Consider the following 119,596-nt stretch of genomic DNA (forward strand, 5'->3'; position numbering starts at 1 on the left):
AACATGAGTCAAGAAGTGGTATTCAAACTCCTTTTATTCAATACAGACTCAACACAGTGCATGGAGTGAAGCCGAAACAACAAAATACATATTCAATATTGTAACACCATCAATATAAACATTTTGTGAAGTTTAAGTAGCATTAGAACGTTATCATTAGCATGAGTTAAGCTTTAGCTCCATTAGCAACAACCACGGTAACGGCGACAGCAGCCTGAGAAAGTCAAAGCAAACATCAGATATGCCGATAATACAAATTAATTCATTAACAAAAAACACTTTAATATTTCACGACATGGAGAAGAGACAAAAGGAAAAAAAGGAGGACATAACCAAGAGCAGCAAGCTTTTTGTGTAAACATATACTGGAATACAACTGATAAGACGCATACTTGGAGGCAACGCTTTCAAAGGCAAGGGACAAACGCAGACAGCAGACAACCAACCAGCTCGCAGTTTCAACAGTGACTATAGACACTAAGGCCTGAGGCCTTCCGACTTTTATGGCTTCCTGAGCGAATTCCTGTTGATTCTTCCTGTTGGGACTCAAATGAGCCGTTCACTGCCAGAGAGGGAGCCAAAACAGACCACTTTAATGCCTGGAAATACATCAATATAATAATATATACAGTATACATGTCTTATTGTTGTATAACAGTGGACAATGAAACGAATAAAGAGCCCACTTCTAGTTGTTATCAATTATCTAAATCAAGCTCAGAGGTAGGAATGACAAATGACCCATCAATTATGTTTCACAAAGAAAAGTGAGGCAATATCTGATTAAATATTTGATTTACATAAAGAAAAATGAGTGAACAAATAATGTTGGCCCTTCTGATAGAGAAAACAACAGCTCTACAGTTCATAAGTTCATGTAAGCTTCTTTTTTTTTGAAATAGTATGTCTATCCTGACCAGTGTTGCCCTAATAACTCCATTGCAACAATGAACAATGACCCATTAGGACATCACCGTGTCATTAAAATCCACACTGAGAGACTCTTAAAGGAAGCTCTCCCATCTTTTATCTTCAGTCCATGAGACTTTCCTGTCACATCCTCCTGACTCAGCTGACTGGAGGAGGAAAGTTGGATCCAGGCTCAAAAAGCTTCTCATGAAGACGTCTGGTCACCTTCAACTAAAGCACAGTGCAAACGATATGGTTCCTGAGGCACTCATCTCTCCTCTGTTATCCTTATTTGTCTCTCATCTACTCTTTGATTTGATCAGCCAAGTTTTAATTCAGGCAATTCATTTTGGCAAGAATCCATCCTCAGTGTTTCTCAGTCAAGCGCTTTTAAGGGGATCAGCATTAGCATGACCTAATCCCTAAATCTCACAGAATTCATTCGACTTGAATATTCATGATGCTAAAAACTTGCCATATTTTCCAGCCAACTTCTCTTTTTATACGAGTTCTTTAACGGTGTTATATCCCGGAGCCCATTAGTCACTATCTGATTTAAAGTGGTGGGAGAGTTTCACTGTGTGAGTCTACTGTAATGAAGACCGTCTGTCCTGTGACTGTCATTGGAATAAAGATGAGGGATATTCACCCTGCATGTCCGCAGAGGACATTGCGCCGGATGATTCATATTTTCAACGACTGCAGCGTTCCGTTTACGCAAATATCCTTTGTCCTCTGTCGTTGTGCCAGCTTTGCCTTTTGTTATGTGGGTGCCTGCCTTGGCTGGTGACTGACCGCGAGCAGTGTAACTCTTGAGTCCATGAGCGAGCCAGAGTCTGAGTCAGAGGAGACAGATTTACTCGAGCTTCTGACTGCCCCTCCTGCCCGAGTGTCCACAGCAGGACGCGTAAGATTAATGTGTTGTTGTTCTTCAGGTGGACAAGGGAATGTGAACTTTAAGGACACACAGAAAATCAGTAATACTTAAAAAGCACAGGCACAACTGAGGGTGGAATTAGGTTCGGAACTTACCAAGTGGTGCACAGTTAATTAATTCATCATGACCACTGTGATCACACTGTGATCCTCTGCAGTGACTACTTTCCAAAAGCTGCCATTAAATGAAAAGTGGGTGTGAAAATGCAGAACATCCTTTCAGTTAAATCAGACCGGGTTCTATGTGTACAGTATATTCACATAAACACTTGAATGAACACGCAGCGTTCACTGTCGGTGCTTACAGCTGCTGCAAAAATGCCCAGAAATATGACACCTGAGGAGTCGGGTATGATTGCGAAATTGCCATCTGTTGACCTGACCGCAATCTGCGCCCTAGATTGTGTAGAAAGAACGGCCTCGGCAACCTGAAGCTTCCCATAATTTCCATTTTTCTGATGGAACTCTGCAACAATGTACAATATACAGGCTTCTATACGCAGCAAACTGTTTCTCCGTCACTTACTGGCTCTCTGTGAATACATCCACACCATATATCTATTTTAGCGTGTCTGAAAATTGTTCCATCTCTTTGCCTCTAACATAAATTTGCTGTCAATCTTTTTCTGCCCCTCTCCCGGCCAGCTCCACCAGGTATTTCCATAGTTATTATTCACCACATGTCTCCAGATAAAATGTTTTCGCACCGCCCTGAGCTCATTCCCAACATTGCTGCAGTTTTAATGGGTGTTTTGTCCTATCGACGATTGGTATACCAGGGCAGGGTTATTAGCAACCTATCACCCTTTTTTTTTTTTTTTTAAAGGTGGCCAAGTGAGAACCGGGCTTGGCCGACCTTGATGATTTATGGCCTAAAGGGAGAGATGAGGAACACTGCGGGTCTGTATCACCTTACCGTTGTTTCTCTCCGTGGCGTTGGAGAGTTTTCTCATGAAATGGGAGCGACGCCGACAGAAATGATCTGGGAAGTTGTTTATTTCTATGAAGTCTCCCTCATCCTTCACATTTAGGAGCATCAATGCTCCACTGCTGTCAATTGTGTCTGCTGTGGAAGAAAGTAAACACTTTACCTTGTGAGTCATACAACAAACTGACCTGGCAAGTTGACTCATACAAGTTGTGAGAAAAGCAAGACCAATTTAGGTTTTGGCTGGTGAAAGAAAGTCAGACAAAAAAAAACAAACTCAACCAACTAATAATAATAATAATAATAATAATGTCAAGTCAAGAAAGCAAAGTCATGTTTTATTAGATTATTGACACACAAACAAAACAAAACCGAGTTTAATCTGTGTATAACATGAATGCAAGTTTTTCAGGCAGTATAACAATTGAAATAGAAAATAATACTCAAGAAATAAAAACATATAAAAACATATAAAAACATATAATGCATTTCTAGTCTAGACATAAGAAAATCAATACAAAATTTAAACATGTAAACATTAACGGATCATTCTCATTTGACTGCCATGGTGGATTGACACAGTTGCCTTCGGCCGCTGGTTCGTATCTCTATTGTCCTGTTTCTCAGTTATCAGATTTGGCCACCCCCCCATTACACTTGTTACTTAAACCATTTTAATCAGTGCAGGTTCATAACCTCAAAAGAAATATTGAGATGGAGTTCTAGTGGACCTTTGCAAAACCATTAAGTATTTATTCTGATTTTTAAACATGATCTAATTCAAGGTGAAAGTGTCCCCACGTCTCACTTTTTCATCCAGTTCTAAACTCTGTGGAGCCAGATTCACCTTGGATGTGCAATTTCTGAGTTCATCTTTGAGCTCATTCAGCTGCTGAGCATGGCTGGTGAGTGTCCCGTTCACTTGCAGGAGAAGCCCGTGCGATTGCCCCTCCAGCTCCTCCCTTATTCTTTCCAGGTCTTCTGCCAAGGAATTCAGACCCTTGCACTGATCCTCCACACTGGCAACACGACCACCGACCTCAGTCACCTCTCTCTGGACTCCCATAGCTGTGGTGCGGCATCCTCGCACCTCTTGAGCCAGCCGTCTTCTCATTTCTTGAAGCTCGCCCTTCAGTCGCGTGAGTCTGCGTTCGCCTGCGCCGAGCATGGAAGCCTGATGTCCAACCAGCTGGACGACACCCTTTATCTGCTGAGCCAGCCGAGCTTCTCTTTCTTGCCAGGAGCTATTGGCATGAACAACCTGCTGGACTACTGACCCCAGGGAATGCTGGAGGTTTTTCAGGGTATGGTTAACAGAAAGAACTTTGAATTTGAGTATCGTGAGCTCACCGTCGATGGGATAACGTTCCTCTACTTGTTCTTGCTGGTCCCTGATAGTTAGACGCTTCATAATTTGCTGTACTGTAACATTTAGACTGTTCAAATAATTCTCTTGCATGTCCAGCGTCTCCTTGACATTCTGCAAATCAGCCTGGCTATCATTTGTTGCAGAGTCTCCTTGTAAAGCAGATGGTTTGTGAGGTGAAGAACACGAAGAGGTGCAGAGACTCTCAAGGCTGGTCAAGTGCTTTTGCACTCGGTCCACATCTACCTCTAGTCTTGACCGGAGCGACTCCAGCTCTGTCTCTAGCGTGGGAACAACCTGACCCTCCAGGAGTGCAGGAACAGTGGCGTTGCCCAGCTCCTCCAACGCTGTGAGTAAACGTCCTTCCAAAGCCCTCAACTTATCCTCCATCCTTGCCTCCAGGCCGCTGCCCATCTCAGCTTTGTCAAGCATGCCACTCACACTTCTGTACTCGTTGCTTGTAATCTGCCCTGTCAGGTTGAGCTTGGCCTCGACATACCCCAGTCGACCCTCCAGAATTCCCTCTATGTGGTCTTTGTGTCCTCCCAACTCTACTCTCAGGTGCCCCTGGGATTGGTTAAGGCCGGCAACCGATGTCTCCAGAAGCTTCACCCTGTCAACAAGCCCTCCCATTCTGCTGCAGCAGCTGTCTGAGCCCTCTAAGCCGTGCATCCGTGTCTGCAGGATTTTCAGCTCTTTTCTCAAGTTGTTGGTGTTTTCTTGTAAAGATTCCTCCATGTGCTCCTGCCTCTCACCGTGTTCCCTCTGGCACTGACGATGCACATCACCAGCCTTCTCCTCACATCGCTCCTCTGCACTTTCCACGCGCCTCTCGAACCCACTCAGAATTTCTGACCTGGCTTCACTCAGCTTGCCTTCCATCATCTTCTCTATTGCACCTTGGGAATTCCCCCCAGGATTCCCAGTAAAAGCAGATAAATCTGATGGTCTATCCGACATTGTCTTGAGCTCTTCATCGTGCCTCATTATCGTTGCTTTGAGCTCCTGCAGCTCTGTTGACTTTGTTTTTAGCTCTGTTCTGAGCTCCTCTACATTTGCTTTCAGTTCTGCAAGACCCGGAAACACATGTCTCCCATCTAAACCCTCTTGATCAGGATTTCCCCCCGGAATCTCAACAAACCCAACAGTAGATGGATTTGAGGCTACGTCTGGTGCAGGCAGAGGACCAGGGCCGGCAGAGAGCAGAGCTGAAAGCATCCTATTGGCATCCTCTCTCAGTGATGCACGTAGACTGTCTTCCAGTCCATTCACAGTCCCCCTCAGGGTTTCCAGCCCCCGGTTTAGACGTTGGACATCTTCCTCCATTCGTTGTATTCGTTCCTCGGTCTCATTTTCTAATGTTTGGTCTAAAGAGAGAAAGAAATGGAAGTAAGAGTGAGACTTTACATGAGCTGTTATTTTTGCTTTGACAACATTTTCAATCTGTCTCAAACAGATGAGCTCAGGAAAAAGCGGGTATGGAAAATGAATGAATGAATGAATGAATGAATGAATGAATGAATATTGACAATCTCTGAGAATGAAAACACACCTATGGTTTCTTCCTCAGGCTGCTCTCCAGGAGAAGGTACTGGGATTTCTTCTGGTAGGTGTTCCTCAGGCCCTTGGCTCAGGTCATGGTCATGCACTTGTTCATGTTCATGTTCATGCCCATGTTCATGCTCATGCTCTTGGCCATGCTCAGTGTGATGGGGTTCTTGGTGCTCTGGCATTGGCTCTGGCTCTGGCGGATATGGCTCAAAGGAAGAGTCTGGGTAGGAGGAGGATCTTGATGGACCAAAGAAGCGCATGGCATAAGGGTTAAAACCACTGGTTGGAGGTCCTTTGGGTTGTGCCCATGGATTTGCCTTTACAGCACCGTTAAAAGGAGGGCCCTTGAACATTGGATGTCCAAACATGGGGGCATTGTACTGTGGGCCTTTCATTGGTGGACCCTTAAAAGGTGGAAATGAGTTGATGGTGTGCTGGTAAGCCGGATGTCCCTCCATACAGTCGTAACCAGAGTATCCAGGGCAACATCGCCACTCCAGCGCAGTGACAGGTTTGTGTGCCACCTTGTACATTGGTTTGTACAGCAGTCGATACCTGAGGAGGGCAACCAAATGTTACTCAAATCATTAGCGGTTATATTTTTTGATCCCTTGATTAGTAAAATATCTTTTAGTATTTATGAACATCAAATTCTTAATATCTGAGTTCTTATAATCATAAACTTACTTGAGCGTTGGACATTTCTGACCCCAGGAGCACTTATTATACTCTGCTTTTACATATGGAGCTGCCCCCTCCTGCACAGTGAAGGACACTGTCTTTTCTACAACATAGGCACAGTGGTTCCTTCAAGAGACAGAGATAAACAATGTCAGAAAACATGTTTTCCTGTGATGACTGCATTTTTGAAATTCTAGACGGATCAAGTACAACAAAAAACATGAGTGAATATTTAAAGGTGACAGTAACAGTGACTTACTTGTGCCGGCTGGTGGGTTTTCCTTGACCATGATGGTGACTGAGTCCAGCTTTGTAAGGGTTGAACTGAAGTGGTCTGTAGAATTTACTTTCCACCAGTGACAGAAGGAGAGTCAGGAGCACAAACGGACTCACAGCCATCACAAAATGCATTCCTTGATTATCCACACGGTAAAATTAAAAAAGTGTCAGGAAACGAGTCGTCAAAACGAGGTAAAAGTAGGTCCAGTGAAGAAAAAAGAGGATTCGCCCATCAAACACAAAGAATATTCTAAATATTCCTCATTATCCCCAAAATGAAAAATGCGGCAGCTTTCAAACCTCTAATAGAAGATGATGTATCTATAAATACATATATATTTTGACCAAGAAAAAAGCTCTTCAAAAAGACTCACAACAGTCTCTGTAGCACACCGTTCTTCGTGTGTAAGCAGAATGCCACCTTGTGAGTGTGAACCCAAACACCAGCCACGGGTGTGGTGGACTGAAATGACAACAGCTCACTGTGAGTTTTGGGAACCACAGACACTCACTAAATGGGCTCCACTGGCATCATCTGCATAGCTCCTCCCACTCGACCTCCTCCATGTAACACCAAAGTGACGTTGGAGGAGAGAGGGGAACCCTAAGAGCAGAATCCTGACGTTTTTTGGTTGTAATTTTGTTAAGTCATGAGTTAAGTCTATTATTTTCAGATGCACACCCGGTTTGAGGGCCAATCAGACAGCATTTCTATTACCACAAGCTATTTTCCCATGGTGACATCATGGGAAGCCAAAAGGAAAATCGTACTCCACTGCCTGGGTGGACAACATCAGGCCTTGTTCCACAGCAGACTTTTTTTTTTTTGTTCAACCAAAATTAGAAGGTAACCGCCAGAGTATTAGTAATGTACAGTCATGGATGCAACTTATTTACAGATAATTTCCATTTCACCCTTGCGGCTGCTGTCTAATGTTGACTCTCATCTGATTGTTGTTATTCAAAGACTATGTAATGGGACTAGATTGTTTAGAGCAATATCAAGTGAAAATAGTCTCTTTGGGTGCAATGCACCTGTACACAGAGGAAATGGCATTAGATGTGTTGCATGTTTCTTGCAAGGTTAGATTAGAATGTTGTATGAGTAAAACGGTGAAAAGCAGAAAATCTTCACTTTTTGGAATGAAGAAATTTGGGGGGCATTTGTTCTTTCTTTTGAAGAAAAGAGTGTTGTTTTTTTGTTTTTTTTTAAATCCATCCATCATTTTTATTGATTTTACGCCAACAAAGTCTTTCGAGCAGTGAGAGGTGGTTTTTGTATGCTTGATGTCTTTCAGTCAGCAGTGATCTGTATGTACTGGGTAAGTTTCCAAAGTGAAATCTGGGGACCATCTTGAGGCCTCTTACTTCACACGTGCACATTGGAACAGTTCAAACCCCGACCTAACAGCAAACCTCCAGGAACAAATAAAAATAAATAGCCTGCGTTAAAGCCTCTCACAGTACACACCCATGCCTGAGTGGCCGACCCCACGGGGCCCACACGCTCGTGCACAACACTGGTCTTTGTACGGTGGAATACATTCGTCTCACACAGTCGGGAGAAACCACTCACAGGTACAACTCCTTTGAAAGCCACGTTTAAGGGGAATCTTGGCCACGTAATTGCAATTTCCTGAAATGTTCCGGCAAGACGCACACATACGTATATATAATTTACACAATTGGCTTTTACAGGGGGAAACTATCAACGCCTTATCAAAACATGTTCCACAGTAACATTGTTCATTTACTTTTACTTTTCCCTCCCTTCACTTAATTATTCATTGTGTTACTCTGGGAATGCAGGGCAGCTTTGAATGGAAATATAAAGTGAATGGAAATTATTTTCCAAGACAAGTCTTTGCTATTCGTGGAGAAGAGAGTAGAAGATAGAGGCAATCCAGTGCAGACTGTTTATGGTCCATTTTGAATCAACATTTTACAGTATGTAAAATGATGCTTTTATTTTCATATTTATATGTCTGCACATTCATACAAATACAAACCTGTATGCATTGTAAAGGAGTTTACAACATTGTCTTTCTTGTAACCATGCACCAAAATATATTCAGGGGTGTTTTTCAGTTCAAGCATTTAGACTTAAGCAATATATTATTATTTTTAACTGCTTCTGGCCAAGACGATTGAAAGCAATTTTTTTAATACTAACAAATCTATACTTCAAGAAAGTGCATTTGAAGGACGATGAGAAAACAGGTCATTGACTGTGAGTCCAACATGGCAGAGATTAAAGGTCTTGCGTCACTTGATTCACCATTTGGAACCTGCCTTTAGATCTCCAGAAAACAGCGTAATTCAGTCCACTGTTGCAAATTCAGTCCAGTGTTTACAGCCTCCCATTAGATGCACAGTTAGTTAGTTGGCTTCCGTCTGAAGTTGACCCTTTGCTGTACCTTTCACCTGCAGTCTTGGAATTTGTACCGGCTACAGGCACATATGATTGTTATTTGCACAATACGGGCTCCTTGAGTGCTGCTGCTGTGTGTTTGAACTTTACCCAGTCATTCACACTGATGTTTGAACATTTGCTAATGTGCATGAATGATGTTCCTCAGACAGTTTGCCATAAATTCACATGATTTGTTCTGAAATTTGTTTTGTGTCCATTTAACTGCTGCATTGAGACTTAACACAAACATGCAACACTGTCTATAATTGTCCATAGTGGACAATTCAGTGCATTACATTACACACCACGAAAAAAAAGAAAAAGAATAGAAAACACAACATACTTGATCTAGGAATTGATTCTGCGTTTAGTATCATATTTTCACATATGTTGATTGATGCACAAAAGAGTGTTTCAGTTTGGTCTTAATAAACTGGGGCACTACTTTGATGGTAACAGTTCATATTCTTTCATATGATGATAATGATATTAGCCAACCTCAGCATGTGATTCTGATACGCTGTTCTGTATGTTGTCTGGAGGGAATGGCCCACATTTTTAATTGCTGTGACAGTTTGGCCTTCAAGGTCGTAGACAGACTCTTGTACCATACAATATTACAGTATTATAGAACACTCAATGATATACTGAATACTGAATGAATACTAATGGTATTAAATGTAAATCTACAGCTGTTTCCCAGAGTCCAATAGTGTCACAGGGAAATAGAGCGTCACTTTATGTAAATAAAGAATCAGAATAAAGAATAATGAATTGGCTGGTTGTCCTTCACCCCTGACCCAACACAGAGCCAATCGTGCTCTAAAAGTCCTCGTTGAAAAATGTTCCGCAGTGACCTCATGTTGAACAAAGGTCATATTGTGCCCACTATTTTGCAGCAAAATAAGACAGCGGCTCATTTCCTGTATCCTGTTTGCACCAAGCCCCACCTCTTTTACCTGGACCCACCCGGCTCAGTCCCACAGCTCTACAGTTTGGCCATTCTGCTGCGGCCCTTCCACCCTCTCCGTCTGTAAACAAGCTCTCATTGTGTCACGTGAAGCACGCTGCCGAGCGCAGCAGTGTCCACACTCCGACACTCTGTTACTGTCAAACAAGTGCAGCTTTATTCTGCTGCTCCACCCAGAGTTTCCCTCCAGTGGCGGCACACAGTTGGTGCTATTATTCCTTCCACTCGGCAGCGCACCTTCAAGCGTACGTCAGATCGCTGCTGGACTTCCCAGCGTTGCACATTAAGGATGAGGGGGGGGGGGGTTGAGGCTCGTGGACATAAATCACAAAACAAAATACATGCCTATGAAAGTCTGTGAAACACATGGGCAGCGGAATTTGTGTTTACACCCCCTGCCCCTCCCATTCCGACACCCCTCCCCCTCCCCCGCTCTGCCCTAATCCTGTTTCTTTGAGTCTGTTTAGTTTTAACACCAGTGGTCCAAATTCTGAGCTGGTCTGAAAATCTCCCCATCTGTGTCTTCAGCCGGAAGACTGTGTCGCTTTCACTTTTAATATTTGCAAATCCTTCACACATTCATGTTTGAACTTGGGCAGACCATCAGATGAGCAGAAGCTTGAAGTGGCCGGAACATAAACAGTTTGTTTTATTGTTTAAACAGTTTGGAAAATACGATCCTGAATGCCGTCACAAATTGTAAACCAAAAACCAATTTTTTGTCAGAACCAAAACCCAAGCAATGTAATTTGAAGTTGCAGAGTAGATAAGACAGTCCTTTATTTGCTCCACAGTTCAGCAATTTCTCTCATTGGCAGCAAAAGATACGACAAGGGTCAGTGCAAGTTGTTTGTGGGCATGAAAGCAAAAGAAATACGCATGCATGTGCAAACGCACACACACACACACACACACACACACACACACACACACACACACACACTATATATACATATATATATATATATATATATACATACATATACATACATATATATATAAATACTGTGTGTATATGTAGCATGTAATAGCTATATACGATAAAAAGTTAGCTGGCTGTTATTCATAGTGTACATATATATGTATATATACAGGAAAATGTAACATTTTTACCTATATGTCTCTAAGCGAATACATTTTGTAACAGGCAAATCTTTCATTCTAATACTGCAATTTATGTTCAAGTTGAATTTATCATACTGACGATCGTGAATGAAGAAAATGATATGAATGAATGAATGTTAAGTTACAGATGATTGCTTGGAGTCAAATCTACAGCGTTGTGCTTTGATTGATCCTCTTCTAATCTGTCAATTGTCACTGAGTGACAAAACGAGAAGGTTTACTGTAGCAAAGGAAGTGTCGCTGTTTCTGTCGAGAAGATATGATAGATGAAAACTAACCAAGGGCTAAAATCTGTATGTTTAGTTAAGTTTGACGTGACGTCTATAAAGTGATCAGAACGTTACAATGCTGCCATTAATAAGCATTATGAGAATTCAATTAAAATCAATCACTAACTGGTGACAACTGGTTGTGAAGAGGTCATTTATAAATGAATGTAGTTAAACTAAGAATCAAATGACTGCTGTGATACCTGACGGTGGATTGCTTTAACAATGCCACATACAAATCTTCACATTATACATCCCAATGGCTTAGCCGTTGAATTACTGATTGATCTAAAATCAAAGCACTTCTGAGCGATTTTTCTGTAACGGTTAAAAAAAAAAAAAAAAAAAAAATCATGATTGGGATTTGTTCTATTGGCAGCTGTAACTACTGCAAAAAAAAAAAAAAAGAGGGCCGAAAAGCCAGCGTTGGCCAAAACAAACCCAGTTTGTGGTCACATGGAGAGCCAGAGGTCACATCCACTTCACACACTGGCCAGAAAGTGCTGCTTTGTTTGATGGCTCCAAACTCTCACTTCAGTGTGTGCACATCTGGAGGCAGTCAACATCAATACACACAGACACACACATATGCACGCCGCAGACACACGAGAGAGAGAGAGAGAGAGAGAGAGAGAGAGAGAGAGAGAGAGAGAGAGAGAGGAGAGAGAGAGAGAGAGAGAGAGAGAGAGAGAGAGAGAGAGAGAGAGAGAGAGAGAGAGAGAGAGAGAGAGAGAGAGAGAGAGAGAGAGAGAGAGAGAGAGAGAGAGAGAGAGAGAGAGAGAGAGAGAGAGAGAGAGAGAGAGAGAGAGAGAGAGAGCTGATTTCCACTGATTGTGCATCTATAACGTGGTTATTTTTCAAGGTTCAGTATTGCTTTATTGCCAATCCTACAATAACATACAGAGCATTGACATTTTAGTACTCGGCAGCCCACGGTGTAATCATCACACTTTTTCACTTCACCTTGAGCAGACAGGCACTGAACAGACAGAATATGTGGTCTTTCACAGAAAACCACTATTCAGGAGAAGAACATATAGACTAACACATTCATACTCCATCCATCCATCCTCTAGTGTTCTATACCTGCCTCCTCCTGCACTCAGGGTTGTGTCGGTCTGCTGGAGTCCCTCCCAGCGGTCACAGCGAGAAGGCAGGGTGACATCCTGGTCAAGTGGCCAGTTCATCGCAGGGCCACGTAGAGAATAAAGAAACATAGACAGTACTTCAAAAAAAAAAAAAAAAAAAAGCAAATGTTTATTATGTTAAGAGGTGGGAATTCATATCATATCACTCATATATCACTCATGAGTGAATCACTCATTCACTCATATCTATCTTATCCATTCTGTTGGTTTTAGCCTATTACCCTAGTGCTCTTATCTATGAGGAAGCAGGGTACGTGCAGTGACGGCAACTAGATGAATATTGTTGAAGTCAGAAACAGCCAGTCTTATACAAATATTCAAATAATTGTATTCACTCATACAAATATTGATAACTACAGAATCTTAATTAAAAATACTGGCACTCACCCCAAGTTAGCAACCTGTCATAGCCTGCAATTTGAATGATATTGGCCTACTCATACGCCACCTAGTGGTCAGAGGCATAGAAAAAAAAAAAAAAAAACACACCATTCTTTACCAACAAACCAAACAGCAAAAAAAGTTTCTTAGGTAACCAGTTCAAACACTGTGTGTAAAAGGTACAATTAGGTACAACAGGATGTCTGAATAAATCGTCATTGTTGACTAAAAATACCAATTTCAAAAAGAGAACGTGAGGTGTTTTACCAACGCGCGACTTTAAAGACCCTTCTGCACACAAAGCAACACTGCCCCCGTGTGTTGGATGCTGGTGAAGCTCTGTCCTCACGCCACCTTGTCTCTCCTCCAGATGCTCATCCACACTTTGATGTTTTACAGCCTGTTAAGAAATATATTAATAATTTCCTGAAACTCTGTCCTTGAAGATACAGTAAACATATTTAGCGGACTGAGAAGGATGAAGTGGATGCTGCTGAAATCCCCCCACAAATTGTATTCTGCAAGAAAAAAAAAAAAAAAAAATCTGCATTTGAACCTTCACCACAAAAGGCAGCTGCTGAGTGTGAATATCGCATGTATTGTGTTAATATTACAGTCCTTTGATGTTCCCTCTTGTGAAAACTAATTTGAGTGAATCCCTTTCATCCTCTGGAACGCCAACCCAGCCAAATGTGTCCATGTTTAAAATTTCAGAGTAACCCCCAATTCTCTGGTGTGGCTTTGCTCGGTAATGTGTGCAGACCCCAGCACCAGCACCAGCACCACCAGCACCACCGCCCCCACTAGTGTTTTTAATCCCATCAACTGTTTGATAAACCGCCACTGTTTTAATCATTTAGCCTCTGGTTACATTTAAATGGATGTAAATCAGATGGTGATGGGCTCCATTGCAGGAGGATGCAGAGGAACATCTGAGAGATGTTGGGGCTTCACGCAGAGTTCCCTCAAATAAACATCACTTGCATCGAGCGCGAAGAAAAGCAGCGGGGAGTTTAGCCTCTCAACCCACCGCTGACATCTTTCAGTACTTCTCATACCCATTGGGGGGGAAGAGACGCTGAATTAAACAGCTGATTGAGTAAAACATCTTTCTCATTGCAAATATGGCTGCAGCTCATCCTCGAACCTTCAGGAGGAACCAAGACACACACCTGTGAAGATGTTGGACTTCTTCCTTTCTTTGTTTAATTTACCTTTATTGGCACTTTTTTTCTAGAATATTTGGTGCTAAAACCACATGTGTGCAGTAGTTTGTGCAGCTTCTTCTTCTATTTCATTTGCCTGAGTTAGGCTGAATCTCCACACACCAAAATCATGTGTTTTAAAAGGTGTGGTCATATTCTAGAAGACTAGTGATGATCAAGGTTGAAATAAAGTAAAAAAAAAAAAAAAAATGCTGTAAATATATCAGGAAAAGTACTTCCTCATTGGTGCCTGACATCATACATGTTTACATCGACCTTTTTAATTGATCATTCTACAAAGTGCATTTGATTTCAAAACGATGTTTATGCCCTAATCCATATCCAGCCCACCTCTGCCAGTGGACGACCCTCACATGCCTCTGGTCAACTGTTCTTCTGCTGCTCCCACTTCTGGTTTGTTTCTTTATCTCAGATTTGAACATGTTGACTGGAGCAACACAACCTGAGGTTGAATCATAAAAACACAGATGAGAGTACATTAAGTATTTAAGTCAAGGCTGCTCTGTCTAAGACTTTCCAAGAAGAAACAAAAATGGGTTTGCCCTCCTTTTATAATCTATGCATATCCCTCCTCTTTCCCCTCACACCATGCAGCATCGCCACTCAGACGGGTCCCTCAAGAAAATGCTCTGTGGATTAACTGAGAGCTGATGCTGGACAATAAAATGCCCCCGAAACTCACATTTCCTCTGAGGATGATGATAAAAACAAGTCGCTCTTAAAAGTGCCAGAGGGGTAAAAAAAAAAAAAAAAAGGAAAAAAAATAATCTTATAATTATTTCAAGCGATGAAAAGTGAAATGATCTCCTATGTTGGCCATGCTTTCTGTCTTTCTCTCATTTCTCTCGGCCTTTTATGCTCAGATGAAACAGATGAACTTCTTTAATCAAGCGCAGTCTGTCTTCAGAAACGTTGCCTCCGTGGTCATTTTATTCTACTTGTATTGTGGTAGCCAATGTAGCAGTGGTGTAGTCTAGATTCTTCTAGTGGGTATACTCTGATGAAAAAAATGAATAAATAATTAACACACTTGTATGAAAAAAAAGTTTCAGCAATCATGTGCAAAAAGTGGTGCAAACGCAAGTAAATTCTCTGAGGCGACACTAAAGCAGTGGCTGTCTCTCAAACAGATCAGTTCGATCCTTTTAATCACATTTTTAAACAGGGAAGTGAACGCTGTGTTAAAAAAAAACAAAACAACATACTGACCCAATAGGTCAGTTTGAAGTATTTTCTTTGAGCTAATGGAAATTCAAATTAAGTACTCATGGTCACTTTTCCCTGTTCAGTCAACATTAGACAGGCTGCAGACATCACCTGACCCTGGATATCATCATATACTTTGAGAAGCTGAGCTCTCAAAACCAAAATCTGGGAGAGCAGACAACCACCGGCTTTATTATTTCCACAATTCTGCACCTTTTTTGTGCAGAGATAGAAAAATATTTCAACTTGCGGCCTTCAGTGCTGAGATCAGTTTGATGCTCCGAGGTGCACTGAGGTGATGATCGGATGAGGTCTCTCATCCACCTCCACCACCAGCCTGGAGCCTCCCTCGTCCAGCTATGTGACCTGTGAAGTAACTGGCCAGGTGGGAGCCGCTCACTGGTGCCTTGCAGCTTGTCCAGACCCGACACACAGGGCGCCATCACAGGCCACGGCCGCGCACAGAGCTCCCTTTCTTTGCGAGGAGGCTCCAGGGTGGTGTGTGTGTGTGTGTGTGTGTGTGTGTGTGTGTGTGTGTGTGTGTGTGTGTGTGTGTGTGTGTGTGTGTGTGTGTGTGTGTGTGTGTGTGTGTGTGTGGTAGGGGGTGGGGGTGGAGGGTTGCTTTAAGTCGGACGCTGCGGTGATGAGAAGCCTTTTCATGCGCCTGTTTTTCAGAGTCTCCACCGGCTGCGTTAATTACAGGGCCCGAGGCTGCACTCTGAGCCCGAGCAGCGCAGCGGAGCAACCAGGCTCCTGAGAAGGAGGCGGCCGCCGGATTCTCACGACACACACACACACATACACATACGCACACGCACACGCACATACACAGTTACACGAGCGCGTAAACACACACACACACACACACACACACACACACACACACAGTTACACGAGCGCGTAAACACACACGCGCGCGCGCGCGCACTCGCTCCAGCACTCGCGCCCGCCCTCGCGCACCGGAGGAACCAGTCAGTCAGCTGAGCTTCCTTGAGCAACTTGAGCTCGCGCTGCAGCTCGTGCGGACTCTGGTTTGGGGACATTTTCTCGTCGCCGCAGCGCTGAGAACCCAAAGAACCAACGAGAGAACCGAGACCATGTGACGCGCCTCCACCCGCCCCTCCACTCCGACCTCCAGGAAACTTTTACTGAGGGGGGGAAAAAAAAGAACACAAGAGGTGAAGTGGGAGCGATCGATGGAGGCGATGGGAGATCTCCTCTAAGTTCGCGCGACTGGACGCGAGGCAGGGAGGCAGCACGGAGCATGGCGGTGGACGGTAGGGCTGCTCTTCAATCATCACATCACTGCTGGAGTCACTGCTGCTGGTCGCTTATCCTGACCTGCCGTCCGCCGTAGACTATAGTCTTGTCGTAGCATGGCAAAAAAAATAATTGAGGTCAAAATCTAATCAACCCTTTTAGATCAGCCTTCTGTGACAAATTCAATGTACGCCTCCGGCTATAGAGAGGAAGTCCGCGCGTAAAAGCGCGTTTCTGACGCGGACGGTTAGGACGATGACCTGGTGCTGAAACGGACAGCGCTCCGTCGAACTGGGACTCACGGGGATTGGACGCTTCGGCATCAAGGCAGCGCTGTTTTTTGTTTGATATTCAAAATTCTGTCTGTCGTGTTGTGCCCTTCGAAGTGACGAAACGCATATATAACATTTTAGGTAAAAACAAAACAAAACAAAACAAGAGTCTAAAGCTTCTTACGCAGGATGTTTCCTTCAGTCCCTCTTTTTTGTTTTACAGTAAGCGTTGACCGTTAGAGACGATACATTGTCACTTGAAATGACAATAATTGTATTTTTTAAACCTGCTTGCAGTGTAGCAGAGAATGTCAAGTGGAAAAAAGCCAGTGCAGGTATGGCAAGCATTTGAACCTGGATCTGATCACAGTAAACGTGTGCGCCTTTAATGAGGTCTCTCTTCCTCTCATAAACAGGGCAAAACTAAAGGAAGAAAAAAAAAAAAGCTACTCTAACTTGGCCTTAATTATCTGTGTTTTAATATGGAGGGGGGAAATGGTGCGTTTACAGTAACGGCCTCCGGGAGTCATAACTCTGCCAAGGTGACTTCATTACACAGGCTCGGAGTTCCACTGTACCTCACAGAGTCAAAAACGCACATTTTATTCATGATAATCTGATGCTGCTGGCTCGCCTTGATGATTGCAAGGCTGGGCTATGATGCGCTCTCAGTAGGAGGCGTTCTGTGACTGAAAGAGGAGGCACACAGCAGCAAGAAAAGCAGGGAAAAAAAGAGAGTCTTTCATCCCCTCAGACCCTCGTCTCCCCAGGCGGTCTCTACCGTTCTGTCCTCTTTTCAAATTCTCTCAGTCATTTTAAGATGTGCCATTGAAAATGCATGCTAGCGCAGACGCAAACACAGCTGCAGCCGCAGCTTCAAACGCACAGAGGAAAACTCTTCCAATCTGGCACATGAATCAGTAACGACCCCTGGCTTTGTGCCAGGATCAGTGCCGCTACCACCGTGTTTACTGTAGTCACACCATTTCCTTTAATTACCAGATGTCGGCGAGCCACCTGCTGTTGAGCCGCTTTCGTTCGTCGTCTGCTTGCCGGATTCGTCTAACGATGAGAAAGTGGCTCACCTCACATTTTCTGACATACGTCTGACTCGGCACAAATTTACTTTGCCGGCGAACTGCTGACTTTCATGAAACACACAAAGCCTGTCGAGACAGAGACGCCTCTCGGCACTTTATCTCGTGGCTGCTCAGACTCAGAGTCAACAGGGCCTTAGCAAGCAGATAGAAGGTTTGAAAGGGGATGACATCATCCCAATGACAGGCCACCCAGCTGCGCTCCACGAATTCCTTTTGTTCCCAAGTCACACACTGAGCTTTTTCCTTTTTGCAAATACTGTTTGCGCCTCTTATGTTTTGTGCTCGCTGACGGATGTCGTCATTACACCCCATCGTGTTGTCTCTGCAGCGGCATCCAGTTTCAGTTTTTGCAGACCAGCTGTCGAGTACAGAGCCCTTCCAGAGGACTTCAAGCAGCAGCTGAGTCGAAGGACGGGAGGGAACCTCACCTGGCACGATGGCCGCGGACAGAAGAGTGCAGGAGGAAGGGCCATAAAACTGCTGCAGCAGCCGGGAACAGAGGCCCTGCAGGTAAATCCAAAGAACTCCATTCAGACAGGATGATTTCTGAAAATTAAATGTAAGTTCATCTCGCCATCAGCCTGGTTGCTTTTATCACTTGTTGGACCATTTTCCTCCCCAAGTATCACTTCTGGAAAGATCTATGGGGTTAATAAATTGGGATAGAACGATTCACTTGGTTTTAATAACAAAAAACTTTTTCCTGTTCACATTTGTATCGCATTGGGATGTGAAAATGAAGCTGAACATATTGTTTCTGTGGTTGGCAGAGCTTCAGGAGTTTGTGTGGTGGTGAATTCTGGATGCTCATCCAATGAATCTCACTTGTGTGGCGCTATTGTGGCACATATTGCTTTGCAGTGACAGATACAATATGAACAACTGAAACCACACCCACCAAAACAGTAGTGTAACTGTCCAAGCATCATGTAATCAGGACTGTCAATGAGAGCCAGAGTGGGATGGGTTCTTCACCATGCTGGGGTATAGAACAGGGAAGTTGTATCTGTAAGTGGCAGCATATCCACCATGACTCAATATGATTGGTTGGCCGGTTGGACGATGACACTCATCTCTGAGGATCATTTCATGTGCTTGGGACTGACATTTTGATTTCTTGGTGTCTGTGGTGTTATAATAACAGATCAGCCTGATGTACTGTATATGTATATATACACACACACACACACACACACACACACAAACACGTACGTAAACATACTGTATGTATATATATATATGTGTGTGTATGTATGTATGTATGTGTATATATATAAATGGGTGCAAAAGATTCAGTCTAGAAATGCGACTCAAAAACAGGTTGATCTTTATAAATCAAGCTAATTACCAAGTAGCAAGAGAAATAAGGATGTTGTCAGCATGAATCCAAGCAGGGAACCGTCTGCAGTTCACAAAACATGCTCTCAGAGGTGGTGAAGAAGAGAATGGTGGTGTGGCTTTCGCAGCAGGTCTCCCTCTATTGTTGCAAAAGGCCACTTTGTTAGCAGAGAATGTAAGTTGCTCCCTCCCTGGCGGGCTGCTGGACAGCCTTTTAGAAAAGCTTTAAATAGCACAGGTCCTCCAACATTTCCGACATGCTGCAGAAATACTGGGTCTGCCGTATAGGAACGTAAAGAGCTCGGTTGAATCCTGGAATATACAGCCTTGTTACTGCCCAGAAAGTCAACTTGTGCCATACAGATTCGTTATGTGCGACATCTTCGGGTTTGCTGTTCCCTCCTCGTTGAAAAGATTTTTTATTTTTAATTACTGTTCCTCTTGGCTATCGGATGGTGCGGCTGGCTGCTATGTCGTCCACAAAGAACATGTGCTCTGCTGTAAACTGGCCTTGTTTAAAAGAGCGTTGCTCCCTGCTTTTGTCTGCTCGCCGCACAAGATTCTTTAAAAGGCGGTAATGAGCTGAGGATGAAGCTGCAGACGCAGAACTGGGCCGGCCTGATAACAGTGTTGGAACCAGTGTGTTGTTTGTCTGCTCCAATCTTCTAAGATGAACTGCATGTGGTGGTCGCTCTCTTGTTGTTTTGATGTACTGCACTGTGCTGCAATTTGTGCTTGGCTGTCCATCTTCAATTTTATCATTATTGAATTGTATTTTATTAAAAAAAAAAGAGATAGAAAAATGATAGAAGGGAAATCATTTAATAATGAGCTGAACCTTGAGGGACGTTAAATCAGACGCCCATCACAGCTGAGATGGTCAGAAGACCACAACAAATAACAACATGTGTTTGAAAACTAAAAAATACATACAATTGCACAGAAGCTCTACAGCATAATTTTTTTATGTTTCAGATTTTAAATTGCAATTGCTGAATATTTTTGGTAAATTGTTTTGGTAAGGGAGAGCTTTAAAAGAAAGAAAGAGAGACAGAAATCTAAACTTTTAGCCACTAGATGATGTTTTACCGGCAGTGGAGAGACATTCTCATCGCTGTGGTGCTTCATGAATACGGTATCAAAAATGTTTGAGTGCAATTTTTCCTGCATCCCAGGATATTTTGACTCCCTACAAATGAGACCCTCTGAATTTTTAAGCGTGACCGGCTGATGAAAGGCTCCATACGATGAGCTCGCCGCAGCTCCGTGTCCTCTGCACCTTACAGATTAAAGAGCAGGATCTCCTGATCACGCCGTCCTTCACGCTGCTCACCAGTTACTGTCAGTGCGACACGCAAACCTCTCAAACATCAGTGCACAGTGTCACCTTCAATGTGGGCAATGTTCTTCTGACCACATCATTTGTTGCTTGTTCCAAACAAGCTCCCATATTTCGCCCACAGTTTAGCCTGTCAGCAAACTCCACAGAAATGTAAAGTGTCCATCTTTCCATTCTCTTACTGGCTCTGCTTTCTTATAAGTACATGCCAAATGCACTTATGTGCAGGATGCAGAAGAGGTTTGATGCTGTAAACAAATGGCTAAATATGCTGAAATGTGAAATTGTTGCACACAAACTGGAGTCCGGAGGCATCCGGAGTTCTTTTATTTCCTGCCTCTTCGCCTCTGTTTCCTGTTCTACTGTCGCTACTCTCAGACGAGGTCCAGAGCCTCCCCTATCAATGTTCTAATCTAGCTCTTTGCAAGAGAATTAAGAGGTTTCAGGAAGTTGAAAACAGGAAGTTCAGCCATTTTTATTTGTCTGTCTTCTTTAAAGGTCTCAAATGAGATGTGATTTACAGCGTACTATTACTACTAAATAAAAAATAAAAAAATGTCAGTCTGAGATCAAGACTACCACAGAGATCCTTGGTGTTACAGAATCATAGAAGAACCTCATTTTACAGATCTAGATTTAAACAACCTTATTAATCCCTAAACAATTCAGTTCAGTAGTCTATGACCACACAAACATACAAACTACACACTTACATATATACTGTGCATGTGGGCGCATGAGCACAGCAATAGTCGCACATCTGCAAGACAGTGTTCAGTTGAAACAACCCTTCAATTTAGGGAAGTCACAATGTATGTAGTGGGGGAACAAAGTTTATGGACACCGACAGAATTGTGCACAATCTCACTTTGTCTTGAAACAATTGCACAACTTTTTTTTTTTTGCCAAGAAAAATGATCCCGCTGAAACATCCAGTCGTGTTTGGAACAGTGCACATGCGAAAAGGAACATGTTTGTTCATGTGTGGATGGCTGCACTTAAAGAAATGGGACTTTGTTCTCAGAACAACACGTCACAAACGCAGAGGCTGTCCGAAAACTTGTTTTTCCTTTTCACCGCAGTGCAACATCAGGAAACACAAGGATGTGCACAGACATGAGAGGATCAATGTGTTTCATGGTGCAGCAGCCTCAAAAGCCCCACTCAGTTAGACATACACATATGACACACAGACACACACACACACATACACACACACACAAATACACACACTAGCTGCTGAGACATTGGTGAGGTCCTGGTGTAAGAAATCAAAGCAGTAAAAATATTGCAACAGCGGCAGCAAAATGCAATTTAACCACCTAAATAAGGGCCACTTCAGAAATCAATAGAAGTTTAAGTGCACGATTTATCACACTCCCAGCAGCCACCTCTCTCAGTTTTTCTTAATGTTGTTTCATGGCAGCCACATCAAAAGTGTTGTTGTGTGGTTTTGGTGACGTACTCGTCCACAGTGAGTCTTCCAAAAGTTGCTGTTTGAAATATGGGGACATTTTGTTTACTGAAACCCCTTAAAATGTGGGTCCACTGAGCCCAATTACAATTAAATCCTTTGAGTTTTCATGATGGGCATCAGTACTGACGAGATGCGGGTTCACACTGCATAAAGCTGTGCAAGGATATTTCATTCATGTTGCATTTAGAACAACAGCATGTGACACTTGGCTGCTTTGCAATCAGTTCCCAGTGTGAAGTTGACTCGATAAGGGCAAGCAATCAGCTGGACTTTAATCGGCACTAAGACAGTTTCACACAAGGCCTATGCCTGATAGTTGTTCACCGTGTCTCTCTTGTTGGCTTGGTTGTCTTTTTTTCAGTACCGCTCCAGTGACAATTATGGGATATACAACACAAGCCCAACGCAGCCCAGCCTGATCCGTCCTGTTGTTCTCTGGTCGCAACAAGATGTCTGCAAATGGTTGAAGAAACACTGTCCGCACAATTACCTGACCTACGTGGAGGCCTTCTCCCAACACGCCATAACAGGTCCAATCACTGCCTACATTGTAGTCAATCTGAATACACTGACTGCTGTAGGAAATGACGGTTACCAGTGCTATGCTTTGTTTTGACAGGTCGGGCACTACTGCGTCTAAACGGAGAGAAGCTGGAGAGAATGGGGCTTGTGCAGGAGACACTGCGACAGGAGCTGCTGCAACAGGTGCTGCAGCTGCAGGTGCAGGAGGAGGGACGCAACCTGCAGCTGCTCAGCAGAGGTGTGAACTTCAAAAACTCCAAATTCTTAACACTTGACTTCAATAGTTGAAAGTTTTGACATTTTGTCCCACCCCTGTTGGGCCGTGCAGGTCACAACCAGAAAAACTGGCTGAAATCCACCAGGAATATTTAGCAGAATCATGTCCTCGCAGACGGTCATACCATTCAGCAGCTTTTGATTGTATGATATCAGAAATCTTTCAAACTTGGCCAACTCTTTCAATCAATCAATCAATCAATCAATCAATCAATCAATTGCTTGTCTGTATGCCTTCTTTTTATCTTGTGAACTGGACCTTGAGTTTGTTAATAAAAAAAAATCTAATTATAATCAATCAATCAATCAATCTTGATCTAATGTTTAATACAAATAATTTATCATTTCAGCCCTTTGCTTGTCTTTCACAGGTTCATTTGGAAACATTTCTTGAGTTTAACAAAGACATTTGATGCTGTGGAAGATCAGGAACCTGGTGGAGGTTGACAGCTTTCTCCTTCCCTTCTGTCCACGACGAGCAGCGAGCAGACCTGATCTTTGCGGACGGACTATGAACTGTGACGAAGAGGCTCCATGACAATCTGTCAATCTATTGCTCCGTTCTGTCATTAAGTCTGTCTCTCAATGTCTCTACCTCTTTCTCTCTGTCTGCTCTACTTTTTATGTTGAAAATGATGACAAATAAAAATATTATAAAGACTGATGGCTTTTCCTAAGCGCCTGTATTAAGCTACAACTCGTGTACGTTCCTTTAGAGCAGTATTTTTCAACCACACTGGTGTAGATGGCCGAGAAAAATGATCTAGTTTCACTTAATTGGTCTAAAAAAAACAAAACAATCACATTCTATTCTTGAGTGGTTGTACTTTAAAAGGAATGTAAGCCTATTTTTCTCTCTCAATTACTCCCAGAATATCAGCTTTGTGTGCATTTAAACACGGCCAGGTTTCACACGGAGTGAATATAAAATATTAAGAGGCTATATTGTCATTATTATGCCAAAAAAAAGGGTATTTCTATAATGTTTTTGGTTGGTCATGTATCAAAAGGTGAAAAAACAGGTTGAAAAAAAAAACCCCCAAAAAACAAAAACCCACCGCTTTTAGAGGACGCAACGACGCGCACGACGGTAAACTACATTACCCATGATGCCACAGCACAGATGAGAGGAAATCATCCATGGCTTTAACCAGCCGATGCCGGCTCCGAGGTCGCAAGATCTCAATGGAAGCGGAGTGCAGGAAAATCATATCGTCCCGCTCTGACAGGTACATGAAGCTGTTCGCATCTTTATTAACCAGTGATTGAAATGCCTGTGACTGTGTGGGATTTTCACCACCACCTCAACAACTGTCTGTTGTCGGCATCATTGTCCTGACACGGTAACGACAACCGCCCCTTACTTTCCTTAAAATGCGCCTGACAGTGTCGTCACAAATTGATTGCGTTTGAACCCGTGTGTGTCACCGATAAGCCGAAAAGTAAAATGTAGTAATTCTTTACGCGTTGGAAATACAGGTCTCCTCGAAAGTAGGTGAGCTGCATGTTGACGCATCTTGCGTCACACACTGCGTCATGACGCACCACCCGAACGTTCGTTGACTATTTATTTTTCCTCTACTCTGCATTTATACCCATTACACAATGACTTTAAGAGAGGATACACACGTTCTAAGTCGAGGTTTTATAGATGCCTCACAACGTTGGTATAAGATCATCTTACGTGTGCAGGTGCAGAACAATGCCATTTAAACTCAGTCACTCAGGTCACTTCAGCAGAGGAAGTTAGTGTGATTAACATGTGAATGTGCATGGAGCAGGAGTTTTTAATAGGATGCTTTTTAGAGTACTTTTTGGAATATTGTCACTCAAGTAGTGTAGTGTAATACTACTTTTCATATTTTGCCTTGTTTTCTTTCTTTTATTTTATGTGAATGATGAAGAGGTTTTCATGTCCCCCATTGAACCCATGGCCTAATTTTGGTCTTTGGTGTAAATGTCACCAACAAAGTGTTGTTGCACAATCCAATTGTGAGCAGCTCATCGTAACAAGTTAAACAGGCCATTAAAACTGCATTAATTTAAGCCATTCATTTATGACTCCTAAAGGGAAACATGTCTGTGTTGAGATTATTATAAACACTTTTCTGATGTGATGTGATTTCCTGACACCTGCTGCCGCCACGTGCTCATCCTCCGCTCCACGTGTCGACCGGCAGTCAGCAAGAGTGAAGATCAACACAGGACAAGTGTCCCTTCCTGCTTTTCCGTGCAGGGACCTCTAATAATACCAACCAAGCAGCTTCTCGCTGCCTCGGTGATCCTCTTAGTGGCTCTCACAAACACACAGATGGATAAAGGAGCGAGCACTAAAGGTAGCGTGTTGGAAAAACTCAGAGCTGCCGCTGTTAGTTTTGTTTTATTTTGTTAGTTTTTTTTCCCCCCAGGAGGTGTTGGAAGTATATCTGTAATTAACAAAGCGTAGTCGGTGCTGATCCCCTCGTGGGCTGGTTGCACTCGGGAAGGTCGCCAACGTCAGCGGCCAAGCTGGAGGAGAGGAGGTTGTCGTATGAGGCCGACATGACTCTGCTGGACGGCGCTGGAGCCAGAATCTCTGGCTGCTGGTCTCTGAGGTCTGACCGCAGGTAACCACACAGCGCAGTGGCCCCCCGCCCCGGGGGTCCGACATGCTGCCAGTCGTCCCCTCACGGAGCTTCTCAATCACACACAGCGTGGAGGGGGAGCTAAAAATAGCCTCTAATGCGGGGAGGTTGATGGCGGGTCAGAGCAAGTGCGGGATCTGGGTTCCTTTGCTGGGAGTTTTGTTGTGTTTCTTCTTTATCTGTGCTCAGTCAGCAGAGGTTTGCCTTCAGCACGTCATTACTGAACAGCATTTGGCTGAATATGTAAAGCATTCATTAGTCCTCCAGTTTTTTTTCAGTTGCACTTTTTGCGGGGGCACTTTCAGCTTTGCAGCGCATTGGAAACAAAGAGAGTTATTAATTTGATTTGCCCACAGGAAGGCAGGAGTCCCTTAATGTGGGATTACACAGACGCACAAACAAAGTTGACTCATTGTCCCCCCGCATCCCTCCTCCCCGCTCCAGTATAAAAGCCCCATTCCAATTAAAAGCTATCTAAGCTGTATTGTGGACTATTGTGCTACTGCAATCAGTGCAGCTGGAGAAAATTAGTCCACTTGCATATAAAATGTAAGTGTGTCTGCGTATTGATACAACACAATATCTGCATGATTGGTTAATGAATGAATTGTCTAAATTGTAGCGCGTGCGTCATGCGTTCAGGTGATTTGTTTTTGAAACCGAGTCAAAAGGCTTCACAACTCCGTAAACAGTGAACACAGACCCTGTTTTTGTACCTGATGAACAGTCTTGCACAAGCAGCGCGCCGAGTTATTTGCCTGTGGCTCCACGAGGTTCTTGGCATTTTTCAAACTTCACCTCCGAACTTGTTTTAGCGCGGCACTTCTCTTTGAAGCCTCAGCGCGTCAAACAAAGTTTTTAGCTCTCAAATTGAAAGAGCTGATAACTTCTCTCTGATTTGGTTTCTAATGCTGCTCTAATAACTCTGTGAGTCTGCATGTTATTCAACCAGTAATCCTGCTGTGCCGAACAAACTTCTGTTTAGCTGAAGGCTTGCGCGACCACATGTCTTGTTTTGTCCCCAAAAAACCTCTAAAAGTTAACACGGAGTCAAAACAGCAGATGCTCAGCGCACAGTCACACAGGCTCTAAGTGTTTATCAGGCCACCATTTGCTCCGTCACAGCTATTTTTTTTTTCTTCTTCTTTTTTTTTTTAATCTTTGGAAAATCTGCCTCCAAGCTGAGTTAAAGGCCGTGTTTCATCTGGAGCTTGTGACAAGATCACACAGCTTCCATTAGCGGATGGAACAAGGGCTGTTGAAGGCCAGAGTTTTTGTCATCTGATGAAGAGTCTGATGTGCTTGAAACACATTAAAAGGACCTTGATTGGGGATTATTTCACTCTTAGCAGAGTCAGTGCAGAGCAGAGACTGGTTCAGTGTAGTGTACAACACAGTGGTGTATGTGATGTAATGTATAACACGTGACCGCAACATTACATTCAACGCTCTTTTTGTCACAGCTGCCCAAATTTAAACTCGCTCACAATGTTCAGTGTTCCCAAAAATTTGCCGCCAAAAAGCATTGGAAGGCGATTGGATGAAACCTCTGTCAGTCAGATTTGTCACTGCAAGGTTAGCTAGTTCCCACTGCCACAAGGGGCATCGTGCCCCCTTGGCTAGCCTTGAGCGAGCTAGTGGCATGCCTTCAGTCTTTCAATCTCTTTTAATATTGTGGCGTAAGGTGAAAAATGTCTACTGAGACACAACTGCAGTGCCATCCTGAAAATGTATATATATAAAAAATGTCACCTTCTATAGATGAAACAGTCCTTATTGCAGCATCTAAGCAGCGGCTAGGCCAGGGGTGGGCAAACCTTTTGACTGGTGGGCCACCACGGGTTCTACAGTGTGACAGAGGGGTTGGAGCAGCAGCAGATGGATGGAGTGTTTTGGTGAGCCACCGCATAGGAGGAAAAAATATGTCATGGGATATGTAGAAAACATGTTTAGGAAAAACAAACACAAGCAACAACAAAATTTGTGTGTTTGAAGCCCTGCAGTGTTTGGCATGTAAGGAGTGGCTATTATACTTGCAATTGCTGAAAGAGAACTTTTTTGGTGGTGGATTCCAATGCGAGAATCCCAAATCACCCTTCCTGCTCGTGGAACATGGACTGGTTCATCCGAAATGATCAGAAGACTTTTGAATTTTGCAGTTTTGCTTTCGCGTGACGCCTGTCATCACATCTGGTTTCCTCTCCTTGTCTCCGCCAGACCCGTGGATCACTTTTCTCAGTGTGTTTAGGCCCTGACCCGCCACCCCTCTCTCTCTCTCTCTCTCTCTCTCTCTCTCTCTCTCTCTCTCTCTCTCTCTTCCAGCGGGAGCGGCGAGGACTCGTTGGACCGGCTGCTGCCGCCTGCCGGAGCCCCTCGCAGGAAGAGCGCCACCTCCCTGAGCAAAACAGAGCCTCCTCTGCTCCGCACGGGCACACGCACCATCTACACGGCGGGCCGCCCCCCCTGGTACGACGAGCACGGAGCGCAGTCCAAGGAGGCCTTCGTCATCGGTACGCTTGGATGTCTTTCCTCCTCCTGATGATGATCAGCGTCTGTCGACTCCGACGCCTCGGCTTTGGTTTTTGGTTTCACACAACCCGTCTTTTCTTTTTTTTTTTTTTTTTGAACTCGCGTTCCCGACATACCTGTGAAACACTCACTGTCACTGCACATGCATACCACCTGCAAGCCTCTTTTTATTATCATTAGGGCGGTTCCTAGTTACATGGGTTGGGTTAGTCTAAGGTTGGATGATGAGACACACGTTAGTATCAAAAAATGTGGTTTCTGCTGTCGAGCTGAGCTTGGCAAACACAGGTACCGGCTGTATCCTGTTTTGCTACACTGTCTTCTTCTCCCACGTTCCTCTTTACGTCATCACGAAGAAGACTTGGTATAATTGGCCTCCCAAGTCGAGTGTGGTCAAGCTGTTCCTTGACTCCCTCGTCTTTCATCCGGCCTGCTTTGTTTTTCTCCTGTGGAATGTCGGCTTCAAAGCTGTGGTTATTATATTTTATTTGCCGCATTTATAAGCATATCAAATATAAGCATATCATGAGATAAAATATAAAAGCATCTTTATCTTTCTCTAACACTGTACTACAGTAAAAGTACAGATACTTGAAACAAAATGCTCTGGTAATGATTCCACTCCTTTACTCAAGAAAAAGTAACAAGATTATACTTTCAAATGTACTTGAGTAAAAAGTAACTTTTTTTTTTTTTTTTTTTTTTTTGCCATTAATGAAACAATACAGCTGTTGATAATTTTGCAAATATGAAAAATTTGTGATAGTTTTTGTTATTTTTCAACTGCAGGACAACCAGACTGTAATCAGTTATAGTTCTGACCAGTGAGAAATTAATCGGATGTTTAGACTTTTAACAAGAATAACCAACGTTATTGTCTACGTGTTTATTTATCTCTGTTCTCGGCTTTGGGAACAGTTCCCTCAAATCTGAAATAATCTTTAATAATGAGTGAATTAAATGAATTGAAAGAATTTGTATCTTTTAAACACAAACGTAACGGGCGTTGTGTCCAAATGTAGGGAGTAAAAGTAAAGAGTCATCAGAAAAAGAAAATACTCAAGTAAAATACAGTTACCAGTCACAAAGTATTTGTACTTAATTACTTCCCTCCACTGCCGCCAGACGACATTAGACGCACTCTGAAAAACACACACAATAGGCCGCTGACGTGTGTGTGTGTGTGTGCAGGGCTATGTGGAGGCAGTGCCTCGGGGAAGACCACCGTGGCCAATAAGATCATCGAGGCTCTGGACGTGCCCTGGGTCGTCCTGCTCTCCATGGACTCTTTCTACAAGGTGACACTTTCATCTTTTTCCAGTCCAGCTTTATATGTCGTATTGTCAGGGAGACTTTGTGCATAGGAGGAAATGGAAATTACAATGTGCTGCCTTTTCAGGTTCTCTTCAAACACCTTTTCATCCAAAGGTGTTTGTTCCCTCGCTGTAAGACCCTGGAGTCAGTGAGCTCTTCAGACTGCAGCTTTACAAAATAAGCAACCTCTGTGATTTTAAATCATTCACATGACACAGAAAGAAGGTTTTAAGACAGGATGAGGTGTTTCTTACTCTGAAAATCCACACTGTAATATTTGGAGTTATTTAAAGGCACAGTGTTTAAAGTTCTGCCATCTGGTGGTCAGATTTTAGATTGCAGTGCTCATTTGCTCACCCTCCCTCTCCCAAGCTCGCCGGTGAACTACGGTGGCCTGCGAAGCTGAACACCTCGTCCACCTTCGTCTTTGTTGGTTCATTTGAGGACGTGAGCGTTCGCCCTAAATATGAGACGCGCTGTCAGGCTGCTGGATTGTCCGCACCAGAAGAGAACTTGTAGAATCATCATGGATGATTCATATTTGCCAAACGTGCTGCGTCCGCAGTGTTGCTGTTCACCTTTGCTGCTGTTCCTCACCTGCTGTGTGTAACTGTGTGCAGGTTTTGAGCCCCGAGGAGCAGAGTCTGGCTGCCAGTAACGACTACAACTTTGACCACCCCGGGGCGTTTGACTTTGAGCTGCTGGTGACCACCCTGCGCAAGCTCAAGCAGGGCAAGAGTGTGAAGATCCCTGTTTACGACTTCACCACCCACAAGAGACAGAAAGACTGGGTGAGCGTCGCCGTCTCATCTCCCGTCATTTCTAAATATTTCACAACGCGCACTGTCATCCTGGAATAGAGTAATCAAGTGTTCATGCCTTCCTTGTGGATCAAAGCTGAGATATTTTATGCTCACTGAAGTATTGTCAATTTGTTTTCCCGAGTGTCATATTGCAGCCTTAAAGTGGCAGTGCACTTTTTATTTTGCCCCTAAGCAAAGCATGTCAACCAAAACGTAGAGTCGGCGCCTCCTTTCATTCCCTCTGCAGACCCTAGCCCTCTTCCAAACATAGAAAAACCCTTCCCCATACATTGACCACACACATACAAAAAAGACAGGTCAACCATGATGATATAGTCCAGTTTTAGGAATCCAAAGTCAGTTAAAATAGAAAAGCGCAGGTCCGCCGCTGATAGCGGTCCCCTTGGAAACACAACATTGCAATAGTTGTGGTAACTACCAAACAACAATAACAAAAGATGGGCCTCCAGATTGGGGCTTTTAGTGAGCATTATCATTCATTCGGCTTGTCTTTCATGCTATCTGCATGTGTTTTCTGATGTTGCGGCGTGTTTGCCCGCAGTGAAGGCGTTTGCCTCCTCGCTATTTATAACGGCGGCGGGGCAGCTGTTCGATGGGCGGGAGGAGGCAGAGACTCGCATGCCAGAACATGTAGATGCGGCTGGTCTGGTTTTGCAAACTAAATGGATAGGAAGGCCTCAATATCAACAGGCAGAGGAGGGTTGATGCTCTGCCACAGAAGAAATAACACCACTGGAGCTTCACACACCATCATGTATTTTTTATCATCTTCCACCTCACAATGCGGAAAATAATTGCATATTGCCGCTTTAATGTTAAGAAGGCTGAATTATCTTTTCATGAAGTGTCTCTGAACACTGGCTGCTCTTCCTTTCTCTATGCAGAAAAATGTGTACGGCGCCAGTGTGATCATATTTGAGGGAATCATGTCTTTTGCAGACAAGGAGCTTCTTCAAGTAAGGAAACAAGTTCATTTCTTTTCTTCTTTTTTTTGTCTGCTTTAAGTAAATCTTTTGAGTATATCCATGTTTGTGGGCATACGGTGTTGGCAGTTGGAGCAGCGGCTGAAACTGTGCGAGGTTTTTTTCTCTGCTGTTTTCACCTGCAGCTCCTGGATATGAAAATCTTCGTGGACACAGACTCAGACATACGGCTGGTGCGGCGGCTCCGCAGAGACATCACCGAGCGCGGCAGGGACATCGAGGGCGTCATCAAACAGTACAATAAATTTGTCAAGCCGGCCTTTGAGCAGTACATCGAGCCAACCATGAGGCTGGCAGACATCGTGGTGCCCAGAGGTGAGACTGAGAGCCGCCATCGCTGGATTTAGTTCCGCACCGGCACACCAAGATCAGCCCAGATAAAGGACCTCCTGTCTTCCCTTTAAGGTGGTGGAAATATGGTGGCCATCGATCTGATTGTCCAACATGTTCACAGCCAGCTGGAAGAGGTGAGACGCTGAAACGCTTGTGTTGCATGGGGAAATAGCACCACTGTGTGTCTAAATGTGTAACTTACAAGGAGGAAAAAGGGCTTAGAGGTGATGGTGTCGGTGCCAGCGGCACTATAACTAAAGTTGCTGTATTAGTAATGGTGTCCTCTGGTGCTTCTCATGATTGTGAGGCCCATGAAATAGTCCATGTAGTCCCCCAGTTAGCGACGCCCCGTCACGTCCAGTCCTGCCCGCATTCACCTTAACACACTAAATGCACCGCTTCTTGTTTAAAAGTTAATCACTTATAGTATGATTTGCTCATTTTAAATGACAAAATTAACATATTGTTTTTGAGCCTTTCTTCGCCGGCGTGATCAGTAGAGAAGCTTTGAGCAGTCTAACAGTAGACACCTTCTCTACTCGGGCATTTGATCGTTTTCTATCTCTCATCCTCTTCTAATGCAGCGCGAACTCAGTGTCAGGTAAGTTCACAGATGCGCCATCTTTTCTTCCTTGGCTTTGATCCGCCTCTCCGAGCTTTTGTGTTAATGCCTTGTGCAAACTCCTGACTCCTGGCCCATTCATGTGTTGCCTTGAACAATGTCTCACTTGTCTCTGAGCCACACTCCTGCCTGGTGCAGAGAGTCAGTTCACCATTTTGAGTTTTTCTTTGTTTTTTTTTGTTTTTTTCGCTGACTGCCGTCCCTTTGCTCTCAGGGCACTCTTGGCTTCGGCTCAGCAGACTCAACCTCTGCCTCAGACGCTCAGCGTGTTGGAAAGCACGCCGCAGGTCAGAGGCCTGCACACCATCATCAGGTGAGGGTGCTTCACGTCGGTGCCGCCGCAAGCCAAAGCAGTTCTGGATTTAAAGCGGTGGGCTTTTGTGTCTGCGCTGCAGGAATAAAGAAACTAGTCGAGATGAGTTCATCTTCTACTCCAAAAGGCTAATGAGGCTTCTCATTGAGCATGCGTTAACATTCCTACCATCCCAGGTGGGTACACTGCAATTCTACTGAAACATTGAAGTGCCTCCTGATATCCTCTCATGCATATAAATGATCCTATTCTCTAGTTCGTTGCTCTTTAACCTTGGCCTTAACTGTTTTCTGTCACCAAGTGCTACTTGAGTCAGGGTTATACCTGATGGGTGGGGCGGCGGCAGGGGGGGCATTAATCTCTGTGTCCAATAGCAATAAGTCAGTTGTGAAAAAAAAATTGCTCAGCAACAAAGTAACTTTTTTCCACCGTTCAGCCTGGAATTCTGCTTTTATTGTGGTGCATCTTAACTTCTGTTGTTGTTTCATTTTGTTCTGTGTAGTGCAGGCAATGCTTTTCTTCCAAGAGCAAAACTTAGCTTTAGTGTTTCTGTACAACTTGAAGAGGCGACTTGCCCGCTCACTCAGGATGGGCTTGATTAAAAAAAAGAGAAATACTATTGAAAAACTGATCCCCAGTCCAGCTGAAAAGCAGAGACTAACGGATGACTGCCTGTGTTTTCCCTCTTAGGCGTGTGTTGTTCAGACTCCACAGGGTCAAGAGTACGAGGGCAGACGTTATAATGGAAGAGGGGTGAGATGCAGATGCTCTCTTTCTTTCTTTCTTTCTTTGTCTCTTTTTCTCTTTTTTTTACATCAAGTTTCGTCTTCCACAAACTTCCTGTCGAGTCATTGTGTTTGCTTGTGTCAACAGATCACAGGCGTGTCTGTCCTGCGGGCAGGAGAGACCATGGAGCCTGCCCTGAGGGCCGTGTGCAAGGACGTTCGCATCGGCAAGATCCTCATCCAGACCAACCTGGACTCAGGAGAACCTGAGGTGGACGTCCAACACTCCCCACATTTGCATCGCTAAAATATTTCCCACTGCTTCCCCCCTTCCCCCCGTCCCCCTCACCCCCTCTCTCCTCCCTTCCCTATTCTTCCACATAATGCGTGTCTCCGTGGTAACTATCCTTCCTGCTTTTGTAACCATGGAAACCTGTCTCCTCCTTCCAGCTGCATTACCTGCGTCTGCCCAAAGACATCAGCGAAGATCATGTCATCCTAATGGACAGCACGGTGTCCACCGGCGCCGCTGCCATGATGGCAGTGAGGGTCCTCTTGGTGGGTGGAGACACACACCATCGTCACCCCACCCTCACGGCCATGATGACAAGCAGACTGAGATGAGCTGCTTTTCTCTCAGGACTAACATTTCCCTCTTTCACGCTGCTGGTCAATGGTTGTTTCATCAGGAGCCCCTTCCATGTCACTCTGTGACATCTAGTGGCTGCTGTCGCCGTCGGTGGACCTTTACGTCACCGTCGATGAGCAGCATGGTGTCCTTTGTGTTTGGCTGATTAGGATCATGAGGTGCAGGAGGACAAGATCGTGTTGGTTTCGCTGCTGATGGCTGAGCTGGGCGTGCACTCTGTGGCCTACGCCTTCCCCATGGTCAAAATCATCACCACCGCAGTGGACAAGAGTCTGGATGATTTCCTGCATGTCGTTCCTGGCATCGGTAAATCGTCATGTAAACTTTCTCTTAGGGGGAAAAACAATCAAAATTAATTATTTTGCTATTTGTAACCGTTGTGGGGCCACTGCAGCTTTCAAAAGAGGGAATCACTTGATATTGATCTCCAATGACATGCGCTTAAGAAGGGATTAAATGTATCCTTTGGCATCTCTAGGTATTGGATTTGAAAGTGTGTGTGTGTCCGTGTCCCTGTTTAGATTGAATCTAGACTGAATCTGTCCTGTTTAATGTAGGGGACTTTGGCGATCGCTACTTTGGAACGGACGGGAAGGACCACTGGACTGATGAAGACCAGGAGGAACCTTCATGCTGACAAGCAGAAACTCAAACACCTGATCGCTTAAGTCATGAGTCACGTTCCCTCAAACACGGATCTAACTTGTTGTAAACTGTCAATGAAGTGTTGAACTTTCACAGAGGCGTCTCCATCAACAGTGCAGGTGACTTTGTTCAGTTTTTTTCATGGATGTACACACACACACACACATAACAATGGTAGGTTGATTACAGCGACACCACACAGTTTAACGTCTAGCAATAAGCTTGCGTTATCATATTCTAATTTAATTTTCCAGCGTTATTGTAGATGTTCCCATTCTTTAGCAAAATTATTATACTTTTTTTTTAATTAAAGATCCCACATTTTATTTACTTTCAGATCTTATTTTACATCCACTGGAGCAGCTTTGTGTGATTAATTATTCAGAAATCTCTTGGTCCCTCTGCTAACAACCTGTCCCCAAAAAGTAATTGGTTCCAACTTCCTCTGCCTTCCCTTCTTCATGTTGGGGACTGAAACAGTGTGCAACAGCAAGGAAGAGAGGAATATATATATTTATTTTTTAACTAGTGGAGCAAGCAAGAAAAATGAAATGATAGATTGTGTGAGAGACACAGTGTTCATGTTGTGGTCAAGCTTTATTCTCATCAATTCAACGGTTTATACCACGCTAAGTGTTCAGGACATTATTTCCTTACTTGAAGATCAGTCGTAACTTAGCGTTGACCATTTGCCATCGGCTCTGCAATGTTCCGTAAAACTACGGGCTGTGTGGTGTAGCGACTCCTCAGCCTTCTCGGTTCATTCATTTGAGCAAAAACACCAACTTACTATACTATGCTGACGTACTCACAGTAACATGATGACTATGCTTAATCCAACAGAAATTAGTAGCCAGTGTGCCAGCTGGAAACGACCTTGTTCACTGCATTCACTGCTCACCATTTGACAATAATGGCCTTAATATGCAGATGCATTTCATACAGTTTTTCAGGGTGCAGTTCCATTTAGTGTGTCAGAGCCTTTCCAGTGAGCCAGCAGCTACAGGAGCAGCAAATTGCCTCTTTTGATCTGCGCTAACTCAACCTCTTCTGTCCAAAGTGACTGCTGGGGAAACAAACTACTGCTAGAATCTTTCCCTCAGAGATGTTTTATTTCCCTCACTGTGCTTTTCACTTGAACGTTTTTTGTCACATAAATGGTCAGTTCATATTAGATGACTAGAGATGGCTAAAATTAATATTAGCAATCTCCTGGTGTTTGAAGCCTTGTGCCTGGGCATCAGGAGTGGGGGTATTTTTTGTTTTTTGTTTATATTAAAAGGTATGCACATGAGATATGTGATGGGTAAATATTCCTTGTTTTTTCTAATAAAATGTCAAATTAATATACAAATTATTATTATTATTGTTATTTGTAGTAGTAGTATTTAGCTATTGTCTTAAGTTTATTTATTTTCTCTGTAAATTTAAAGTGCTGTACTTTTATCTTATTACATAAAACCTTGTTGTACAGGGGGAAAAAAATATCGACAGTTATCCCACACTTTCGTTTCCGTGGTGTGACGTCACGACCAGTTCTTAAATCTTGCCGTGACGCTCAGGGTTCAAATCCCGGCCTTTATGCCTCCTCGTGTGGTTCCCGTCTCGTCCTGAGGGGGGCAGTGTCGTTCATATTTGACCGGTAGAGAACCGTCACTGTGTTGAAGATGATCATCCGGAATCACACACACACACACACACACACACGCGCGCGCGCGTCCTCCAAGTTTAAATAGGTTAGGATGCCTGTGATGATGTGTAGGTTGTGAGGTGTAGTAGTATTATTTGAATATGAAGGTTGACGGTTATTTCCGGGTTTTTTGGGGGTGGTGGGGGAGGTTGGAGTAATAAAGCCTCGGAGTCTCTCTCTCTCTCCACACACACACACACACACACACACACACACACACACACACACACCTTCCTCTCAGGTTCATGTCTCCATTCACGTAGCAGCAGCCATTCATGCTGCTGCTGCTGCTGCTGCTGCACATTGTGGCGTTTCACACAACACGGTCGAGCTGCGAATCATCGTTCACACCCGCAGCAGCTCATCAGCTCCTGCTGCTCCGACAGGCGGCTCCTTGGCCGCCGCTGCTGCTGCTGCTGCTGCTGCTGCTGCTGTTGTTGTTGTTGTTGTTGTTTGCTCCTCTTTCTCCGGCCGACGAGACGAGCGGCTGACAGTGTGATCACACATGTCACACGACGCACGCTGGATTCTCCAAGACAGCGCAGCGACTCGCTCGCCCATGTGACTACTGCCTCAAGGTGAACCTGTTACCATGGAGACAAGGCGACCAATGGAAATTCAGCAGACGGTTACGATGTTGACTGCGAGCTTTTTGTTTTAAGGGGTGACCTATTTTTTTTTTTTTTTCCCCTCCGTGCCCCCCCCCCCCCCCCCCCGACACACACACACACACACACACACACACACACACACACACACACACCGACACACACACAGGAGCAGAAGAACCTGCCTCTGTGTTGCACGAATACACACAGTTTCGGGGGGGGGGGACATAGGAAGGATTTCCGTTTCACACACCGATTTACTCACCACCTGAAACCAGGGGAAGCATTGTGGGGAGGAGGGGGGGGAAACACGTTGAAAATATATACAGGGACATAAGAAAAACTGACCCAGAAGATAGAAATGTGTGGACTGACAGATATAAAGGGATGTGGCTCTCTGCAGCTGAGGTGATGAGAACAAAGACGTTTGAATTTGATTCAGTTCACCCAGGTGGCAGCGACCTGAGCCTCTCACCTGCTTCCCTCGGAGCGCCGCTGTGAGACAAAACATTATCTGCTTTCTTTTGGTTTGTTTAAAGTGGCACTTTATTACAAAAGTATAAACTTGACTGACATTTCATGAATAGTAATCTTAATATAAAACATTACAATCTTTTGCACTGAGCACTTAATTACACGCTTCCGGAGTACAAGACCCTGTAGTCTGAATAGCATTAACACACAACAGTAGCTGCCACATTGATACTTAGCTGGGCTTTCCAAGAACACACTGTTAGCTTCATGGCTTCCAAAACAACAAAACAGAATACACTGAAATTTACATTGCAGCTGTATTTTTTTTCTTCTTCTTCTTCTTCCGTTTGAGTGTGTCACAAGATAAGTCATTCCAAAACACAATTAAACATGATGGAAAAGGATAAATTTCTTGACACTAATGATATATTTATTATTATTCTTTCTCTTTTGTAATGCACGTACACATTTCATCATCAACATACAGTATAATCACATTGTTCGCTAGCGGGGGATACCGGGTCAAATGAGATCTTTTTTTTCAATGTCCAGTTTCAGTGGATGTTGTGTTTTGGCTGTTTGTCCTCTTGCCGCGGAGCACAGACTGACTCTTCACTGACCAGAGAGAGAGAGAGAGAGAGAGAGAGAGAGAGATAGACGGACAGACAGATAGAGTGTGTGTTGTTCAGCGATGAATGTAGTGATGATGAGACGTGATGCTTGGCAACGCACATCGTTTCTGCTGTGGCTTCCCAAGCTGCACCGTGCTGAACCTGGAGCAGACTCATGAGCACAAGGGAGGGCGCAACAATGAGTAACGTCCACACACGTGGGTGAAGGTGAAGGGTCGGGCAGGTGGGACAAGTAGTGGGTGTGTGTGTGTGGGTGTGTGGGTGTGTGAGGGGACTGTCTCCACCATTAAGCACTCAAGCCGTTCTCTTTAGTCTCCATTTATTTGTCCTTGACCTGAACAGCTTGTGCTCTACAAAAAATAATCAAACACACTAAAAAAATAAATTAAATAATTAATATTTAAATAAACAACCATTGACAATTAAAGAAAAAAAAAACATTCATATAGAGGTACCACATGACAATGCTTGATTTTTTTTGTTTGTTGTTTTTCTAAGTTTTTTTTTCTTTTCTAGCATGCAACTCGAAGCAGGCAAAGTGCAGAAACAGGATCGACAAAGTAAAACACTTCATTTACAGATGGCAGTGGAGACAGTGTTCAGTCCATGACAGATGACAGAGGGACGCATCCGGTTGAGTTGTAAAACGTGACGATGGCCTACATTTTGTTCAGCTTTTGGGAAGGACTGCGAAATGTGTGCAATTGTGTTTGTGTGTTTATTTTTCTAGTAATAATACTCTCATAATCAATTCTCTTGGTCCCTGAGCGTTCAAGTGTCTTGATTGGTAATTAATTTCCACTATATCTTTTAAATTCTATCCTGAATCGCATCATGGTTAAACCTAAACCACAGGGAAGGCCTGTTCGTGACAGACTTAAGTGCTACCAAAAAGATCTCACAGGACATTTGTGCCTAGAAGTCCTGCTCGGACCTGCTAAATGCCTCTTCATCACCCGTTAGAATTGAAGAAAAATTATCTCTTTTTTTTTTCTTTTCGGCTTTCTGCTTTTTGTGCTTTGCACATATAGAAGCAAAATAGAAGTGCTACTGTTACCTACAGATTGCTCTGTGATGGTCTTGTGCTCGTTTATTCTTCACTACCTTTGGATTCCTGTAAGGTTTTTTTTTTTTTTTTAATATATATATAGGTTTATTCAGCCCAGGTCATAACAGCTGGACATTTCTGCCCCCTCAGAACCTCTGGAGCCTGCGAGAGGCATGACGTTATGACTGAATGTAAACAGTATGTGTGGGGAGCATGACAGGGGCTCAGCCGTCACTCCTTGGCGATGCGATGGAAGCCTGGCACCTGGTGTTGGAATGGCAGCGGTTCACAGTGGCAGCTGCCGCGGCGGCGGCCTCAGAGCCCCGTCACGTACATCTCCATGCCGTCGTTGAAGGTGAAGATGGTGGTGGTGCTGGAGGTGGCCGAGCCCTGCTTCAGGTCCCCGATGCTCTCGTAGAGGTTCTCCCCCGGCAGCAGCAGTGCTTTGGCAGGCAGGTGCTGTAACTTGGGGTTCTGCTGCGTGGGCGGCGGCGGCGGCGGCTGCTGCTGCTGCAAAGGCTGCTGGGCTTTCTTCCTCCGGGGTCTCAGGGTGGCGCACGTGTTGGGGGGTCTCTCCCGCTTCCAGGCACCGGCGCCCTCTATGTTTTCATAGGCGGGGTCGCACTCCTCTGTCCCGATGGATTCGTAGCAGTGCTCGTCGAGCGGCCCTCCCACCGCTTTGCCCTCCTGGAGGGCCCACGTCTGGGGTTTGACCACCACGCTAAACCCCCCGTCCCGGTCCCGGTCCCGGTCGCGGTCACCACGACCCAAGGTCCGGAAGCCTGAATTGCCTGGGGGCGAGCCCGGCACGGCTCGTTTCTTCTTCCCCGGTTTGCACACCTTTGAGTACATCTCGGCCACCTGCAGTTGTTGACCCGACATTAACATGGAGCAAAAAACACGAGAACAAATTATTTTCATCCTCAGTGAGCTAGGTGTGTGGGTGTTAATGATAACAACAAAAAAATGACAGTACTGAGCCATTCACATATGTCTGTCCACATCTTATACGTGGTCATTCACTCATTCCCATAAGGACAGTTAGCGTAACTAAGGGAAACTGCAATAACCTGCAACGCTTTCTATTATTGTCATTTACTTTTCTTGTTACATTTGCACTGCGCACTCTGAACCTGTTGTTTCACTGTTGCATCTTCTGTAAATATTTGTAGTTATTACACGTCTTCTCTATTTGATTTGATTTTATTTCATTTATGGTAACACCACACCTTACTGCAGTAATTTGGTTGTATATCTATCTATCTATCTATCTATCTATCTATCTATCTATCTATCTATCTATCTATCTATCTATCTATATTAGTATTAGTATCAGTGTCCGTACTACCGTACTAGTAGTGACATTATTTATTGCAGTATAAAGTGATGAGTCTAAACAACAGGCGACAGGTAGGCTGGTGCTTCCTCACCACAGCAGCAGACGGCTGGATGTTCTCCACCGTGTGAGCACCCATCGGTACCAGGGCCTTATTTTGGTGCATGAGCATCTCGTCATCCTCTGGAGGCTTCCAGATGTACTGCTCGCCATTCCCCATGAACATCACCTCCTGTCAACGGAACAAGGGCATGCGTTTGCGGCCGAGCATAGCCATTGAAACATGTCATCGCTGAGCACCAATGAAGAAGAAAAGATTAGCCAAAAAAAGTCAATCAGAAAAACATTGGAGTTATTGACTGAGTCTGTTGCACAAAACAATTTCGGGAACGAATCACTGACATTTTCATCAAGATTTTCCCTGGAAGGTGGAGCTTGTGTGTGTGTGTGTGTGTGTGTGTGTGTGTGTGTGTGTGTGTGTGTGCACACTGGCTGACTCCATTTCAACATATTGCATCATCCACACACACACACACACACACACACACACACAAAAAAAGAACCTGTGGCGAGCAGCCTGGCGAACACACTGTGGACACATGTACGTCTTTGAACTGTGTGTCTTCCTGAGCTCAGGTCACAGTCAAGCGAGCAACCTCAGTGACCCACCCCCGCTTCCAAACACCCCTCCCCCACCACCTCCCCCCACTCCCCGCAGGGAAGACAAGGCTCTCTCTCTCAGCGTCGCCCCGGAGAGCAACACAAAGCTTCGGGAGCGGCGGCTGAGAGAGGAGCCGTTGACGCTGCTCCCGCTGCTGCAGACATACGGAGGAGGCGACACCACCGTCTCCTCCAGAGAGAAACACAGATCGCTGCCCACACTTCAGAGAAATGTGGCAACGTGGCGCCACACTTGCCCGCCTCACCAAGTCTGGTGTGGAGAAAACTGCAAGACTGGCACAATAAAGTGTCGGCACTATCAACAAAAAAAAAATCTAACAGACCCAAATGTTTGGATGCTGGACGAAATCCTTTGCATCGAAGCTCGGCGGTTTAACGCTCACAAGATGCTCCAGGGACATTTTGTTCACATTGGACCACAAAACAGTGTCATCCTTGTCTTTTTTTTTAACACAATCTCTCAGTTTCTCCCACTAAAGCACTTCAAGCCCGAAAGACTGAACTTGACTGAACACAGTTGAAATTCTGTGCCACAGCACTTTTGCTTCACTTTTGTGCTGAGACAAGTGAGGTCACAACACAATGCAGCACACAGCTGCATTTTTTTTTTTTATCTCCCTTTACGTGTTTGTTCAATTCAATTAGTCTTCCCCATTGTGCATATCTGTCGAGCACACACACACGCACACACACACACAAACACACACACAGACAAGCAAGTCACTAGAATCGCAGTGATGCACATACACAAATTAATGAATATTTAAATAGACAACAAACAAGTACATTTTGAGTTGCAGTTATTGAAAGGTGAAAATAGAACAGAGATGAGTTGAAAAGTTCAGTTTATATTTAGATATTTGGAAAAGGTCACTTTTGAGTCTAATTAGGAACCGAGCAGGTTCCAAATGGAAAACTTTGTTTTTGTCATTTTCACAGCTAATTTTATGTTGCAGGCCTAAACTTTCTTCACTCCATCAGCTCTGCACCCAGTGTGCGAAATACCCGTCAATTTCCCTAAAATACAGGAGGCCTATAATAACCTTAGAATATTTCATGGATGCAAGCCATGTGCAACATGGATGCAACACGTGCACACAAGAAAAAAAAAAAAAAATGTCCAGGGTGTCACCGTGCCTTCACCCTCTGACAGCCGGGAGAGGCTGCAGCAGACCCCCGAGACCCTGAGTGCAGGAAGAAGCGGGTATTGAAAATGGACGGATGGATGGATGAATATTAGAAAGGCTGATCTTAAAGACATTTCAGCGACCATTAGTGCAACAACAATATATACTTTTTTTTTTTTTTTAGCTTTTAAAAAAATCTGAGACCCCGCCAGATCCCCCTGTATTTCGCACACTGTTTGCGCCTCTTATTCCCCCTCCTGGACGACAGCGCAAACTCTCAGCTCTCACCTGAACGTCAGCAGCCGCGTGTGGAAACGTTGCACCAACCTTGGGGAACGACGGGACGTTGAACGCGGCGTCCATGTTCCTGCGGGGCAGCTTGGTGCTGTGGGGGTGGGGCGGCGGGGGCGCGGGGTGCGAGGGCGGGGCGTGCCTCGGGGGCGGCGCCGGCGGCTCCGCCATGTCCGTCCCGCTGTCTCTTTTTTGCGGCGCCTTGTCGGCCTTTCGCAGCTTCCTCACGCAGGCGTATTCGGCCGTCTCCGGGCCGCGAGGGGCAGACACCACCTGGGCCTCGGCTTCGGGGAGCCCTCCCTCCACGTCCCCGTCCGGGTCCGGGGGGGCGGGGGTATTGGCGGGGACGGCCGGCGGCGCTGGGGTGTCCGTCTGCCCGGCTCTGCCTACCATGGCGTAGAGGGCATCGTCAGTACGAGTGGTGGACGAGCGCCTGCCCACTTCTGAGTAAGTGTGCTCCCCATCCTCTCCGGGCCCCGACGGAATCTGAGGAAGCTGCCTGCCTTGTGAACGGAGGTCAGAATTAGAGCGGCGGCATGCCATGCTGGCTGGGCGTTTCTTGGGTTTTTTTTTTTTTTGTTTTAATTTTTAAGATTAGATTAGATTAGATTAGATTGGATTAGATTAGAGAGATACTTTGTTGATCTCCAGGAGCAATTGGCATTTCTAGCAGCTTGAGAAGGGAACTGGTGTCATAAAAGGCATGCAAAGGGCTTAACTGTAGTATAGAGAGAGATCAAATAGAATAGAAATAAAAATAACAGAAAAATAAATCAAATCAAATCAAATCTGATGCTTCCTGAAGACATACGTATACATGTATACATACACACTACCAGCCAAAAGTTTGGACACACCCTATGAAGTGAATGTCCTTTCTTTCATCCTCATGACTGCTAACATTGCAGTTTCTCACTGAAGGCATCAAAACTATGTATGAACCCACATGGAATTATGTAGGAAACAATAAAAGTGTAAAATAACTCAAACACGTCTTATATTGAAATTCTTCAAAATTGTCATTCTTCATAAAAAGCACATTTAGAGTTATTTAACATGTTTTTCTTTGCTGCATAATGACAAATATCTTGCTCATATTTTTGATGTCTTTAGTATCTGCAATGTAGAAAGTACTAAAGATAAAGAAAAAACATTGCATTAGATATTTTGTCCAAACTTTTGTCTAGTAGTGTATATATATGTGTATATATATATATATATATATATATATATGTATATATATATATATGTATATATATATATATATATATATATATATAAATATATATATATATATAAATATACATATATATATATATATATATATATATATATGTATATATATATATATATAATATACATTGCATTTGTGTATCATGACAGTGTGTGGCATACTTTGTGCAATGCGCTCTGTAAGACACATTAAAAAAAAACAGAACTCACGAGCGGTTATTCTTCTGGTAACGGGGCACTTATTATTTAAAAAAAAACATGGCTTGCAATTTCAATTCTACTATTTTATTGTGCACCATCTTATTTAAATTTTTTTGTACTCAATTCAATTCAATTCAATTCAATTCAATGAAGTGAAGCTGCAGTGAACTGAGAGCTGGCATTCTGGCAGTTTTGAGAAAAGGCATCCAAGCTGACTTGATTCCACCGCAGCGGAAGGCACGACAAGTATGAGGCAGGACATATGCTTTATATTTGTCCAAACCCTCTTGGGCGACTGTCACGGCGCCCACGAAACGCAGCTCCCAGTCGAGTGGCACTGACGGAGCTCCAGGACGTGTTTTGGCTCTCTGACTCCTTCAAGACAGAGAGGGAGGGACGACGCTCATTCCCAAAACAGCAGAGAACCGTCCAGTGGAATACGGCTGAGCTCGTGTGAATTCTGTTTTAGGGTATGTTTCTACTTTACAGCTTCCTCAAGTTAATGCTTCCTGAATTGAAATCAAGAGATTGAAAGTGACCTCGATCTTGCTTAATGATTTCATCAAGGAGGATGGAGGGGTGGGGGGGTTTGAGTGAGCGCCTAGTGTTAACATAAAAGTACAAAATCTACGTCCTAATTGATAACACAGTTATTTTTATGATGTTATTTATCTCATTAAATGGTCAGTTGCTCTTTATATTATAGTCTTATTAAAAGGACGTTATTACATCCACATGTCAGCACAGTCTGATACTAAGTACTCTTGAGTTGTTTCCATGCAGAGCAGCGGAATAGGCCAGCTCCATCCAAGGCGAAGCACTCTACTTTTGCACTATCCTGCATTACTTTTGGCTTCTCTACATTGCAGTTTGATGGCGGCACCACACATGCTCCACAATGGGGGCCAAGAACAGGAGGGAGGAAATATGTATGAGACACAAATACAACAGGCAGAAACCGGAGCATGCGTCACGAGCTAAGTCGCAATTGCAGAAAATATGGCCATTAAGAATGAAATACTCCACGCCTTCGTACGGTTTAGAAATGACTCCGAACACGGCTTTGGTCTGAATAGGATCAACTGCTATTTGAATGGCAGGGTTTTATTCTGAATATGACCTTGATCATTTTATACTGGATGTGCTCTGTGCATGCTAACCGTTTGCAATGTTATTCAAGACGACTCTTTTCATTCTGAAGCGCTGATACAGTCACATCCATTGATACAGTTTTCCGCATTTTGACTCTGTGCACCACCACAGTGAAGTTGAAACAAAACCATCAAGATCAAGATGTGCTTTGACTGCAGACGTTCAGCGTTAATTTGCACGTATTCGCATCCTCATCAAGGGAACAGCATACGAATCGCAACACGTTCTGTTTGTACCCTCTGCATTGTTTAGAGTCCAAAAATAATTGGACAAACTAACAAAATCAAATGTCAGAATGTCACTTTTAATACTTGGTTGCAAACTCTGTGCAGTAAATAAAACCTTGGACGTCACCAGGCGCTGCATTTGTTTGGTTCCTGGTGAGGCTCTGCCAGGCTTTGGCTGCAGCTGTCCACACTTTCTACCAGTGCTTGGGGCGATTTCCCTTCAGCAAGTGAAATGCATGCACGACTGGATTCAGGTCAGGTGAACAACTGGGCTGTTGAAGAATATTGCACTTCTTTGCCTTAAAAGGCTCTCTGGTTACTTTGGCAGTGTCGGTCAATGTGCGTCTGCACCACCAATGAGTTGTGAAGCATCTGGCTGAAGATGATACGGATACTTCGCAATTTGTCCTGCTGCTTTTGCCAGCAGCTCAGGTCATCAATAAAGAGGAACGGTTCCACTTATGGTCACACTTGCTCACGTCGTCGCAATATCACCGCCGTGCTTCACGGATGAGGTGGTTTGGTTTGGGTCTTCAGTGTTCAGTTCCCGTTGAGAAGAGAATGATTGAAGGTAGGAGAAGGTTCTTAATCTGGCCAGTTTTTGTAAAGGGATTTTTCTCATCCAGGTGTTTTGGCATAGCTGATCTCACCCCTGCATTCTTTCCTTTTAAGAACGCACCGTATATTTGATTTGTTTTCTTTTTGCTGTCTCTCTTATGATGATGACGCCTGATGATGGCCTGCTTCACTGATAACAACAGTTCAATACGAGACTTCAAACTAACCATTGACCTTTTATCTGCCCATTGTAAATGGGATCATGAAGGGATAACACACAACTGGCCATGGAACAACTCAGCAACATATTGTCCAATTACTTTTGGCCCCTAAAAATGTGAAGATTTGAAACAATTTGGATGCAAAGAGCCTTAAATTATAGCCGACAGTCTGCCATTGAAGCAAACACTACGAGTTTCACTTCAAATCCACTGTGGTGACGTGCAAAACTAAAACGCCAAATATAATAATATGAACATCAATCATCAATAACCACATATTTCGAGACATGACAAGAAGGATTAAAACCTGTGCACATTGCTTCTGGCACAATATTTACACTCTATTTAGGCAAAATGTGAAAAAGACTCGTCATCCCCCCCCCTTCTTCCCCCCAAACCGAGGAAGGTGCCTGAAAGTGCTTTCTCATTGGTCATGCAGCTGAAACACAGCAGACAACAGCGAGGGGAGGGTGGAGCACAAAACAGCACAGGATTCATGTGTGAGAGGAGAACTCACTTTTGCCATTGCAGTTCATCTTGTTCATCTCAGTGTCTGATTTACTGATGGACCGCAGCTTGGACTGCTTGAGAATACCCTGGAAACACACACACACACACACACACACACACACGATCAAGTTAAACACTAATTAAGACTGTGGCCGTGTCCTCTGAATGGTATTGTTCCCTGATGATTTGACTCGCATTAACTATCTGATGATGCAGTGTAATGGACACGTGGAGTGGAGTGGTGCGTCAGGACGGTGGGGGAGGGGTGGGGAGTGTCGGAGAGGTGTGGAGGGGGGGGGGGTGGGGGGGGGTACCTACCATGTCCATGAGACGGTGTTTTCCACCCTCACCGGGAACATTGTGTGTCTTCCCTTTCCTGCGGTAAACACAAACGCTCTGTCACAACTGTTGACTGTGTACTGATGCGCTCTTATGTGGGGAGCATGTGCAACAGCCTGAGTCATTGTCCACATGCGCCTGAGTCATCCTGGGACTGTGCGTGCGTGCGCGTGCATGTGCGTGCATGTGCGTGCGTGTGTGTGTGTGTGTTTCTGTAAATTTGTAAGTTTGCAAGCACACGACAGCAGAAAAAAAAAGCAGCTCGATGTGATTTATGTATTCATTCTGATAACGCCGCTTATAATTGTGTGTTTATTTTTCACAGGATGCAGGTGTTGAGTGAATGAATGAAGCACTTAAAAAAGGAAAGAATGCACTGCGCATATTAAATATTTCTGTTGTACTGCATCACACGGTCAGGGGGAGCAGGCAGTGTAGGATTAGAATGAGCGCAACTATTTGAATAGTTTTGTGCACTGTGAAAAATGTCCTGCTTTTGTACAATAGAATACAATCACATGAGTCACAGACACGGATTAGATCTTCATCAGGGGGACAAAGGGAGAGAAACTCTGGATGAACTTCAGGCTGCAGCGAGAGGCCACCTGCCCATTATGTATTGAAATGTATTCTAAGGGTATAAAAGTAGTGTAGTTTGCAAATCTATTGAGTGGGATATTTTTTGCTCAGTAGCTGCGTTTCCATGACGTTTTTTTCGCAAACATAAAACCGATATTTCTAAAATTTTGACAAAGTACAATTGCGATTTGCAGGAGTTTCCATTGAATGATGGTGAAGAGCATCAGCCGTAACTCTCGTCAAATTTCCTCCCGTGAGATTTGACGTTTGCTTTTATTTGTTTACGTTTGTTTCCTGTCAAGAATGGTTGTCACATTTTTCTCTTTGATCACTTGTAAAAAAAATATTCCGTCTCCTCCTCCGTCCAATCATCATTCAGTCATATTTGAGAGGTTTTTCCAAGTTTAGCTGTTTCCATGACCAGTTTTTTATTGCCATATTTAGGTTTCGCGCAATTCTAGGGGTCATGGAAACACAGCTAGTGATACCTTGTATGTCAATAAATGACCTTTACCTTTGACAGTGCCTGTGCATACTGTATGTATGTGTGTGTGTGTGTGTGTGTGTGTGTGTGTGTGTGTGTGTGAGGGAGACAGAGAGAGGGAGACGTACCTCTGGCAGCCCACGCAGAGCACCACAATGAGGATTGTGACAACGAAGGCTGAGGCAGCGGCGATAGCGCCCAGCAGCAGGACCTTGCCGTAGGGAGGAGCCGTGAAGTTCAGCCCGTCCTGCATGGAGGCCATGTGGGAGCGCTGGCGCTCACTTGCTCTCACACACGCTCACACTCTCGCCCTCACAGCTCATGCACGCAGGGAGGTGCCACAGTCTCGGTGGGATCTGTAGACAGAGGCAGAGCGGCGGTTCAGGGTTAATAAATTACCTCCCCCCCCCCCACACACACACGTGCTTTCAGCAGGACATAAGAGTCGGAGAGAAGCAGAACGTTCAGGGAGCGAAAAGCCGAAAGTGCGTAGCGGCATGAAAAGAGACGGGTAAGAATTCCTGTCCGGTGCTGAAGTGGTGCAGTGAACAGACATTCTGCCTCCGGCGGGCGTTTCAGCTTCACCTTGTTTAAGGGATTACTGAGCTTTGACATCAACGTGCAAAACCCAAAAAAGGTTCCAGATATCACAGTCTACGCAAGTACAACTGAAAGCCATGGAACAGTTTTAAGTGTCTTCTTAAAAAAAAGAAGAGCAGGTCATTTGCAGACGTGTGCATCTGTCTGAGTCGGTACAAAAACTCCACCATGTTTAAATCCATTCCCGTGAGAACACACGTGCATACTGAGCAGGTCCAATGAGTCACGGTGGGCGTAAGCATGGTCAGAACGGGCTGGAACGAGAGACGAGCAAAAAACCCCAGCGAGCCAACAGGAACGTGTTCCATCTTCCTTTCTGTGCGACACTATCGCATCAACATTTGGCTGAGAAATATGTGTCAAAATAAACAAGAAGAAACACAAAATAGCTGTCAGACAGAGAGCAAAGCAGCAAGTGCATCTTAGTCTCTGTCAAAGCACTTCAGCTGTCGGCTGCACGAGCCTCCATCAGTCTGAGAGAGCGAGTGAGTGAGTGAGTGAGTGAGTGGGTGAGTGGGGAGATGGAACAGTAACAAATGTAAATGTAACTCTATAAAGACCTACTTACTTATGATACATAATACAATATTCCCCAGAGATGTTTTACGACATGCTTTGCACAACAGCATTTCACCCATAAACACCAAAAGCATTTCCTTGCTGTTTTGCGTATACGCAACAAAAACACAGTTGTCCACATGGGAACAGAAGAGACTGGGAGCTTTGTATTCAGCATGCCAGGCTGGTAGGCAGTCGACGCTCTGGCATATAGAGAATAGGTTAGTCGTGCCATGGTGCATTCTGGGCCGTCATCGCCATTTTTGTAGTCTGGAATCTGTTTTGCAGTTGCACAAGTGCTAACGTGAGCCAACATTTCATGGTGCTTCAATCAATCGAGAAGACTGACAGTGTTGCAGTTGTCCAACAACAATGTACGGCTAAATGAAGTGAATGTGTTTTCATTGTTGTCATCCAGTTTGAGCATGACAATAGAATAACTGTAAATAACAGAGTTGGCTGTCGTTTCTTTGGGACCAGGAGTGTGAAACACAACAAAATCTTTGTTTCATCTTAAAACAGCTTAAAGTTTAACAGTAGTGTAAATTTGGCCTAAATTTCTAACTTTCTTTTGTTAAATTGTGCATCTTCTGCAAAACCTATTATTAAACTGGCACACAGAGGAAACATGGAAATATCTGTAAAGCATTATAATGTGCACAGTGTTGAGAAGCGAGAGGGGAAAAACTTGCGTCTGTCACGTTCAAGCAGACCAGTTAGATTTGTCATGACATTAGCCGTCCTGTCCAACATGCCCCCATGACTAGCTGCTGTACAATGATGTTAATGCAACCCTGGAGAGCAGTGTGGAATATATCAATCAGTACATTGACACTGTTGGATTAGGAAAACAACAACATTGTGAATGAGTCCTTCACATTCTGCTCTGCGTTGAAACATAAATCACTCCCTCTGTCCTTTTTTTCCTGCCTCTCTGTGAAACTGCGGCTTTTGCATCATCAATTTCTCAATTCCTTCTTTTTGTGGCTACGCTATAAGGCTGTTCATGTGATATGAGAAAAGCATTTAGTACTATCAAAATATACGGTTCAAGTTATTTCGGGAAAGATGGATGAGTGAAATGTGTCAGTTGGAATCTGAGTGATGCGGCCGCTGGAAGAAAGTGGCATGAAGGGACCTGCATCTTATGACTGCAACTTTGAGACTACATTATTTTCACGCTGATTTTAACATCAATACCTGCTCTGTTGCCATCACCTTGGTTTATTCAGCAGCCACGTGGGTGTTTTGTTTGGTGTGAAATGTTACTTGATAGGAAACTGGGTCCTGAATTCTTAAGATCCATAGCCTCACCAGTGCAAGAGTGTCAAGAGTGTCGAGAGTGCTGTGCTCAGGAGGTCCTATTTTTAAAGCAGAATGGCACAGTGCAGGAACCCAGGAAGCAATTCCTCAGTTCTTTATTCCCTGAACGTGACAGAATGTCGAAGCATTTCCTCTTCCCGAGTTGCCATTTTAATTGTCACTTTACGGGGATAGTTCAACTGTTTTTGGCAAATTCAACGATTGTCATACTCACTGCAGCCATATGTGTCAAACAGTGTCTGTTGTTTTGAGATCTGGGGGCAGAGATGGAGCTGCTGAGCAAACTAAATGGAGGTCAACAGTGTCTCCCTCCCTCCAAACTCATCAAATACACAACCCAACAACTCCAAAATGCTCTGGTGGACAAGTTGTGTGAGCTGTGAATTCACCACGCAATGAAATAATAATGTATAATAATTACTTAACATTACCCTAACCCTAACACAATTATTTAGAAAATACTCAAAACTACTTTCTTGGGGTGGCCAGGACTATCATCTACTGGACTTAGCAGAAAACACTGAACAATTTGATGAAATTAAAATAAATAAAAAAAAAGATATAAACATTGCTATCAATCACAAAGACCACCATGATCAGACATTCGCATTTTTATCAACCAAAGTATTGTCTTGATGACGGGAGCCCAAGAGGATTAAAATGAGGAAGATTAAGCGTCACATAGAAAAAGTAATTCTGTGTAAATATGCATTTATTTGGTCTCGCCAATGCATTTTTCTATTCAGAATTGCATAATTGCTGCATGATGGCAGGGGATTTATAGGGGGTGATGCATTTGAGCAAAGACAAAACGTTCAGCAATAATCTGACTGAGAAAAAGGCATCACACTGCTGCAGTCTTGCTGTGAGTGATATACCTGGTTTACAATGAACACGTCAGTGTTTGAGACATATATTGTACGTCCTACGCACCAACAAACCACATTAAAAATCATTGATACTTTTTGAAAATAAAATAGAATTTAAAATAAAACATACAACGTGTAAGTATATGTTTACTGTTGACTATGGACACTAGCATGATTAGATCTCGAAATATGGTGTGTGTGTGTGTGTGTGTGTGATATAAGATATGCGCGTAAATATGTATATTGTTAACCCCTGATACAATAGTCTGCCACTAAACTGTTGGTCAGTTACTCATTATGTTGGACACAAATGATCAGAGTAGTTCAGGTTATCTCCTCAGCTAAACTACTGCTAATCCATAAATCCACCACACATGGAAAACAAATTTGTAATTTGTAATAAGGAATTTGTGGCATCACAAAGGGCGCTGATACCTCACTGATCCCTCCTTCGGCTAGTGACATCATCCCCAGACAGCATTTTCTAAGACCACAGCTCATTACTCTTATATTTAAACTTGGTGTGTTATATTGGCTCTAAACAGAAGCATCTGTAGAGAGTTTCTGTGATAACTAATAGTGTAAAGCTGCTTCAATGGGGACTAGGATGCAAAGCAAACCCTTCTGGTTGTTCCCTTCAGAGGTCATCACAGGGAATTGATTTGCATATTTAGTTTGGCCTATATTTTTGTGTTAGATATCTTTCCAAACATACCCACACATGTATCCCTTGGGACTGGCAGAAGGGAGACACTCGAGGACTAGCACCCTCTTCAGGCTGCATTTTAGATTTAACCCGGCTGGGGTTCGAACCCAGGACTCTTTCAAGGCAAACGTTTTATCACTAACCTACAACACCTTTAAGAAAACAGTTCCCTCTAACTCCATTAAATAACCCCAAAACCACAAGGCCACAGTTACACCAAGCCACATGTAAATCGGTTTCAACCATATGTTGAAAGCAAAGTTATCGATAACAGCTAGATTTAAAATAGCCAAAATAGACTATGACAAATTCATCATTTAAAATTTCATTTGCAACAGTGCTGGTGTCATGATATTAGTGCCGAGTTGCAATTTGAACTCAAAGCTGTACAGAGAGGCCCTAATGAGAGAGAAGATGTGTGAGGTGCGGTTGTGAAGAGAGAGAAAGACAAGCGTGGGAGTCCTGTGGCAAGTGTTTGAAGGCTGAGAGCACAGGATGAGAGGAAACTGTCACATTCCCCAACATGCCTCCTCCTCAACTATCATTCCCCTTCCGCACCCTTAGCAACCCACCTATCCCCCCCTTCCTGCCTGCGTTGTTCAGCTGGAATGGCGCCTCAGCACTGCAGTGTAATCTTGGCCTGAGAGCTGCCTCATCACAGCTAACTGGTTGAATGTAAAGCAAGGAAACGCTTGTCCCTTACCTTTTTCTCAGCAATGAGTCAGACTCACACCCACCCATTTACCAGTCTATTGCCCTTCATTTGCTTCTTAAAAGCTCAGGGGCCTCGACAGGCAGGCGCAGACCTGCTGGGTTTAACCCCTGAACATTTGGTGGACACTTAAAGAGAGACCTTGTGCGAGCACATGACCATTACAGACCCAAAGGTACAGTGTGTAAAATTCTGACATCTGGTGGTCACTTTTTATATTGCAGCGCTCATTCGCTCACCTTCCCTCTCCCAAACTCGCCAGTGAACTACAGTGGCCTGCGAACCTAAATACCTCATCGCCCTTCTTCATTATTGGTTTATTTGAGGACGCGAGTGTTCACCCCAAATATGAAACACGCTGTCTGGTGGGCTTACACACATGCAGATCACATACAACCATCTCCAGGATTTACAGAGAACGGTCAGAAAAATAAACAATATCTAGTGAGTGCCAGCCGTGTGGAAGAAAGTGCCTTGCTGGTGCTCACAAGGACGGAAGAGAATGGGCATACCGCATGGCGACCGTAGAAAAGACGGTAACAAACCCCTCCGACCTTGAAGCTCAAGCTAAAGCAGCAGAAGACCACACTGGGTGCCACGTTTGTCAACTAAGAACAGGAACCAAAGTCTACAGTTCACATTGACTCACCAAAATGGGACAATAGAAGGTTGGCAAAAATTTGCCTTGTCTGATGAGTCTCAGCTCGACCGTGTCCATTCCACAGTATGTAACTCTTATGGTTACTTGCAGCAAAATGCACCGTGTCAAAATATGTCTCCCAGCTGTCATAGGGCGAAGGCAGGGTGACACCTTGGACAAGTCGCCAATTCATCGCAGGGCCACATAGAGACAAACAACCGTTCGCACTCACAGACACACCTACGGAATTCACTGGACTACTATGGTCTCAATCCAATAGAGCTCCTTTGGTTCAAGGTTCAAGAATGTCATTGTCACATCCCAAAGGATGCAAAAATTTGTCCTCCGCCATTAACCCCTTGCCTTAGTGAGAGGTATGCAGCAGCGCCGCGCTTGGTTATCATTTGTTGCTCTAACCCCACTCCATCACCCCTCAAGTCCAAGTAAGGAGCCACTGGGTACCATTTTTTATTGTCTATGGTTTAAAGTACCAGTGATTTTCACATCCGGAAGGATGCAAAATTTGTCCTCCGCATTTGACCCATCATCCCCTGAGGGAGCGGTGGGCAGCAGTGGTGCTGCGCCCGGGAATCATTAGGTGATCTAACCACCCAATTCCAACCCTGAATACTGAGTGCCAAGCAGGGAGGCAATGGGGTCCATTTTTACAGTCTTTGGTCCGACCTGGCTGGGGATGGAACAAATGAATGAGATGACGATTGGCTTTACAATAATATCTGATTAAGAAATTGTTGAAACACCTATTATTACACCGATATTTCAAGCTGTACGAGAACTCCAAATTTTCAAACTGCTAAATTATATTTTGTTCAAGAACAAAACTAAATAAAAGAAAACAAAATCAACCATCTATTTCCACCACCATTCCCACTGTGCTCAGGGTCAAAGGTTCGCTGGAGGCTGAGGCAAAGGGGAGGTACGCTATACAAACTCCACAAAGAAAAGCCCAGGGATGGAATCCGAACCATGACCTTCCTGCTGTAAACGGAAATGTTAACATCTGTTACCACCATGCTGCCAAAAAAAATGAAAAAAATGAAAAAGTGGATGATCCTCAAATCAGAAAAGCTGTGCGGAGAACGTCAGTACTGTTTCTCCAATAAAATGGACGGGGGACTGACAAACTACGTGACAAACTGAAAAAAAAACTAACATGCTAAACTGAGGTGTTACCACGAATGTAGGAAAATTAACCTACACGTACGAGCCGTAGGTCTACATTGTGATAAATGATGAAACATTTTTAAAATACAACCAACATACAACCAAAATACAACCAACAATAAAAATATAACTGTAAATATTGTGCACATCGCCTCATTCTCTTTCCACATCTCCTTTAGCTTACAGGGCGTACAATACTCAGAGGCCATTGAGTCAAACAAGGAATTATAGTGTAATCCTCATAAATAAATGTTTTTCAGGAAAATGTTAAGCCCTACACTGTTGCAATATATCCCAGTGTTCCAGTTTGGCAATTTTCTGGAAACATGCATTGCATTTCTACATGTGTATCAATAATTCGAGACCTCCTCTCTTTAGCCAAATGTGCTCAGGTCTGGATAAACCACCTGGGAGTTAATGTGGGGCAAAAATACCCCTCACCCTCTGTGTGACACAAATAACGAGAGGGGGTGGGGGGAAGGGGTTGTGATGATGGTGATGATGGGGGGGGGGGGAGAGAGAGAGAGAGACAGAGAGAGAGAGGGGAGGCTGCTATTGTGTGAGAATGTGAATTAGGTCAAATGTTTGCTTGCAACAACGATTAACCATGGCCCTGTGAGGAGGAAAGCCAGGGCTCTGTCTTTATCAGCACAGCGCCGTCGCTGACACAAACCTCATCGTATATTTTATCATTCACAGACAAAATTTCCGAGCACAAACGAGCTGTCGCATATTAAAAAAAAAAAAAATCTTATCTTCTATGGGGTCATCGGCAAAAATGTTTGCGTTTCCGCGATACGTTCAGGCCCTCAAAAACACAATTCACCATCAAGACGATAATAAATCGCGCAATTTCAATACGGTCCTCGCTCGGTGCCCCTCAGCTTCAGCTTTGGATCGGTGGGCCAGATGCGGAGAGGCTGCACGCTGAATGAAGCAGAAATCCTCTTCAACACCCCCCCCCTCCCCACACACACACCGTCATAGATTTACAACGAGGAGATGATTTGAATGAAGAAGATCCGATGCCTGTGTGTGCGTGTGCGTGAATGTGTGTGCGTGTGTGTGTGTGTGTGTGTGTGCTTGTGCGTGTGTGCGTGTGTGCGTGTGTGCGTGTGTGCGTGTGTACGATGTATGTTGTGGCCCACGATGGCAGCCGCTCAACAGCAGCAGCGGCAACCACTGGCTGCCCGGCTCGCCGCGCCTCTGGACTCTGCCACCTCAAGCTGCTGCTGCTGCTGCTGCTGCTGCTGCTGCTGACAACAGGTTCCAAACCCCGAATGCTGCCTGGCACAGTGGCACAGGGGTGGGGGGTGGGGTAGGGGTGTTCCGCCGTGCCTGTGGCAACACATTTTTTCCTTCTTCTTCCCTTCCTTCCACCGTTCCTCCTCCCTCCCTCCTCTGGTCCCACCATCAAAGCGTTTCCGATGTATTTCCAGATCAAAGTGAGGGAGGGATGGAGAGGATGCTGCGTCCCCGAGGTCAGCTGGCAACTTACACGACAAAGCCTCCCCCCATAGGCCCCCGCCCCCCGTTTCTGTATCTATGAGAAAGGGCAGGAGAGGAGGTGGGGGGGTGCAGGGCTTACATGTTCAGGTCTGGCGTTCATTATCTTCAAGCTGGGTGCTTGGCGAGGATGTGGCGTGATTTATTTATTTATTTATTTATTTATTTAAAACGGAGGTGATGGAGCAGCACCTCCTTCCCGCAAATTCACTGATGGATTCTGGTGGTGGAGGTGTGTGTGTGTGTGTGTGTGTGTGGGGGGGGGGGTGTTAATGCAGCAACGCTAAAAGGTGGCTGCACACGTGTCTGCTGTGTTAAACGTACGTAGGAAGCGCACGAATCGGTTTCGGGGCGGGTGTTGCGGGTCAGGCACAAAAGAAGAAAGCCGAGGAAAACCCAGCAACCCTGATCTATAGGCACATATGACTCCCCCCCACCCCCCCACCCCCCAACACACACACACACACACACACACACACACACACACACACACACACACACACACACACACACACACACACACCACCTCCAGCTCTGTCACACATCCACAGGCGCGGGGAGCACTGCGCTATGAGCACCCGCGGTGGGCTGCTACTCACTGGGCTCCGAGGTGTCGAGGAGGCGCGGCGTCGCGTCCGTCTGCTTCCACGGCTGCCTGCTGCTGCTGCTGCTGCTGCTGCTGCTCCTCGCAGGCATAATCGATGCCTCGGTACCTCGGCGCTTTCGGGGGTTCACAAAACACCAATGCACCATGCTGCATGTGACATCCCTTCTTGAGAGCCCGCTGACCGAACCCCTCCACCGCCGCCACCACCCGACACCCCCCTCCTCCTCCCCCTCCTCTTCCTCCCCCTCTTCTTCCTCCTTCTCCTCCTCTTCGTGCGCCCCGCGTCCGCGCTCCTGCGCTCCCCCAGCCAGCCAGCCAGCCAGCCAGCCACAAGTCAGGCCGGCCAGGCAGCTTCCCACCCGCCGCCGCTCCGCCGCACCGCCGCCGCTTCTCGCTGCAGCCTCTCCGGGTGTTGGTGTTGATCTCCCTCCGAGCGCTCCAGGTTCCTCCTCCGACGTCCCCTAAGCCCCCTCCATCTGTGCTCGGATGCCCTCCGCTCGGCTACTGCGCTTCCATGTGACACCGTCAGGCAGAGATGGAGTGGAGACCCCCCCTTCCCTTCAGCTCTCTCTCTCGCTCTCTTTTTTTGAGGTGTCCTTTGATTCTAGCGTCATCCGTCGGACGGACGCGGTAGTGCTGCGGACGTACCGCGTCATCGATCGGCTGACTCCGGCTGAAAAGAGGCTGTATATGGTGTATGTTGCCGCTGTGGGGGAGTTGATCTTCATGGTGAAAAGTCGAAATGACAGGTGCGCATTGTGTTGCTATGGGTTTGTTAGATGCAATACAATGAGCCGTGCAGAAAATGATGTTGAATTCTTGGATTGACGTATAAGGCGAGCTGGCGGAGCCTTTTTTCCGAAACGTAAATTTGATTAAAAAAAAAGGGGCCTGACATTCTGATGGTTTTTCTTTTCCCCACAACATTGCTGTGAGAGAAACAAAGTGCCGGTCGATTGTGACGTATTTGTTGTGAAGCTCCACAAAGTCTCGCAGCTTTTGTTTTTACTCACTGCCACGCATGGGTGTCAATTTCTCACTTTTCTTCCACTAAAAACGTTTACAAGTACAACAGTTTATGAAAAAAAAATTCGCAGATATTACATTTAGTCATATATGCAATTCACAATTAATGTGGACAAAGCAGAATAGTCCTTAACTTCTCAATAAACCTATTACCTGCTGTGAAAGGCTGAAGGGCCGCCACTCTACCACCCCCTGTTGGCAGCTTCGTGTCATCGCAGAGGAACAGCCACCTATCAGCTTGCAGGAAATGGTGTTGCTGTATGAGGATCTATTCATGCCACAGGCGGAGGACGGAAGTGTCTCCCGGGAAGGGGCACGGATAGAGCCATTTTAACACTACATATACCTAGATTGTATATCCATCGTGCACATTCATAAATACTAATACCATATGTATATATATATATATATATATATATATATATATATATATATATATATATATATATATATATATATATATATATATATATATATATATATATAAACAGTATTACTGTCATAGCTACAAATGGCCGCAAATCTTTTTCTTCATTTAATGTATGTCAAAAAATATACTACAAAGCACAGCACAGTCATATTCTACATGAATAAATAATTAAATCAGGAAGTCTCAAATTGAGTGCCTTGTCTGACAACACTTATCTTACTTATACTCCTTGTCTGTAATACCAGAGCAGACATCAACCAAATGTATGCTATGTGCATCAGTGAATATGTCAATATAGTGAAATCTTGTTGTGACATATTATATATTTTATATAAGATATAATGTTATGAAAAATAATTCTTCTGATGTATTATTATTATTATTATTATTATTATTATTATTATTATTATTATTATTATTATTATTATTGGCAGGAGAAGAAGAAGAAGGAAATATAATTTTGGTCAAGTTTTGAGTCATTGCACCTCGACCCTCATCTCTGCGGCATTAATAGCTCCTCATACAGCCCCGCCCCTCCCCCATCCTCTGTAGTTCTCCCACCGGGACGGCCCCTACGTGTGTTGTTTTTTTTTTTCCTTCATGAGGTGGTGAAGTGCACTTGGTGCGTTTCCCCTCTCACACACAACTGGTAATGGAGCCGTGCAGATTTGTTCCTTGTGTTTGAGCAGTTTTCTCCATTTTTCCTGAGCGGAAAGGATGGGGTGCTGCTCGGTGCGATGCACGCTCATCTCCCTGTGTTGCCTGCAGTTGGTAAGATGTTTCCTCTCCCTTTGTGACGCATCACACGTAGACGCATGCATCAACAATCAAATCTAAGCATGTTCCTTGAAATACCAACAATTACGTGTGTTGAAGTTCAACCTTTTCGTAGTCTGTTTCAAAATTAAATCCTGCATTCAAGATGTAGAATATAAATTGCCCATACATTACGCTTTTTTTTTTAACCATTGGGTTTGCGTTTAACATTGTCTGAACTTTCTGTTGTGCAAACAATTTGGTTCTTTCCTCTGAGGTGAAACAACTGCCACGTCTTTGTTTGCAGGTTTCGAAGACATTTCTCAAAGTTTGTTTTTGTGTTTTCTATTTCCACCTTTTGAAGTTATTGGAAATTACAGTTCACATATAGTATAGGTTTGCCCCCTCTCTCAATCCAATATTCAAGGTAGATGAAGCTGATTGAAAAGCACAGACTGCTCACCAGAAGCATCACATTAAAGAGCTGCACCCACTTTGTCCTCCTCCCTCTCCTCTGTGTTTCCCACCCTGCCCCCTCCCTTATTACTGCTGAAGCCCTAACATCCAATGACGCCCGCTATGAATCAGCGTGCTTTGTCCACCATGCTGCTGCTATGACAACTCCAAAGAAAGAGTGTAGGACCAAAAATTAAAAAAAAAAAGGCTGCAAACCTGAGTGAATAAACTCCTGCAATTCCTGTTGGCTCTGGTAGATCACTGCTGCGGAGAGGCAGGTGTTTGACTTCCTGGGCTACCAGTGGGCTCCTATCATCATCAACTTCTTCCACATCATTGTGGTCATCTTGGGCCTCTTTGGTGTCATCCAGTACACATCACGCTACGTTATACTGGTAAAGGAATTCTGTCAAAAGTACGGTCTGACTGAAGCATGTTGATAAGCCAATGAAATGATCATATATTGTATGTCAATAACATTTACCATTGTTTATTTTCTTCTGATGGTGTCAACCTTTGAAGAAGGTGCAAATTCAGCACGTAGCATTCTGTCTAAGAAAACTTGTTACTTGATTGGTACTTTATTTGTTTTATTGATAAATTGAACAACCACTAATATTTTACTGAGCGAACCTGCAAAGATGCGGTTGATTGTTTTTTCTTCCTGGGAATTATATAAGGAATGAAAAACAATTGCGGCAAACAAAACCACTGCTTTTTTTTTTTGTTTTTTTTGTTGGTCTAAACTTCTACGACTGTGTCTTGGTATCAGTACCTGCTGTGGATGCTGTTGTGGGTTGGCTGGAATGTCTTTGTCAGCTGCCTCTACTTGGATCTAGGAGGCCTTTCAAAGGTTGGTCTAATGATCATGTTTGTGTTGCATAATTAGAGAGTAGGAAAGAAAAAAAAACACTTAAAGTCACACTGTCGTCACAAAGACACTGTCGCGTGAGGACGCACACAGAATCATCAATAGATTTTCTTTTTTTGTTGTTTGTTTGTAAAATTGTTGTTGTTGTTGTTGTTGTTGTAAATTGTTGTGAAGTAGCAATGTATTGCCTGCCTGGCACTAAAGATCATAGAAAAAGAAAGTTCAAAACTATCCGATTTATTTATCTTTGCTTACTTCTATTGAGCCTTTCTGAAACACTTTTATTCTCTCTTGTTTCATTTCATTGGTGACAATTGCCTTGCAGTGCCAACACACAACCTTAAACTGGTTTCCTTTACATTATTGATGGTCACAACTGTCTCTATACGTCCAGACTCTGAAGTGCATTCATCAGTCTATCGATTGACATTTTATGGTTAAAATAAAACTAAAAAAAAAACAACACATGGTATATTTATATATGCATTTATCCTATCTGTTCCCAAAAAAAATGCAATTAAGGTTGAAATGTCTGGGGGAAAAACTAAACAATCTCTCTGTTTTGATTGGATGACATTGTTTGTAATCATCCAGAGTATAATGTCATCATGCCTCAGGTCAAGTCTAAGGTCGTTCAGCTCAAAGTCCATATCTTGAGTAATATATAGTTTTGTTGGCTCTTACAAAACCATTTCCCACAAGACTGAGGTCGCCATAAAAATCGAAATGTGTTTTAAGAACACGAGCGGCTAAAAGTTGAATTCACCGATTTATTTTCCTTCTGTCTGCTGTGTTAATGCAGGAAAGTAATGTTCTCTCACTTGGTGTGACGTCACACCGTTCGTGGTGGAGGGACAACGGGCCTGGATGCCGCAGCCACAACCTTCCTGCTGCCGAGTGGCAGAAGCAACAAAACCTGGAGCTCACCACAGTCGTGAGCTGCTGGCTGGAATATCAGTACATTGAAGTGTTGCACTGCATATTTCAGCTACTCATATCTGTGAGTCTGGTGCAATGTAATTTCACGTAGGGTTTCACTAAGAGGTTTCATAGTTTCCTGTTACTATAGTTATTTTTCATGAGACGTTTAAATGTTTCGATCATGTTGCAGGAAGGTGTAAAGTCAAACCCGGTTTGCTTTCTAGTCACTACAGTAGTATTGTTCTCTGCGTTTTATTTTCATTGTTGTTGTTGCTATTGTTATTGTTAGTATTAGTAGTCATAGCCATCTTCATAGTAGTAGTAGTAGTAGTACTAGTAGTAGTATTCATATCAGTATTATTTATTTGTTTATTTTTAATCTTTTAAATATTTTTTAATACGTAGATGTGTCTAAAATCACACACTTTTTCCTCCAAGTTCATCCAAGTACATCCATTAATGCTTGAACTTGTACTTGATACTTAAGCAAAAAAAAAAAAAATTAAAATGTATTTAAGTATTTCAGTTTTATTTAAATGGGTATTGTGTCATTCATTGTTTTATCTTTTAATAGTCCAAATACAAAAAAATTTCTTCCACATGAACTTTTTTTTTTTTTTCCCTGCAGCTTCTCGGATTCTTTTATGCCTGCTACATCGTTAATGTGTTTTCGGAGGCGGAAGACAGCTGTAAGTATGGCCTCGAGGAGGAAGTTTAACCAAACCAAACCAAACCAACCACATTTGATTAAGCCTTTACTCATAAGTTTTTAATGTTGTTTTTTTAGTTGCTGGTGAATTTCATCATCCACCTAAACCCTCCTTGTTCTTTTGAAGAAAAGGTCAGCAGCTTTTATGTGCTCACATTTGATCCTGTCATGCTTTAGCATCACATGTATCCCCCCCCCCCCCCCCTTTTATTTTCTAGATTATAAATAACGGCAAAGGTGTGAGGTCGTTACGGAAACCGAAAGACGGAATCAACTAAAATGGAAACCACTTTCACATCATCACCAAAATCTTTTGGTTTGAATATTTATAAATATCCATCCCTTCATTTTGATTACGTGCTTCTTCTTCCTGAACTCAAGGTTGCAGAGATATTTATAAATATATATAATTTCAATATTTATGATGTTTCTGTCTAAGTTCTCTTGATGATGATGATGATGATGATGATGATGATGATAGTTTACCTTCATGAAGACTACATTTTGTCTTTATAAAATTAAATGTATTATTTCGTCATTAAAGATTGTACATGATGGTACATCAAGGATGTAATAACATGGAGAGGTAGAATATTCCTTTTCAATCCTCCGTAAAATTCATTGAAAAAAGCGTGACTTTGTCTCCAAATATTTAGTTGTGTGTGCGTGTGTGTGTGTGTGTGTGTGACTATCAGTAAAACTGAGGTGACTTTTTTATTATTATTATTATTTTTAAGAAATGTTGTATTATTTTCTTCGAAACGACCGAATCTCGAATGAAATGCAGATTATGCTGATTTTAATTGCTCCGTAAGACCGTCAGTACAAACAGACCGGTATCAAAAGGTCGTGATCGTAGCTTCCAAACTTTTTGTTTCAATAAAAGTGAACTAACACCAGAATTGTAGTCTGCAAGCGCGACACGACAACAGCGTAAAAGTAGCTGCTGCAAAATGCTGCTGCTGCCAGGTAGCCACGGACGCTTCATCAACGTCATAACGTCACTTCCGCTTTAGCAATAGCCCGGATGAAGCTGCCATTGGAGCAAGTGAACAGGACCACCAAGGCTATTCTCATTTAACGGTGAGGGGGTCTCGGAGCGGATTGAAACCCCGGCAAGGACTCGCTGTGGGGGTAGCGGGGGGAAACGAGCAGCACCAGAAACAGCCTTCGCTCCGAGCAGACACGCCGGTCCGTAGCCGCTGCTGCTAAATGTGTTTAGCCAGTTAGCAGAGCAGCGCAGAGGAGCAGCTCCACCAACTACTAGCCTGGTCCTACAGCTCAGCTCACACTGCACTGCACGTCTTGTCGAGGCTTCGCTCTGAAACATCACCTGGTGGACGAATGATGTCTGCCGCCAGCATTGACCCTCAGGTAAGCTGCGGAGAGCCGCACCGTCTCTTCCGCTTCCTCGGAGAAGCCACATTTACGACATCCCACTTTGAGGTGCCACCACCATGGGCAGCTAGTCAGAGAAGATAGATAGCCAAGTGAAGAGTGGAGCTTAGCGGAACTGCTCTGTGATTGAAGGCCTGCCTTCCCCTGGACCACACAGCTCCACAGCTTCACATCACATTTGCTTCAGCCTCATATCTGTCTTTTTTTTTTTGTTTGTTTGTTTTCTAGACAAGGCGAAACATTGTGCGGTACAGCTAAGCTATGTCAAATGGTGATGTACTGAACTGATAACAACGTACCCATGCAAGATTTCTCTCATCTTTTTCTTCTTTTGCTTGATTCCTTCATTCTGACGGGACCATCCAGACATCGAAGGGACAGGATGCAAGCAAAGGTATGTTTGGTTGCATAAGGGATGGATTTTACTCTTGTCTGCCTGCCAACCTAATGCTTTTAAAAATAAATAAATTAATAAATAGTAGAAATGACAATACATTACAGCTGTACCTCTATAGATACCTTTTTTTTCCTGTTGAAAGTTATGTGGCTATGCTTACTTTGTTGTGAAATGTTCAAGATTAATCATTGATTTATTAATGAATAAGATTATATTTTTGACCTATCTCATAAATATGCACAGAATATCATACACCCCAGCATGGACCAGGAAGGGATTATGATGGTGCGTTAACCTGACGCGAAAGATCTGTGTTTCACAATATGTAACAACTATAAGAGTTACAGAACTAAGATTTGTTATTTTTGAAATTTCTGGGCAAGATCAACTTTATTTACTGAAAAAAAAAATGTTGCATTCAAATCTTGTTTCAGTAGGTAAACAACAAATTTAGCAAGAATGTATGGTAGTTAAAATGATTTCAGTGGTTTTAGTATTTTTCATTGAAGTCTGAGATGTCCCTGCACTTTATGGGAGGCAGTTCACGCCGCAGGGATAATATGACAAAAAATATGGTTTCAAAATTTGTACCTTCTGAATCTGATACAATTTGACACCAGTATCTGCACTCTTACTAATTCAATTTCACACTGTTTGAATTACCCAACTGTGTAAATTACAGAATGTACACAGTTCTGTGTTGTGCATTGTTTATTTTTAATGTAATGTGATGTCTATGTTGTTATTTCAGACCACTGCAAAGATATCTTCTACTGTTCTTATTTTGTAAAAGCTGGTTGATTCGAGTTTTCTCTTGTCCTCCGTATGACACTGCGTTGCTTTTTATTGCAGCCTTTCCAGTTTCTGTGCAGAATGGCTCCCTCCACCAGAAGGACACAGTGCATGATGCAGACTTTGAGCCTTACCTCACCAACCAGTCTAGTCAGGTACAAAATCATTTTTTCTTTGGCCTCATCGTTGCTCTATCCCCCTCTAACATACAGTGTGAATGCTATTCCTCCTTGTAGAACAACGGTTATCAGTCCATGACAGACCCCTACCTGTCCAGCTACTACGCTCCTTCCATTGGGTTCCCTTACCCTCTTAGTGAGGCGCCATGGTCCACAGGAGGCGACCCACCAATCCCGTACTTGACCCCCTACGCCCCTCTCAGCAACGGAGACCATCACTTCATGCACGACACGGTGTTTGGCCAGCCGGGGGGCCTCAGCAGCAGCATCTACCCTCACAGGTTCAACTTTTTCCCCGAGAACCCGGCCTTCTCGGCGTGGGGCACCAGCGGTTCCCAGGGCCAGCAGACTCAGAGCTCGGCTTACGGCGGGAGTTACAGTTACCCGCCCAGCTCCCTAGGGGGCACCCTGGTGCCCGACGGCCAAACGGGATTCCACAGTGACACTCTGAGCAAGGCACCGGGCATGAACAGCCTGGAGCAGGGCATGCTGGGCCTGAAAATCGGCGGGGACGTGACCGGCAGCGGCTCGGCGGTGAAGACTGCGGGCTCGGTCATCGGCGCCGGCGGCAGCATGGCGGCCGCCGTGGCCACGCCCATCGGCATGCCACCCCCCAAACCCACGTCGTGGGCCGCCATCGCCAGCAAACCGGCCAAGATGCAGCAGCAGAAGGTGAAGAACAAACCCGGCGCCTCCATCATGCCCCCCCCGCCCATCAAACACAGCATGGACATCGACACGTGGGACAACAAAGGGCCGGTGGCAAAGATGGCGCCCCCTCTGGCGGCGCACCCGCAGCACCAGCCGCAGCTGCACTCGCACGCCCCCAGCCTGCTGCCCCCCCTGCAGCAGTCCCTGCAGTCGGCCCAGTCCCTCGTGCAGCAGATGACCATGCAGGGGGGGCCACCGCCCCCCGCCGGGCCGCCCCAGTCCTACCAGAACCACAGCGCCGCACCGGCGCCCCCCAACCGCTGGGTGGCGCCGCGCAACCGTAACATGTGCTACGGTGGCGGGAGCCTGGACAGCAGCGGCTCGTCCAACGGCGGCGGTTGCGGCGTCATGGGGAACGGAGGCGGCGGCGGAGGCGGGGTCGGGGGCTGCGGCGGGGGGCTGCACCTGGAGCCCGGCGCCCCCGAGTCGCACCCGGTGCTGGAGAAGCTGCGGGCGGCCCACAGCTACAACCCAAAGGACTTTGACTGGAACGTGAAGAACGGCCGCGTGTTCATCATCAAGAGCTACTCGGAGGACGACATCCACCGCTCCATCAAGTACTCCATCTGGTGCAGCACGGAGCACGGCAACAAGCGCCTGGACTCGGCCTTCCGCGCCGTCGGCGCCAAGGGCCCCGTCTACCTGCTCTTCAGCGTCAACGGCAGCGGCCACTTCTGCGGCGTGGCCGAGATGCGCTCGCCGGTGGACTACGGCACCAGCGCCGGCGTCTGGGCGCAGGACAAGTGGAAGGGCAAGTTCGACGTGAGCTGGCTGTTTGTCAAGGACGTGCCCAACAGCCAGCTGCGGCACATCCGCCTGGAGAACAACGACAACAAGCCGGTGACCAACTCGCGCGACACCCAGGAGGTCCCCCTGGAGAAGGCCAAGCAGGTGCTGAAGATCATCGCCCAGTACAAGCACACCACCTCCATCTTTGACGACTTCTCCCACTATGAGAAGAAGCAGGAGGAGGAGGAGGTGGTCAAGAAGGTGAGCTTGCATCCAATGATTCTTCTCTGTAGTGTCAACTGCCAGCTGCTCGAATGTGCTTTTTATATTGATCAGAAGAATCAGAAGCCTTTATTGTCATCGTGGAAACGAGAAAAAAAACGAAATTTGAGGTTTTGCTCCTGCTTGGTGTTTTTATCAATGTTAAAATACCACAAGATAAAAATAACTATGAAATAAGTATATTACAAATATAATATCGCAGCGAGAATCTAGTCGGAAGAATCGCAAACGAAACTAAAACCGAGGTGCTACTCCTGCTTGATGGTTTTAGGAATGTTTAAAGACGATAAGATAAAAATAAGTATATTACCAATAGATTAAATTGTGCAAAAATAAGAAAAGTACAATAGGAATAGTGCAGTGGACTCCAGTGCACAAATGAATAAAAGGAGAGGATTTAACAGCACTTGTTGAGACGCTTCTACAAACAGTTCTTCGGGTTGATCACAATAATCGTGACGTTCTGTTGACGCTTTTGAGCTTTGGAAAAAATTAAAAAAAAACAGTACACTGCAAGTGAAAAATAGTGCAGCAAAATAATTGTGAACAATATGTTAATGTGTGAGCAGAGTGTTGAGCCTGAGCGGAACTGAAGGATTCTTTATTCTGATGGATGGATGATGATGATGTTGCCTATTGGTTGATATTCCCCTGTCTTATTCTTTTATTGTGATATTTTATTTCAACTTGACAGAGCTACGACCCTGCCCCTATACAGTGCCGATCCCGTATTGATCAGGTAAAAGCTCTGCACTCTAAGCTACTAAACATAGTGTCTCATCATTACATGTCTATTAAAAAGGCTAAAAAGTGATGGTTTGGTTTGTGCACAGACATATGGACTCTTGTCTTTGGTTGTGATGTTGGAAAATGAAGTCGTAAATCTCCCCCCCCTCCCCCTTGTCCTTTCCAGGATCGTCAGAAGTAACCGGACGGCAGCTGCTGATGAAATTTTAGATTTAAAAAGGAGACGTACAAAGGACTTAATGAAAAATGAGAACTAATATTTTTTTCTATTTAATTTTGATGACACTGACCCACCTACTCCTTGTGTTGTCTTTTAAATGCGTGCAGGGATGAAGCTGTAGAGCTCCACCGGTTGAATTGCTTCAGTTAGATATATATTTCCGGGGGGTTTTTTAGCCTTGCAAAACTTAGAAACTCCCTGGAATCTTATCAGTGACAAAAATCTGCACGTCTGTTTTTGAATATCTCTTGACAACATGCTGCTGATATTCAATGACTGTTCGCTCTGTGGTCTGTGTGTTGGAGAAATGTCAAGTGCTTGTATTGGTTAATCTTAAACGAGTGAACAACACTTTATTGACAAATGTCTGGTCTGTGTGTGTGTGGCCAGTTGTATTTTATATTATCAGAAGGAGGAAAAAAAAAAGTTCTATATAGCCCTTTTTCAGTGCGAGGGCTGTCTCTGGTGGAAGAATGTGTACACTGAAAGTTTCTGTATGCGTAGACTTAATAGTGTAAGGTTGTGACGTTTGAAATATTATGAAAAATATTTTGAATTATGGATCATTTGGCTTACGTTATGTTTAAATTTAGCATTAAAGTTGAGAAAATGCAGTGTTTTGTCTCTCCAGGCTGGAGCCTTAACGTTTATTTCAACATTGTACCCCAAAAAGTAATCATATCCCTATATAGGTTTTTTTGTCCAAATATTTTTTTAATCAAATTTTATTGCATAATATCAATGTAAAGGGTCACATTCAGTGCAGAATTTTCTATCACTGTGAGTCAAAGTGATAAAAATAAAGCAAAATAACTTTTTTAAACTTATACCTAATCTTAACATATTACAGCAACATAAGTATATTGTGTTAGTTGTATTATTTATGTGTAAATAAAATAATCCTTTCTTTAATCAGTTGACTCCTATCATCGTAGAAAAGAAAAATCTATTAAATTCTATTTGGTGTTCTGTAATGGAAAAAAAAAAAAGATCAGAATAATGGTGAAAATGCTTCAACGCTCTAGTGAGGTCATTTGGAATAGCCGTGTGTTTTGGACTGCCCCTAAATTAATATCTAATATTTGTCTTGAGAATGAGGGTTGAAGGAAACCCTCTCAAACTTCGTCCCACCTCTTCTCGTTTGAAGGATTTACAGACGGACACGCCGTGTCCATTCAGGTCACAACACAAAACAAATTTGATGTCCAATTTGTTTGTCACAGTGATTTTATTAAACTTCCCCTCCGCAGTTTCCAGTTCTGGAAGAATTTTTTTTTGCATGTTCTGCTTCTCAAAGATCGAAAGCCAAACCCAGTCCTTTCTGTTCTCTCTCTGTCTCTCTCTCTCTCTCTCTCTTTTAATTAACTTGATTATAATCTCGGCATCCTCATCTTCATTGCGATAACTTGTCGACATCATCCTCAGAAAATGTAAGCTTTAATGTACTGACATTTCTGTATGAAATTGCCTCAAAATCTTTTAACTGTAGCATCATATTTAACTGAAAACCCAGAGACTAGCCTATAGTATATGTTACTTATATGTGACTTTCGTTGTTTAATTTAAACTGCTTGCTGTATTGTGCATTTGCCGGAGTGAAAGAGGAGACGGAGAGTGTGATTGTTGAGTAATTAGAGTTCTATTATACTGTTATTGGAACATAGAAAATTTATGCAAAAAGGTTTAAGTTATCCCTTGATCAAATATCATTGTATCAGATCACCATCACATTCTTAGATTTGGTCATGCTCATTATTAAAGATATACTTATCTGAAGTCTCCATATATATTTCTTTTCAGGTGTGTGTGTGTGTGTGTGTGTGTGTGTGTGTGTGTGTGTGTGTGTGTGTGTGTGTGTGTGTGTGTGTGTGTGTGTGTGTGTGTGTGTGTGTGTCTGGGTGAAAGACACTTCTTTCAATTCATACAAAAACAAAATGCTAACCAGTAAATTACATTTATTCATAGAAGAACTTCCTTCAGTTCTTCAAGTAAAACCACTTTAGAAACAACAAACTTGTTCAATCATTTTTTTCTTTGGTCATGTTTGGCCATTTGGATGATGTATAGCAGTCACCATCAGACCTGCTACATGACACTCACTCTTACACAATAAGAAGAAGTGTAACGTCTGTATTTACTCAAAACAGCATCGTTGAATTCCCTAAGATACACTTCTTTTTAGGACCCAGGTGTTCAATAGCAATTGTAATGTATCAACAACAGAGCCACTTACAAGTTGCTGTCAAACATGCATTATGCATGCATTATACCCTTTGATGCTCAGATAGGTAGAATAATAATAATAATAATAATAATAATAATGACAGACTCTCTTCCTTTATTGAAATCCAGACTCAGAACCGTCAGTTTAAACGATGCTGCTCCTCCTAACTGGGTTGTTTCATTTGGCTTTTTTTTTGGTACTTACTTTACTTTAATATTTTCATTTTATGATTTCTCTTTCTCTGTTTAAATTTGAACTGTTGCCTCATTACATTGTGTTCCTGTAGAGTGTCCTTGGCTGACGCTTACAAATGAAAATTATTATTATTATTATTATTATTATTATTATTATTATTATTATTATTATTATTATTATTATCCTCCCCCGTCCTCTGGGGGGCGCTGTGCCTCCTCTCCAGCCCTCCTCGCGGCGCTGTGTGATTCCTCTCTTGGCATTCACCGCGTGCCTTAATTGTATGGCTGATAAATCAAGGTCCGCCGTGAACACGAGGAGCGGTAATCCTCATCCTCATCCTCATCTCCTGATCCTCGAACCTTAGACCGAGACCCGCTCAAACACCGTAGACAGAGCCGCATCCCGGCGGGGCGGCTCGCTGGGCCTGGGAGGAGGCTGGAGGAGGGATGATGGAGGGATGATGGGGGATCTTCGCCCTCTGTCTGTTGAGAATAACAAACCATTCCGAGTCCCTTGTTGGCGATCGTCTCCCTAAAGATCCGTGTGTGCATCTGCGAGCTCTCAGCAGCAGCAACAGCAGCAGCAGCAGCAGCAGCTGGTGTCTTTTCCCATCCACATCCGCCCGCAGCTCCGCGAGACATCAGTTGTTAGCAGGCGGTGTAGAAGAGGCACCTCATTACAATAAAATAATAATAATAATAATGATAATAATAATTATAACTCAGATCAAAGCCTTCCAAGGCGTGAGATAAAGAGTCGATCTGTTGTCGAGGAATTGCCTCTTTATTATCTGCAGGCGTCCTGGTCCTGGTGTGGACGCCAAACGACGTCATGACGTCGAACCCGATTTCCAGCGTCCATCTGGCACATGGGATTGTTAACGCGAGCGAGCCCGTTCACACAATCGCTAGTGCAGTTTTGTCTTTGGTATAATCAAGCCACGTGAGAACCCTCTTAATACCTGAATAGCACATATAGGCCGCCGAGACATATTTTCATTTTTATGACTAGAAATGTATATATTAAAAAAAAAAAAAAAAGTGTGTTTATGACCTAAAAATAGGTAAAAATGAGAGAAAAAGCGCACAGTCATCTCCAACGACGTCTCAAAGCCCTTTGTCTAAAAGAAAAAAAAACAACCGTGTGCCATCTTAGCAGCTAACCTGCAACACGTGAACAGCACACTCAATATGTATGTGTGTGCATTAGATTTTACACACCTCATTTGGGATCTTTGTGGGATTTTTATTTTATTTTATCTGCATTGATGGTTACCCATGTAAGTCATTCAAATTTACTGTACAAAGGGCCACTGCCCTATTATACATATGTTAAAATAATTGCACCTTAAGTCTCTCACAAACATTGTGAAAAGTAACGAGCGCCTGAACACTGCACTGCTCACGCAGCACTCCTTCCTCAATTCATTTGCCCCATTTATTGTATTATTCTTTCTTTCATTATCTATGATAATGGTGTGTCTACAGTATGCTGTCATAAAGCCACAGCCATAATTTGAAAAATACCCCATCCAGGCAGAAATGCTACACGTGCCCCATAACCACCATGTTCAATAGCACCAACTGAATGTGTTAGAATCTTTTCCTGGGTCACACGTCAAATGTGCAAAACTAGAAGCTGAAAAGGGACAAACAATGCTTTCCATTCTACACAAGTACATGCACAATCTGTATTTCACGGATCACGCAGATGTGACACTTTCATACACTAGGTCAAATTTATTGATCGCTCAGATGGCATTAAATAGAAAGTCAAAGTCAACCATTTAAATGTCAAATTGTGTCATTCAATAAAGCAATATTTGCTTTCCATATAAATACCATTAGGTTACAGTCAACATTCTTATAAAAAAAATCTACAAAAAACAATAATGCATTTGTAAACATTGTATGTGGTCTCCACACACAAGAGTCTGATGTCAAAAAGAACCTACAGCAAAACAAACAAAAAAAAAGTGCAATAGTTACCCCACAGTTTTCAAGCTCCTTCAACATTTTCCACCTTTTTTTTTTTTTTTTTTTAAATCACAGTTCCCATCAAAGGCCGACATTCAGATGTAAAGTCTAACTAAACCAACACAACATTGACTGTCATCCACACATGATGCCAGAATGTCAAAGACAGAAAGTCAAACCACGAGAACTGGACTGTAAGACTCCAGGTCAAGACGGCGAGCGTCTCCAAACAGAAGGTAGACGCTGAGGCCCAGAGTGTTGACGAGGACGAGGAGGGAGTAGACAGCCGTCCAAGACAGCGTCACTTCGATCAAGTAGCCTGACAGGAAGACCATCAGCAGTCCTGCAAGACAAATGCAGTGCAACATTTCATTCATTCTTTTATCGATCCACTCTTATTTTTATGGCCGCATTCGTGAGTAGCATTTGTCATAGTTTCATTTTATTATAATAGGGGCAATTAAAATCATTGGCAGGTACATACCTGTAAATGCACCCATCGTGTTCATTAAACCTGTAAAAATAAATAGCAATGGTTAAATACTTACATTTTTAAAAAGCTATCAAAAGTTACCAGTGATACCAAATAGGGACTCACCAAAGAGAGCACCAGCACATGACGGGGTGAGATCTTGTACATTTATGCTCACGCCGCTGAAATAAAAACAACAATACTATAAAACACACAATAATGCACACAAACAAATGACACTCAAATACTGTTATAGGTCAATACACTCTTCATTGCAGTAACTTTTCAAGGCAAAGCGCTGAGTATGTTTAGAACACAAATGAAATTGCTCCGATAACACCGTTGATACGGCGCTGTACAAATACATCTGAGTTGAATTTGACTGAATCAGAACTGTGCTCAGTTCCATCCAGCCAACAAAGAGAAGATGCCACAGGCAGAGTTCAAAGGCACGGAACACTTACCCACTGGTGAAGCTGCACAGACCTAAAGCAATAGAGACGAAAACAACAGCTGAGGAACACGTGGAGGCTCCGGACAGCAGCAGAATAAACAAACTCGACACACCCATGGCAAAGGACTGAGGATGGACACAAAATGCAGACAACACACAGTCAGGGTCATGCAGTTTTAGTGATGAATGTCAAAGGTTGATTGGGCAAAACAAACAAAACAAAACAAAAATCATGGGCAAAAGAAAGTCACACGAGCATCAGGACAATTCAGGATTAAACATTCGGAAAAGCAAAGCCACACACGGCCGAAGATGCAAGCGTCGAATTCTTCCCCAGAATTCTGCGCCTGAGGAGAATTCTTTGTGAGACTTGTAGTAGCGTGTTTGAACATCATGCCTCCACACATACCTGCATGAGCTTCCTCACGAATGACACACTGTGACCTAAACAACAGGGGAGACAAGACGAACTGTGAACACTTTCCTGTTTCATGTCGACAGTGACTTGTTAAAAGGTTAAAGGTCACAACGTGGCTCCGTACCTTTGTTAATGAGGAAATCGGAAACGTAACCACCACCGACTGCCAAAGGTATTGCAGATAACCATGGTATTACGTTGTACACCCATCCCTGCAAGAACAGACAGGTTGGCGACAAACACATCCAGGAATCGGATGAATGTTGCAGTTCTCTGGAAGTGCAGAGGCCAGTTCGTGCAGGGACGAGGACGGCGTGGCTCGTCTTCCTCAGCTGAATCTTGTCGTTTGAGAAGAGAACTACCTTGGAATGTGGAAATGTCTCCTTGAAGTATGTCGGCAGCCAGGACAACAGGGTGTAAGAGGTCCCCCCTAAGCACAGGTGTGCAAACATCATGGACCTTGAATGACGGAGGGGAAGCAGAGGAAGAGGGAGGAATTGGACGGCGCTAAAATCTGGAAACGCACGACTCTGAGATGAAGAGCTGAAAGATCCGCGGGCAGTACCAGACTGGGGGCTTCTTCAGAAGTCTCAGCAAGAGCGATCTGGACAAAACGGAGACTGGCCGCGTACTTGCCATCTGTTTTGAGGCAAAGTCACCTGAAAAACACATCAAAGTGTCAAAGATATTTAGCTGCACACTGTTAGCGTTCGACCGTGAACGATGGAACGATGGACTCCAGGTCGCCGTAATTTTGGAATTCTTTCCGACGAAGCAGAACGTGTCACGTGTTCCACCCGACGAAGGGAAAGTTTACTTTTATCAAATTGCATCAGTCTCTGTGTTCTGGCCTTGTCTGTCCACTAACAAGTAGGGGGATGTATCACCAGTCATGGCAGATCGTCCTGTTTTCTGAGTGTAAAAATAAAATCAAGTTTGTGTTATCACAAAGGGGGAGGGGCTTATGCACTTTGCGTCCCCTGGGTGCTGTCAAGGTTTAGATTTGGCTCTAACTTGGGCAACTCTCATGTTGTTAATCATTACTGACAGTCAACAAAGATTTTATTACAGTTCATTGCGATATTGTAATCGTCGTAAACACATCAAGGGACTGAAAAAGCCATGCTGCTCACAAAAGCTCATCCATCATCCTCCACAACTCGACAGGAAAAAAAATGACAAACTCCTTACAAATCATTTTCATGAGTCGTTACAAAAAGATTTTCAAAGGCAGAATACGTGCGTACCTTTTAGGAAACACTGCCAAACAACGAGTGCCCAGAGACCGGAGAGAACGCCAGTGGTGTAAAACATGCTCTCCCAGCCGTAGCCGTCCAGCATCAGGGCCCCCATCCCACCTGCGACTAACGTTCTGAAGAGCAGTGGACAGAAGAAAAGATTGCATCGCCAGACTCATTGTATTGATGCAGCGGTCTCAGCTTAGCATCACACAAGAGCGACATACCCGAGATGGCAACCGCCATGCAAGAGGCTCATTAAGAGGCCTCTCTCCCCTTCGACGACTCGCTGTGAGCAAAGGCTGGCCAGCGATGGGAAGAAAACACCTGCAAAATATGATCATCAGAATCAGACGCACGCATGAGTTTGGACAGCAGAGTCCAGAGCTGTGATTCCATCACAGCTTGTTTCTGCGAGAAGCTTTGAGGCATTGTTATAAGTGCCTCCTCACACATTTATGGCATTCTAGAGAACGTAGGAATAATTTCCATCTCGTTATTATTACTATTATTATTATTATTACTATTATTAGCTGTCGTGCTGGTGTATTTTGACTATGAGCATCAGCATTAGTGACTAGACAGGTTGACAAGGACAAGGAAGTTGTTCGAAGTTATTTTACAAGAAGAGGAGGGAGTTTAGAAGTATTAAGTCTTCTCACTCCTTTTGGAATATATATCTTTATGTGAATTGTTTTGTCTAATTTATTTTCTTTTGCATACTCAAAATAAATACAATCAATCAATCAATCAACCAATCAGCCGTTGTTATTCGTCTTCTTATATCAATAAAATAACAACAGGTATTAGAAAGGTTAGAAACTTCAATGGGAAACTTCAATAATGCAAGAAATATAAAAAGAAAAGACAAACCGTTCAACTATGAGTGTGTGTATGTATGTGTGTGGCTGTGGATAGGAACTGTCGGTTCCAATATATATCAGTTTCAAGGGGACCTTGGTTGATCAGACTGGGCCCTGATTCAAATCTTTAGTCAATGTTCCCTTTGTGTGCCTTCATTGCAATGTATTTCTAATCAAACTTTTTGAAGTGTCTCATTGGTACAGCGTCGTAATTGAAATAATGCACGATAGATGTTGTGATACAAATAACAGTTTCACATATAACTTGGTGCTTTATGTTATTACTTTAACATACAAACTGCCCATGTTCCAACATGAAACTTTTATTAGTTTAGTAGCAATATAAAGACATGATAGAGATTGATATCATGTTTCACTGCTGCTGGTAAACGCGTATTTAATGGAATTCTACTCTACATTACTAAACAAAGTCATTCAAGTTCAGAATTATGCCACTGATTTGTTTTTATCTCTACAGTTGAGAGCACTTTCACATGTTGGACAATGAAGCCGGCCACTCGTGTTGTGGGTAACGGCTGCCGTGTGTTGAAAACTGCCATGAAAGCTGTTAAACAAGTGTTACTTATTTAAAGAATGTGTGCAAGACATTGAGAGTGTAGCGCTGCTGACTAGCTTGACTGTAATCGTGATGACATCAATGAAATTCTTACCCTGCAGTAACCCCATCAAGAATCTGGTGAACGTCATGAGAGCCAGGGTGTGAGGGCCCAGATAGGCAAGGACGGGAGTTGCAGCGGTGATCACAGACCACAACACAGCAGAAATGCACAGGACACGCTCCCCTCCAAGTCTGGTGAGACATGAAAGACTTAGACTTGAACACGCAAAGTCTGGCACGTGGGTTTTTAACCTCGGGTTGAAGTGGAATGTGTGGCTCACCTGTCACTCGCATGTCCTCCCAGGATCTGAGTGAAGCAGTAACCCCAGAAAAATCCTCCCAGAACTATTCCAGAGTCAATCTTACCCCAGTGGAAAGACTCTGCCATGGACACCACGCAGATCGGCATGGTCATCCGAGAGCAGTAGAGCAGGCAGGTGCCCAAGATCAGCATGACGCTCCATTTTTTTGCCAGGGGTCTAAAAAGGTTATATACCGACACAGAGGGAGTTTATAAAACATCCTCAAAACACTAGATAGGCGAGTTTTCAAACCTGTCCCACCCAAGGCACCACAAATCCCAGGCTAAAAATCACTGCTTCAACCTTCCCAAAACATATAGCACGTGATAGCATGGTGGTCGTGACAGCTTGAGTCAAACTACTAGCACATTTCACAAACAATTAGATGCCCATTTATTCTCCATGTCTAATATGCCCATTAACACATCTCATTGGAGAGAGGCATTAAGTGTAAATGTCAGACAGACTGGTTGGTTGTGCGCTTAAGACACTATACAAACAAATTTCTCTTGGCAAATTCCATGGAGAAGGTAATCCTGTTCTTCTGAGGAGTCACATTTGTATCCTAATCTGTAATAACAAGGGGAACAAAATTCTTTTGAAAACATGAGATTTATTTTTTCGTGGCTTGTATTTATTTTTTTTTAAATGCCTTTACGCATTATGTCGATCACTGATTGAAGCAATACCTACTGTATTATTAGCTAAGGTGGCACTGGTGCTGCCACTGCTCTAGTGTTTGTGGAAACTGCCTAGCGAGCTCTACTAGACTGCTCTAGCAAGTCAGCAAGAAGTCAGCTAACAACTGCAGTCGGTCCAGAAAAACACAATCAACTTGTTTCTCCACTTCCTAAATACAATGAGTTCCTGCAATGATGAGCTGATGAGCAATTTTTAAGGTCGAGGATAAGTGGGAGAATTATAAAATATTCCATCTCAATGGCATATTGAGATGTCTCTCCTTGACACTGAACATCATGCTGATCACCTTTCAGGCTATTGGCTTTACAGCCCAAGGACAAGGAGTGATTGCAAACATCAGACCACGGAGATGTTTGCCATTCAACATTAGCTCACTGAAGCCCTTCATGTGTATTTTAATTAAAATGTTGCCAAAAGCTGTTAGGCCAAGAAAGAGTTTACAGAACTAATAGTATATACTAGATGTCTGTGTTTATCGTGTCCCCTATTGAGTCTGGTACATTGGAATTGAAAAACTGTGCTATTAAAGCAAGTCCAGAGAGTCAATGTGCATATATTAGATGTTTTATTACCTTTCCACCAGTCACATTGTTGTGAATCCCCAACACGTCTATCGAGTTGGGACAGAGGCAAGACATGGCTGGATAATTTTCAATATGGTTAACCAAGCAACAGGCGCCGAGGTTCCACATAGACATGGATAGGATTTGCAGCCGTTGAAAGATGAGTGTGCAAAGGACACGTCTGTGTGGACTCTGTCTCCAAACACAAACCATAGGCAAATGTGTTCACTCCCAGCATTTTGCAAACAGGGAAATGTGAATTAACAGGTCAAAAATAATGGTCTATATTGTGCAACGCGTCTCTGAGATCCAAGAAAAGTGCTGCATAAATTGTGGTGTTGTACTAATTCAGACCGTTCTTGGTCTGGAGCTCGATTTCAAGGTCACCATCATGTGGTCCAGGCCCCCTCTCGGACTCAACGCTCTCTGGTCTCGGTCCAGTCTTGGTCTTGAACATTCATCTTCATCATCATTACTATTATTTCTCCACCTTCTTCAAGGGCAGTCAACTATATTGCCATTAATTGGTATATTTTAAAAACACACATCACCAAACTGCAAGAACCAATCAGTCAAATCAATATATAAGATGAAACAAAAAGCAATCAAATTCTGCCACACTGGCTACAAAGAGCTGTACTGACTAAATGCTGTACCACTGAGCCCCATTAAGATGTGTTTCCTGTACAATTCACATGAGTATCCTGTCGATCAGAACGCTGAGTTCGGTCTCGGTCTACTTTGTCTTGGTCTTGGTTTCGGTATTGCTGGTCTTTGCAGTGTTTGCTTGGTCTCGGTTAAGGCAGCCTCAACTACAATACCACTAATGTAATGTATTGTATCTATTATCATTATTAATCTTGAGTACTCACACTTTGACTGTACTGATTTTGTTTTCTGGTTTTTCATGGTCTTAAGGGCTCAGCTGTGAGTAGCCACAGGGAGTAAGGTTAATCTCAGCACAGTATTCTATTTACCTTATCTATTTAGTCCTAATTGGTCCTTACCTGGGCCACAGGTTTTGGTGTCCGCCATCTGATCGATAGCTGGCTTTTGGACTGGACAGAGGGTGCCTGAAATCATTTCCGTACACTCCTTGTGTGTGAGTGAAAGCCATTCAGGTAGTGCTGCTGTCCTCTCTGCTGTCTGTGCAGCATTCGCGCACAGGCAACTAAAGCAGTTTCTCCTCAGGCAGAGAAGCCAAACTGGTAAAACGTGTTGCCCTGAGAAAAAAAAGGAAGTACCTGTTTGCAAAGCCTGCCAGCAGAGGGCGAGGTCAGTGATTTCTGCGCCACTCAAATATGCACTAAATGGGCCTGCAAGCTAAGATACTCGGACTGAGCCCGGCACAGATAAAGAGAAAAACTTTTATTTATTTTATTTATTTATTTTGGGGGGGCCGGGGGTTCTCCGGTTAGACCATGTGAATCTAAAAAATAATGAAATAAAATTGTTAAATTATTTAAAGAAAAAACAAAACAAAAAACAACAACATAAATGTCTATGTATATAATTAAAAAAAGCTCAAACACAGGTTGCCTTACAGCAAAGACAACCTCTAAAAAAGGACGGAGCGTCTCCCCTTTTCTCCAAGAGCAACTGTCATGTTGAACGCACACTAATGCGAAACTGTAACAATTTATGTTATCTTCTCTTCTATCCCCATTGAGCCACACTTGTCGCGCAGCGCCGCTTGGTACCTGTTGGAACAAACGGGCCAGCTGATCCAAGACAATTTCCTGGAGAAGTGGGCCGTCGGCTGCTGCCGCCATTGATTGCAAGCTGGATGCAGAGAACTCAGCAGCAGTGACATTACAGGTTACTCAGGTTTGGTTAAGTCAGCCAGGTTAGTCCTTTGGACCTCGCATCACATTACTGTTGCGATTGTTGGAGGTGTACAGAGATTCTTGCTCGTGTTGGTGGACAGTGCATTGCCATTCTCATGCCATGTACTTGTCCCTCATGATTAACAAAAAAATATATAAAATTCATTTAATTCCCATATAGATATATAGTTGTCACCAGAGTCATTGGGAAATGTTGTCAAAAAAGCTATCAGGACAATGAACTTGCATGATTCAATATTTCCACTTTTATATTGTGAGGGAGATCACACAGTTGTCGCATTGGTTGGGCATGGAGAGTCACGTGGTCACAGAAGAGGAAGTGAGGGAATTCCCACGGTGACGTTCAGTTCAGTGATGCGAAGTCCAGCTCCTTTTAGAGAACCGGTTCTTTTGGCTCAGTTCACTAAAGAGAGACGGCTCTTTTAAAGCTCCCAAGCGGCTCCTTCGATTCTTTTTTGTTGCTTATATTATTTTATTACCAAATCGTGTGCTAAAATTAATGTTCAAGATATCAAACATATCAAGTGTATCATTTATACGCTCACCATGGAACACTATGCTGTAAAAATGAATGTAAAATACCAAACCTAAAATCCACCCTAATACAACTACGTACTCTGTATGGAGCTGCCTCTCTTTGTTAACTTCAGAGAGCTCCTTCTTAGAACCGGTTCGTTCCTAACGACTCACTAGTTCAGCTACTTTAGCTCGCTGTCCGTGTCCGAGCCAGGGAGTCGGCCTCTGGCAAGTCGCATTCTGGACTTAACGACGGATGTACAGCAAAGGTTGCAAATGAAGATTCCTTGTCGTGTGAAGTACTTTCCATCTACGCACAAACAACCACAAATCCCCACGCAACGTCCGAGCACAACAATACGAGCATTCCTCTGGTAGTCATAATTACGCGCTGCAGTTTGTGTCCTGTGCAGCACTTTTCAGTTTTCTTCTTAGATTGTACCCTCCTCTATTTGGAGGGGAGGGTAGGGGTTGAAGTCTTTCATTATATTTACATGATATGTTGCATATGAACAACTCGGATCCCATTTAGTGTTCACAAAAGTATTTTTATTTATATTTATTATTATTCTTTGTAATTGCAAATCCGATCTTAAAAATGTTGTGTATTAAAACGGATTGAAGCGTTCTCGGTATCCGTCGGTGCCAATGTGTACTGAGAAAATCAAAGAAAATAAGCATAGGCGATTAGCAGCAAAATCATGTTTGGGTTTTCTTTATGAAAGTAAACAAACTAAGCAAACTCAATGTTTTGGCAGGGTGAAAACAGAAACTTATTGACATGCAGCTAAATTAAATACTCAGAAATTGAAACGTTCCAAAACTGAAAAGAAAATTCTGTCAAGATTAATGCAAAACGTTTAAAATTTGTAATAGAAGAGACAATAACCATTAAAAAAAAAAAAAAAGAGAAGAAAAGAAAAAACAGACAAAAAAAGAAGCTGTTGTCAATCTCCATATTTCTGAGAGCGAGATGGAACACATGGAGAAAAATCCACACGATCTCTTCAAGGGACTCCACAAACTCTCACCAGCCGACGAGTCTTCCCGTCATCGGGGTTGCTAAAAATATCAAATAAAATCTGCTCCTCTGAATATAAAAACCAAACGACCGGAAGAGTAGTTGGGAAGGTACAGATATAAATCAATCGTAAAGCCATCTCAGCCTTCACAAGTCCGTTGAGCTCCAATTAACTTCCTAAGACGTTAAAAAGACTCCACACAGAACTCTTCAACAGACTGGCACGTACATTCAAATTTCAAAAGGAGCTGAAAGCACACTGGCAGACTTTTGTTTTCCATCAAATTACTGAATCTAAATGAAATACCTGGAACTGATTGTTTTATCAGCTAAAAGTGGCATACAATAGTCTCGTCTTTAGATTGAATTGAATTCAAAAATACTCTCATTTCACGTATGAAATCTTGTTTTTTGATTGGCAGCTGAAGCAGACCTTTGCACACTAAAAAAAGGTCCTTTCTTGTTGAACCCCTTTCTAAAATAAAGACAAGGCTGCCCCTCTGCAATGCGAAGCCTTTTGCTCCCCAAACACAGTATTCACATTTTTTTTCCATTACACCATCAACTCTATTTGGCAAAATAAAGTCAAAATGCTCACAATAATAAATAATAAGACACAAGGCTTAGGCTTAAGAAAGACAAAATATAAAACTGACTTGTGTCCTCTCCATCGCTGGACCACTCAGAAGAAGTTCAGGATCTAAACCTTGCCTATTATTTTTTTGTTGTTTTTTTTTTGCAAATACAGCAATATACAGTTTGCACAATGCATTAAGTCTGACCTCTCATGAGTGAAAGATGGAAAAACAACAAAGCATTTGTTTTACACATATATGTTACCTGCTTGGCACACAGTCACTGACTGATCATAAATTAGAGGGACGTGGAAGGCGGCTGCTGCCTGTCAAGTTTACTTGGGCTCCTCGATGGTGCCTGTGCTCAGGTCAGTCATTTTGGGGTATTTCACCTTCTTCTGGTCCAGCTCATTCTGCGCCCACAGCAGCAACTTCAGGAGCTTCGCCAGTTTGGGTGTCGACTCCCTGTTTTCATAGTCCAGCACTGCTTGATTCACTTCACTCCACACCTGCGCATTGACATGTGTGTAGGTCAAACAAAAAAAGTTAAACGGGCAAATATAGCATCGTGAAAACACACAAGAACACACCTGTTGTGATAAACAGGACGTGGAAAGTGGGCAGTTTACCTTTTGCCGCTGCATCATGTTGAGCAGATCTCCAAAGGGGGACTCTTCTGGGTTGTCAAATGCCAAGAGGGCTAATGTTCTCTCCATCTCTGTAAGACACTCGCGGCTCTCCTCCCCCTGCTCAGCCAACTGCGTCTGGGCAAACTCCAGTGCCGCCTCGGTCTCCCTTAGCCTGATCAGCTCAATCAAATGCTGTTGCTGAAACAGTCAAAGCACATGGGATTGATATCTGGATTAGCAGTTTGTCAGAGGGGGCAGCAGAACCATTTCAATCGTTCCTGTGTTAAATAAAGACGAATGCCAATGAAGCAGCACCTGACGGGCCTATTCAGGAGTGTTTCTTCAAGGTTAACTGTAATATACCAGCCCATGCCATCGCAAGGGGGCACTCTTCCTCATGTTACAAGGAGTTAACGACTAACTTCACTTCTGCACCCTGAAAAGGCTTTATCACGATGCTTTAAAAACACTACCTGCAGGTGAAAATACAAGTATCGATTAGTGTCGAGAAGCTCTGGGTGTAGACTGTTGATCAGGGCAATGGCCTCCTGTATCTGTCCCTTCAGAATCATCTCCCGAATCTTTATTCTTTCATCCAGGGAGTCGAGGTCCACACTGGGCTCAATTCCAGATTCCATTCGAAACTTCTCTGCCGCCTCTTTGAATCCCTCTGAAAACGCAAGCAAAGCAAGACGTGTTAACACACCACGGATATGACAGTAACACAAAGTCACACTGTATCTGATCAGTTCCAACACTTCCACACCAATGCCTCACCTGTCACCAAGTAATTCATTATCAGCCGATTCATGTCTGCCCTCTGTATGTGAACGTTGTTTAATTTGTCCATCCACTCTTCTTTAGTGATGTCCTCTGGCTTTTCAGCATAACTCATTATTGGGGTTCTGAAACGTGTAGCAGCAGCAACTGTTAGAAGAAGAAGAAGAAGAAGAAGAAGAAGAAGAACAAACAAAAAAAAAAATACAACGAAATGGGAGCAAGACTGACACAACTCGGTCACAGGCTGCACCTACACGCTACCTCAAAGCACGGTGCGTTTGGGAAAATTGAACGCAAATACGAAAACAATAAACGCAAATTAAATTATGTCTCGACAGAATAGTTTTTGTGCTTAAACATCGGATGTATTTTTTATTTTATTTTTTTAATCAAAGTTGTCCAAATCAATGTGGGGGTACGGTCCGAGTCCTCCAAAACAAATCCATTTCCTGCTAAGCAACAGCCCTGGCTAGGCTAGCAGAGTGCATGCACTGACGCGACTTACCCAGCAAACACAAGGTCGAGTGGGAAACCTTCCTCGCAGGCGTAAGGTGAGAAACAAAACAAAAAATCCACAATCCCTGTAAGAAATCAATTTAAAAGAGGAGCTGCAAGCTGCTGCTACACTATCGAGCTATTCTAGGCTAGCTCACTAACCGAGCTAATGTGAGAGCATCGCGATAGTTCTCCGAGCTCTGGGATTGGCCGGGATGATGACGTCACGGTTGCTGAGGAACACTTACGGGAAAAACGAATGGTGGATGTGTCGACCGCAAGGTGTGGTGAAAGAAAATAGGGCCAAAAAGTTCTTCACTTGATCGATAATATCCACCGTTCTGGTTGCCACGTCAGAGTATATTTGACCAATAAAGGATCACCAACGAAAGCCAGATCTGGACTTTTCCCCAACCAGTGACTACCAGACGGTATTATTAGTATTATTAGTGATCTACCTTTTGGGATTTTCAGTACCCAATAACAAAAGGCCGAAATCGATATAATGAGGAGGACAGCTTTAAAGAGATGGACATTTTCTCTCCCCACGGTGACGGTCATTGACTGTGTCTGTGGGTGAATTTGCATGTGCACATTTCTGCTTAGCACTTTGAAAAGAAGCTATTATGATAATGCAAGCACAGACTGGTAGTGAGTCTTCCAAAGAACACTGACTGAAACATGCACTAACGTGACATTTGGGTCTTTTATACTGAAAAGATAGACTGACTTGTTGCACTGAATAATCTCTTACGCGTTCACATTTTTGTTGTTTGTATAATAATTGGGCAACAAATATAAAAACAAAACAAAAACATTGCATTTAAATCATCAATCAGGTCGAAACAATATGTACTATTCTGGTTTTTGTGCCAACATAGTATGTGACTACTGTATAGTGGTAGAACTATCTTGTTATAATTGAAGTGGGACCCATATTTGGTTATTTAGATAATATTTAACAATGAGAAGGTAAAAAATGAATTAATTAAACAAAATTTTGCTGCATTGCCTTAGGGAGATGTAGATGGGAGTAGAAAGCAATTTGGGGAACACACAGGGAGGGAGCTGCAGATGTGCATGAGGAAACAATTATACAGTGACTTTTAATATGGCATAAATAAAGAAAAGAGCAAAGAGACCATTCAACCTTACTGTTAAAGTATTTAATGAATGCTTAATATGTATATATATATATATATGTATGTATAAAAATGATATATAAATCACCATAACTCTCCATGCCCAATCACCATCATGCATTTTTGTTTTGGTTTGAGGATCATTTTAAAATCTTAAAACTCAGTTAAAGTCCTGAGTAATTTATACCCAGATGTCAGAGTCAAACCATCTACAGATTAGGCTCTTTAAAATTACAAACTCATTTGGCTTGTCGAGTTGTCAAACCATCTGGCTTGTGTCTTAGGCTCAAATGCCAGGAGTGCCTAATATAGCGAGATAAGATGCACATTTGTGTGCGAACCTTTACTTCTAAACAAAATGCAAAGGTTTTGAAGCCATTTTAAAGAGAATGTCACATTCCACACAAACTACATGACACACAAATAAGAAAGCAGTTGTTGTTTTTTTCCCATGAATGAAACATTAATTACATTTGTTGAAAATTTTGCAAAAATGAAAACGTTGTGACATAATAGTCTGGCCTGATTTGACTTGCATGAGCGTCCCAATCATTTTTAATAGCTTTGGTACTCACAAAGTTACGTTTATTTTTCTTTGTCAACTGCAGCACAACTAAACGGTAATCAGTAATATGTTTGACCAGCGAGCCATTATTTGATGTTTACACTTTTTTTTTTAATAACAATTATCAATCCTATTGCATGTTTATTTTTTCTCTGTATTGAAAACGTACTGAACAGCGACCTTCATAACCTCCACTTTTATATTGAAGCACACAACAGCAGAGTTCAAATAGCTCCACTTCAACCAACAACCATGATAATGATAAGTGAATCACTTTGAACAAAAGTTGGATCTTTTAAACACAAAAGTAACAAGCATGCATTTCCAATGTAAGAAATATGTCTGTGACGGTTCTCAGTCATCCAGGTCATGTTAATGTAAGAAGTAGAAAGTTTGTGTGTGCAAATGTAGAGAGTAAAAATAAAATAGTCAAGATAGATAGATAGATAGATAGATAGATAGATAGATGCCTCGGATTGGCTGCTGTACAGCTAGTGGGAGCTCCCTACATCCAATATCCCATCTGCCTTGTGGTGCATGCGCACGTTCGCTCACCATGGGGTGTTGTGAAGGGGGCGGAGCCTGCGCACTGCTGCAGCTGTCCATGGTTGCGTACAGGAGCCACAGAGGTTTCGGGTACGTGCGAGATGCTTCCATAGTCACGCTGCACAGTCCAACAATCTGTCATCTGCTGGGATCAGTGGTTTCGCTGCGCACCGGAGCCGACGGAAAGGTGAGCCGCGAGGGCGCATGTCGGTGCTGTTATTCCCCCTCAATCGGGACACTGCGGCCCCCTCGTCCGTATGAATTACTGCTGGCGATCCATCCTCGTCCTGCATCACGAGCAGGCCAGGCAGCAAACCAACATGGATGCTGTGCGCTATAGCCCTGCTGCTGCTGCTGCTGCTGCTGCTGCTGAGGATGATGATGATGCTGCTGCTGCTGCTGCCTGCACGGAGATTATGCTCCTCGGATCGTATTCACTTCATGTAATCCTTCTTATAGGCAGTGCGGAGCAATATTCTGTTTCCGTCGTGCACAAATTAGACTCTCTATTATTTATTTATTTATTTTTATTTATTTTTATTTTTTTATTTTTTAGTGCGGCCGGATTTTGCTCAGGACAAGAAACAGTGATGGATGTTGGTCTCAAAATTAGAGCCATCATGGCACGATCAGCACACGTATTCGAAAGCAGCGAACATTCCAAGATTTCCTCTATGTGTGTGCGTATGTGCGTGCGCAGCTTACGTTTGCTTAATCATTTTTCGTGTTGAATGACTGCCCGTGCGATTGTCAGACCCAGGCGCACTTAAAGCAGCAGCATCACATCATCATTCTAGGATTCCAGCTGCCAAATTGTCACACTTACAGTCACTATTTGTGCAGAAATGTCACAGATCGTTTGAAATAATCGCTATCACACTGAAAGCTGCAATCAAACCAATGCAATGTAGCATTGATTTGAGACACTCCTTGTCTATTTACAGTCTCTTTCCTTCTTCTCCCCACACATGTAACAGCTGGGCCCGGGATTCGGCCACTGTCGAAAGGCCCATGCTGCTGTTTTGTAGGGATGCATACAACAATGTAACCCGTCGTTTTCCACGCCCCATTGCTAAGTATTTCTACGAAACGTGACGTGTTCCTTTTCTCAGCTTGTGACGTGAGGAATCATGGCAGAGCAGCAGAGGCAGCGCTCTCTGTCCACCGCGGGCGAGTCTCTCTACCACGTGTTGGGAGTTGAGAAGGTTGCCACGACGGATGATATTAAGAGATCATACAGGTGAGGCCGCCCCTTTGCCCTTAAAATACCCACAGAAGTATCCATGTTCACTATTTTTCTACAATGTCCCCCCCCTGTGCAGGAAGCTGGCACTGAAGTTCCACCCTGACAAAAATCCTGACAATCCCGAGGCAGCGGACAAGTTCAAGGAGATAAACAATGCACATGCTATTCTAAATGACGCGACAAAGCGTAATATTTATGACAAATATGGTTCTCTGGGACTATATGTGGCGGAGCAGTTTGGAGAAGAAAATGTTAACACCTACTTTGTCCTTTCGAGCTGGTGGGCAAAGGTAACTGCAGCTGGACCGTCAGCCAATCCCTTTGTACGGTCAGTTTTTATGTCACGCTTCCAGATGATTAACACACGTGTCCGCCTACTTGCAGGCTCTGTTTGTAGTTTGTGGCCTGGCAACTGGCTGCTACTTCTGTTGCTGTCTGTGTTGCTGCTGTAACTGCTGCTGTGGAAGATGTAAACCTCGGCCTCGAGACAATCCCGACCAGGATTTTTATGTGTCGCCTGAAGACCTGGAGGCTCAGCTGCAGTCTGACGAAAGAGGTGAGAACCAAAGCTCAGTTTCATTGAACCCAGGGGAGGGCAAACTGTTTGACTGGTGGGCCACAATGGGTTGTAAAATTTGACAGAGGGAGCCGGAGCAGCAGCAGATGGGTGGAGGGTTTTGGTGACCCACCTCATTGGAGATAAAAAAAAATATATATATATATGTAGAAATGTTCTTTAATGTCAATTGAAAATGAACAAAAGTAAAGTCACAACAAAATCAGTGTCTTTGAAGGCCCACAGTGTTTGGTTCTTCATTGAAATGACTCTAAAAAAAAAATTCTTCTTTATTTCTTCAAGTTTAGCTTAGCCGTAGCTCTTTCCAAACACAGACCTGTTGTATGTATCTTCTACATCCATCTGGTAGAGAGCACAGAGACAAACTATTTGCGTAGGAGTTACATCTTGATTGGTTGGTTGAAGATTCTGTTTACTTCATTCAAACAGACCAGCCTAGGTTTTATTTTAGACCTAGTTTAGCCAGGGTACTAAAGATCAAGACTTCAATTTCTGTAAAAGCCAGTAGTCCACTGACACACGCAGTCAGTGCAGTTTTTTGTTCTTTATGTGACCTCGCTGCTGTGCACACATCAACAAACAAAAAAAACCCCACAAAAAACAAACAAACACAGCAATAACTGATATTAAACAATCCTCACAAACGTCCTTCTGCTAGCGCTTTGTCATTATTACTAATATCCAAAGTTCAAAAGGGGCAAGGTGTGGGGAAGTTGTGTGGTTGAAGATGGTTTTCCATCTCCGATCACTGAGTGGAGAAGAGGCCTCTCAGCTTCTCTCTCTAAAGGTTGTTTTGTTTGTCCGAACAGAGGCTGGCGGTGAGCCTATCATGATGCAACCATCAGCCACAGAGACGACGCAGTTAACGTCGGATGGCCGCTATTCCTACCACACCGACACTGGCTTCAACTAACCCTCTGTGCCGGTCAATCCTGGCCTGCGGTCCCACCTGCTTCCCTGTTCCACCGCACACAGATAAAAGAAGGAGGCAATTCATCTTTCGCCTCTACAGAAAGGAAGCTCTGCTGAGGAGAGGGACTAGTAAGCATGGCCCTTGAAAAGGAACTGATAAGGTCACAGCCCTCATAATTGTCCCACAACTTATTTATCCCAGTGTGACAAAATGAGAAACACGGTTTAACCCCCCCCGCCCCGTCCTTTCATTTGATTGATTTATTTTTTGTATTTCTTGGCCTTCAAACTCACAGGTCACCTACCCTGCGCTCTCTGTTCCACAGTTTGCACCATGGTGTAGCATGCACTGTTAAAGGAAAAATCCCTTCTCCAGGCTTTCTCTCTGTTTTTACCACTTGCATTGCAAGACTCACATCGTTTGGTGCACGTGTCTGCAACATGACGGCGAGTGTAGACCTGTGAGGAAGGAAATGGGTGGCGAAGTGACGTGGTGTTTTTAATGCTGAAGAAGAGGTGAGCGCGGCTCAGGGACGTGTGCAGAGGTGTGTTTTCTGTTTGGTGCCGCCACTCAATTGCCAAGAACAGCTGTCTTTCATGAGTGAAACGTTTGCCTATGGTTTGTAGTCAGTACTGTTTTAGTTGAAAATGCCACCTGCCAAAATTGGCTCGTCATTGTTTGTGCGGTTATCTTTCGTGTGCTCCTACAGGGTGGTGTTAAGCAAATCAGGAGGTTATTAAGGCACAGAGTTTGATTTGTAGACCTGAGTTCATGAATGCTAGCTGGCGAGACATTTGCGTGTTTGCTATCAGTTGGTCATGTGACGTCATTTCCACCAATCGCAGCTTCACACCACCGATCACACTTCTCTCACGTCTTTGTTGCAATATTTCGCAGCTCATTTCTCCAGTTTTACCTCAAGGTGATATTTTCTGTGGTTCATACGTTCATGCAATATACAACATGCCTGGTTTTATTCTAGGCGCAGTTCATGATAGTATGACAATAAAATCCCCCCCCTACCGCATACAGCATCCTGTCGTTCATGAAAAATGTTGAATTCGAATTGAATTTGAAGTACATCATTTCAAATGAGCATCAAACAAACATCCAAAAGAAAATGTTTTATTTGTTCATGTTTCATCACCAATGTGTTTATGTATTTTTCAGATCCCCACGAGTTGCTAACACAACTGAGAGATTACTGATAGATGTCACTGCAGCAATGAAAAGATAATCATGAAATCTGAAGATCATTTTACTAACTAGTTGACCAGACTATGAAGCTGTGACATAAAATCTGAAGCTTAACATGCTACACCTCTGAGGTACGGGGTGGGGAAATCATTCACTATTCAGAGGATATATTTATCATTATTCTACTATTTTTTCTAATGAAAACACAATTTTTCATATTAATTTTTGTTAGTTCTATATTCATCCCAATATAGTGTCCATCAGCGATGAGGTTTTTTTTCCTAAAAAAAAACCCAACATTGTAAAGAAGTTCGTACAGCATATCTTTCATGAGCCAGTGCTACAGGCAGCTTTGTGGGAAAACAACTTTAGATTTTTCATACTGCTAAATTTGAATATGTTGCCACAAATCGCCATATATTTCCATCAACAGTTTCTGCCACCAGGTCATGTTCATAACAGCTAATCTATGTGTTTTAATGGTTTACAATTGGTGAGCGCCTGTTGCCCACCCTGTGCTGATGGTATGGATGTTGCCCTCTGTAGCTCTTGTATGATGTTTCCTGTAACCCCTGAAAAAAAACAACAAGTTGATGTTCCTGCCATGGCTTTTCATTAAGGTACTGAAAAATGCTACTGTAAATGTTCTAAGTTGAATGCAATGTGTGTTTAAAAGAATATATGGATTAATGAACAGGACGACATGATTCTATCAAAGATTACATAGTATATAGTGCAATTATAGTGAAATGTTATATGATGCATTTTTGGAATTTTATTTATTTCATACAATGTCATGTATCAAATTATGATTGGCTCTAACTCTCACTGGTATGTGTTGTAATGTAGACATTCAATTAGAAAGGAATGGTTGGTTAAGGTTGCTTGTACATACACTTGGCCATAAATATGAACCTTAACATTTATGTTGTAGCATGGTAATTGTGTGTCTGGAAGAAAACAATTGGATCATTGATCTGAGTTGCTGTTGGTGAATAAATGTTCCTGAACGTTGTGGCCTCATAAAGATTCTTTCCAGTGACGACAATGTTGATGTTGTGTCAGTTTTTGGGGTTTGGAAAAGTCGACTGCGCTTCACCGTGATCATGAGAGTGAGAGAATGCGTTTTCCTATCGTATAGAATGCGAGTTACAAAAAAAAAAAAAGAGAGAATAGAATAGAATGGAAATCAACCGGGACTACAAGTTGTAGATGCGCTCAAGCGTTTTACACTAGTTTCTATTTTTGTTCTCCCATCTTCATATTGAGAGCTTTCTCTTAGCATTAGCCTTGATAGAATAGAGTAGAATAGAATAGAATAGAATAGGGACTACAAATTGTAGACGCGTTCGAGTGTGTACATGACACTAGTTTCTAACTTTGTCTCACCCATCCTCATATTAAGAGCCCTCTCTTAGCATGAGCATTAGCATTAGCAGTTAAGCACCGCGTTCAGTCCGCGAGAGAGTGACAACCAGATTAACTGTGAACGCGCTGCACGCCCCCGCCTCCTGCCCCGGTATCTTCAAAGCGCCGGTAGATGAGAGAGAAGACACACACACACACATACACACACACAGAGAGACCGAGTGTGTGAGAGAGGACGCTATGGCCCGGGCTGTGCGCTCCCTGCCGGCCGCCCTCAAGCTGCTCTTCAGCCACCGGTCGAGTCGGGTAAGTGCAGCCTGTTGCCATTTCTACAAACTCTGTACTGTGTTCGAAGCGGTTGCAAGGGGCTGCGATCGCCGCTAAGAGGATTAGCACTTGGTCGGCTAACTGACCTAGCTCTGCCGGATGTCGCTGTCCGTTCAGCACCACTGCTCCGTGTTGCCTGTCACTTAGTTTGAGGACCAAGTCCCTGAATAATTTAGAGACAGGGCGACTCGTTAAGTCTGGCCCGAGGAGGGCTACAATTGTGACTCAAACGGTTCCATGTCGTTGATTATTTAAAGTGTAACGTTCATACAAAAGCAAGGAGAAGTCAGCTGTTGCTGGTTTACAACTTATCTAATTTGGATCAAACCTGTTTCGTGTGTCAAACTCGTTCCAACACCACAAATATTCATACGAGTTCAAAGTTGTTCCATACTTTAAAAATCTAAATATCTCACGTGGGTCACATGGACTTTGCCTTTTTGACATTATAAGACCAAAGAGCAATTCGTACAGCTCAGATAAGAAGATAAATCAATACGATTCTGGACACTTAATATAAGTGTATTAATAATCTGAAGGAAGCATAAAGAAGGAACAAATCTAATCTAACTACAGTTTGTCTGTCTTCACAGGCGATTGCTGCAGCACCGTGCAACCAGAGACAGAAGTCGACTTACACTGTGAGTTGTGAAGAATACAAGAGTGAAAAAAGAGGGCAGAGGCTCAGCTTTCCGAGGGGTTGCATAAAAATTCTCCCACACAAAACCTCACCATTTCTGTTGACCTTGCGACCTTCCTCGCTTTGAAACGTCCTGTTACACGATTCACAGTCCCAATGTTCCATCTTTCACTTGTCTTTTCATATCCGCTGCACTGGTTTGTCTCAGTGATGTTCGTGTGACATTCGCCTCTCTTCTTTTGTCCCATTAACATCCCTGTTGTCTCTCCTCTGTTTTGAATCCACCCGTCTACCACCACTGCAGTCCATAGTGAGTATGGCTGCCCATGACAGTGCACAAGCAGAAGTTTGTGCTGCTCTGCTTGTAGCTTTGCTTTTTTCAAGTAGTAAAAAAGTTTATTTTTTAGTGTGTGTACCGCTGGGTGGCATAAAGAGAAAGCTGACTGTGCAAAAACATTTTTTTACAGCCGCCACCGGCACAGTATGGAGGCAGACATACCGTCACTCTGATACCTGGAGATGGTATTGGCCCAGAGCTCGCCCACCATGTATACCAATTATTCCGGTGAGACTTTAAACACCCTCTAAAAAACCTCTACATATATTTCATAATGAAAACAGTCTTCTTCTCTGCAAGAATCCTATCGTCGCACTTAGAAGATCTCAATGCTTTGTGATTGGCCAGGTTCTGCTGCGTCCCAGTGGATTTTGAAGTGGTCAATGTGGACTCGTCCATGGCATCAGAAGACGACATCAATAATGCCATAATGGCTATACGACGCAATGGAGTTGCACTAAAGGGTAAGTGTCTGATGTTGTGTGAACATGTGCACATCAAAACAATATAATAAGTGGAAAAAAACTTTGCCACGTTACACACATTTACGCCGGTTACAGAGGTTGCTGGTGCAACTTCACGATCAACGTAAAACTATATATAATATACAAATAAGAAATAAAATATGCGTCCTAATCACAAACTACATGCAAAGGTGAAAAGTGAATCAACATTCCGTAATGTGCAGATTGCGACTGCTTTATTTTTCTTCTTCGCCTTTAAGTGACTTTTTTTTTTTCATCTTTATTCAGGTAACATTGAGACAAACCACAACTTGCCACCGTCTTACAAGTCCAGAAACAACCTGCTTCGGTACCGCCCACACCTTTAACAATGCAGCCTTCAGCACTGAGCACTGAGCACTGCCGAGCCTTTGGATGTTTGTGGCCTCACTTGTGCGGATCCCGTCTCTCTTTGCAGCACCACTTTGGATCTGTACGCCAACGTCATGCATTGCCAGTCGCTACCAGGTGTCAAAAGTCGGCACCGCAACATCGACGTCATCATCATCAGGGAGAACACGGAGGGAGAGTACAGCAGCTTGGAGCACGAGGTGGGTGTGTATTGGTGAGGATGCCGCGTGGCGCGCCAGCTCAGGTGCAGGCAACTCAAAAAACAAAAAACATAACAGAAATGATTGCAAATCCAAGCTATGTGTGTGTGTGTGTGTGTGTGTGTCTCCGCAGAATGTTCCGGGTGTTGTTGAATGCCTGAAGATCATCACCAGGAACAAATCGTTGCGCATAGCTGACTACGCATTCAGGACAGCTCGAGCCCAGGGACGGCGCAGAGTCACAGCTGTACACAAGGCCAACATCATGTCTGTTTTGGTTTTTTAAATGCGCGTTCTCATGCTTTATTACTGTACAACAGAGTTGACTTGGGTCCATGGGTTCATGACAGGTTCATAGCTTTTAGCGTTAAACGGAGTCTTTGTTTTCTTTGCTGGAGCAGGAAGTTGGGTGACGGCCTTTTCCTGGAGTGCTGTAAGGAGGTTGCCAGCGGTTACCCTGAAATCACATTTGACAGCATGATTGTGGACAACACAGCCATGCAGGTATATTTCATCTCCGTCTTCTTCTTCTTCTTCTTTGTGTCTTACTCTTCGCAGTCTCTACTTAAACGTGCATACCACCACCTACTGAACCGGAGTAGGACAAGACTTACCATTTATAGAATAGAATAGAATAGAATAGAATAGAATAGAATAGAATAGAATAGAGTATAATAGAATAGAATAGCTGGGCCTTCACCTCACCAGAGTGCTACATGCAGTCATCGAAGGAACCATATATCGTGCACGAGCCACAGGTTTCCGACCCCTGGGCTGTGACATCGATTCTCCACAATAAAGTTAAAGTCCCAGTGATTGTCACATCCCGAAGAATGCGAAATTAGTCCTCCACATTTGAGCCATCATTCATCGAGGGAGCGGTGGCAGCGGCGGTGCAGCACCTGGGAATCACTGGCTGATCTAACCTTCTAATTCCAAGCCCCCAATACTGAGTGCCAGGCAGGGAAGCAGTGGGGACCATTTTTACAGTCTTTGGTCCGACCCGGCTGGGGATCAAACCCACAACCTACCGGTCTCAGGCCGGACAGTCTGCCACTAGACCACTGTGCTGGTCCGAGCAATCTGCTTTACATAAAGTTAACAAAAACCGCAGAGACGGACATGGAACACAGAGGCTCATTTAATAGCCATGATAAGCTCTATTAATATCACCCAATGATTCCCAGGCGTGGCACCGCTGCTGCCCACCGCTGCTGCTCACTGCTGCTGCCCACCGCTGCTGCCCACTGCTGCTGCCCACCGCTCCGTCAGGGGATGATGGGTCAAATGCAGAGGACAAATTTTTGCATCCTTCAGGATGTGACAATCACTGGGACTTCCACCTAATATCACGGTGCATAACGAATCCCACACACTCCCACTGACCCGGCTAAATAAATTCAATTGTGCCTCATCAAAGTAAAATCCCATTTCAAACACCAGAAGTTACACATCGCTGTGGTCTTCACCACTGCTGCATCTGAGACAGTGACGTTACAACTTCATGACGGCCAACAATCTTTGTCTTTGTTCCGCCCATCTGAAATCAAGCCGTGATTGGTCAATTCATCACTCACTCTGAAACTAAGAGACACAGTTTTACCTTCTCCTGGACTCATCAAGTCCAAACCAGTGAACCAGTGAATGAGCCAGCTGACCAGTCTGACGATTCTGATTGGATAATAATGTTTTCAGGGCAGTGAGGCTTTCATTACTGATGTCACCTTGACCGTAGACTCATGTATATGAGAGAAATGTATTTAGTGTATTAGATGAAATGAAATTGAATTTTTAAAATAATAATGTTTCATTTGAGGCTCCTATTTTTTGGTCCAGAACATTTCTAGGCCTTCTCTGAAGGTGTAGAAGACTCTGAGGGTTCCTCACTGAGTAGTATAAAATATAATCGTGCTTTATTAGCCGCACTGAGAAATTCAATATCGCACCGAACAGTTTTAACAGACACAAAAAAGAAATAGAAAAAAATAGACCAATGTCGCCTATCTTGATGTAGTTCCTTATTTTATGCTACATTCACACATTCAGTCAATAAATGAACATAATTCCCATTAGATGGTGTTTACTATTGCGCACTATGTGTATGCCAGCTGGTTTCCAGGCCCCAGCAGTTTGACGTGATGGTCATGCCCAACCTGTACGGCAACATAGTGAGCAATGTGTGTGCTGGGCTGGTTGGAGGACCAGGATTGGTGCCAGGAGCCAACTACGGAGAGGATTATGCTGTGTTTGAGACGGTAAGAGGATGCATATCTGACAAGAGTGTGAGGAATAAGGAGGATAGATGTCAGGATGACAGCATGGGTACAACTCAAGCATGTCAGCACTTCTTACAGTTGCTTTTTAACGTGCTTTTTGCAGGGCACCAGGAACACGGGGAAGAGCATTGCCAACCGCAACTCAGCAAACCCAACAGCGATGCTTCTTGCCTCCTGTTTGCTGCTCGATCACCTCAGGCTGCATTCCTACGCGAGCATGATACGCAGAGCAATCCTGTCTACCGTCACTGAAACCCGGGTGTGTCCCACTATTGTTTCTTTCGTACTGTGGCGTAATGAAATCCAGGGAGGGGAAAACAAAGAAAGCAGCAGGAAGGAAAACAAAACATATTAAACAGTCAAGATCCAGATCCACCAAGAATGGAGTTGCAACATTGTGGCTGTAATTGCTGCCACTTTGGTGACATATCCACAAAGGTATTGCAGTGACACAGATTGCGGTCTCTTAATGTGGCTGCAATTTGTACCCTTGATCATTAGATCTGTATATAGTGCGGCAGTAACGATCCTGGCAACCTGAGACTTTGTCTTATTGTGACTGCCACCATCTGATCTGACTGGGGAAGCGCAGGTTTCAGGTTCAAGTGGGAAAACTTTTGAATAAATGTATGTATATATATGTGTGTGTGTGTGTGTGTGTGTGTGTGTGTGTGTGTGTGTTCGTGTGTGTCCGCATAGAGATGTGTATATATATATATGCAGGTAAGGTGCCAGTTCTGACGAGGCATCTTTGCATAGACGAACGAGAGCGTCACTCTCTGTGAAAAGACCAATCAACATACGTTCAAATGAGTTCGGCGCAGCCCTGTCGCTACCTGCGCCTTGTCGCATTTCCTGCATGTGTGCGCTCTGTCTGTAGGTTGGAAAAAAAAAAGAAAAGAAAAAAAAGCCTTTTTGGATCTTGCCAGTAGTATATTTATACGGTTAGTGTTCCACTTCTGTAGTTTAAGTCTTACAACTTCTTGTGGGTTCCTCCTCTTTCTCCTCTTTGTCCAGATGCACACAGTGGACCTGGGGGGCCAGGGCTCCACTTCTGAGGTGGTGCAGTCCATCATGAATGCAGTGAAGAGCACAGGACCCCAGACCATCAGCATATAGATCACACACACACACACACACACACACACACACACACACACACACACACACACACACACACACACACACACACACACACACACAGTTTTCATGACTGAGCCTCTCCAGAAATGGGTCATCTATGCAATTTCAATTCAATAGGTAATAATTGAATAAATTACCAGTTTAGTAGAAATACCAAATATTCAAAAACTTGGAGCTAAACACTCTACTGTACTCTACTGTACTACAGTTCCATGCAGAACACTTCCTTTTATTCTCACCAAGGCCTGTGAGCTTTTCCTCTCTTTTATTTTTCCTCGAGGTCCAATATTATTCAAGGTTCAGTCTGTAAATGTTGCTGAACAACAGCGTGTTGTCTGGCGTGCCAGTCAGCTAGAGACAAGCAAGAACAATCCTTCACTTCTTTAGTTGCTCCACTTTTCAGTGCTCATGTGTCAGTGAACTCATGAAGCCCATGATGAAGTCCAACACTTGATTTGATGTGATTTGATTTTGATTTATTTCGATCAGCAACAAAAATTCACCCTTCAGAACAAACTGCTGTGTGGACGGTACGGAACACAGAACCAGCAGGAAGGTAGCACTGAGTTATTGTTTTTTTTCTGTGGCAAACAGAACTTGGTGATGGGTAGAATATGGTACTGTAATTAAAATAAAATATTAATGACATCATTTAGAATGTACATGATGGCAATTTTAAGATGTTATTTTCGTACAAGTTTCGACGGTAGCTTGCGTCTTTCTCAGAAGGTCACCTTGGTGGTGTTGTGTGACGCGTTAATATCAGCTGGTATCACGGAAGTACGAAAATAGAATCCTAAAATCGCCATGTGTCTGTTATTAAAGAAAAACACTTAATTATCATCATATACACTTCATGGAGACACAGTGAACCTCATTCGGTGAAACAGTTCCAGCTACTTGTCACTTCCTCTTTGTGTGTAGTATTTCTTCTTGTGTTAGGCCCCAAGTGCCCCTATAATAAAACTACTCAAACACACGTTTTTGTCCGTTTGAGCGCGCGCCTAAATAATGGCAAGCTGCAATAGCCGAGGTTGACCACAGGGAGGCCCCAGCGGAACATTAGTAGGAAACTTTCTTTTTAAACGAGTACGAGTGAAAATGAATATAGTTTGCTGTTGATGATGGGCACTTTATTAATTCTTTACAAAAAATGACGTCCAGTGTGCTGTGTCTCCCCAGAGAGAGAGAGAGAGAGAGAGAGAGAGAGAGAGAGAGAGAGAGCCCACCTTCTGAAACACCCTTCCTCGTCCATCCATCCTGGTAGACAGACAGCAGCTCATAAGTGAGTAAAGGTTTTGATGCCACAGATGAAGACTCACTAAAGGCCATGAGGTGCACGACAGCTTTGTGGCATCTTGACCCCTCTGGAAAAGTTATCCATCCCTTTTGTTTTTGGTGGGCAAAGGAGTGCCTTCCAACAGTTAGCTACTCATTCTAGAGTGTGCAATAAGTTAGACCTCAATCAGCGTCCATTGTTACTTCTCAAAAGACAGAGAGCAGAGGTCATCGAATCTGGCACGAAGGTCTTGGGCGACATGAGCTGCTGTGTTTATGTTCATGTTTAAGGTCACTCAGCGGGCCCCTCGGTAATGAGGGACTCCTGCAAATGAGGGAAGCAAACAGATGACTGCGCTGCCAGAGACAGAGGAAAGATGACAGGTGGAATGTGGGGGGCACGGGGAGGGAGGTGAGACGGGTGAGAAGACAAGCTCCGCCTCACCTTTGCAGCCGCCCCGTTGATCCAATCTGCCTCCTCCACTGACGGAGTATCTTGAAATAGGGCTGAGCTAAGTGAGCATGAACCTGGCAGGATCCACCAGCAGTAAAGTTAAATCCAAAGTGTGGATTCACATCCACAGGTGTGAACCAGGTTTCCATTTCTGTGTCTCTGTTTCATGGCACTGAGGACGAAGGGTTGGACTGGGGAGGAGGAGGAGGAGGAGGAGGAGGAGGAGGAGGAAGAAGAAGAAGTAGAGGAGGAGGAGGAGGAACATGAGAAAGAATAGGAGGATGAGGACTTGGAGGAGGAAGATGACAAAGAAGAGGAGAAGGAGGGGGAAGAAGACAAGGGGTGGAGGAGTAGGAGGAAGAGGAAAAAGAAGAAGAGATGGAGGAGGAGGGGGAGGAGGCAGAAGAGGAGGAGGAGGAGAGGGAGGATGAGGAGGAGGAGGATTCAGCAGGATTCAGCTGCATGAGCCCGGTAGAGGTTCATACACTCTCTCTCTTCCTCTCCCCCCCTCTATCTCTCTTTCACACACATGGATGGATGGTGTGGATGGGGTTGTTGTGGCTCTAGCAGATGATCCCAGGAGGCAGAAGACAAGGTAAGTCTCCACCTTTTCACTTCACTTTTCACTCCCCTCCAATCCTCCAGCATTGTGCATTAATTAATACAAAAACTGTAGTTTTTAACCTGAATTGTGGCTGTTCTGGCTGAAGCTTCACAGTTAGAATCTAAATTGAGCTCCTGCATTGTAGCAAAGACGGGAATTTTATCGGGAGTATGATTCCTTCAATGGTACATTGTTACGTTCCCATAAAGCAACTCAAGTCTTGGTGCTCTAGCTACGTATTAACAGCTGTTCCTATTTCAATGACGCACTCAGGCTGTCTTTATTGTTGCCTTTGGCCAGCAGGGACATTTACAGCTTAATTGTTGTTTTTTACGTTTATTTAGGGCAAAAACTATTTTGCCTGGATGAGCCTCTTTGATGTTGCTGATGGAAGAGATGAAACAGTGAAAGTTAGAAGAAAGAGAGACAAGAAACAGCCCATAACACACCACACATTGGAGGTTTGGTTGAGATTAAACAGTCTGAATGAATACAACCACAACAATGAGTTAATCGTTATCATTAATTAGAACTTTATTTGGAGTAAAATGAGGGAAATATGATCCAAAATTGGAGACTTTCTGTTCTCTTCTGGATTTATAGACTCAAAGCAACAATGTCAACATTAGCTTATGTGTGATGTATAAAATAGTGTGAAAAGGGCGACATGCAAGTTGAGGGGAAACAAACTTGACAAAAAAAAAACCCTGAGCATTTAAGTTTTTCTTAGTCTGTGTTGATAATTGGAGATTGTTCAAACTGTGATTTGGTAACTGCCCCCCCCTGCATGCCTCCGTGATTGTGTGTGTGCACTCAGTGTGTGACAGTGAAGTGCAACCTCCCACTGTAAACACCTTTTCATGACAGTGGTTCCACCCGCGGAGGCTCGACCCTGCACAAACAATCTCCATGGAGTTCAACTGTTTGCGTGCGTCTGCGTGTGTGTTTGTGTATGGCTGCCCAGGGGGCCTCAGAGGTCAGACGGGGTGCAGACACAGCGTGTACTGGGAACTCTGGGCGCCCATTATCCGCAAACCCAACCATGCACACGCACGCCTCTTTCGTAACCAGCGTCACAATACGTGATTCTTGGCATCACGTCAAGGTTTTCCATGAATTGCTAATTGGCATTCAGCGAGTGTGAGTGGGAGGTGGAAACGACTAATTAATGTGGAATGGTAAAAAAAAAAAGAAAAAAAGAAAGAGTAACAGAATGCGCTCATCTGTGGATTTTCGACATCATGCCTCTGAGATTATTTCTAAAACATTTTCAAACAGTCCAGCGTGTAAAATGTTTGAGGAAGCCTGGTATTTAAAGTCGTGTCGTCTTTTAGGCCACTGTCAGGTGGGCTTCCTAAAGAATGGAACCTGTCCACCTTCTTCTTCGTTGGTTTATTTGAAGATGCGAGCAGTCACCCTAGAACGGTCCCTTATGTATATTCTTATGCATGTGAAAACAGTTCAGGGAAGGAAAACTTACTTTTATTGTACTGCGAGTATACACTTCTATTAATAACACTTTAACATTTCAATACAGGTGCAATAAAATATTTATTCATAACCACTTTATTAAAAACTTATTTAGATATGTAAATAATTTCTTGATTTGATTTCTTTATCTTCTTTTAATTCTTCTCTTTGTCCTGTTTTTGCTTCTCTAACTTCGCAAATTTCCCCAATATGGGCTTAAAAAAGCGTTCTTGTTCTTTATTCTTAATCCTATTAATGTATTGTTGGAAGTACGTTAAGATGACCAAATCTTACACACTGAACTTTTAAAGACTTTAACACCCCCCCCCCCCGTCCGCCTCCCTCCGCCTCCTTTACCTCACCATTTCCTTTCTTTCTGAATGAGTTATTTATTATTATTATTTATTATTATTTCTTTTAGATTCTTCATACCTCCTCCCCTCTCGTCTCCCGGCCTCTGTGATGACGGACCTTCACCAGTCCACCAACCGGTCCTGGGTCTCGGTGACGCCTGCCAACGGCGCCAACGCCACGGACTGGCAGCGCGACGCCGTCTTGGCTCTGGGCGAGGTGGTGGTGCTTGCCGTCATCTTCGCCATGGCGTTGCTCGGCAACGGCTTGGTGCTGGTGGCGTTGCTGAGGCGGCGGCAACACCACAATCCACTGCACCAGTTCATGCTCAATCTGTGTGTGGCTGACCTGGTGGTGGCGCTGTTCCAGGTAAAAGAAAAAAAAAAACAGAAGAAAAAGTGGCACGTGCACGTGTCAGCAAACATGATCTCTAAATCCAACTTTTTTTCCCCCTTTTTCCCGACTAATATTTCTTTTCTTTTTTTATTCCATTTCTTTTTTTTTATTTAATATAATTTTCCATGTTTTTTGCACTATATGTTGCTGTAATGATGCAAATTTCCCCACTGTATAATTAATAAAGGCATTCTATTCTATTCTATTCTATTCTATTCTATCTCTCCCCCCTCTGAAGGTTTTGCCCCAGCTGGTGTGGGACGCTCAGGGCCGCCTCCCAGGCCCGGACTTCCTGTGTCGCTTGGTAAAGTACCTGCAGGTGCTCGGGATGTTTGCCTCCTCCTACATCATCGTGGCGATGACGGTAGATCGGTATTACGCCATCTGCTGCCCCCTGCAGGCCCACGGCGGTGGAGCCACTCGACGTCGCAACAACGTCATCCTGCTGGCCTGGTTGCTGTCGCTGCTACTCAGTCTGCCACAGGTGGGACACCAGCCGCATGGAAAACATGCTGACACAGAATTGATTATACAGTAAAACTTCAATGTTGTCCAAGTAAAATTGTGTAATTTGTTCAGTCTTTAGTTGCGTCCCACCTGTCTGCTACTCCAGGTTTTCATCTTCTCCCGCTCAGAAGTGGCTCCAGGTGTTTATGAGTGTTGGGGGAACTTTGCAGAGTCCTGGGGCCTCAAAGCCTACGTGACCTGGATGGCCCTGGCGGTCTTCATCCTCCCTGTTCTCATCATCACCCTCTGCCAGGTATCGAGCAAATGACCAGAGCCCAACCACAATTTCTGTCCATCAGTTGCTATTGCCGAGTCTCAAAACCAAGGCAACATCGCTGGACATCACATCCTTTTCACCTCAGGTGAGAATCTTCAAGGAGATTCACAACAACCTGTACCTGAAGTCCAGCTGCCACCTGTCCACTGCCTGGCTGTCTCGGTCTAAAGAGGAAAACCAGAGAGGAGGAGGAGGAGGAGGAAAAAATGAAAGTCAACGGAGTTCCTGCTTCTACTTGTATGCTTCACCCCTCGTGTTAAACAACATCAAGTTTGAATCCGGACCCATGAATCAGCTCCTGCCCATGGGTCCGCTCAGGTTGAATGGTCCCAACGTCCCGACGTACTCTGCAGCTAAACCAGGTGAGACTAGAAGTAAATGATAAGAATTTCAAAATAAAATGGACAAATCAAGCAACTAACAATAAACTTCGCTACTGAGCTGGCGTTAAGTTTGGCTTTCACTGCAGGGGGCTCTGCGGCTGGCCTCCCCTCCCCCAAAACCCCTGCTGGCTGCAGGGGAGAGGTGTCTGCAGCCATGTCAAAGACAGTGAGGATGACGGTGGTCATTGTGCTTGTCTACACCATCTGCTGGGCGCCGTTCTTCAGCGTTCAACTCTGGGCTGCCTGGGATCCTGTCCCACCACAGAACGGTGCGTAACACGCACGTAAGGTTTGGCATGCTATCTTGGGGAAAGCTCAAAATTCTATCAATAAATATGTTGTTGAAGTGTATAATTATTGTAACAAAAAAAAAAAAAAAGTAGTTTCTTTCTTTTCCTGTTTGGACGGTTCATTTATTTTTACGTATAGCAAGAGTATTGCCCACATGGGGTCACCACTGGAGGCTCTCATCCTCCTCAAATAAATCAAATGCCATTACAAATTCTCTGGAATAGATCGACCCAACGCTTGTAGCCCATAGCGGATGCTTCTATACCCAAGTAGCCCCGGAAGGTGTTTATATTTATTCCCACGAGTGTTCTTTCATTCATGAGTGGACGTGCAAATATGTGTGCTGCTAACTCGCTCTCTGTCTAAATGCATCAGTTAAACTTATGTATTCCATAAACATAATTGACCGCTTGATATCACTGCTTTTCTGCTATTTTCGCAATGTTGACCAATTTTACACGGTGGAGCTTCAAGTACAGATTGCACTATTTTTTACAATTTGGTAAAGCGATATTTCATTCATCTGAAAGCCTTATTTCAACCTCTCCATCACATGACTGACTACTGTGTGTGTGTGTGTGTGTGTGTGTGTGTAGGGGCCATGTTCACCCTGCTGATGCTTCTGGCCAGTCTGAACTCTTGCACCAACCCCTGGATCTACTCGGCCTTCTCCAGCAGCGTCTCCCCTGAGCTGCGGCTGCTGCTGCTCTGTTGCACACCCCCACACAGCGCCGAGGCTCATTGCAGAACGACTCCAGCACAACACACACCTCCAACTGCTGACTGACAATATAAACAAGTACTAAAGCCTCTATCATGTCACATGAAAATATGATAAACTTTGCAAATGTTTTTGTAAAGTGATGATTGTAGCAGTCGTCAAATACTTTTGCACATTTATTGACAATTGTGAATTATAATGTCAGTATTACTGTATTTGTGTCTTTCAGTAAAAAAAAATATAACAAGACAAAATAGTTTGTCAAGAGTATAAATGTTGAAGCATCAAACTCTGAGAGTTCTGCAAGAACCACACAAGCACTGAAACGACGAGACCGTCCACGATCCACCAATGAATTTTCTATCACTGCCTCCCCCAAGGTGCTGAAGCCTATCAAGCTATAAACAAGTAAAAAAAACTGCCTTCAGACAAAGGGGGTTTACTGCAGGGCCACGTAGACAAAGTACCATTCACACTTCAGTACTCACTCCAACAGCCACTTTAGGGTTCCAGTAGTTCCTCATGTGCCACTCAATGTCTTTTGGCAGTGGGAGGAAGTCAGAGGACACAGAAAGAACTCACATTTTGAAACACACTTATTGCCTGTCAAAAGCGTTCTGGCACTGGATTTGTTTTACTCCACAAAAATGAACAAGGGACGAGATAGATGATGAAGAGGAGGAGGCCTAAAGTGCAACACCAGTGATCGCTAAAAAAACAAACAAAAAACAAACAAATCCAGAAAATAAAAATTATTTTGCCCAAGCAAAACATTTCCTTCAATTATGCCGTGTTCAATCTGCGTTTACTCTGCCACAGTTGCATCAATGGTAAAGTTTCACCTCTGATTCAATCTCACAAGCTTCAGCTTCATTCTGATACTAAGACAATGGCAATCGACTGTAATTGTGGAAGTGTATCGTTTTTATTCCAAGCATGTCATTCTCAGGAAAGAAGAGGTTAAGAAACACTCTCAAACTACCAAAACGGGGAGAAAGTGTCGTGACAGCGCTAGAAAACAAAGCAGGTGAAGCATTTATCTTTACAAGCTGGTTATACTTCTAATTAATTACTCATTGTATTCATGTCCAAGGTGGAGTGGAGTTATTTTCTGCTGTGGATAGTTTCTCTTTCACTTCTACTGCACATGTTGTTCCTGCAGATCTTGTGCACATGCAACTGTCTAAAGTCCACTATGTGGCAGTATTAATTTTTAAAACATGACAAATCAAAACTCCTTACTCAGGTTCTCCTTCAAACTGGATGATGAAGTTGTGCGACACACAACAAACACGTCTTCCCTCTGGTTGTGAGCAGCACAGACAGACAGACAGACAGACAGACAGACAGACAGACAGACAGACAGACACTCACTCACATCCAAAGTCTTTCCTCTTTCTGTGTGATGAAATTAAACCCACAAGGATCTCTGTCTCCTAATGCTGTCACAGTAGCACAACCAACTGACCACATTTAATTTGGCTGGCATGGCCATGATTTTACCATTTAAACTGCATTCACGGTAAACATTTCAAGAGATTTCATCAAATCCCCTTTTCATTTGATTTTATTCCACAAAGGGGAAATTCAGGTCAGTTGAGATCCACATCACAGTGCAAGCACAGCCACTACCACTACCCAGACTGTGTTGACTGCTCAACTCCATTTGATTGCCGGATTGTAAACTTTGAACGTTAGTGTTGTTACTAAAATAAATAAATAAAATAAAACAGTAAAGAGCGAAACAATAAGAAAAGTGCAGGTCATCACAAAACAAACTGGATAAAAAGAAAAGAGTCTCAAGTCATTTAACTGAAAATTGTTGAGTGTATCCATAATCTGAAGTGAGTTTCAACAATACAGTGATGCAAAATTGAGAGCTACAAAAGTTCAAATGTGAAATAAGCTCAGTCGTTAAAACAAATAAACAACAAAATAATAGAAAATCAGAATTTGTACAAGCTATATTTGGTACGTGACATTATAGTGAGTCGATGATGATTAAATAAAAAAAAATGTAAGGCAAACTTCATTTTGTCATACACAAAAATTGAAAGAAAATAACAAAACTGACTGCACTGTTTAAAATAAATGATATACTAAAATAAAGTAAAAATCATTTTTAAATCACCACTTTATTTGTCATATGTTGACATAAAATCAATCTCTGTCAGATGAACAGTGACCTTTTCCCACAAAAGAACACACAGACATTTATTTTGGTCAGACGACAGTATTTAGATAGTTTTCATTCACTTGAGCTCCTCAACAGCTTCTTTTCACTTGAGGAGGTCCTTCTTTAAATCTCTGAACGTAGAAATAATGTTTCCACATAGACCACCAGACTTAATAACTAGCGTTGACAAATCTCTTTCCTTCTTGTCACTCAAAGTCTTTACTAAGGCTTCTGAAATGAGTTCCAAAATCTTTTTAATGAAGTCTTGTACAGCCCAAGTTTTTCCTTGACTTGTTGCACTCGATGATTTCACTCGTCTTATGAGCCCCCGATACTCTTTCACATCTTCACTTTGAGTGTTTGCTGAATCTTTCTCCCACTTTTCACAGAGTTTCTCTATTTTTGCTAGTATTTTGGCCATTGGTTTAATAATGTATATAAACGCCTCTCCTTCTGCTTTTATTTTTTCTGCACCTCCACTCTCTATGAGATGTCCAGCAATCACTCCACCTAGAGCCACAACACCCCCAACTGCTCCAACAGTCCCTCCACTAAAAGCTGCTGCTGATGCAACTAAACTTGCTCCTCCAGTGAAGGCAGCTCCAGCTAAACCGAGTGCAAAGACCCCAAGACATATTCCTCCTCCAATGAGTCCTCCTTTATTGACTGCGTCAGCTATTTCCAGCTTTTCTTTAACTTCTTCGCCAATACGGTGAAACGCTCCTTTAATCCTGGTCAGTTGAACTCATCACCGCTGATACCTGTGAAACTCTAGACATATAGATAGATAGATAGATAGATAGATAGATAGATAGATAGATGGGGGTGGGTGGGTGGGTGGGGGCATACCTAAGGTTCCTGAAAAGACCAGAGTCACAGGGATCCGCTTCCTCGCAAAAAGGAACATGCAAATGCTTCAGGTCCTGACTGGTGAACGTTGTTTGTTCTTAAAACAGTTACACAATGCTGCTCCTTCAGTGCCAGAAACCCTGGACTTTACTCTTGCCATTTCTTTTTTGTCTGCCTTTTATGGTTGTGGTTACAGGATATAGGCGCACGCAGACAAGACCAAACCCCCATCCCCTCCCTAAGTTTCTGACTGACTGACTTTATACTGCTGTGGTTTTCGGTTACAGGTGGTGTTGTGTTGGTAAAAAAAAGAAATCTGTTTTACTCAGAAAATTATGAAAATGGCAAAAGGGATGGAAGGAAGAGAGGACAGGATGGTGGTTCAGAGTTGAGAATGCAGGGGAGAGTGGGACGGAAGAGGGAAGAGGAAACAGCAACCAAGACTAAAGTTTGGACACGCTGGACTGAACTCGACAGTTCTCATGACGAGGAAACATGACACGGGCAGATGTGACAATTGTAGACACGATTACAAAATATAAACATGTAATCCAATGCTATATAAAAAAAAAAGAGGTTTGAGAGGATCACTCGGTCTGAGCTAAAGACCACGAATATGATTTTGATTTGACAGTCTTTTTGCAACCGAGCTCAAGAAGAGGCGGCATATTGATCTTAGAGTTACTATCGATTGAGAAGATTTCGGGTTTCCGTCTCTTCCTTCTTCTTTTTTCTTTTCTTTTCTTTTTTTTTTTTCTTGTCCGTAGTCACTTTCTTTCTGACCCACACTCCATATCAGGTGGTGGCGGTAATGCACCAGAACGCCACTCGCCAACCGCCAACAAAAAGCCCAACAGACGAAGAAGAAGACCGAGCATGCGCAACTAGTTCACTTCCTGTCTGCCTGCCGACGAATGATGACAGAGCTGTCAGTGCACTCAACGCATTCATGTTCCTGTTTACTCCTCTAGCTCCTTACCTTTATTTATTTTTATTCATAGCAGACCTGCGTACACGTTGACTTTTTGCACTCCCCTGTCCGTTCTTCGTGCACATCCATGCGCCCCGTCATATATGTGACGTTACTTGTGTGGCTGTTAGAGAATGTGGCGCCTCATCAGTTCACCGATGGGGAGATGGCTGACATCAGGTATGTGGATTATATCTCACAGACCAACACAACATTGTCACTTTGCTGGCAGATTTAAAGCTACCGAAAGGAAAGACAGGTGGCTTTAAGTGTCCTTCAATTTTTTCAGAAGTGTTCACTCAAACACACGGGTATCTGGAAAACTTTTCTTTCTTTTGTTTGTTTGTTTGTTTGTTTGTTTGTTTGTTTAAATAAAGATGTCAGCTTTAGTTTAATCAGGGGACAGTTATGGCTATTCATTTTAAATGAAATCGACCGTTATTTAGTGATAGTTTTTAAAATAAAATTGACTATTTCCTTTTTGAGATTCCTTTATGAGCCTTATTTCTCGAGGTAGAAATAAGACGTGTGAAAACGGATGCGAGACACTGATTTAGTCTTTGAGAAATCGCATACACAAGATTCTGCACATTTGCAGTTCACACAAGTTCAGTTTTTGCACTAAAAAAATCTACTAATTTACCAATTTACAGTTGCTAATTTCCAGTGACTCCCTCACCGTGAGGGCACCTGGCTGAGAGGAGGAACTTACAGCTCAGAAGGCTGCATATATGCCATGAATATATTTCAGTGGTGAAGGCCACCTTGTGATGATGATCAACAACATGTGATTTCCCACACGACGTGGTTTTCTCATTTTGAGACAAGGACCATAATGAAAACTGTGTATTTTTACATCTTTTCCGCTTGTGCATGATTGGGTGTTTTTTGTACCGATGCTGCATTTTCTGAGCAGTTTGGCCTTTTCATACACATTGTTTTAGCTTCTCCCTTTTTTTTTCTGTGGATGTCTTCTTTTCTGTGCAATGTCTGGATATTTTCTAAAGCAATAGGACAGATGCAAAACTAGGTTGCCAAACATCTCTATTCCCACTACAATGACGATGAGAGGCGCAGGTGGTATTTTATTCTTCTTGTATTGTTTATTATTAACCTTATGTTTCCATGTGATGGATGCAAAAAAGTAACTCAACTTCATTGTCAGTTAACACGCTTCTCCCTCTTGTTCTAAATTGTTTTTCTATTACTGTTGCCAATGACTATTGTTATTAGTCTTTTTCCAATAGTGTCCTAGTTCCACTTTTATCCAGTCGTCTAATTGAATTGTGTGTTCTTTTACTTTGACGTGTTAGTGCGTGATGGGCTGAAAATGTGTTTATTTTTCTATTGTCGAGGTGTAATTGGATTTTTTTCTTTTCATATATAAAGTGCTGGAACAATAGGTTTGAAAATTGCTGCGTAAATGTGGACAAAGCTTTATGTACTTAAGGTTTTGTTGTGCAGGACCTGCACCTAGCGAAGCACTTATGCGTCAGTCATTTCAAGCCCTGTTCCAGGAAGTGAATTAAGTTGTTGCATTAGACATGAAAGGGAAATGCTAATTATAGGCTACTGCATATAGCAAATAATTTATATGTGTGTACATATATATATATATACATAAATGTTTTCACGTTCACTAGGCTAAAGTTTGAGATTTTGTGCACAAAACCTAAATATTTCCACAAGGTAATACTTCTGTGACAGACTGCATGAAGTTCCCCCAGGCTTCGCAACAAAGACTAAACCTTTTTAAACGGCTCTGTTTTCTAGGCAGCGCATCAAGAGCATGTTCTACCACGCCTACAGCAGCTACCTCGAGAACGCGTTTCCCTACGATGAGCTCCGCCCACTCACATGTGATGGACAGGACACCTGGGGCAGGTAAGGTGACGCTTTCTCATTTTGTCAAGTTTAGTTTGGAGTCATTTGAGCAAAGATGTGACCAGGAAACCAATAGACATGTTGGTTAAATTATTGTGTTAATGATGAATTTCACCAAAAATGATTAAGAAGTCAAATGAAAACAGATTTCGAAAGTGAAAAAAACAATCAGCACAATTTTGGCCTCTTCTGACTTGCATGATTTTCATTGAGCAGTTTGCTCCCTAGAATGTATGAAATTGAACTTTAAACATTATCTTTACTATTTCTGTCTCCCAGTTTCTCTCTCACTTTGATTGATGCTCTTGACACTCTGCTGGTAAGCTCTTTTTCTTATCCTGATTTACTGTCATCGGTACATCTTGTTTTGGGATTATTTTAATCTTCCGCTAATGCTAAAAAGTCGTACTGTGTTCATGTTTGGTGATTTAATGACAGGAATGTGACCGTTCGTGTCCACATGTGCTCGCAGGTTCTGGGGAACCACACTGAGTTCCAGCGTGTGGCGTCGCTCCTGCAGGACACGGTTGACTTTGACATCGACGTCAACGCCTCCGTTTTCGAAACCAACATCCGAGGTGCGAGAGGAGGGTGTGGAATGTCCTCAGCTCAGCCGCGGCCCTCTGTGTGTGTGTGTGTGTCGTAGTGAACCGTCACTCTGTGCATGTGTGTCTGCAGTGGTGGGGGGTCTGCTGTCTGCTCACCTGTTGGCTGGCCGGGCCGGCATGGAGCTGGAGCCTGGCTGGCCGTGTGCAGGTCCGCTGCTCAGGATGGCAGAAGACGCAGCCAGGAAGCTTCTCCCTGGTATGAATCAGTCCGTCAATGGTGATGTCATCAGAGAGCAGTCAGTGTCCAGCGCGGCGCCTCACCATCCCAACACCACAAACAAACAAACAAACAAACAAACAAACAAAAACACAAAAAACCCTCAAAAGCTTAAATTCAATTTAATTACAGCAAATATTTCTCCTCCAGCATCGCTCTGACATCCAACAGCAGCACCTGGTGGTCTGATGTGTCATTGCACAATTTACACAGAGGAGGCGCAATGAAATTTATTTTATTAACATTTTGAATAAATACATTAAAGAATAAAGAATAAAATAGATTCATCACTGATTCATTATTAAGTAAAAAAAAAAAATGGCCGTCTAAACCAACATTATCAATCTTGTCAAACATTGCATGTTACAAAAAATCTTATTTTTTTAGGAATACAAATGTTTTTTATTGATTTATTAGTTTTATATTATTCATATTATTTACAGTATTTTATATTATTTAGTATGTAAATTGTTGGACAGCCTGAGCGAAGCCGTTTTCCCCGTCACTCTTGTGCTGTACGTCACTTTAAACCGGCCCTGACACATACAACTGGTGCGCCGCAGCGTTCCAGACCTCCACCGGCATGCCGTACGGAACGGTCAACCTCCTGCACGGCGTCAGTCCCACCGAGACGCCCGTCACGTGCACAGCCGGCGTGGGGACCTTCATCCTGGAGTTTGCCGCGCTGAGTCGACTGACGGGAGACGAGACGTTCGAGGACACGGCTCGCCGAGCCCTGCGAGCCTTGTGGAAGACCAGATCTGACATCGGACTGGTAACTAGTCCACTCTAATTGCACCGCTCGTCTAGTCGGCCGCAGGAAGCCGACGGGTGGATGTTTTTCCTTCTCGCTGTGCCACCACGGGTGCTATGTGGTTCAGAAAAAACAGCATTCTGTTTTCTTTTCCCCTTTTTTTTTTTTTGTCTATTTGCCCATCACTTCTCTCCTTGCCTGCGTCTCTCCTTCCCCTCCTGGTCTCCACACCCTTCCCATCCCATCCCATCCAGGTGGGGAACCACATCGACGTCCAGTCTCAGAAGTGGGTGGCTCAGGACGCTGGGATTGGCGCCGGCGTCGACTCTTACTTTGAGTACCTGGTGAAAGGAGCCATCATGCTGCAGGATGAGGAGCTCCTCAACATGTTCCTGGGTAACTGCTCAGACGCGTCTGTCTCACGGTCTCTCTCGAGCGAGGTGTTGCACGCAAACGCCGACAGTGACTTCAGCTGGTGAAGGCGTGAATGCTCTCTGTGCCTTTGTCAGAGTACGACCGGGCGATCCAGAACTACACCCGCTTCGATGACTGGTACCTGTGGGTGCAGATGCACAAAGGCACCGTGTCCATGCCGGTGTTCCAGTCCCTGGAGGCCTTCTGGCCTGGTCTGCAGGTGGGAAGGAGGCCCGTGGAGAACAGAGCTTCCACACAGCGCTTTCATTTCCAGTCTGACGGCTGTTTGGTGTCTTTCAGTCTCTTCTGGGCAACCTTGACAGCGCAGTGAGGACCTTCCAGAATTATTATTCTGTATGGAGACAGTTTGGAGGACTTCCAGAGTTTTACAGCATCCCCCATGGTTTCACAGTGGACAAGAGGGAGGGGTACCCACTGAGACCAGGTGGGCTCACGGGACTTGTAATCTAATTGTAATAACACAACAGCACCAACCTGAATGTTAGCACGGACTAATAGATATTTCCCTCTAACAATGACTGGCCAGATATTCACTGCAGGGTCCACATTAACGATTCTATCATCCCAGTTGCTAAATGATTCATTGGAAGAACAATGTCGTTATTAATCCCACGTTGGGAAAATCCGCATGATTCCAGCAGCAATATAGTGCAAAGAGAAGAGCAATTGTATTAATTAAAAATAAATAAAGAAATAAAATACTGATAAAGTAATAAAGGAATAAAAACAAGGTATTTACATCATATGGACAGTTGGACTTTTTACAAGTTATGTACGTCACATTGACAGATGAATAAGTCTTTCACTGCAACTGTATGAAATGTAAGTGTTTGATTTAAAATGTTTTAATGTCCACTCAAAGCAGGCCTGCGCGTTTGGGTTTTATTTCAGAGTTGATTGAGAGTGCCATGTACCTGTTCAGAGCCACCGGCGACCACACCTACCTGCAGCTGGGCCTCGACGCTCTCGAGTCCATAGAGAAGATCGCAAAGACACCGTGTGGATACGCTTCTGTAAGAGCCTCAGTTACTGGTGAAAGGAAATGAGACTAACAAAGTAAAGTTAAACATAATCTAAATGTAACGCAAACCTGTTCAAATTAAATTTGTCCAATAAATTGAAGCTAAACAAATTTCTAATCTCACTAACGCAACAATGCAGTTTTAGTAAAGTATTTAGTTTAGTTTTATTTAGAGAGGCCATTAAAATACACTGTTGGCTTTCAGACTTCACACAGTCGCATTTTTGGCTGCTCACAATATGTTTTTTATTTCAGCAAAGCTCAACAAAATACTAATAAATCAGGTCCATTATTTTCAAAAACCTTTAACACAATGGGAATGACAGATATATATGAAGGAGTGAAAATAAAGAAGAGAGGTCAGGGAGCTTGGACATGAAATATGAGCAGAACAAACAAATTGTTTGGCCCACCAAGACAAAAACGTTGGAATGAAGAGTTGTATTTGTCATTCCATTGATTGTTTCCTATTGTGCATCCACAGGTCAAAGACGTGCGAGATCACCAGCTGGACAACCGGATGGAGTCCTTCTTCCTCGCCGAGACCATCAAGTACCTCTACCTCCTCTTTGACCCCGCCCACTTCCTGCACGGCGGCGAGAGCCAGGGCTCGGCGTCCTGGGAGGAGGGGGGCGAGGGCGGCGAGTGCGTCCTGGGCGCCGGCGGCTACATCTTCAACACAGAGGCCCACCCTCTGGACCCGGCGGCGCTCTACTGCTGCAGCCGCCACGCCCACGACCGCCAGGAGCTCCGAGACCTGCTGCTCAGGCTGTCCCGACCGGCGGCGGAGGGGCGGGGCAGCAGCAGCAGCAGCAGCCAATCAGAGCCACCCGCCAAACAGACTGAACAGCCTCCCCCCAGCCAATCAGAGAGCATCGCACTTAAAGCAGGTGAGAGAAAGACGGCGCCCGCGTTGACGTGTCCGGTGCAGCCGTTCAGCGCTCGGCTATCGGTGCTGGGACAAGTTTTCACCGACAACAGCTGACCGGCCAACCGACCGACCAATTAACCAACCGACCAACCAACCGACTGACCGTCCAATCAACCGACTGACAGAACGACCAACCGACCAAACAACCAACCAGGGGCTGCACGAAGACTGAGAACTGGTTTTGCCTGTGAAAAAATGACATCCAATGAAGAAATGGAAACTCTAGATGCTCCAGAGTGCCACCTAGAGGTGGAAAAAAAAAACACTTCAATGACCATAGAGCTCTCAAGGAAGGTTGTAGAGTCCTGGGACTAAACCTCGCGCCACGGCAGGCTCAGTCCTTTAAACGCTGCTCGCAGCTTTAATTTTAATTCATCTTGCTACCTACAGACCAAGGAGCGAAGGCACGTCGGCATATTTTTTAAAAAGTTACAACTGGAGGTGTCTTTCTTGGTGTTTTTGTTTTGTTTTGTTTTTTAATTAAAAAAAAAACAAAAAACAGACAAAATGTTGTTCCTTGTCTGATATGTTTTCTCTCAGGAGTTTGTTCATATTGCAATACACTTTTTAACTTAATGGTCATGACGTAAAGGGATTTTTGTTGTTGCTGTTGCTGTTTTTTTTTTCCCATCAGGTGTCGACCTGTTGTTGTTGTTGTTGTTGTTGAGCAGCAAAACAATACGGAAAATATCTCCGGAAATGAGAGATTTCTGTTCATGTCAAACAGGAGTGGTGCTCAGAGTTTTTGAGTGCGCTGGTTCGTCCCCTAGTGGAGCAGGTCGTTACCAAGGCGCTGCAGAAGATGGAAAAAAATAAATAAATAAATAACTGAGCACATTTTCTTTATTTTGCCAACTACTGCAGTTATGGTAGTTGGAAGACGGCCTTCAGGTTTTGGCCCTTAACTGCCAATGAGGCTTCACACTCATGGATTGAGTTGTCCTGTGATTTTTGTTAAGATTCCTGAAAATTGGGAACATCTTTCCTTGGTTGGCCGTCGACGGCCTGGAACACCTTCCACTGCTTAGAAACAGCAGGGAAACTGTGCACATTGTTCTTCAAATGAATGTAAATCACTAAAATAAAAAGAAGGAATTTTGTCTGTTTGTTTGTTTTTTTAAATGATGATGATGAAAATTGATGTAGTGATGGGTGTGGGTGCTTGATCCCCAGGCCTGCCTCCTGTGTGTGTGTGTGTGTGTGTGTGTGTGTGTGTGTGTGTGTGTGTGTGTGTGTGTGTGTGTGTGTGTGTGTGTGTGTGTGTGTGTGTGTGTGTGTGTGTGTGTGTGCGTGCGTCTCCAAATTCCCAGCCAGCGAAGCGACTGCGAGCCTGAGTGCAGGAGAAGTGAGGCGTTCCAGTTGGACGATATGATGGTGAAACTTTTCGGTGGATGATTTAATGTCAGCGGGATGTCTGAAGCTTATGGTCATGTAATTGTTATGAACTACCAACAGGAGGTGTTGTTCTGTTGGTAGTTGGTAGATCAAAATTGTGTTACAGAAGCTTGTAGCAAAAAAACAAAAAAACAAAAACAATTTCCCTCCCATGAGATGATTTATATATAAATGAAAAGGTTGCTGAATAAGTATTTGAAGATGTCCTACTGGTAAACTATGTGTGCTCATACTGGACAGATTCTGAGGTGTTTTATAGTAGCTATATAATAATAGCTATATAAAATCCACTGATGGAAATCTACTGCATTCAATTAAATTGCACAATATGAAAATTGTTATGACAGAGTTGAGTACCAAAAGAAATTAGAATTGTAGGAAAGGAGTTTGATGCTCAACATGCAGCACAGCACAATGAGACTTACTATTAAGTGACAGAATTATTTATACTAATTGAATATTTTCAATCAACCACCTCAAAACATTGGAAGAAATACTGAGACAGCTAATTAGTATTCACAGTGTCACTGTTGCAGATTGTCCATTACTTTTTTGTATTTTCTTCTGTATCCTTGTACAAGTGCAAACACTTGTGGTCATCGTTGGTAAAGTGACGTGCTTTGTGTGATGATGTCACACTTGTACTAGAATCAGCTGGTGTAGTTTGCAGACTTGCCCCTGGACTGCGTCAGGGCATCAGTGAATTCCTGGATTGTGTGTGTGTGTGTGTGTGTGTGTGTGTGTGTGTGTGTGTGTGTGTGTGTGTGTGTGTGTGGAATTGAGAGCTCCAGTTGATGGCATCATCCAGGGCAGCAGGGTGAGGTCTGATGATTCTCTCTGAATGTCTGCCTGCTGCCGACAGGCGTGATGTTGTTTCCCTCTGACGTCCGTGAGGCCAAACACAAACCTTCTGTTTGTCATTTGCTTTGAGTGGAAAGCCCCTCCTTTGGCATCCAGGGTGGGACTCCCACTCTCTTCCTTCTCAAACCCTTTTTTTTCACTCCTCCAACTCTTTTCTTCTCCCCTTTCTTGGGTGTGGCTCCTTCGTTTGTTTGACCTTCTTTTTTCCCTCCAGGAGTTAACACAATCCCTTCTTCACATACCAACCCTTCTTTCCTCCTTTTCCTTTGCCTTTCATTCCTTCCTCCAACCGAGGAGCATCACTTTGTCGAGTGAATCACAACTAACTTCTCCGAGTTGAGAGTCCTGCGCGGATGAGTGAGTCTCCTCCTCCTTCTCCTCCTCCTCCTCCTCCTCCTCCTCCTCCTCCTCCTCATCTCTATTGATTTTGACTTGACAATAAAAAGATATGGATTATTTTTACAACCCATTTTGCAAATAAAACACTGCAGTGGGTCTGTTTTCCATCTGTGTAAAAGTAAAACACTTTTGGTGATGCAATCTGCTGCAGATCCGTCAGCTGCAGTTTCTGGTAATGGTTTTACAGTCAAGTGGGAAGTCTTTCTTGGCTCTTGGACTTTGGGGGTTCAGTGACACACTGGAAAATCCTTTAAAAAAAATTGTCCAGATTGGACTTTAGAATCAAGAAGAATCATATGGTCTTTTTTTCCCCCCAATTGCATAATAAAGTGTGTCTATTTTTTCTCTTACTTTTACTGACTTCTTTCCACTCAGAGCATCTGGGCAACACTTCTTCTTGAAACTATCAGCAAAAGTCAACGTTTTCTGATCTGGCACAAATCATCCTTGACATTTGAACTGTCATCTTTCAAATCGATGAGCGATTCATGTCATTGAGGAAACATCTTTTCCTTGCACACCTGGTTTCCTCCCTCCTTAATTTCACGCACGTCTCTACGGTCAACTTCCTGCATGGACTTACAATGTTGGCAATCTTCACTCCAGTTATTAATGTCTGGCTGACATATGATTGCAAGGCTGGGCCAGACCACCTTCTGGAACGTCAAACATATTGTCGACATGTGCTTCGCTCTGGCTTGCAGAGAAGCCACATGGAGCCAGCGGTGTCCTGGATGCATGTATGAGCACCACTGCTGGGTGGAGCAGTCCCTTGCAGAGGATGATGGCCCTGAGATGATGAGAACTGGGACACGTGGAGAACTGGAAGGGCAAGAAGCCACGAGGAGAACCCTGCCCTGGCCAACCCTGCTGCCATGAAGCAGGTGACCCTGGTCACACTAGGCCTCTTCCAGCCTCGCAACACTTTTCTTTGCAGACAGAGGGAGTGGCCGGTTCCCATCTCTGAGGAGTGATGAATTTCCTGTGCTGATGACATCATCAACAGGCATGTGCAGTGCAGATGCATGATGGTCATGGTGTGTGTTTGAGAGGTTGGCTCTCAGTCCCCAAAGTAATCATACAGTGAGGGTCTGCAGAGGTCCACACCCTACACACACACACACACACACACACACACACACACACACATATTCATATGTTAGACATTAGCAAGTAAGTCAGTGACAGCAAGATCACATGGGCTGGGCAGTTGCTCACATTCTATTCACATGATGTATATATGTCTCTCTATCTCTGTGTGTGTGTGTGTCTATCTGTGTGTGTGTGTGTGTGTGTGTGTGTGTGTGTGTGTGTGTATTTGCAGGGTTGGACTTAACGCTCAGCCCAGTATAACGTCAGTCCTGTTCCCAGTGTGTGCGAAGGAGGAGGAGCTCCAGCCAAGAGTCCTTGTTATTCTGGCCTATTATCTGCAGTCAGCCAGTGTTGCCTCTTGCTTCTCTCTCTAGTCTGATTCTTCCTGGCAGGATGCTTCACCCCTTGTTAAAAAGAGGAGCACTTTCTCCATGCAAACACGATTTTGCTTCAACTCTGCTGCGATCCCTCATGGGATTGTGAGTGTTCATCGAACATTTGCCCACCCTTCTGGCAAAGTGGCTAATACGTCATCTTGTCTCTGTCCAACTGTGTGTTGTCAGGGAGACTAAAGAAACTTGCAGCAAATTTCAAAAGAGTGCACCGCTGCTTCCAGAGAACCGAACATGATGCAACAGTTTAGTCACGGTGAAACGATAAGAACTTGTCAAAGTGACAGTCAGCCTTGAAACAACAGTGTCATAGTGGATCAATACATCAATATAATCTTCCTGCCACTGCAAGGATGGTCCTTTCATTTAGATTGTTTGATAAAAGCATTATTGAATACACTTCTCTCTCTTCTGTCTCACTATGACAGGTGGCACCAGTTCTATCAGAGAGGTTTGCTGTAAAATAATCCTGTTGTGCCACTACATAACAATGTTTTGTAATTGTTTAACTTAAGCAGGGTTCCAGACCTGAGGAAGTGAGAGAAGTGGTGGAAAAAGTCGGGAAATGCAGGTGACTGCAGCAACACACCAAAAAAATTACTTGTCAGACACTAAATGTTATGTTTTCATATATATATATATTATATTTTTTGTGTTTTAGCATTACACAACATGTCTTTGGGATACCACAACACAGCGCAACATGGACTTGAGTGTTTTTCTGGTTGAGTCATTCTTCTTCAGCCCCAGCTTCATGTTTGTTTCCCCAGCAGTCGGCTGATGTTTAGCAACTGAAGGAGTTGAAGAATTTTACTAATCAAACTTTCTTGCATGCGGGCTTAGTAGATGTTCCGACTGCTCTCACTGCAACAAACATGAGGGATCTTGGTGTTGGCCTTTCTCCACCAGCAGCTGGACAAGGCTGTGAGACATGTTCCAACTCCACCCTGAGAGTCTCAGTCTTCCATGTCTGAACAAGAGATCTCAGCGGCGGCGGAGAGTTTGCTGCTGCACCATCACTCCTTCATTGTTGGTTGTTTCCTGAGGCAGTTTTGAAGAACTGAACTTCCTAAAAGCCTCGATTAAAAAAAGAATCTTTAAGAAGGCTTTTAAGAATGCGATACCACTTTGCAGGTGTCCAAGTGGTGAAACACTTGCAACTGGCCTCTATTACGTCACAACAACATGTTGATTCTGCGGCTGCCTCCAGGTCTCTCTCTCTCTCTTCTTCTGCTTCTTGATTGTAGGACCAGGTTGGTGGAATAAAACCACTCGAGTGAATCTCTTGTCTCAGTCTCGGCTGCTTGTGTGCTGAATTCAGGAGTCCACTGGGGATATAGTAAGAGCAGGTCCGATGAATTAAAAGGTGCAAGGCCATTAGGACACTTGAAATTAAACATTTGTCTTTGAAAGTTTGGAGGAATACATACAAAAGTAAATATTTTTTTTCCAAAAGACTACAAATTATGAAGCGCAATATAAGGTGATTATTTCTTTCTTGTTGAAATTATATTATATCATATATGCATTCAAAAAACAGTTCTGGACAGTTACCATCCGTCCTCTCTGCTCAAAACTATTTCAGCTTCTGCAAACATGAACCAAACTTCTCTCCGCAGACTTTGTCGGGGTTGTCATAAGAATGTATAGTACAATAATAATAATAATGTGATAATATAAGTCGACGTGATTTTGTTGTGTGGAAGAACAAAATCATCAAGTATTGGACGTTGTTACAAATGTCCCGTAAGACAAAGCAAATACTGACCCACAGGATTCATTTCATTTCCTTCCTGTAAAACACACACGCACGCACACACGCACACGCACACGCACACGCACACACACACACACACACACACACACACACACACACACACACATGCTAAGGAATGTGTTGTGAAGTGAAATGTGAGCCTTTCGCTCCAGCAGGCTGTGTTGTGTTATGACAGAATCTCCATGATGTCGACCTCCTATCGGACTGAAACTGATCTTACGCCACATAATGCACCATTAACAAATCCAAACACACTAAGTTATACTAATCATTTCATTTTCTCACAAATTTACAGGTGAACCCACTCAGCGGCTTTGGATGTTTCATTGCCACCTCATGACATGCAGTTCTATGACGGAACTAAACGGGATTCCAAGATCTAATTGCTGCCAGCCAATGTAAGCAGATCTGATTGGAGGATTCCTCTTCAGCTGAAGGCCCCAGGAAACAGTATTATATGTTGTAATGCCCCTGGTCTTGTGATGCACTCTGCTGAAAGAACGAAAACACGGCTCTGGTTTGCATTTGTATTCACTCACAGTACTGAATGCTTCATTTTTTAAATTTTTTTTTTTAAGTCTATGAACGGCAAACAGAGATTTCTGGAATTCCATAGCAGAATGTCCCAT

At 43.6% G+C, this 119,596-nt stretch overlaps 11 protein-coding genes and 1 pseudogene across 20 annotated transcripts; 8 read left to right on the top strand and 4 right to left on the bottom strand.

Annotated features, from left to right (window-relative positions):
* Positions 1 to 3,090: 3,090 nt before the first annotated feature.
* On the bottom strand, positions 3,091 to 7,143 carry emilin3a (elastin microfibril interfacer 3a). Its single transcript, XM_076042169.1, has 4 exons — positions 6,631 to 7,143; positions 6,378 to 6,497; positions 5,692 to 6,245; positions 3,091 to 5,506 (listed from the first exon to the last, which is right to left on the bottom strand). The coding sequence occupies exons 1-4, from the start codon at positions 6,780 to 6,782 to the stop codon at positions 3,549 to 3,551; spliced, it is 2,784 nt and encodes a 927-aa protein (XP_075898284.1). The 5' UTR covers positions 6,783 to 7,143; the 3' UTR covers positions 3,091 to 3,548.
* Positions 7,144 to 16,339: 9,196 nt separating this feature from the next.
* samd10a (sterile alpha motif domain containing 10a) lies at positions 16,340 to 23,636 on the top strand. The gene is made up of 5 exons (XM_076042204.1): positions 16,340 to 16,665; positions 18,349 to 18,530; positions 22,536 to 22,704; positions 22,794 to 22,934; positions 23,344 to 23,636. Exons 1-5 carry the CDS (start codon positions 16,653 to 16,655, stop codon positions 23,364 to 23,366), a joined length of 528 nt encoding a protein of 175 aa, XP_075898319.1. The 5' UTR covers positions 16,340 to 16,652; the 3' UTR covers positions 23,367 to 23,636.
* Positions 23,637 to 24,106: 470 nt separating this feature from the next.
* Positions 24,107 to 35,873, top strand: uckl1a (uridine-cytidine kinase 1-like 1a). The gene is made up of 15 exons (XM_076042205.1): positions 24,107 to 24,201; positions 27,919 to 28,106; positions 29,317 to 29,423; positions 30,060 to 30,230; positions 31,148 to 31,219; positions 31,372 to 31,561; positions 31,652 to 31,713; positions 32,164 to 32,180; positions 32,416 to 32,514; positions 32,597 to 32,690; positions 33,205 to 33,267; positions 33,388 to 33,510; positions 33,690 to 33,797; positions 34,038 to 34,194; positions 34,446 to 35,873. Exons 1-15 carry the CDS (start codon positions 24,113 to 24,115, stop codon positions 34,523 to 34,525), a joined length of 1,620 nt encoding a protein of 539 aa, XP_075898320.1. The 5' UTR covers positions 24,107 to 24,112; the 3' UTR covers positions 34,526 to 35,873.
* Positions 35,874 to 37,337: 1,464 nt separating this feature from the next.
* On the bottom strand, positions 37,338 to 56,835 carry LOC142898928 (uncharacterized). Of its 3 annotated transcripts, none has more exons than XM_076042229.1 (7): positions 56,623 to 56,835; positions 48,053 to 48,280; positions 46,841 to 46,898; positions 46,530 to 46,608; positions 42,418 to 42,806; positions 40,416 to 40,553; positions 37,338 to 39,846 (listed from the first exon to the last, which is right to left on the bottom strand). In XM_076042229.1, exons 2-7 carry the CDS (start codon positions 48,184 to 48,186, stop codon positions 39,301 to 39,303), a joined length of 1,344 nt encoding a protein of 447 aa, XP_075898344.1. In that variant the 5' UTR covers positions 48,187 to 48,280; positions 56,623 to 56,835; the 3' UTR covers positions 37,338 to 39,300. The 3 variants fall into 3 exon arrangements, with proteins under 3 accessions (XP_075898344.1, XP_075898343.1, XP_075898342.1); XM_076042228.1 differs by having other exon boundaries at positions 42,457 to 42,923; XM_076042227.1 differs by having other exon boundaries at positions 42,418 to 42,923.
* Positions 56,836 to 58,681: 1,846 nt separating this feature from the next.
* Positions 58,682 to 62,357, top strand: nkain5 (sodium/potassium transporting ATPase interacting 5). The gene is made up of 6 exons (XM_076041827.1): positions 58,682 to 58,857; positions 59,556 to 59,693; positions 60,071 to 60,151; positions 60,972 to 61,169; positions 61,719 to 61,779; positions 62,018 to 62,357. The coding sequence occupies exons 1-6, from the start codon at positions 58,804 to 58,806 to the stop codon at positions 62,026 to 62,028; spliced, it is 543 nt and encodes a 180-aa protein (XP_075897942.1). The 5' UTR covers positions 58,682 to 58,803; the 3' UTR covers positions 62,029 to 62,357.
* Positions 62,358 to 62,768: 411 nt separating this feature from the next.
* ythdf1 (YTH N6-methyladenosine RNA binding protein F1) lies at positions 62,769 to 69,030 on the top strand. The gene is made up of 6 exons (XM_076041826.1): positions 62,769 to 63,173; positions 63,564 to 63,591; positions 64,447 to 64,541; positions 64,623 to 66,266; positions 66,982 to 67,026; positions 67,201 to 69,030. Exons 1-6 carry the CDS (start codon positions 63,144 to 63,146, stop codon positions 67,213 to 67,215), a joined length of 1,857 nt encoding a protein of 618 aa, XP_075897941.1. The 5' UTR covers positions 62,769 to 63,143; the 3' UTR covers positions 67,216 to 69,030.
* Positions 69,031 to 71,390: 2,360 nt separating this feature from the next.
* LOC142898748 (voltage-gated purine nucleotide uniporter SLC17A9-like) lies at positions 71,391 to 78,454 on the bottom strand. Its single transcript, XM_076041920.1, has 13 exons — positions 78,288 to 78,454; positions 75,995 to 76,192; positions 75,766 to 75,905; positions 74,459 to 74,558; positions 74,241 to 74,365; positions 73,559 to 73,652; positions 73,356 to 73,452; positions 73,118 to 73,205; positions 72,985 to 73,019; positions 72,586 to 72,701; positions 72,248 to 72,303; positions 72,134 to 72,163; positions 71,391 to 71,992 (listed from the first exon to the last, which is right to left on the bottom strand). The coding sequence occupies exons 1-13, from the start codon at positions 78,395 to 78,397 to the stop codon at positions 71,823 to 71,825; spliced, it is 1,359 nt and encodes a 452-aa protein (XP_075898035.1). The 5' UTR covers positions 78,398 to 78,454; the 3' UTR covers positions 71,391 to 71,822.
* A 1,716-nt stretch (positions 78,455 to 80,170) lies between these two features.
* LOC142898749 (glucose-induced degradation protein 8-B homolog) lies at positions 80,171 to 83,342 on the bottom strand. Of its 2 annotated transcripts, none has more exons than XM_076041922.1 (5): positions 83,154 to 83,342; positions 82,646 to 82,795; positions 82,342 to 82,538; positions 81,869 to 82,066; positions 80,171 to 81,748 (listed from the first exon to the last, which is right to left on the bottom strand). In XM_076041922.1, exons 2-5 carry the CDS (start codon positions 82,761 to 82,763, stop codon positions 81,575 to 81,577), a joined length of 687 nt encoding a protein of 228 aa, XP_075898037.1. In that variant the 5' UTR covers positions 82,764 to 82,795; positions 83,154 to 83,342; the 3' UTR covers positions 80,171 to 81,574. The 2 variants fall into 2 exon arrangements, with proteins under 2 accessions (XP_075898037.1, XP_075898036.1); XM_076041921.1 differs by having other exon boundaries at positions 82,646 to 82,773; positions 83,154 to 83,341.
* A 2,082-nt stretch (positions 83,343 to 85,424) lies between these two features.
* Positions 85,425 to 88,858, top strand: dnajc5aa (DnaJ (Hsp40) homolog, subfamily C, member 5aa). 2 transcript variants are annotated; one of them, XM_076042131.1, is made up of 5 exons: positions 85,425 to 85,583; positions 86,509 to 86,636; positions 86,719 to 86,932; positions 87,027 to 87,198; positions 88,029 to 88,858. In XM_076042131.1, exons 2-5 carry the CDS (start codon positions 86,527 to 86,529, stop codon positions 88,130 to 88,132), a joined length of 600 nt encoding a protein of 199 aa, XP_075898246.1. In that variant the 5' UTR covers positions 85,425 to 85,583; positions 86,509 to 86,526; the 3' UTR covers positions 88,133 to 88,858. The 2 variants fall into 2 exon arrangements, with proteins under 2 accessions (XP_075898246.1, XP_075898248.1); XM_076042133.1 differs by having other exon boundaries at positions 85,464 to 85,486.
* Positions 88,859 to 90,913: 2,055 nt separating this feature from the next.
* LOC142898936 (isocitrate dehydrogenase [NAD] subunit gamma, mitochondrial-like) lies at positions 90,914 to 97,453 on the top strand. Of its 6 annotated transcripts, none has more exons than XR_012928666.1 (13): positions 90,914 to 91,003; positions 91,618 to 91,665; positions 91,969 to 92,010; positions 92,132 to 92,229; positions 92,350 to 92,465; positions 92,754 to 92,814; positions 92,923 to 93,055; positions 93,189 to 93,322; positions 93,457 to 93,559; positions 95,164 to 95,310; positions 95,443 to 95,590; positions 96,349 to 96,452; positions 96,521 to 97,453. XR_012928666.1 is itself a non-coding variant. In XM_076042242.1 (13 exons), exons 1-12 carry the CDS (start codon positions 90,938 to 90,940, stop codon positions 96,448 to 96,450), a joined length of 1,206 nt encoding a protein of 401 aa, XP_075898357.1. In that variant the 5' UTR covers positions 90,914 to 90,937; the 3' UTR covers positions 96,451 to 96,452; positions 96,521 to 97,453. The 6 variants fall into 6 exon arrangements, 5 of the variants coding, with proteins under 5 accessions (XP_075898357.1, XP_075898356.1, XP_075898360.1 ...); XM_076042242.1 differs by having other exon boundaries at positions 95,435 to 95,590; XM_076042241.1 differs by having other exon boundaries at positions 95,435 to 95,590; positions 96,349 to 97,453.
* Positions 97,454 to 98,733: 1,280 nt separating this feature from the next.
* On the top strand, positions 98,734 to 103,591 carry LOC142898933 (vasopressin V2 receptor-like; annotated as a pseudogene).
* Positions 103,592 to 107,118: 3,527 nt separating this feature from the next.
* Positions 107,119 to 113,512, top strand: edem2 (ER degradation enhancer, mannosidase alpha-like 2). The gene is made up of 11 exons (XM_076042372.1): positions 107,119 to 107,381; positions 108,975 to 109,085; positions 109,365 to 109,404; positions 109,558 to 109,663; positions 109,764 to 109,889; positions 110,474 to 110,685; positions 110,919 to 111,060; positions 111,174 to 111,298; positions 111,379 to 111,523; positions 111,991 to 112,112; positions 112,605 to 113,512. Exons 1-11 carry the CDS (start codon positions 107,290 to 107,292, stop codon positions 113,103 to 113,105), a joined length of 1,722 nt encoding a protein of 573 aa, XP_075898487.1. The 5' UTR covers positions 107,119 to 107,289; the 3' UTR covers positions 113,106 to 113,512.
* Positions 113,513 to 119,596: the final 6,084 nt, after the last annotated feature.

The sequence above is a fragment of the Nelusetta ayraudi genome, unplaced genomic scaffold (genome assembly GCF_046127955.1).
Source record: "Nelusetta ayraudi isolate G7.1 ecotype Tasmania unplaced genomic scaffold, CSIRO-AGI_Nayr_v1 ptg000070l, whole genome shotgun sequence".
NCBI classification, from domain to species: domain Eukaryota; kingdom Metazoa; phylum Chordata; class Actinopteri; order Tetraodontiformes; family Monacanthidae; genus Nelusetta; species Nelusetta ayraudi.

Excerpts from the sequence above, each read along its gene's own strand:
- emilin3a (XM_076042169.1), bottom strand. The coding sequence starts at position 6,782 with ATGCATTTTGTGATGGCTGTGAGTCCGTTTGTGCTCCTGACTCTCCTT. Across the intron at positions 6,246-6,377 it reads CAGAAATGTCCAACGCTCAA|GTATCGACTGCTGTACAAAC; the intron begins GTAAGTTTATGA and ends TGCCCTCCTCAG. Across the intron at positions 5,507-5,691 it reads GCCTGAGGAAGAAACCATAG|ACCAAACATTAGAAAATGAG; the intron begins GTGTGTTTTCAT and ends TTCTCTCTTTAG.
- samd10a (XM_076042204.1), top strand. Across the intron at positions 22,705-22,793 it reads CTCCCAACACGCCATAACAG|GTCGGGCACTACTGCGTCTA; the intron begins GTCCAATCACTG and ends TTGTTTTGACAG. Across the intron at positions 22,935-23,343 it reads CCTGCAGCTGCTCAGCAGAG|GTTCATTTGGAAACATTTCT; the intron begins GTGTGAACTTCA and ends TGTCTTTCACAG.
- uckl1a (XM_076042205.1), top strand. The coding sequence starts at position 24,113 with ATGGCTTTAACCAGCCGATGCCGGCTCCGAGGTCGCAAGATCTCAATG. Across the intron at positions 29,424-30,059 it reads CCATGGACTCTTTCTACAAG|GTTTTGAGCCCCGAGGAGCA; the intron begins GTGACACTTTCA and ends AACTGTGTGCAG. Across the intron at positions 33,511-33,689 it reads TGGACTCAGGAGAACCTGAG|CTGCATTACCTGCGTCTGCC; the intron begins GTGGACGTCCAA and ends TCCTCCTTCCAG.
- LOC142898928 (XM_076042227.1), bottom strand. The coding sequence starts at position 48,186 with ATGGCCTCCATGCAGGACGGGCTGAACTTCACGGCTCCTCCCTACGGC. Across the intron at positions 46,609-46,840 it reads AACACCGTCTCATGGACATG|GGTATTCTCAAGCAGTCCAA; the intron begins GTAGGTACCCCC and ends GTGTGTTTCCAG. Across the intron at positions 39,847-40,415 it reads TCCAGCCGTCTGCTGCTGTG|GTGGCCGAGATGTACTCAAA; the intron begins GTGAGGAAGCAC and ends CAACAACTGCAG.
- nkain5 (XM_076041827.1), top strand. The coding sequence starts at position 58,804 with ATGGGGTGCTGCTCGGTGCGATGCACGCTCATCTCCCTGTGTTGCCTG. Across the intron at positions 60,152-60,971 it reads ATCTAGGAGGCCTTTCAAAG|GAAAGTAATGTTCTCTCACT; the intron begins GTTGGTCTAATG and ends GTGTTAATGCAG. Across the intron at positions 61,170-61,718 it reads TATTTCAGCTACTCATATCT|CTTCTCGGATTCTTTTATGC; the intron begins GTGAGTCTGGTG and ends TTTTCCCTGCAG.
- ythdf1 (XM_076041826.1), top strand. The coding sequence starts at position 63,144 with ATGATGTCTGCCGCCAGCATTGACCCTCAG. Across the intron at positions 64,542-64,622 it reads TCACCAACCAGTCTAGTCAG|AACAACGGTTATCAGTCCAT; the intron begins GTACAAAATCAT and ends TCCTCCTTGTAG. Across the intron at positions 66,267-66,981 it reads AGGAGGAGGTGGTCAAGAAG|AGCTACGACCCTGCCCCTAT; the intron begins GTGAGCTTGCAT and ends TCAACTTGACAG.
- LOC142898748 (XM_076041920.1), bottom strand. The coding sequence starts at position 78,397 with ATGGCTTTCACTCACACACAAGGAGTGTACGGAAATGATTTCAGGCAC. Across the intron at positions 74,559-75,765 it reads CTTGATGGGGTTACTGCAGG|GTGTTTTCTTCCCATCGCTG; the intron begins GTAAGAATTTCA and ends CATATTTTGCAG. Across the intron at positions 72,702-72,984 it reads TCGTGAGGAAGCTCATGCAG|TCCTTTGCCATGGGTGTGTC; the intron begins GTATGTGTGGAG and ends GTCCATCCTCAG.
- LOC142898749 (XM_076041922.1), bottom strand. The coding sequence starts at position 82,763 with ATGAGTTATGCTGAAAAGCCAGAGGACATCACTAAAGAAGAGTGGATG. Across the intron at positions 82,539-82,645 it reads AATGAATTACTTGGTGACAG|AGGGATTCAAAGAGGCGGCA; the intron begins GTGAGGCATTGG and ends TTGCGTTTTCAG. Across the intron at positions 82,067-82,341 it reads ACTTGTATTTTCACCTGCAG|CAACAGCATTTGATTGAGCT; the intron begins GTAGTGTTTTTA and ends TGACTGTTTCAG.
- dnajc5aa (XM_076042131.1), top strand. The coding sequence starts at position 86,527 with ATGGCAGAGCAGCAGAGGCAGCGCTCTCTGTCCACCGCGGGCGAGTCT. Across the intron at positions 86,637-86,718 it reads GATATTAAGAGATCATACAG|GAAGCTGGCACTGAAGTTCC; the intron begins GTGAGGCCGCCC and ends CCCCCTGTGCAG. Across the intron at positions 87,199-88,028 it reads GCTGCAGTCTGACGAAAGAG|AGGCTGGCGGTGAGCCTATC; the intron begins GTGAGAACCAAA and ends TTGTCCGAACAG.
- LOC142898936 (XM_076042241.1), top strand. The coding sequence starts at position 90,938 with ATGGCCCGGGCTGTGCGCTCCCTGCCGGCCGCCCTCAAGCTGCTCTTC. Across the intron at positions 92,230-92,349 it reads CATGTATACCAATTATTCCG|GTTCTGCTGCGTCCCAGTGG; the intron begins GTGAGACTTTAA and ends GTGATTGGCCAG. Across the intron at positions 92,815-92,922 it reads TCCAGAAACAACCTGCTTCG|CACCACTTTGGATCTGTACG; the intron begins GTACCGCCCACA and ends CTCTCTTTGCAG.
- edem2 (XM_076042372.1), top strand. The coding sequence starts at position 107,290 with ATGCGCCCCGTCATATATGTGACGTTACTTGTGTGGCTGTTAGAGAAT. Across the intron at positions 110,686-110,918 it reads CCAGATCTGACATCGGACTG|GTGGGGAACCACATCGACGT; the intron begins GTAACTAGTCCA and ends CATCCCATCCAG. Across the intron at positions 112,113-112,604 it reads CACCGTGTGGATACGCTTCT|GTCAAAGACGTGCGAGATCA; the intron begins GTAAGAGCCTCA and ends GTGCATCCACAG.